This window comes from Sciurus carolinensis, chromosome 16 (assembly GCF_902686445.1).
Source record: "Sciurus carolinensis chromosome 16, mSciCar1.2, whole genome shotgun sequence".
Lineage (NCBI taxonomy): Eukaryota > Metazoa > Chordata > Mammalia > Rodentia > Sciuridae > Sciurus > Sciurus carolinensis.
In genome coordinates this window covers 1,454,918-1,580,393 of record NC_062228.1, presented here as the reverse complement: position 1 = coordinate 1,580,393, position 125,476 = coordinate 1,454,918, and the positions used below count along the sequence as shown (strand labels likewise).

The window sequence follows — 125,476 nt, the reverse complement described above, 5'->3', positions numbered from 1 at the left end:
ATGCACTACATGCCACCGAGCTTGTTGAGCTTCTGCCCTTTTTTCTTTCCTTTTGGTACCAGGGTTGAACCCAGGGGCACTTAAGCTCTGAGCCACCTCCCCAGTCCTTTCCATATTTTATTTAGAGACAGGATTTTGCCAATTTGCTTAGGACCTTGCTAATTTGCCCAAGTTGGCCTCAAACTTGCATCCTCCTGCCTTAGCCTCCTGAGTCACTGGGATTACATGGTGAGCACCACTGTGCCTAGTGAGTCCTACACTTTCAAATCATTAATTTTGTGGTATCTGAATTTTACCTCAAACAGGTAAGCATCCAGGCCAAGTCAGGGGCTCTGGGTTCAAATCCTGCCTCAACCATTGCTAGTTTCTGTGGCACCAGGTGTGGGGGTGTCCAAGCCTCAGCTTCCCCTTCTGAAGGGTGGGAAGCCTTGACACCCCCTGAGTGGCAGCACTGTGGTGGAGCCCACCAGGGAGCCGCTGCTGGCACTACTGTTGCATCAGGGTCACGTCTTCTAGGGGCTGCGTTGGCTGGCACGGCACCTGAGTGTCCCACCTGACTTTCTTCCTGGCCTGGGATGAGGCTGGGAAACTGAGCAGGGGAGGCGAGAGGGAAGAGTGACCCTGTGGCCAGTGCTTCGTGTGACTGTGCGGCCACGTGTAGCTGAGCTGTCTGTGGCGGGGAGTCCCTTGGTGGCCCTGGAAGCAAATGGTCTTGCCTGCTCCACGCCCCTCCCTCCCCTCACTCAACACTAGGCCTTTGCAGTGTCTGCCAGCACCCATGCCTGTGCCCTGCAGCCTGGGGTGTCCAAGGGACGCCTGTCCTCCTCCCACCTTGGCTAACCATCCGCAGATGTTGCTGCTCAAGCTAAGCTGGGCTCACCAGGTCCATCCCGCTGGGGGTCTGGTTGGGGGTGTGAGCTCTTGGGAGGTGGGCAGGTACCGCCAAGGCCAGGTGGACAAGCTGAGGACGGGTCTCTGAGTGCCCTCCTCACCGGGAAGCATGAGATCCGTGTCTTGGTTCTCACCCCCTTGGACAGCCTCATTTGGGAAGTGGCTCCTGCCCGCCCCCCACTGGTACAGACTCAATGACATGTCGAAGTCCTAACCTCCAGGGCCTCAGAATGTGGCCTCATGGAAAGAGGTCACTGCAGTAGTGGCTGGTGGAGACAAGGTCACCCATGACTCAGGTGTCCTCATAAGGACAGCCCTGTGAAGACAGAGGCACAGAGCAGTCCCTGTGGCCACGAAGGTGGAGGCTGCAGTACAGGGCTGCAAGCCGAGGACACCAAGCAGACCAGCGCCCGGAGCTGGCAGAGGCCAGGGCGGTGCTGCCCAGGGCCTTCGGAGGCTGGGGCAGACTTGTGGCTCTCAAAACTGGAAGCGACCGGAACGGAGTTACAGATGTGAAGAAAGGGAGCCCTGTGCCTGTAGCAGAAGTCTCCCTCCTCTGCCAGCTTCTCCAGCTCCACTTCCCCCGTGGAAGGGCAGCCGTGGGCCAAACGCCTGGCTTCTCCTCACCTTCTCTCCCAGCTGGTCAGGGAAAACAGGTCCAGCCCGCCTGCCACCACTGCGGTCTCGGTGGGCCGGCCCTCTTCTGCCCTCTTCTCCCTCAGGCAGGCGGGAGCGGTGCCGCCCCTGCTCCACGGCAGCCCGCGTCCTGCTAGAGTGGGCACCCAAGCCCCCAGACCTGTCCACTCTCACCTCCAGCCTCTGCCCTCGCTCACAGTGCCCGTCCTGGCTCAGGGGTCGGCCCCTCCCTCGGCCCTGCCTCTGTCCCTGCCGCAGCCTCCTCTCTCCATGTGCAGCCACCGGTGCTGTCCACATGTGCTTACCACACGGGGGTCTCAGGGCCACCCCTGGTGTACGGCTGCCCCCGGGCTGGGCCAGGGCCCCTGCTGTTGTTTTTGAGTGTGTCTCAATTGCCTGGTGCACTGACCGGCACATTCTGGGTGTGGAAGAGGAGCGGGTGTCTACCTGTGAAGCAACGACCTGAAAAGGAGGCGGGCCTTCCTCACAGGCCACACCACCTGCCCGGGATGCCTGTTGTCCAGCTCCCTGGCCTCTGGTCTGTGTCTGTGTGTTTGGGGGGCCCTCTCTGAGTTTCCAGAATCTAGTAAAAAGGATCAGTTGATTTCCTCTTGCTTGAAATCAACTGATTTCAATCCTCTTCCCAAGTTGAGAAACATTTAGTGCTGCTTGAAGAGTCTCCCAAGCTGGCACAGGAAATCCTGACGAAGGGTCAGTCTCCGCTCGGAAAAGATGCAGTCCTCGTCTTCGGTGGAGGCCAGCATGTGGACCATGGCAGAAGCAGAGCTTTCCTTCCTGAGCAGGTGCTTTGCCCCTTCCCACAGGCCTGGCGGCCCAGCCTGGCCACTGCTTGGCCTTGGCACAGGAAGCCAAACCCATGCTGCCAACGGTCTACTTGAGTGGAACCCATGCTGGACGTTCTTCCTTTCTGTCCTGGACTGTGAGAAGAAGCTCTGCTCATCACACATCTGGTGCCCAGGACCTAGGTTTGGCACACTTGGTTGGAAGTGGGTGATGAATTCTCTGCACCACTGCCTGGCTGTGCTGCCTGACCCCTTGGCCCTGGACATAGTGGCCAAGGGCAGATGCCTCACCACCAGAGTAGGGACGGAGCTCAGAACTGCAAAGGCAGAATTTGAAACTTACGTGTTTAACTCTTTACTTTGGAAAATATCCAGGCAAATATTGTTTGCCACCCTATAGGACCTTCCATCATATGGGCAAAGAAAGTCAGGCTGGGTGGTATGCACACAGCTCAGGGAGGGGAGCTGGGTGGTCCGAGGCTGAGGAGGTCAAGGGTGGGAAGTCAGACCCCCCAAATAGTGCCTGGGGTGAATGTGCAACTCCATGCAAGAGGGCAGCTGCCGGATCTCACAGGGTGAAACCTGTACTAAATCCCCGGCACAAGGACTTCTCTGTTGTAAACAGAGAAGAAAAACGGTCAAGGTCATGTTTGAAAAGAAAGAAATCCCTCCCTTGTTGAGAGATGAGGGGTTTGGTGGGGACAGGGGTGTGAGGACAGAGGCTGGAAGAGAAGTGGCTCAGCCAGAAGGTGAGGGGAGTTGGTCAGGCTGTAGCAGAGGAGGTGGGCAGGAGAGGGACCCAGGAGGTGCAGTGATTCCAGGGTCCCCACTGATGCCATGGGACGGGGAATAAGGGCTAAGGGAGGCTGCGGGTGTGGAGAGCAGGCTGCATCCACCCTTGGGTGCCTCCATGGTGCGCAGAACAGCAGCTCTCAGGCTGTGCCCCTGCTCTGCCTGCCCTGGGTGACTCCAGTGTTTTGCCCTAGGCTATTCCAGTTTGAGGTTGAGTGCTGAGGCATGTGACTGACTCTACACCTTGTTTGTACAAGTAAGCAACCACCATCTGCCTGGCACAGCCATAAGGCATAACTGAAAAATAAATTAATCACATTAATAAGAATGCCCACCCATGAACTTACCAAATTAATCAGAAGCACCTGGATGGGTGGGTGTATCCAACTCTTATGGGACTCATGAGCTTACAGGACACACCAGATCATGGAATGAAGCAGTCCCTTCCCTGGAGACCCATAAAAGGAGGGTGTAATGGTTAATTTGAATTCTCAACTTGATTGGATTAAGACATGCCAATGATAAAGAGGCTTCTGACTGTGTGCTTGAGGACGTGTCTCGGAATGCTTGGCATGCGGGAGAGAGAACTGAAGTCAGCCCCTCCCTAAACACAGGCAGCACCGCCCAACAGGATGGTGGCTTGGATGGAATGAAGTTGGAAGAACAGGAAGCAGGTGCAGACGCAGCTCGACTCTTCTTAAAGGGGTTCTTGATGGCTGCTACGATCTTCTGAGGATGTTGGACTCTTGCTTCTTCACTCTTCCAAAGCGGACTCTCCCAGTGATTCTCTAGGCAGTTTCCAGAAACCTTGGTCTCAGACTAGGGTAGCGCTGTCGATCCTTCTTTTTCTGGGGTTTCTGCTTCTTGGTCCGCACAGCTGCAGGTTCCTCCAACACACCAGCCTGCAGAAGCCATTGTGGACTACCCAGCTTCTGGTCGTGTAAGCCAATCTAATAAATCCCCCTTATATAATCATACTCCCTGTTGATTCTGTTCCTCTAGAGAACCCTGACTAGTACAGAGGGGCACCCTGAGACTGGACAGGGCAGCACCCTGACTCTGTCACCTGGTCACTCATCACAAGACTCCCCTCAGTGACAAGCCTCTGGATCTCTGTCTTTGGGCTTAACAGTTGGTGACAAACACAAAGTCCCACTGCAAACTGACACCTCAGCCTGCCTGCACGCTGATGCTGTGAACTGCCGTCTGTGCCGACCTGGGCCTAGACGGCTCCGTGCTCCGAACCCCGAGCCCTGAGCAAGCTCTTTGCTGGTCCTAGTCTTACCTGACCACCTGCGGTGAGTGCCTCTGAGACTCTGCATCCACATCTGATCTCTGCCTCTGCGCTCAGCTCAGCCTCCTAGGCCCAGTGGCTGCCTTCACCCTTCCTAGCCTTTCTGTAACAAAGTCTCGGTGAAGTGTGCTGTGTGACTTGAGTGTTTTGACACTAGAAATCAGTATCAGAATGAAGAACCTGTGATTGCCCAGCTTAGACCACCAGTGACCCACAAGCATGCAGAGCACTGCCACAGCTGAAAGTGCTGTCGCCGCCATTGCTGCTCAGTGGACTCTGATGCTGTGGAAAGACGTGGGCCCAAGTCAACGACACACCCGCAAGGCCGGAGGGGGACTCCCGAGTCTGGCTTTGGTGCTGGGTGGATGGAAGAGCCATTTCCCGAGTGGAGGCCCGTGGGTGCTGAGCTGGACCTGGAGGCAGGAGGGACGAGTCCGAGAGGGAAGTGCTGTCCTGCTAGCGTGGGCAGACCCATCCTCGGGCCTGGGAGCCTTCCTTGGGGAGACTCGGACAGGAAGAGGTGACGCCCAGGCCCCTAGGAATGTCCCGGGGCAAAGGAGAGGCCGGAGGTCCAGGATGGCACGGGGCTGGCAATGGGGAGAGGATGGAGCAGTGGGCAGGGGCCGCTGGTCAAACCTAGTGTGTGCTGTCCTGAGAGGGTGGCGTTGAGGGCACTAGCCAGGCGAGGCCGCTCCGTGGGGAGGGCGCCTTGAGCTGTGAAAGTCGGGCAGAAGTCCTGCAGGACGGTGGTGCCTGGCTCCTCAGAACCGCCCCTCCGGCCCCTCCGCGGCACAGTGCAGGGCGCCTCCCTCTGTTTGTTTTTGTGCTGTTGCTTTGAGGACTTCAATCCGTGTCTCTTCCTCCTGCGTTCCAGAGCGGTGTGTGCAGGCCCAGCTCTTAAAATAGCCCACAAGACTGCATTTTCAGGAGGCAAAGACTCCATGTGCTCAGGGGAAAGTCCCAGTCACACCTGAAACGAAGAAGGCAAACCGCCAGCCCCACTGGGTGCCCTCGCTGGGCCTCGCAGTGCTGTGCAGCCCGCCGAACCACACCCGGGCGCCGGCCTTCCTCCCTCTGGATGCTTGCCTTTCTGGCTCTGTCCCGGGTCCCCCTGCGAATGGATGGCTCATGGAGAGTGGACATGTGGCTCTTCTCTCCAAGCTCCACCCGAGACTGGCCTGCACACGGCCTGTCCCGCAGTGAGGACAGCAGGCGCCTCCTGGAGCGTGTGGTTGGCATGACTGCTCTTCTTTCCTCTGGGCTTTGAAGTTCAGGGATTTCTCTCTGCTTTACTCCACATTTTTCCTTCACAGTGAACTGCACCTGGCAGAGGGCAGCACAACATCTACCCAGCCCCATGCCCAGGGCCGACCCACAGGCTTCTCGGCCTCGCAAGTGAGCCTCGGTTTCCCCATTAGAAAGGGAAGGTTTACAGGGGACACGGGCAGAACTCGTCACAGCAATGAAACGGGCCGTTGTGGCTCTTGTCCCCGCTACGCCACCCAGTCACCTGGAGAGCTCCCTAACGGCAGCGCCACACATTGTGGGATGAGGGGCCCTCTGCATGTAACCCTGGCCTGCGGCGGATGAGGATTGCCGAGTGTCGGGGAAAGGTCGGCGTGGCGCAGGGGTGCGGCCTTCTGTGTGTGGCCACTGGTGCCCGCACAGCCTGCTGTCTGCAGACCCTCCTCACGGAAAGGTCCTGAGTGAGGGGAGGCGGGCTTGGGAGCGCCCGCACCAGACCTCTGCTTTCCCTCTTCTGTTTGGGCTCCCAGGCCAGCGTGACCTCTCGGCCTGCGTGACCGCAGACATGATCTTTTAAGAGCCGAACAGCTTTTCTTTAAATGTTGCCTTGGGATGGATCAACTCCTCAGCCTGTAAGAAGCAGGCCTCCCGATGATGCTGGTAGCCAAGTGCCCCAAACACGTGCCGCGTCCTGCCTGTCTCACTGGGTCACAGAGGCCCTGCAGCCCCATCCCAGGTGCCGGCGTCCCGGGGCTCAGTGACTGCAGGGCTGGGGCTTCCTGAAGCCCCCACTCTGCTCAGTGGAGGACTTTGGGCTCTGACCGCCAGGACCCTGGGGGTGTACCTGGGTCCGCGAGAGGCCACTGAGCTGGTGGTCCTTTACCACAGCAGCTGCACACTCGCATCCGTATGGACTGCAGTCCCGTCGCCAGAGGCTCAGGAACGGCTGCACTTTCCCAAATGGCAAGAAATAGTTGGGGGTCCAAAGCAAACCTAAGAATATCCCGACCTCTCCTGGAGACGCCTGTCTGCAGGGTCGGAGCCAGGGCCCTCCAGCGCTCTGCAGCCCCCCACAGCCCCAGGCCACCCAGGTGCCACCCAGCACCCAAGCGCCTGGGAAACAAGAAGAGTTCTGTGGCCTTCCTCGATGGACAGTCGAGCTTTGGTGCTGCTCCCGCCGGGCCACCATCGGGCCACCGTCACTCCATGGGCGAGCCTTATTCTTTCCAGGAAGAAACGTGCTCCAGGAAGCAGCTTGCTGCCTTCTGCTGAGCCCAGGCTGCCGGTGGCGGACCGCACAGGAAGGTCTGTGATGGGATCAAGGCCCGAGTCTCTGCCAAAGCAAGCCGCAGGTGCAGCGCAGCGCTTTGATTCTCGAGGCTATTTGTGGACCACAATGCCTGTTTACCCTTCACCTCCCGGGACACGGAGTTCATCGCGTGCCCTGGCGGACACGAGCATCTGCTTATTTTTCTGTGCTGTTTCCCATTGTTCATCCGACAGTAAGGTGAGGTTCAAAGGTAGCTCTGTTGGGTTGTTTGCAGAACCACATCTTCCCCAAAGCAAGAATTTTAATGCTATAAAATAAAAATATCACACTGATGGAGATTTTATCTAGCAAGTAGTCAGAAAAAAAATTCCTGACTATGAGGCAGCAGGGCAGCTGTTGGCCTAGGAATTGACCAGGTGGACCAGCAGGCAGGCTTGACCCAGAGCTCCAGCCGTGGCCCACCGGGTGCCACTGCTGTGTGTGCTGGGCTCATCCCCTCAGTGAAAAGAGCTGCCAGGAGCATCGAGGCTGCTCATGCAATAGACACCTACTGAGCACCCCTCAGTCATGTAATAGACGCCTACTGAGCGACCCTCACTCATATAATAGGCATCTACTGAGCGCCTGTCTCTCATGTAATAGATGCCTACTGAGCACCCGTCCCTTGCTGTGTGCCAGACCCTGTCCTTGATGGCCAAACTGTCCTTGCCCCTAGGAGCTTAGGTTCCAGGAGGCAGAACACATCTGGTGGCCATCATAGGAGAAAATGGTCAGCCGGGAGCACGACGGCAGGAGGCTGGGTGCTGGACATGGGGGCAGAGGACTCCAGGTGGAGGCCAGAGCAGCGGGCCCAGCCCCGTGGGGCAGGGCGGGGCAGGGTGAGGAGGCTGGGCGAGAGGAGGCATGGGAGGCGTTTGGCAGGGGAGTCATGGCAGGAGCCCCAAGGCACAAGAAGTGGGGCGGCCCGGTAACTGCAGGAAGCCGGCGTGGCTGCTGGCCCGCTGCGGCAGAATGACACCTGTGGAGTGCCCGGAGGCCAGGTCAGCCAGCCAGGCCTCTGCCTTCCCCCAGTGCAGAGGAGCTGAGCCACAGCCAGAGGTCAAGGAGATGCAGGGGGCGCATTCCAGCAAAGACCAGAGTGCCACTCCACCTGCCCCTGCCAGCCCCCACACCCCTCCTCAGTGTGGGTCTCACAGTTGGAGACTGTGGTCAGCGGAATAAGGGCCCCAAAATGTCCACGTCCCGATCGATCCTGGAACCTGTGGCTGGCTGTGCGACCTTGTGTGGCAAAAGGGACCCCACAGATGGAATCAAGTCAAGGATCTTGAGACAGGAGCTCGTCCTGGATGATCTGGTGGACCCGTGATCGCAAGGGTCCTTTAACCAGGGAGGCAGGAGGGTCAGCGGGAGGAGAGGGGTGGTGGAAGCAGAGGTCAGAGTGATGGAATCTGAAGGGGAAGAAGGTGCGTGGATGGCTGCCAAGCTGGAGAAGGCAAGGTGAGCGGTGCTCCCCGGAGTCTCTGGAGGGAGGTGGCCTGAGACACCCTGACCTCAGACCCTGGCCTCCTGAATGGAGCTCACCACCATTCTTAGGCCACCGAGTCCCTGCTGCTGTGTTACAGTGGCTGAGGACATGGGACCCCCAGGGACTTGGATCTGGGAGAAGGGTGTTAGTTCTAGTCTTGGTGTGGCCTGGGGACTCTGGGTGGCCTAGAGAGTGGATGACAGAGGACACCCCCACGCGGAGGGGACAAGTGCAGCTGAGAGAGGTGAATGGGCAGCCTCGGCCAGGTGGCTGCTGGCCTGCTGGGCCTGGGGCCACCTTCTACCTGCTGCCTCGGGTCCCAGCAGACACCGGCATCCAATCCCTGTCCGGAAGCACCCGTGGTGATTTCTTTCCCTTGCACATGGACGGGAGCCATGCTTTTTCTCTTTTAATTCGGGAGGTGCACATCATCAGAGGGGACCTGGGAAGCAGAGCCGGCCCCTTGCGGAGTCGGCACTACCTGTTAATGTGGACACGGTGGTTCTAAGACCTCACTCCCACTTCGGTGGCCTGGAAGGATGAGCGGACCCGCCGGTTCATCAGGGGCTGACATGGGCGATAGTTATCCACCATTGACTTCTCCTCTTCACCAAGCGGGGAGAACAGGAGCTTCCGGAAGGCCGAGAGCTGGAATAGAGAGCCACTGAGAGTCCTGGCGCAGGCACGGAGCAATCCTGCTCCTGGGGGTCCCTCACGCCTGGCACAGGCCCCTCCCACACTGGCCAGGGGTGGCCCTGTGCAGAGTATGCTGGAAGCGATGGCGGGTGCTCGCAAGGGAAGGTCTTAGAGGGCATTACGACTCCCACCTTGGTCTTTAGGGTCACTTGCTCCGGGGGAAACCAGCTGCCTTGTGAATACTCGGAAGCCCCATGGAGAGCCCACGAGGACGGGAACTGAGGCCCCACCCAACAGCTGGCACCCATGTGCCAGCACCTGGGCATGAGTCCTCCTACCCCGGCCAAGGTTTCAGGTAAGAGCAATTCCCACTGGCATCTGACTATGATTCTACAAGGGACTTTAAGCGAGGACCACCCAGCCCCTAGATCCACAGCAGCTTTGAGAGAAAATACATGACCTCTACTTTCTTACTCACTGATTTAAGTTGGGAGCTATTTGTTACACAGCAGCAGATAACTAGCACAGTCATCCCTCCACATCTGGGGCTTCTGCATCCTTGGATTCAACCAATGAAGAGGGAAAAACTATGCCCCCACAAAAACTTCTGTCTGTGCTGGACGTGGTCTGTCTGGTCATCCATCATCCCTGAACAACAGGACAGCCGTCTACACAGCATTTACATCACCTGGAGTATTAAAATAATCCAGGACTGGGGATGTAGCTCGTTAGCAGAGTGCCTGCCTTGCATGCGCAGGCCCTGGGTTCAATCTCCAGCACTACCACCAAAAAAAAAAAATCTAGACTCAGGGCATGTGGGGGGATGTGAGCGGGTTCTATGCAGACACTGAGTCACTGGGGCGTGGGGACTGTGAGGGTACAACTGTCTCCCCACTGGTGCCCCCAGCACCTCCGTGTCAGAGGGAGAGCTGTGCTCCTTCTCAGCCAACCTCCAGAGCGGGATTCCTCCAGTGCGGGACAGGGACGTCACACATGTCTCGAGGGTGGAGCCCTAGGGTGCTGCTGCACAGGAGGAGACTTGCCCACACAGACCTGGTCCCAGCCTGCTCACCTGGCTTGCAGACACCTCAATGGGCTGCTTCTGGATGACCCAGGTGACAGACTCAGCCAGGGGCGGGGTGGTGAGGGAGCCCGCGTAGGTCCAGTAATCCTGGCAGGCAGGCAGCAGACAGGAGGGGTCAAAGGGGCCCATGTCTGCCCTCATGTCCTGGGGGCGAGAAGCAGGGGCCATCAGTGCCAGCCCTAGAGCAGGAGGGAGGGCGGTGGCACCTCCCTGGGAGGAAGCGGGTTCCCCGACCAAGGCCATGGCTGCACAGCTGCCACTGTCTCACTGGGAAGCAGGGGCCAGAAAATGTGACCCTTCCACACAAAGCAGGTTCCCAGCCAGGCTCACTTTCCCTGGAAAGTCACTGTGCACCCGAGCGGGGAGTCTCACTGCTCGGTGTGTGGCCCGGAGTCGGTTCTCAGGGCACCCGCACGGTTCCCTCCGCAGCGTTGCCGGGGCGTCTCCAGGGCGTCTCCAGACGGTCTTGTCCTCCACACCCGACCCATCTCTCCACTGCACCCCCTCCCCAGCCCTGCCATTCGCTGCGTCCTTTCTGGCTGGCACTGACCACTCACGTACCTCGAGAGAGTGGAAGCCCATGCCCTGGTCTGCTGTTCTGGCCGATTCCCCTGAGCTAATGTCCGCGAGCCCTTCCCCGCTGAAGCGCAGACCCATTTTCCTGTGGCTGGCTCAACACCGCAGTGTGAGTAGCCCGCACTCTTGGTCTGTCCACCCGCAGTGGACCCCTCGCCAGGGTGATGCCAGCCTGCTTCCTGGCTCTGGGTCTGCCTTCGCCGGGAGTCCTAAGTGTGTGGAGTCATGGGCGTGTGGCCTCCTGTCCCTGCGTGTCCTCAGGGCTGGTCAGCGTGCGTGTGGGTGCTCCAGTCCTGTTCCACTGCAGACGATGCCCCCACAAGCCCAGGCCCGTTCTCCAGGCACCTGGCAGGATGTGCAGGGGGTGGCTACCTGTGAGAAGGCGCCCACTCCAGGGTCCTGCTGTCTTGGTCCACAAGCCATGAGTCCTACTTTCCTGGGGTGGGCACCCCACAGTGGGATCCAGGAAGCTTGTGGAAGTCCCCGTGATTCAGCAAGAGAGCATGAACTTGGGGAGAAAAGGAAAAACCCCGGGGCAAGGGTGGTGGCGGAGGGGGGGTGGGTAGGGCGCTGGACTTTCGTGTGGAGAGCCCAGGGGGCAGGAGGTGCAGGGGGTCGTGGGTAGGAGTCCCAGCTGCGGTCTGCTGTCTGCCTGTGAGCTGTCTCTGCCTCCTTGCTGTGTGCCCCAGGGCAAGTTCCTTGGCCTTACTGAGCTTTGACTTCCCAGCTCAGGTAAGGGTCAGGAACGTGGAACCACGGGACCAGCCCCACAGGGCTATTTGGGAAATTTAAAAGGATGATCTATGTAAAGTGCTGTCATTTCCCTCCCAGCAAAATCTGGAGGTGATGTCGCCCCTCTTGAACCCAGGCAGGTGCCTGTGGCTGGGTGGCGGGCAGGACATCACAGCAGTGGCACTGGGGGACTCTGGAAGCCAGGCCATGAGAGGGAGACCAAGTCCACCTGGCTCTTTCTGGAAGCCATGGCCTTGAGCCAGCACCATGCAGAAGTGGCTGCCCCAAGCTGGGCTGGGGAGGCCCTGAGGGGAGGGCAGGCGCAGGGAGGGTCGCCAGGGGCCCTGCTGGTGTCAGAGCTCCAGTGCCTGGGACCCCACCCCCAGTGGGGCTCAGGGCAGCCACCCTGGAGGAGCCGTGGTGACAAGTGGCTGGTCTCCCAAGCTGGGAACACCAGTGAGGAGCGGGCTGCTGCAGGCGGCCATCCTGGGGAGGGGCTTGCCGAGCAGCAGGGACCGGAGACCCTCGGCCCTGAGCCCGCTCCTACCACTGCCCGTCCAGTGAGGGCATCAGAGTGCTGGCCCCCCAGCGTTTCCACCTCACGGTTGTGGTCTTGGAGTTTCAAGGGCTCCTCAAGGGCACCTGCTCGCCCTAGCGAAGCCAGAGACTCGCACTCAGCGCCACCGCCGAGTAGCACTTCCCAGTGCCACACAGCAGGTGTGCATGCTGCAGGCCTGCTCTTCACGTGGTCACAGCATGCCTGGAGCCACTGACCTTCCCGAGATCCGGAACCCCAGGGGTGCCCCTGTTGTCATCTCCATCTCGCAGACGGGGACATCGAGGCTCTGAGAGGTTGAGTCACTTGCCCAAAGCCACACAGCTCAGAACTGGTGGATCAGGCCTTGGAACCGGGGCTCGGCCAGGGGCTCCCCTGTGCACTGTGCTGCGGTGGAAGTCCTAGGCTTGCAGACTGGCAACGCTGGGCCAGACAGCCTTCAGGGCCGGCCCAGGCCTGTGGAGCCCTCCAAGGCCACCTTTTACCTCCTAAAGCCCTCTCCTCTCTGGAGTCTAAGCCTTGTTCTCATGGGGGAGGCCGGCCCAGAGTCAGCATGGGAACCAGAACAGAGCACTTCCCCAACAGCCCCCAACCCCGGTCTCCCCGCGTCAGCCCAGGGAGAGGGGCTCTGCAGACTTCCAGGAAGGAAACAGACCCCTGAACAAACAGCACTGTGCAGCCAGCTCTTTTCCTTCCCACCAAGAGGTGGAGCCCGCCCTGCACGGGCGGGGGCTGGTCGGGAAACATCCGCGCCCCAGGTTTATTCTGGCGCGGGCCGGCACCTTGGCCTTGAGGCCCTCTGATGGGGTGCTCAGTGGGGGTGACGGGCCCCAGTCTGGGTGATGCTGGCTTGGAGGTCAGCATCGGGGGAGGAGGCGTGAGAGCGAGATGAAAGGCTCACGCTGGCAAGGAAGGGCCGGCCGCGGCTTTCATGTGCAGCACTCGCGCATTGTGGCCAGGTGGAAGTGCCCCGCCAGGCCGGACGGCCACCGTGGCTCCTTCCTCCTCGGGACTCTTTTGTTTGGTACTGAATAAATAAACCCGTTCTTTGGAATTTCCACCTCTCCATCCAAGTCCTTTCTGGGCTGATCGTGGAGGAAAGCAACATTGTTATCCTCGTCCTCTTTCTTGCCATGCCAGTGACCAAGGTGTGCGAGGGTCGCCTGTGGGGACATGCAGGGCAAGCTGGGGCCTGCCCTGGGCCTGGTGGCCCCTCCGCAGCTTCCCTGCCTTCTCGGGGCCCTGTGTTCTCCTGGACAGGGCGATCTGAGTCCAGTCCCTTCCAGAGCGTGCCGGGTGGACCACAGGTCAACGATCCTCTTCATCTTGGCAGGGAGGTTTCAATTTGCTTTAAAGGGACTTTAGGGCCAGTGGATGTCCTTTCCTTGGACAAAGCTGAAGATCTCTAAGAGCAAAGCTATTGAAAGAGGAATGATAACGCAGTTCCACGGGCGGGCAGCTGCGTCCGACTCTCAGAAGCTGCCTGATCCCGGGAAACCCCAACCGGCCAGCAGACGCGCTTTCTGAGGAGGAGCGGGGTCTGCACCACAGCAGGAACACCTCAGTCTGCGAGTCCCCGAGGGGAGGGGTGGCCTCCCAGAGCCAGGCAGGACCCACCGGGCGCCCCCCAGGCCCAGCACGGGCTGGCACCCCCCACCCTCCTCGCTGCCCCGTTGGCTGCACTCTCCCCGCCAGCAAGTGGCTCCTCTGAACAGCCTGCCCGTCCAGCTCACCTTGTGCTTTATTTTCGGCAAGATGTCCACCAGCCTCTGCAGGGCCTGGTGATGGGCCCCCACCTGCACAGCACAGACAGTCGCGAGCGTCGGAACACGCCTCCCTGTGAAGGGGCCGCGAGAGAGGGGCCGCCAGCCCTGCCTGGGGCCCTGCAGACAGCCCTGCGGGAGGCCCTTACCTTCAGAAAGACGCCCAGCACCGCCAAGCCCTTCTCTCCCAGCACAGCGTCCTTGTAACTTGGGTATTTCGCCGAGTTCCAGTGAACTAAGTGCAGCTGAAACAGCGGGCAGGGTGTGAGCCTGTCAGGACGCGGCTGGGAATGCTTGGCCTCGGTCTGACTGACCAGGGCCATTTCTGTCACTTTAACAAATCATGTTCAAATGCCTGGCATGCAGGAAGCCAGCCCCACGGGCACCCTGGGGCTCCCAGGTGCTTGACAAGGCCATAGGCACGGGAGGCCAGGGAGAGCTGCTATAACGAAGGTAGAACAGGGCCGTTCGTTCGGTCATTGGCTGCCTCTGCGTTCCCCTGTATGACCATCGCCAGGTCCAGCACAGGACCAAAGCGTAGTGTAAGTGTGCCCAAATGCTGCGCCTCCTCCTGACCCTGGAGGCCCACCCTGAACCTCACCTGTGTCTTTATTTAACACTCCTTCCGTTTCTGATGTAGGAAAATGGATCTGCGATGGTGGGCGTCTGCCTGACTCACACCAGAGTTGGCAGGGGACAAGGGTTTGCCCTGGGGCCCGGGGCGGGCTGGGAAAGGGCTCCGTCATGGTGAGTGGGAGGCAGGACTGGCATCCAGGGGCTGTGGCCTCCCCAGGAGGGGCCTGGCCTCTGTGCAGTTGGCCCTCCCACCCTGGGTTCTGCACTGAGGGCGTCAGCCCACTGCAGATTAAAGACCTTTGATCAAAAAGCTGCGTCTGTGCAGACAAGCAGCACTTTTGGTGTCATTACTCGCTAATCAATACACTATGGCACTATGAGGCGGCACTTGCGTTGTGCTAGGTCGCAGGTGACCTGGAGGTGGCCTAGAGCTCACAGGGGAGGGGCAGGCTCTGCGCACACCACCACCGAGTGCAGGACGGGCCTGAGCGTCTGCGGGTCCTGCTATCCAAGAGGGTGCTGGGGCCCGTGCCCGGCAGTGCTGAGGGGAGGGTGCTGGGGCCCGTGCCGGCAGTGCCGAGGGGCGACTGTTCTTGCTTCTGCTAAGCGCCTGGCTTGGAAGTGGCCTCAGCCGAGTATCCCAAGGACCGGCAAGCAGCCCCGGGCTCCTGGGTGCTGACGAGCCCTCTCTGCCAGCACTGGACTCTGCTGAGGGCACTGGGCCCATGTGCTCCTCGAGTACCTCACCTCAGCAGGTGCCAGCGTTCCTGGCCATGTGCCTCGGGATGGCAGGGTGTGGTCTAACCCTGCCCGCCTGTAGCTCCCCTGGGCTGGGGCACGAAGCCCTAGAAGTGGAGATGGTGGGGCCCATGGGCCCCAGCTGAGCCATCCCCCTTCATAGACCCCATCTTAGCAGCGAGGTTTGCCTTCCCCCCTGACCTCCACGCCTCAGAGGTGGCCAGCAGGGAGCAGGCTCGGCCTGACTCGGAGAGAGCTCTGGTGGGTGCCCCGCTCTCCCATTTGTTACCCTAAGGGCAAGTGGCAGACATGGGCCACTACGTGAAAGGAAGGTTGACGGGGGGAGGAGGAGCACAGCCCTGTGCGGCCCTGTGTGCGAGAGTACAGCTGGCAGCAGACAGAGCTCAGCACATAGGCCCTGGGGGCACTTTGGGGTGTGGTCGCTGGGAGTTCCCCCACCACAGGATGAACCAAACTGACCTGTCACTTGGGAGGCACAGGGATTCAGGGTTCAGTGGGGACAGGGGAGACAAGGTGGACTTGGCAGTGTGGTGCTCACAGGGTGGGAACGGCAGCCTCATGGATGCTGGTCCAGTCCTTTCTGTGTCTGTAAGTCACACCACTGACCACCCCACTGCGATGCATGGTCACAACTATTCAGACCCTCGGTCTCCTCTTCCCTGAGCATGCCTACAGCACCCTCCCCCTTGGACAAGGGTGTGATGAAGTGTGTATGGTGGTGCTAACTGTGCTACCCGGAGCACTGGAAGTCCTGAGTCCCAGGAAATGCCTCAGGCCTGGGCACCTGGGGTGCTGGCACCCTGCAGGAGAGCCTGGCACATGGAAAACACCAGAACCTGTGCTGCTTGGATGAAGACTACGAACCTCTGCCGGGTACGCGTGGCCGTCCACCGTGTGCTCTGAGCCCCGCTCGCTGGCTGCTCCCCAGTGGAAGTGGAACTGCCTCAGTCTGTGGTGGTTTTCCAAAGGGCCCCCGCTGATCCCTGCGAATGAGAGCAGCGGCTTGCTACTCCGTGTGCTCGTGGGGCTGGGGTGCCCGCGGCCCGCGGCACCGTCTGTGTTTTGTACAGTGTCACTCCGGATTTTGGTGCGTTGTTGGGACGACAAGCTGAGAGCAGGCTGCGTGAGAGGCAGGGTTTTGTCTGCTCTGTCACCTTGGCCTGTCACTCGCCAGCACAGTTCCACCTAGGTTCACAGAAAATGCCTGAATGCATGCAGGCACCACACGTGCCTGCAGGTGGGAGTAAGGGCCTCAGCCTCCTGCAGGGGACAAAGGCACACCGTCCCATAGGGTTTCTAGGATTTTCTGTAATTAAGAAGGAAGTTGAACTCCTATCACCAAGAGCAAGGCCTTTCAGTGAACACGTTCTGCCCCCCAATCCTGATCCCATAGAGCCCTGCTTAATCTAGGCCCACCACCAAACCAGGGCTCAGGAGCACTCCTTTCAAGTGACCTGATGCACCCGCCGTGGTCGCCATTCTGCACTGCCACGGTGCCAAGTGTGGCCTCCTCAAGACCTCAGCTGGCTTGACGCTCAGGCCCAGAACAGACCATGTGTCACTGGAGGACCTGGCTCCACACTGTGGGCTGGGACTGCCGTCCCCAGAGACAGGCTCCACCGTCCAGGCAGGGCTGGGGATCTGCACTTCAGCAGACTCCAGAGGGTGTGATGCATCAGTTGCTGCTGATGCAGCGACAGTCTGGTTTTCAGCGGGAGGGAGCGCCAGGTGCCCCGGGTGGCCACGTGCAGGTGCTCGCTGCAGACCTGAGCGTGGCACAGGCAGCCTTGTGGTGCCCGGCGCCACCTGCGCCTAGGCTGCTCCGCACAGCCGTCCCAGGGCCTCGCTGGTGCCGGCTCCGTGAGCGGCAAGGGCAGGAGAAAAGTCACCGGGGGAAGGATGCCACGGAGCATCCAATGCCCCGGGCTAGGGGCTTGTTCATTTGTCCCCATGAAAAGTACTCGCAGCAGAAGGCACTGAAGTGTGAGCCACGAGTGGCTGGCTGACGGCTGGGGCCAGAAGAGCCTGGGTCAGGTGCGCGTTGCCCCCTCTTCACCTGAGAGCCAGGCTGTTGGTCCAGAACATCGCAGCCCCCACTTTAATCCCGCGGCTGCACAACCAGCTCCCTCTTCAAAGTACACAGATGAATTACGTCAGAATTTTTAAAAAATGCACAGAAACATCCTTCCCCCAACACATAGGTAAGACCGTGTGAGTGCAGAGGCCCATCTGTTGGTGGCAGAGGCACGGTGCCCAGGAGGGGGCCATTCTAGGTGAGGCGGAGGTGGGGAGCAAGCCCTGCCAGCTGGGCTTCAGCCACGTGGCCCAGGGCTCTTACTGCAGGAGGGGCTTTGGCCGTGAAGGGAAATAAGTGAGGGCCCACTGGCCTTCACCGCTTCGCGTTCGGCTTGAACTCGTTGAAGATGCTGACGAGCAGCCCCAGGTGCACAGCGACAGCAGTGGGTTCCCCCTCCAGCCCGATGCCAGCCCAGTGTGTTTCCACTTGGTCCTTCAAAGTCAAAACCTGACCTAAGGGCGTCGGGGAGCCACAGGACGCAGCCTTTCTTGTGCCTACTGTCCTGGGTCCCTGCGGGAAGGGATGAGGGCGAGCTGGAGGGACCGCAGGACGGTCCCGGGTGACTGCACTGTCTCTGCGGTGGAAGTGCCCGGAAGGCAGGAATGGTGATGTTCCGCTGACACCCTGGACCAGCCGGACTGGACACTCTGGGGGATGAGTTGACAAGGCCGAGTCAGGGCCCGTTTCTGTTTCCGTCTCCCCCAGGTTCGCCACTCTTTCATCAGCACTTAGTTCAAGAAAGGGTCCTTGAAGGTGCCCGTGGATGCTTGCAGGTGTAGGAAGGAGTGGGAATGGTCAGTTCATTGATTTCTGTGTCCACTCGGTCACCCGGCAGCAGGTCTGTGTGTTGCAGTGGAACTTCTCCTTTCTTCTGGCAGCTTGGGAATGGTCTAGGCTTTCTAGGAAAATCCATAGAACGCTCAAAATACTTAAAGACCTGGATTGGCAAGTTGGCGTTGCCTCCGACTGCTGTGTAACCTTGGGCAGATAGCTTAGCCTCTCTGAGCTAGAGCATCTCCACCTCTAAAAGGAGGCCTCCTGGCAGGATAAACTGCGAAAATGTCACTTTGTAAGATGCTGTCAGATGATGGCGATGATGCTGGTGCTGATTCTACATCACAGATCCGAATTCAAGACTTCAGCTCCTTCACTGTTTTTAAAAAGGAGTTGCTAGCTGTTGCTCCTGATTCCCTCCAGCTCACACATGCTAGGATTCTGGGTAGGCACACAGCCGGTCTCCCAAAGGGATGACGTCCCCTGAAGAAGCATGGGCCCTGCACCAGCTGTATGCTGCTGTTCTTCCACCAGCAAGGGCCTCCCAGCAGTCATCACAGCCCTCCTTTCCTGGAGGGGACCGCTGTGTGCTCTGGCTCCGCCACGTACAGAGGCAGAGGACGGGCTTGGCTCTGCGGCCAGTTCTATCCCCAAGGGCCTGCACCCTGGGGCTAAGAGATCAAGGAGTTACCTCTAGACTGGCCAAGAAGCAAAGAGCAAAGACGGGAGCCCAGGGACAGGAAGGTGCAGGAGAGAGCTGAGCCCTGCTCTCCTCAGGCAGGCGAAGCCCTGCAGGTTGGGCTGGACCCTGGAAAGCTGGCCCTGGCCCCTGCGGCAGGACGCCATGGACCAGGGTCTGTGAGCACTCTTCCCCGACGTCAAGCTGCCCAGAATTCTTCACAGAAATGCCTCTCACCAGTAAAACGCACTGACCGTTTAGGTAAGAAAACATCAGTGGAGGTTTATCTTTGGGATCCCTGGCACCTGTCCATGGCAAGAGATGTTCCCGTTTAGCAGGGCCTGTTCTTCCTCAGGCTGGTGTCTGTGGACTTGCATGTAAGCCAGGGTCTTGACTGAAACAGTGGTCACCCTGGGCTGGGGACTCTGCAAGCTCACACACACACCAAAAAGCAAAATAAAACAACAACAACAAAAACCTGCTGTATATTTAAATACAAACACAGGCGCTAGCTCTGCTGGGAGGGAGCGGGAGAGGTCCGCTGCCTCCAGCAGAGACTCCCGCTAGGGAAAGGGACTGCAGGCTTCACGGGACTTGGGCCGTACTGGAGCGCCCCCTGGTGGCAAATAAGTGGAACCAGACCAGGAATCTGACTGGGCCGCTGGGAGCCTTGCAGAAGGAAGGGCTGACGCGGGAGCACAGCCCTCCACCTGAGAGGGCCAGAAGGAGCCTCTGCGGCTAAAATCGGGGAATGGTGACCAGGGAGGGTGATCGGACTGGATAGCTTGGGCACTTTCAAGTTGGAACAGAAGGTTCTCACTGTAACAATGTTTCCAAAATTAGAAATGATTGGCAAAGACAGCCGCAGGCCAAATGGCAAGTGTGTTTATTTAAAGACTGGAAGACCCTGTTTTGTGGCTTTCGGTAGCAGTGTGGTGGGGTGGTCAGGACTGGGTCTGCAGGCCACACCTGGCTCAGATGCAGAGCTGGCTTCTAAACTGTGATCCGGGGCCAGGAATTTCACCCCTCCCAGCCTTGGCTTCCCCCTCTGTAAAGCAGGGATGATCCTAGTTTCTCACTGGCCAGGTCTCCATGTCCTGGGTCCTGTGTGCCCTCCATGGCTCATGCGGTCCCTGTGGTGGAGAATGCTCAGCACATGCTGTGCGTGCTGCTCACGGGCAGGTATGGAACACCTCTCCCCAGGCACTGTGCAAAGACCTTTGTGTCACCAAGAGACTGCTCACAATGACCCACAGAGCAGCCTAACTGCAATAAGGAGACTGAGGGCCAGGGCAGTTGTCACCTGCCCAGGTCCCCAGTGACCCGAGCCGGCTCTGCCGGATCCTCCAGCTTTCAAAGCAGGGTTCAAGCCAAACGCCACGACTTTGCTTGCCAGTAAGTTAGAACCCACTGTAAGGCTACAGACGCAGATAAAATGATTTCTAACTGAATTTCCATAGTGCTGTTCGGTTTCAGGGAAGTGCCTTTAATTCAAAAAGAGGCAAGTCACGAGAAGGGCTCTAGCGTGCCAGCCTAGCCTCCACACCCGACTTCAGTGGGACTGTCCTTTGTGGCGCGGTGGCTGTCAGCCCAGAGCAGGTGCATCTGGTGTAACGGTGCGGAGGACACGCAGCTGGGCACCTGCAGCAGCGAGTACCCGACCCTCCCAACAACACTGCATGGCAGTCAGCCGGCTCCCTGCCGCCTCTGCTGCTGTAGCTGCCGCTGCTGACAGATACACGCCCGCCCGTGGTTCAGGGTCTACCAGAATACGCGGGCTTTGGGCGGGCGCCCCTGCCGTAAGGCTCAAAACTAGTATGAAAGAAAGTGGGTTGCTGTGCGCGCCTGTCATCCCAGCCACTGGAGAGACGGAGGCAGGAGTATCCCAAGTTCAAGGCCAGCTTCAGCAACTTAGCCAGACCCTGTCTCAAAATAAAAAGGGCCAGGGCTATGGCTCAGGGGTGAAGTGCCCTGGGTTCAATCCCTGGACCTGCTAAAAACAAAACAAGATGGAAGACTGCAAATTCCCACCTAATAGCATGCGGTGCCATCTGGGCTGATCCGGTGCTCCAGGCTGCCGAGCACAGGGCAAGGGACGACTGTGCCCTCTGTGCCCGGAAGGTCTTCGCAACCCTCCCAGGCCCAGCGGGGGCCAGCCTGTCGCCTGTGCTGGAGTGGACAAGGGCCCCACCAGAACTCCGAACAGGAGCTGCTGGGCCCCAGGAGTTGGCCTGAGGCCACGTGTCACCTGGTCTGAAAGCCAGGTGGACCGAGCCCAGCCCCTGGTGCCCCGCGGCGAGGTCTGCTCTGTCTTCCTGGGAACAAGGCAAAGGTCAAGCCGCAGGTGCTGCCTGGCCGGGGCCCTGCGTGAGTGAGAGCACAAGCGTGGCACTGCGTCATGACCACTGATATCACTGTCATCCCTGGGGTCACTGCCACTGTCACCAGGCAGACGTGCCATTGCCTGGAAGAGCCACCACCACCCCCAAGACGCTGACGGAGAAGCGCACCTTGGGAAATTGTCCATCGGAAGGCTCTGGCCGGCGTGGACGTGTAAAGAAGGACACCATTCACTCAGCGCCCAAGTTGCGCACATGCTCAGTGGTGGGGGGATGGGGAGAATGCCATTTGTTCCAGAGCCCGTGCTCTGCTGGGGACAGAGGAGGGAGTAACAGGAACACAGGTCAGGAGTGTTATGCCAGGCAAGGTGGGGCGCTGGCCAGGACCTAAACTGGCCAGGGCACAAGGACAGCCTCCTGTGGGGGTGAGGTCCCAGCTGAGCCCTGAGGAGAGTGTTAGGTGACGATGGAGACGGTGCCAGGAAGAGAGGACAACAGGTGGCAGGAGAGCAGGCCACACGGACAGATGGACATTCCATGTAGCTGGACAGAGAGTCTAGGCAAGGGAGCCACAGGACGTGGGCTGGGGGCCACAAGGAGCCTGCGGTGGCCAGGCAAGGGGCGCCTCAGGCGCTGGATGTTTCAGTCTTTACAAAATGGACATGGCATGTGTACAGGGTGCACCCAATGCCTGCCCTGGACCGTGGAGCCAGTCTCTGGGGACGGCAGCCCCAGCCCACAGTGTGGAGCCAGGTCCCCCAGGGACACGTGCTGCGTTCCGAGCCTGAGCGTCAAGCTAGCTGAGCTCTCCAGGAGGCCACTTTGGCACTGCGCCGTGGAGAATGGTGGCCGAGGCCTGCTGGCAGAGAGCAGTTGCCTCTCCAGTGAGTGTATCAGGTGACTTAAAAGGAGTGCTCAAGGTGCCAACTCCTGGTGGCTGACCAGAGGAAACCACTGCAGCGTGCACTTGGTCTTCCCACACGGTCAGTGTTGGCCGCAGCTGGTCAGCACCCAGCAAGGCTCCTCAAAGCTTGCCCGGGCCCATCTTACAGACTGAAATACCTACACACAGTGTGGGAGGCCTGACATCAGGGACGCTCTGGAAATGGGTGGGTCACTGTGCACCTGGTATACGGTGACTTATGCAAATGAGGCCTCAAAGTCCTGGGGACCTCCTTCTTCCTCAGCCATTCCTGCTGTCCTGGGGGAGTCCCCTTCCTCCACTCTTGGCCAGCTTGCTCCAGGGCTGGGTCATCCTCGGGATGGCCAGAGTCACTGTGATCTGCTCAACCCATGCGGTGACCCAGCTGGGCCTGGAGCTGTAGCCCAGGACTGTGGCTGACTGGCAGGGAGGGGTCTCTGCTACTTTGCTCTGTGGGAGGTTGAGCTGCAGCCACCATCAGGAAGGCCGTGGTTTAGCCGAGTCCACCAGGGAGAGCAGAGCCCAGAGAGGTTGTTGAGATTCTGGGCAGGTTGCTGCACACCCTGGACTCGGCCCAGACCTGGCCTTTTCTGGATCTGCGTCAACAAATCTCTCTCTTCTTTGCTTAAGCCAGTTTGAGGTGTGCATGTGCCTCTTGCCACTAGAAAGAAGCCATAATTAATATGGTGATGCAGAGCGAGGAGCCCAGAGGCTGCTGGGAGGAGAGGAAGGAGGGCACAGGGGCACATGGGTGGGGACCTCGGGCTCTGACTCAGGGGCCTGTGACTCTTCCCAGACCCACTCTCCATCGGTTCACCTGGGAAACCACCTTCTGACCCCCAGCGCTCCCACCAGGCAGCCTGGCTCTGGCCTCCGCCCAGCCGCAGAGGCCTGCAGACCTACTGTTCTCCTTGGCTCCTTTCCTCTTCCTCCTTCCCAGGAAGGAGCTGCTTCACCTGCATTGGGGCAGGTGAAGAGGACTCCCCTCCTCAAGGCAGCACCATCTCTCTGTCCCCGGAGCCCTTCCCTCTGTCCTCCTGGGTCTCCGGTTCCCTCCCGACACAGTGTCAGGAGGAAATACGCTGCTCTCATCCCCCTCCCTAAGCCTGTGACCCACTCACAGTGCAACAGAAGAGGAGAAAGCCCTCCAGCTCAGACAGACTCACCTGACTGCTCAGCAGCATCGTCGAACTCTACCTGGAAGAAGTAGCCAGTGTTCCAGATGCACCGGCAGGACGCCGGGTCGTAGGAGACCCTCAGTGGCTGCAGATGGGGGTCGTAGACACTGTCTCTCCTCTGGATGTTAATGGGAGACTGCCTGGTGCCACCTGACTTGGAGACCTGGCCTGTCCAGCAGGGATGCCCTAGGGACACAGGGAGAGAGACCCTGAGTGCGGTGCTGGATGGAGGAGATGGACACAGCACAGGACCCTGCTCAGGGGAAAACAGGCCCAGCAAGGAGCCCAGTGGTCTCCAGGCTGCGAGGTGCTAGCCCTGTGCACTGCCCAGGGCCCTTCACTCGTGCCCTCTGGACCATTCCTAGACTTGGAGCCTCCTTCCCACCCGGAGAGGCAACTCTGCCTACATACACTAGGAGGGTCTTGACCCTGTGTGCTCATTGTCCAGAGTGTGGCCACAGAGAGCCCGGCAGGCCACAGCGCTGTGGGCCCCTGTCCCGTGGGAAGGGTCACAGGATGCCCTCCTGCACCCCAGCCCTCGGAGGGGCCACAGGCAGCAGCAGGAAGGCTCAGTAGAGCGGGACCCTTGCGTCAGGTCTGCCTTCCAGCATCCTAAGCCTGATCTTAAAGTAAGATCTGTGAATCCAGAATATTTCAGAAAATGCAGAAAGGTTTGTAGGAGAAAAAGAAGCCGGCTGTGGCCGCTACAAGGGCCCAGGCTGCTTTCTGGGGAAATGTCCTCATAGAGAGGTTTGGGTTTGGTTGTTTTTTTAATGAACAAAATAAATGAGGATCCTATTCTGCATATTATTTGGTAAGCACATGGTCTTCAGTTCACACCAAGAGCTCGTTTCTTAGTGAAATAACATTGATGCAATTATTATTATTATTATTATTATTATTATTATTATTATTATTATTTGCAGTGCCGGGATGAATCCAGGGCCTCTTACTTGCTAGGCAAGTGCTAACTACTGAGTGACACCCCCAGTCCAAAGATTTCTTTTTAGTGGCGCACTTCCATTACACACTGCTTAGGGCCTCACTAAGTTGCTGAGGCTGTCCTCGAACTTATGATCCTCTTGCTTCAGCCTCCTGAGCCACTGGGATTACAGGCATTCACTGCCACACCTGGTTATGCCATAATTTTTAAAATGAATTCTTTAGTGATGATATTTAAAATTTCCCCAACTTGTTATAATTTTAAACAGCTGTAATGAAGTTTGTATTAGTTCTCTGTACACTCATCTGGGTTATTTTCTTTCTTATAAACTCCTAGTAACAGAGTTGTGGGTCAAAGGGCATCTTCTGCAAAACTCTAGAAAACAAAGAATCAAGAATTATAGCCCCATTGGGAACCTCTCTCCCAGCCTGAGAGTCTAATGGCTAACGTGTTTTGTTCTTTAACACGCTGACAAATTGTTTTTAGGAGGTGGTGCTTAACAAGTAAGCATCAGAGGTCAGTGGAGTGCATCCTACTTCTGGATTAAACACAAAGATGGTGGAATTACAGAGTGCTTGTTCTAAGACCGTCTCTGTTCTGCTTTACAGTGTTGACGTCCTTCCCGTGGGAACGATGGTGCTGGTGACGGCAGAGGTGGTCTGCTGCTTCACGTTCTGGTTCGCTTCCTGGTTCTCCTGCCCCAGCTGACGTGCATGGTAGCGTGGCTGTCCGTCTCTGCACGGGAACATGGGCAGGGTCTTTTGCTCCCTCCTACGCCCACTCTTACGTGGCCTCTGACAGGCGCGTGTGTCTGGCAAATGGCCCCTGGCGTGGTTGGCCGCCCTGCCCTTTACAGACCAGGACACGAACCCCACTGAGACCCGGCCTTCTCGCGTCTCCCGCATGGCCTCTGGCTGCCCTGGCTGTTGCCCTGCTCTTCTCAGCTGGTCCTGGAAGACACCCCTACCCTCTCCTCCAACCATTCCAAGGCCTGAAATTCCACCATTAGAATCGTGTGTCTGGTTTCCTGCTGAGGTGGCCACATTTCAAGGCAAGGTCTGTAAATGAGGAGGCGTGGGGAGCATGACCCTCACCTCGCGAGGAGCAGGCGGGCAAGGCGGGGATGGTGGGGGCACGGGGCGCACCTGATGGGCAGCGCTCTCAGCCTGGGCAGTGAGAGCCCTGGCCCAGACCTTTGGTTCTTTCAAAAGGAGATAAAAATACAGAATTCACGCGAAGCCTCCCATCGTTGAAGTGCCGTTTTAAATGCTTTGAACGCCATGCGAAGGCAGAGACGTTGTGGGCCCCAAAGCCCGCTCCACCTGCTCCCTGTTTCCCAGCCGCAGTCTCCTCGCGCCTGGGCGAGGATAACAGTGCATCATGGTGCACAAGGCAGCAGGCCTGCCAAGGTCAGCTGAGACATGGCACCTGGACGCACCGTGACGCTCCATGCGTGTAACAGGTGACAACGCACACTGGCCCCTGGCTCCTGCCTCACACCCAGCAAAGATGCTGCGGGCCACAGAGCAGTGGCCAAGGCTGCCCAGGGGAGTGGCCAGTCCTGGGGTTCAGAGACACACCCCCTGGGGCATCTCAAGTGGATGGCGAGCTTTGCAGCAGCCACGTGGGGCCCTGTCCGTGGTCTTCCTCCGGCTTCGACTTCGATTCAGAGCAACACCAGCAGACCTGGTCTTCCGTGGTCTCCAAAGAGCACCTCAGAGCAGCCCAAGTCCTGACCACACCCGATGAGGCAGGATTCAGTGCAGTCCACCCACAAGCCCCAGCTGCGTCCCATCCTCCTGGGTAGGCGGTGGGCATTTCAAACGCTGGGCAGGCCTTGGTCTAGACCAAGCTGGAAGACGCCAGACGTCAGAGGAGGCCCTCGGGCCGCTAGGAAGCCCAGTCTCCCTGATGTGGGAAGAGTGGATGTTGTCGGGTCTGTCTGCGGGGCTCCACCAACAAGGAGACGCCTGTGTTGGTCCCAGCGTCTGCAGCCACACGGACGGACGCCACCCCACGCCTGCAGGAGGCCCTGCCAGGAGGCCCCGCTGCCGGCACACCCCGTGGCCTCAAGCATCTACTCGGGCCTGTGTCTCCAGGGCCTCGGCTGCAGGCAGAGCAGCCTCAGGCTCATTGAAGCAGGCCTCAGACAGGACGTGGCAGAAACGCAACCTCCGTCATCTAGCACAGCTACACAAAGCCCCGCCTGCAGGGTGGGCACCGCCCCAGTCATAAGCCAAGGTCCCTGTCCCGGGGGCGTCCTATTCACATGACTGAAGGCCAGGAAGGGCCTCCTCAGACATCCTCCCTGTGCGGGTTGGACCCTGGTTCAGCACACTTCACTCCTGTCCCCTTGGTCTTCGCAGAAGTAGTGCTGGCCCACCCTGTTGCCCCTGGGCTTGCCAGCTGTGACCTGCTGTGACAAGAGATGTGAGCAGGCCTGACGTGAGCAGGGCCAAGGATGTTCGCAGGGTGAGACTTGCTGCTGAGCACCTGCCCCCGCCCAAGAAGACTGCCTCAGGTGGCCGCTGGCCAGGGCAGGAGCAGGGACATGTTGAGCACGCTGGACCCACAGGTGGGCACCCAGCCAGCCAGCAGGCCTGGTGAGCCAAGCCCCAGAGGGCCCACAGACATGGTGACAGACGCCTCCTCAGGCAGGCACGTCAGCAGGCATGTGCTGTAGCAAGGGGTGGGGCTGGACCACGGCCCTCCCGGGGATCGGACCCCAATCGGTCGCATCCGCCAATCACTGTGGTGCAGACGCTCCACCACAGCAGGTGTTAGGCTACCAGTACAGTGTCACTGACCACAGACAGGAGTGGCATGCATGTGTTCAGAGGTGGCCCCGCACGCACTGCCACACAAACCGACCCAACGCCATTTCTTGACATTCCGAGTTCTCTCGCCAGGCCAAACTACCAGTGGTTTTCCGTTAGTCGAGTCACAACCCCCGCGCCCCCGCCATGAAACGCTCCACGTGATACCAGTAAATAAAACATGGGCCGAGAGGACACCACCTTCTGCTCAGCAAGGGCCTCTGACAGCTGGGAGAGCAGGGCTTCTCCACGGCGGGTTCCGGGCCACAACACCACCGGTGGAGTCCACTGTCTCCAAGGCAGTGCACAGAGCCATGTGCGTGTGGAGTACAGAGGGCGGCAGCTGGAAGCCGGCCGCCAGGTCACCCTGCACTGGCCCAAGGACCCATGCTTGCCTTGCGCGGCCACAGCAGCAGCCGCCCTGCGGTGGGCACTCACTTGGCCACTCGCTGTCTTATGCCTTTCCAAGAAACGCCTCATTTCGTTCTTCCAACAATGCTGTGCGGTGAATACCGTTATTAACCACCTGGTACGGATGACGAGACTCAGGATCAGAGAGGTTAAGATACTTGTCCAGCGGCACAGAGCTACAAAGCGATAGGGCCAGCTTTCTGATCTAGGTGTTCTGGTGCTACTGAGGGCTGTGCTAAGAATAGACGAGCGGGCAGGTTTGAAGGAGTGTGCACTTCAGGCAAAAAGCAGGGTGCAGAGCAGTGGTTCAGGACAGGACTGTGTGGAAAGCCCGAGCAGCGCAGACACGCTTCATGTGCGAGGAGCAGCGTCCTGGGCGGGCCGGGCTGTGCATGGCAGTCACCTCTAGGATCAGCACTGGCGCCCCAGGGGAGACCCCCTTTCTCTCCTTCCCTCTGGGATAGGCCCCGCTGGTGCTGCTGCTCTGGCCACCCCCGTCCGTGTTGCTGAAGGGACAGGGATTGGGGATGGAGAGTGGACGGGGTAATGCGGCTTCTGCTCCAGAGTCTTCTGAGTGGGGTGCAAACATGGCCTGGCGGTGTTTGCTCTTCCTCTCCAGGCTGACTCCTGGAAGACCCTTCAGCCTCCACTCTCTGAGCCTCAGAGCAGCCCCTGACTACAGTCCTCTTGAAGCTGGACCAGGAACACCCAGGGATGGCGTCCCTCAAGCCACATGCCCCCACCACAGGCCCGAGCTGCTCCCAGCTGGACCAGCCAGAGCCAAGGGCTCCTGTGGTTCTAGCTGGGGTTCAACATCAGGCAGGTGACTCCCCAGGACAGGCCTGTGTCCACCCAGAGTCTGGTGCGTGCCCGGCTTTCCACGCGCCTGCTGTGTGGGCGCTGAGACGGAGGCTCAGGGAAGCTGGGCGGCTCCCCTCCCAGCGTCGCTGCTGCGGCTCCAGCCGTCTGCCCGCCCAGCCTCTGCTTGCAGGAGCACAGCAAGTAGGTGCCATGGACGCAGGCCCTCTGTGTACAGAGGGGCCTGTCCAAGGTCAAGAACACTGTTGACCCTCTTGCTCCCAGCGAGGCACCCTCCTGACAACCCAGGAAGCGGAGGGTGATGACCTCCTCAGGGCCGCCGAGCACAGCCTCAGTCCAGGCTGGCCCGCCTGGGACGCACCCATTCTGGAAACTCCCTGGAACCCTCCAGACGGCTGAGGCACCGGGGGATTTGCAGGCTACTCACCAGCCTTGCTCTGACTTCCCTGAGTGCAGGGACGCTGGGGCACCACTGTGCTGGCCTGGCTGCCTGGCCTTGGAGAGCTCCCCACGTCTGCTTGACCAAGAAGGGCACAGCTGAGGGCTTGCAGGGGTCCCTACCCAGCACTGTGACCCTGAGCATCCCCAGCCTGTCCCCCAAGGAGGGTGGTTCCCCGTGGGAACTTGTTTCGGTCAGGACGGTGGTGAGTGGGGTATACTCTCCTCTTTGAGGAGTTCATCCAAACCCCTGAGATGGGTGGTTAAATTTCAATCTGTGCCCGTCCTAGCTTGTTGGATGGCGTGTGGCTTGGCTCTGAGTGGTTGCATGGGGACAAGTGGCCTTCGCTGGGGACATGCTGCTCAGGTCACTGTGCTTTGGTCTGGTAAATAGCTTGGTGAGTCCAACAGGGAGTTAGAAACTTGGTAGGGAGCTGCTGTGAGCACAGGGGAGGACCTGAGAGCAGGGGCCAGGGCAAAGTCCCTGCTCCCTACAGTGTTGACCTGGTTTGGAGCCAGGGACACTCAGCAGCAGGCACAGGGCTCCGTGGTGTTTGTGAGCCTGGACGGTAGGGGCAAAGGCACAGGAGGGGGCCAGCTGCAGGACCCTGGGGATGCAGCAGCTGAGAGGTGGCCCACCTGCCCCGGGCTGCTCTTTCTACTAAATAGACACAATTGGACGCCAACTCATCCCCCAAGTAAGATGTCGCAGGTGGTGCCTATTGTCTCAGCACACACACCTGCAGTGCCGCCCGCAGGACACAAGGGTCTGCATCTGGATGGCAGGTTATGTGGTCGCCTGGCCGCATGGCCCGTGATGTCTGCTGACGCCAGGCCACAAGAGGACCACCTGGGCGTGCAGCTCTGGCTCCCTCGCAGCCTCGCCTGTGGATGGAGCCCACAGCACAGAGCAGCGGACGCTATTATCACTGCTTTTGGTGTAAGTGAGGCCGGGGTTTCTCACTCACTGCAGACCCCGCAACCCTCGAGCAGCACACCTCCAGAGTGAGCCGGGAAGGGCCAGCCGCCATGGGACAGCGGCTGCCACGCAGCTGAGCCCGCTCTGGGCTGCCCGTACTCTCCTTCCACAGGGTCCTTTCCCAGCGCTTCACTCACTCACTACCGCCAGCTCCGGGGTCCTGGTCTGCGAGGCCCCTGCACTGTTGCGGGGACGCCCTCAGCACGTCCTTCTGGGACTGCACGCGAAGTGCCGGGTCTGGCCCAGCTGGGCCCAGCGAGCAGCAGGCCTCTCCACTGCGTCTGGCCGCCAGCTGCCCTCTGTGGACTGTCCCTGGCCATGCCACCATCTCCAGGCTCCCTCTTTGAGGTCAGCTGCACCCATGGTCTCCTTGTGGGTCTGAGTCCTTCTCCCTGCCCCTGGGACCTTCCTGCAGGTCTCTCCTTTGCTTAGAAAATATCCCCAGTCATTTTTTCTATCCCCTCCTTGCTGGTGCCTTAGACACCACCTCAGGTGCTATGGCAGGGCTGACCGAAATGCTGTCCTGGAAAATGACAAACAGCACACACGAGACACCAGACACATATGGAGCAGCGGAAGAGGACAGCCACGTCCACCTTCCCCAGGGGGGACTGCTGTGAGCGACTGCACAGCACAGCCCTCCTTTTTTATATGGGTGGATCTATACCCATACCCACTTAATGATTTATCCTAGTAATCTTCACATCAGTGCATAGTTCTTTAAAAATGACAGAACACTCCACTGAAAGATATACTGAAATCTATTCCATGACTGGCTGTATAGATGGAAATATTACTTTGTTTTGGTCTTATACACACCACGATCCTGAACGTCTTCGAATGAAATTCCTACTGTGACCCTATGGGACACAGACAGACGTGCTTCAACGTGCCCAGTTGTTTTCCCACTCCCTTTGTATTTTCAGTCAAAAGCTTTCATGTTTACCCAACCCCACACCTTTAACTTCCCGTTTCTACCTTGCACACAAAGCACCATTCAATGGGCTTCACAGGTCTGTAATTTTCTGCTAGAGTTGAAAATTCTCAGAGTTGGAATGGTTAATTTTATGCGTCAACGTGACTGAGTCATAGCGCTCAGATAGTTGACTGAATACCATTCTGGATGTTTCTGTGAAGGTGTTCTCTTTGTAGTGCAATTACCATTTAAATCTAGGTGGATTTCAATACAGCAACTTACCCTCCATTATATGGATGGGTCTCATCCAATCAGTTGAAGGCCTGAATAGAAAGAGGACTGAGTGCCTGGACAAGAAGGACTGGTGTCAGCTGACTGCCTTGGATGCGAACCCCTGCCTGCCTGCCCTCCCTGTCAAACTTGGGCTTGTTGAGCCTCCACAACTGTCAGATCCACACACACACACACACACACACACACACACACACACAGAGTTCTGCAGAACTTGACCCTGCAGGGCTCAATGGACACTAACGGGCATTTGGTGATTGAGACGGTGAGGGTACAGAGTCGTTCCTTTCTGCTGGTGTGAAGCATTCTTCATCATCAACACCAAGGGCTTAACTCAGAGCTTCTCAAGGTCTGCGTTTTCTGAAGTGGAGCTTGTGGACCCAGACAATGCTCCAAGTGCAGGAAGGAAAAACCGAGTTTCTACTTTAATTGTCTCTCTCATCTTTTCAAATGTTCTGTTTCCCAAGTGTTTCACAGAGGACAGAGCACAGCGCTGCCTCACACCTCATTCGTGGGAGGGCCTGTCTATCAGCCCTCCTTTACTGGATGCACAGGATGGAGGGCCTCCTATGGAAGCAACTGGCTGGTCACAGAAGCTGGGAGCCCACCCTTCTATGGCAGCCCTAAATTTCTCTGCACCCCTCTTGTCAATGAGGGGTTTATTCTTTTCTTTCTTTCTTTCTTTCTTTCTTTTTTTTGGTACTGGGGATTGAACCTAGGGGAACTTAACCACTGACCCACATTCCCAGTCGCTTTTATTTTTTATTTTGAGACAGGGTCTAAGTTACTTAAAGCCTCACTAAGTTGCTGAGGTTGGCTTTGAACTTGCCATCCTCCTGCCTCAGCTTCCTGAGCCGCTGGGATTATAGGTGTGCACTACCATACCTGGAGATTGTTTATTTTTATGTGACAGAAATGGAAATCCATTCCTGTATGCAACTGAATGCTCCCCACAAGACCTGACCATCCCAAAGGGCAAATGCAGTTACATTCTAGTTGAAAAAACAAACAGCAAAGACCTGCACTGGATAAAAACTTTGGAAACACATGGACATTTCTTGGTGGGTTTGTCCAGTCATTTCTTCTTCTCCACTGGATTTCTTTTTTCTTTTTTCTTTTTTTTGTGGTGCTGGGGATTTGAACCCAGGGCCTTGGGCTTGCAAGGCGAGCTCTCTACTGACTGAGCTATATCCCCAGCTCCACTGGATTTCTGTGTGACATGACTTCTGGTGTACACCTTTGTTGTTTTTGCAGATCATACACCTGTTCCCTCTACCGGTCATGCCCAAGGGATGCTCTGTAGTGGCAATGCTGAAGGACGTAGAGCCCAGCAGTCCTGTTGTGATGCTTGCCACCTGCCTGGCTGGGGCGCTGGCTCCACTGCAGCCTGTCCCTCGTGCAAAGGGTGGCAGTGACGTGGAAACCAGGCAGCAGCCACCCAGGGTGAAGTGTTTCCCGCACTGCTCTAAGCACTAAGCCTCTCCTTCTGGAAGGTGTGTCAACAGCTATTGGGAGGAAAGGACCACTGAGGGGACATGAGCACTCAGGCACAAGCTGGACAAAGGCCACTGAGGCCTGCTGACACCCATCCCTGTCCTCTGAGCTTCCCCACCCACCTGGATCAGGGTTGGGCTGACAGCATTTGCGGACAAATTTCATGCTCAGTCAATCAGGACAGCATTGCCAGGTGACTTGAGCAATGGGGATTTTACTGAAATTAAGGGGAAAGAGACATTCTTTCTCCAAGGAAATTTATTAAGGTAGCAAAGTGTGTGTGTCATTGCTGGGAACCCTTCTCAAGACTGCCCAGCAATGGAAAAACCCCAAGCTCAGAGATGGGAGGGTTGGGGAGAGCAAGACTGAGATGCCTTTATCCATACCTATCTCCCTCACCTGGTGTCGGGGTTTGGGTGACCCTCCAGGACGTCAACACCAGCAACTTCAGGGTGAAGCTGTGGGCAGGGTTGTAGATGCCTTCCAGGGAGCCCAGGGAGCCTGATGCGTAGTCCTGGCTGAGAGCCACTGATACAGTCGAAGACAGGATAAGTGACCAGGAAGCCAGCATTTGTTTACCCAGAACAATGAAGTGTCATTTTAGAAAGAGAAGGTAATCAGACGGTTCACACCATGTAGGTAATTCCAGATTTAGGCAAAGGCTCAGCCCTGGGACCTGGGGAGCAATCAACAGTGGTAACTGCTAACACTTCCTTAGCAGGACTGTTATTATTAGTCTTTCTCATGGACACAAATTTTTACAAAAACACATGGTGTGTGTGTGTGTGTGTGTGAATGTGCTCTGTGCCTTATTCTGCAGTCAGCACCTGCCCCGACACCCTGAGGGTGAAAGGGGCTCCAGGTGAGGAATGACTGAGATGGTGGCTCTGGCATGCCCACACAGTCCAGGGGCCTGGGGTCAGCAGGCCAGTCCAGCAGGCTGCAGGCCCAGGAGGTGGATACCAGAAGGAAGCTGTATAAGGCAGAGCTAAATGATGGACTATGGCGAGGAACTGGGCCGGGTGGGGCTGCAAGCCGGCCAAGGGTGTCTGAGCCCCGCTTCTGCTGAGCTAGTCCAACTTTTATTCAAAATGGGTGCCAAACAACATAGGATTCTGAGTTTACCAGATTCCAAACCTTGCTTTTTCCCTCCCAGCACGAGACTGCTGAGCAATTTCTCTCATCTCTTTGGCCTTCCTCCTGGCCTCTGAAGAGGACAGGTCTCCTTTAAACACCACTGTTCAGCACCCATGATATCTTCCTTGGAAGGTCTTTAAGGTGCTTTTGCTGTGAAGTACCCAGGACCAGCCTGTGTCTGGGCCCCAGTGTTGTTCCTGGACCTTAACCTGAACGGTGGCCAAGGCTGGTTGGCCTCAGTGTTCTTCTGGGAGGCCCTTAGTTCGGTCAGTGGGGAGGTCACTGGACCCCAGCATTATTCCAGGGCGCCCCTAACTTGGATTGTCCAAGGGCCTGGGGGCTATTCTGGGCAGGAGGCTTAACCCTGGTGGCTGGGTCGGGCCCTGCGCCGCACTATCTGCAGGCGGGCAGAGCACCTGCTTTCCGGGTGAGAGGCCGAGAGGCGCTCCGAGGCCAGCTCGCAGGCCTGGATCCTCGCTCGTCGCACCACGCCGGGCGGGGACACTAGGGGAGGAAGGGCGCAACCCCAACACGCGCACATTTGGGTCACTGCGGGTTTGCATCCCACCACGCACTAGCCCAACACACAGAATGTCCGAACCCAGGCAGTAGCAGGCAGATACCCGGGCTCACGCGCAGCCAAGCGCGAGTGACTACAAATCCCAGCAGCCCATGGTGCGGGCGCGGGACGCGGCGGCCAGACTCCGGGGGGACTACAAGTCCCGGCATGCACGACGCGGACGCGAGGACTACAAGTCCCCTAATGCTTCGCGCTGCCAGCGCACGGCATCCCGGGTTGTGTAGTCGTCCGGGGAGCCAAAGCCTATTCACTTGGTCCTAGAGAGGACGCACATTCCTCATACTGTCTGCTGAAGCGATTTAGCCCGCGCTGGTAGGCAGCGCGGACGTAGGACGGGGAAGTGGCGCTCGGGGGACCCAACCTCGGAGCACTAGAGGGACACGTGCGCATGCCCACCAAGAACCTTCCAGCGCCAGCGCGCGCGGGTGCCAGCGCAGGCCCCGCCCCCGCGGCCCTGGCCCCGCCCCCGCTCCCAGGGAGGCTGCGCGAGGGTGGGGCGCGGGCCGCGGGGAGGTGCTCGCGACGCCTGCGCAGAGCGGCGGCTTCTCTCGCGAGGACGGACGCCATTATCGCATCTCCCCGACAAACACCACGAGAATTCCGCAGCCCACACGGTAATTGCAGCTCCCGCAGCCGGTCGCGTCTCCACTCCCCCTTCCCGCGGGGCGAGAGCGAGAGCGAGATCTCCGTCCGCCCCCGCCCCGCCCCGCCGCACCAACGGCCGCCAACGGCCGCTCGCCGCTGGCCGGGGCCGGGCGGGGGCCGGGCGGTGTCGCCGCCGCGCCCGGCAGCGGGGCGCCGAGCTCGCGGGCCCGCGTCCGCCGCGGTCGAGTTCGCGCGCCCCCGCCGCCCGCGGGCCGCGCCCCGGCGCCCGGCCGCCCGCCCAGCGCTGGGGCCCGGCCGCGCGGCCCGAGGCCTCGCGTGGGGCCGCCGCGCTTCCGGTGCGGCCGGCTGGGCGCCGGGCGTGCGCGGAGGGGTGGCTGGGCGCTCCCGCACTCGCGCCGCCGCCCGGCGCCTGCTCAGGCCCGCTCGCAGGCATTGTTCCTGCAGCCCGGGCTCCTGCTGTCCGCAGGGCCTTCTTTTTTCTTTGCATTTTCCGCCCCCGCGGACTCCTTCCGCAGTGACTCCTCCAGGGTGGTGTCCAGGTCTGCGGCCTCCCCGAGCCCGCTGTCCTGTCTAATCCGGGTCAGTTACTCTTCAGGCCAGCACAGGGCCCGTCCCGGTGGTGTTCCTTGTGCACCTGGCTTGCTTTAACCCTGCCTGTCTGCATCACTTCAGCGAGATCCTCTGCCAGGAATTCTTCCTCCCTTTGGAGAGCGAGCCTCTTCCCTCCCGGGGCCTCCTCAGGATCTTCTCGTAGGCTTTCTGACATTTTATAGTGCGCCCAAGTATGTGGAGTCCCACGCCAGTGCTCTTTGACCCTGCGGCCTGTCCTTCGGTTCTGGGCACTTCTCTGGAGTCCCTGGAGAGCTTTTCCCCTTCCATTTTGCTCTTCCTTCTTTGAGGAAGACAACATTGTATTCACTCCTTCAACCTTGTCTTTACCTTTCATGTGCCATTTTAATTCTCATTTCCAGGAGAGGACTTCGATTTGTTTTATAATTCTGTTTTAACCTCCCCCCCCCCACACTATTGGGGTTGAACCCGGGGACGCCTTACCAGTGAGCTACATTCCCAGCCCTTTTAGTTTTTTTTTTTTTTTAAGTTTTTTTTTTTTAATTTGTTTTAATTCGTTATTCATGACAGTAGACTGCATTTCGACACATTGTACAAAATGGAACATAACTTTTCATTCCTCTGCCAGGCCTTTTAGTTTTTTTGTCTTGAGACGGGGTCTTAAATTGCTTAGAGCCCTGCAAAGTTGCCCAGGCTGGCCTTGCATTTGTGATTCTTCTGCCTCATCTTCCCAAGTCACTAGGATTACAGGGGTGTCATATGGTGCCTAGTTTTGTTTTAAATTTTTATTTCTATAAACAGTTTCTGAGAGTGTATGTGCCCTGCCCTTATAGTAGTATGCTGTTTTATGTATTATTTCCTTGACTTTGAGGAAACTGTATTCAGATCTCTTGTGTTTGGATTTCTTGTTTAATGGCACTTTTTTTTTGTGTGTGGGGTAAATGCTTCTTGCCTTGCATGGCAGGTTCTCGTCCATTATTTGTATTATTATTGTCTAAGGCAAAAGGAAGCTGGCACAGAACCCTTGGTCTATGTGGGGCTGGTTTTGAAAATGAGTGGGTTTTCCCTGGGAGCTTGTTACAATGGGATGTCAGATCACACATTTTCCTCTGGTTTGTGCATCTTTTCTCTAGAAACCCTCTTTACCTGGAGTCTGCTCCACTTTCTTCGTGGGGGCCTTAGGAAAGGCTGATGTTAGAAGGCAGGCCCAGCCCCCTCTGCCGAGACCTTCAACCTGCCTGTGGGCTTCTGTGGGGTCTAGAGCCCCACTCCCTGTGTTGCCTGGATTGGATCCTCTGTCTGTTGCAAATTAGTGAAGCCTCTTGCTTGCATTCTTTTTTGTGGGTTTATTATGTCTATTAAAAATCTTTTTAATGGAACAATTGGCCAGTCATCTTGAGCAGGAATTCAAAACCTGTTCTCTTCATGCCACTCTCTTGCCTCCTTGAGGTCTTGGGAGAGGACTGGTGTCAGGTCCATAGTCCCTATGGTCGTCTCAAGTTGAGAGAATGGTCCTGGCTTAGCTGGGGAAGGCCAGTCAGACATGAGTGGCAAACCCCACGATTTTAGACCTCATTTGGCTTCTCTCAGGACCAGGTGCACTGAACTACGCTGGGCTAGTGGCTCAGTTTGAGGAAGTTCTGCAGTCAGTGGTGGCTACACTTGGAGTGTAGCCCGATGCAGTGAGTCTCACGCTTGCAGGTTGTGCGGGACATCAGCTCTGCCTGCCAGTCTTGCTAGCTGAGTGGTTCATGGCGTTACCACAGCATTGATCAGCTTCATGTTGTTTGAGTTTGAGATACGCAGACTTTCAGGTTCACCAGACTTAAATGGAATTAGAATCTACAACTTGGTAAAATTTTAATTTTCAAGTAATTTTTACTCATTACAGAAAAGTTACAATACTTTGGTCCATTTCTCCACTCCCTTCCCTTGCCTCCCCTAATGTTGACATCTTACTTAATGAAATAGCCATATAGAAACCAGAAACAGAATCAGCACAGGGCTGTTAACTAAGTTACAGACGTTCTTCAATTCAGTTTTCCACTAATGTCTTTTTTTTAAGTTTTGGTACTGGGGATTGAACCCAGAGGTGCTTAATCATCGAATCACATCCCCAGTCTGTCTATATATATATATTTAGAGGTAGGGTCTTGGAGAGTTTGGTGAGTTGCTTAGGGCCTTGCTAAGTTGCTGAGGCTGGCTTTGAACTTGTGGTCCTCGTGCCTCAGCCTCCGGAGCTTCTGGGATAACAAACGAGCGCCCCCGCCCCTGGCACTAATGTCCTTTTTTGTTTCCGTATCTAGTGCAGGACTACTGCATTTAATTGTCATGCCTCCTCCAAGCTGTGGTATTACCTAATCCCAAAGTATCTCCACCATGATATTTATAAATCACGATGGGAAAAATAAAATAGTAACTACACAGTGGTACTGCCTGAAGCACACGACCAACATCAGTGTCACTGGTAGTGAGACACCGATGTCAGCCCTCCATGAGACAGCCCAAGGAGACATCACTCTGGTGGCGGTGCCAGAAGTGCAGTCCTGTCCCAAGGAAATGCTGGGCTCAAGTTGAGGGAGGTTCACGGACTCCTGACCAGGGTTCCTCACAAGTGGCCAGGTGCTGAAAGTCAGAGAAACTCAGAATTTATGGCAACAAGAGGACCAGGTGATGTGTATGCACATTAACGCTGAAGAAAGACCTCCGGGCCAGGAAATAAAGGACCAAAACCTTGTTTTATGAGTTGGTGAATAGGTGCTTAGAGACATTATAGAAGAATTTGCAATAATTGTTTTATTGATAGCACTTGATATGACTTGTCTTTTTTTCCTTATAATTGTCATCTATACTCTGTAAATCTCCAAAACTTTAGTTGCATAAGTAAATAAATGATGATGGAAGTCTTTGACCTTTAAACATTTATGTAACTTGAAATACCCCTTCAGACCCTGAAAGCCTGAAAAACATTTTCTCTGGAAGAAAATATTCTGGGGAGAATATATACTAGGGTTCCAACAAGAATGTCCAGATAAAAGCTTTAAAAGGTCCTCATGTGTGGTAAATAAAGGTCTGTATTGTTTTACTTTGCATGTATGATGGTCATGAAAAAACAACTATTCAGTAGAAGTGCTCCAAACCATTCCAAAATGTCCCTTTTGGCAACGTGGGGAGGAGTTTTAGGGAATTCAAGAAACAAATACTGAGGAATCACATGGTTGCAATTCTGCTCTTAAGAAGCCACCCTTGCTTTGTCAACAGTACCTGGAGCTCATTTTGCCCTGGCAGAAACATACCGGGAGTAGGCTGTATGCTCCTCCCAGCCTGCAGGGCAGCTGCTGCAAAGTGAAGTCATCCTTTCCTCTTTATCCCGCCGGGCCTGCTTTTGACTCCACAGGTCTATTGCGCAAGACTGCTCTGCCCACCCCTCTGCCCTTAGTTCTCAGGGGCAGCTACACAAACATATCCCTTCACTTGAATCCCCGGTGTAGACTGAAGTGCTATCTTGTGTGGATGGAATAAGTCAGTGGTGCTTGGAACTGGCCCTGGATCCCAGTGGAGGAGCCAGTGTCTCTGCAGCATGGAGCCTGGAAATACTCTTGAAATAAAACATAATGGGAACGTTGATATACACGAGCAGGTTGTATGCTTGAAATGCTGTAAGGTCATACGACACTGCTGCCTGGTTTGAATTCTGTGCATCTTTCATGTGTACGCAATGGAGCTGCCTGACTTGATTACATGTGCTGGAACATTGTTTCCCATGGTGGAGTCCACAGTGAGATTCGCTTTCCTGTAAGGAGCTTTGTATTTGGGAAGGGGAAGGCAGAAAAGGCCAAGGAAGGTGAAAAGATGGGGGCCGGTGTTAAATCACTGAATTGTAGGTGGAATGGAGTGCATATGACCTTGGGCCACCATTGCCTTTCCTCAGGTGGTCTGTTAACATTTTAAAGTTGTTGAGAAGTAGTGAGTGGGTGGGTGGGAAACTTTTTTCTGGTGGGGGCTTCTGCTGCCTCTTTGCAGGGCCCTGTACTGCCAGACCTTTTAGTAGTAAAGATCTCTGCCACCAAGATTGCAGCTGTGTCCTCCATTGATTTTTCCTTTTTTTCTCAAGATGGAGAGTGATCAAATGAAGCAAAGTTTAACAGGAAATGGGTTTGGATAAAATGAACTTTGCGCTGTTGGCATTTCCTTGTTGATATGAACTACATTTCCTTTGAAGGAGGCAGAAGGCTGAGTCATTTAACTAATCTAAAGACCCAGGGGAGGCATTAGGCCATGGTCTCTGCTGCTGTCGTGAAGTGCGGCTCTGCAGTTTGGGCAGTAGGTGGCTGGGTAAGGACAGCCTTGGTTGTCCACACAGTCCATCTTCTTGAGCCTGGCTCACTGGTGGGAGCCTGGGATGGGCCTGGGGAAGCCCACTGCCGTCAAGAAGATCTCAAGTGGTTCACACCCTACGTGGTCTTAGACCGAACCTGACTAGGCTAAGTGTTGCTGCTGTCAGTGGGCACAAGCAGCTTGCACATCGTGGTCACACTGCAGAAAGGTGACAGTGTGGGACTGCATATAGGACCATGGTTCCGAAAGGTGGTGCTACCTTGGACCTTTGGTCATCTGAGCACACCTGGGAGGTCCAATCGAGAGTGGAATTGCCGAAGAAGAAGATTTCAGGGTGCATCCCTGTCATTAAGCAATAGCTAAACTGTAATTGGCCTTTCAGTTTTGAAACTAAATATCTTATGGATTTTAAATATTTGTAGGACTCAAATAATTTCATGTTGTTTTGCAGAGGGTTTAATTTTTATGTTTTATAGTATTTAAAAGTTCCACAATTCAGATCCGTTCAAAGTGTATCCATGCAAGGGAGACAAGCTGAAGGGGTGAAGCAAGATGAAAGCAAACGTGTGCTCTTGGGCTCCCGTGCCAGCACAGCACTTGACAGCAAGTTCAGTTTGAGATGTTCAGGAGCAGTTGGCCTGCTTCTTTGCCTCACTGGGGCCTCTGTCCATCCTCTCTGCTTCTGAATCAGGAATTCCCTGCAGCTCACAGGAAGTGAAGGAGGAGCTGGCCTAGCCCTGCAGGAAGCAACCCCATTGGTCTTCCAATAATAGACCTCTCTCAGGAGGTCAGTGTGACTGTACTTCAGTGTTGTACCCAATTTATTTGTTCTTCAGTCTCCAGGCAGTTTCAAGACTGGGAAGATGTCATCGGTGTCATTAAATGCTTGGGAACTCTAGAGCCAAAGTTGAGAAACTGCAGAGGACCAGATAAGAAGATGTATTTGGCTTTGTGGTCTCTGTCATGACTCTGAACTCTTCCTTGGAAAGCAGAAATCAGAATGGACATGACTGTACTCCAATAAAACACATCTACAAAAGCAGACAGCTGGCTGGGCCAGGGACTGTAGTTTGTGGACCCGGTGCTTTCTACGAAAGCCAGTGGGAGTTGAACAAAAGTCAAGGGTGGGAGTGGACTCACATTGAGGCTGAGAGGAGTATCTTGGTGCAGGTGCTCTGCACAGCCCGTTCAGCACTGCATCCCCAGGACCTCTGCTGTCCCTTGTTACAGATGGCTCTGCCAGTGCGGCCAGCACCTGGACTCTTCACTTGCTGCCTTGAGTGGTGGGGCAGATCTGGGGGAAGCCACTGAAATACCAGATTTCTCTGGTGAAGGTGCTTGGAGTATAGATCTCAAACAGTTACTAAGGGAACATCTGATCAAACATGTTGGTGGCAGTCCTTCTCCAGTATGATTAGCACTAATTAAACCATCTTTCTTTGGAAACCCCCCCCCCCAAGATCTTTTAATAGGTATAGTGCTTATTTGTTTTAAGCTTAGAAGTTGCAGGAAAATGCAGACTGTGGCATAGTCTTCTCCCATATTCCGAGACCTTAATGTTTTATATTCATCTGCTTGACAGCTCTCCCTCTCTGCATATATATTCCCATGTTTTTATTCTTGATTCTTGAATGCTTAAATGTCTGTTAACTAAAAACAAGGACATTCTCTTATACAAATTATAGTTATCAAAATCAGGAATTTTATTTTTGTGTCTGTTATTTTAGGAGATCCTATTTAAATTTTACTAGCAATCCCAGTGATGCCCTTTATTGCAAAAGAAAAAGGCTCTTTTGTGAACTTTGGATGTGTTTTTCCCCTGAACCCTTGCTGCATCCCACATAATCAGAAATTAGGCACCCCACTCTTTACAAAATAAGAGTTTGGTAAAATCAAAATCCTGTAGGTTTATTTTTTGACAAAAAGCACTTTGAATGGCCATTTCTGTCTGCCACTATCTTGGGAGAAGGATGGGAAACTCTGAGCCAGTTAGGTTGAGAGGCAGAGGCTGCAGGGTTTTGAAGTCAGCCCAGCCACGTGTGAGAGGTGGGTGCCCATAACTGACAGGAGCCAGTGGGTCAGATGGGCGAATACATTCCCGTTGGGCTGGGTAAAGATGATTTTCCAGGGAGTACCTGTACAGTGAAGGACATTTATTTATCTTTTTTTTTTTTTTGCTCTGAAGGTCATGTTTTTTAGGTGGAAAAAAGCATCCCTGAAAGGCAGGTAAACTAACATGAATTATAGCTCTTTAATAAAAAGTAACTTTTTTCAATGCAACATATAGTTTTCCTTTACATTTAAGAAGTTTAGTAATTGGTAGTCATCTTAAAGTGTCACATTAGTTTGTTGCCCCTCCACTGCTGTCCCAGCCCAGTTGCTCCATGAGAATTCTGTTTTCTTGATACCTTGTCTTCTCCTGCTTTGGCTTGATTAGAGCATCACACTCCTGACAGCCTGTAGCCCTTAGGACAGCCTTGTGGTTGAAGGAGCACAGTGGGAGCTGAGTCTCTGTGTGGGGTTTGAGGAGCATCCTGACTGAGAGATTCACTGTTGACTGTGAATAGGTCCTTTCAGAGGCGGGAGGGTAGTCCTGGGGTTGGTGGGTTGCATCTGCACGTGTGGGAAGCACTGAGGATATCCGTCCTGCGTCAGCTTCTGTGGCTGCTGCTGTCCTGTGGAAACAGCATGGGGTTTGGAGGTCTGTCCCATTGCACATAGGTCGTCTTGAGTTCTTAAACGTCTGTAAGAAGTATTCTGGTTTCATTAAGACACTTTACTATTAATGCTGTTTTTTGGGTACCAGTGATTAAACCCAGGGTACTCAATCACTGAGCCACACCCCCAGCCTTTTTAATTTTTTTATTTTGAAACAGGGTCTTGCTGAGTTGCTGAGGCTGGCATTGAACTTGGAATCCTCCTGCCTCAGCCTCCTGAGCTGCTGGGTTACAGGCGTGCACCATCGTGCCTGGCTAGCATAGTTTTTAAAAAGTTAGAATATCTTTGATACATAAGTATGTTCTCTGTGGGTGTTGTGACAACTTGAGCTTTTCATTGGAGCAGATCAGTCAGTCTTAGGCTCCTCAGGCAGTTCTGGGCTTCTGAGCATCTTTTGTGGCAAAGAGTTTGAAAGAGAGTTTGATCACTGTGAAGATCTTGAGGAAGGCTGCCTAGACCCATCAGTACCGAGGCCTTGCTCCACTCATTGACTCAGGAGGCAGTAGCCTGAGGGGTGGCGCTTGTCCTGGGAGGCCTGGGCTGCCTGCCTCATGACCTTCAGGACCTGCTTAGGCTCCTGCCTTCCATGCTGCATCTCCCTTGTCAGCTGCTTGTCTGAGGCATCACACTGGGATAGGTCAGAGACTGGGTTGGTGTGAAGTGAATGGCCAGCTCCCAGCGGTGGCCTGGTGGCCCTGCCTCCTTTTGTGCCCATCCTTGTCACAGTCCTTTGTGACTGTTGGAGGTGGAATTAACTCTTCTGTTTTTGTGTTGTCTGGTTGGGTTTGCAAGTCCCCCACCTCCAGGGGCTCCTGGGGCCTCAGGCTCACAGGGCCTGCTGGCCTCAGGGAAGTGGCCCGATTGCATGTTTGTGGTGAATTGTCCTTGGCTCTGTTCCCATACAGTCTTGCAGTTTTAGTGCATTATTTGTTATTCAGTGACACTGTTGAGAATTATAAATTATTTTTAAATGAGGTTAGTCAAGTATGAACTTTTATAATCTTAGGGTTGGTATTTCTTATAAGAGTATGTCAATGCATAAATGACTTTAAAATTAAAAACATTTTTTTCCTCTCATCTCAGTCCAAATGAGGTGTGATTGGACTTCGCTGTATCATCCAGATCAACCTCATGTCAGCTTTCTTGGGTACTGGTGGGCTGTGGCCATGTGCACACCTGGAGTGAGGAGCAGCTGCTGACAGCTGTGGTCTCCAGCACAGTGCTCTTCCCACTCTCCCTGTGATAGGCTGGGCCCCAGGTGGCTGCTGGCTGGCAGCTGAAGACTCAGAAGCTGTGTGAAGTGGCACAAGAAGCAGCTCACCTGTGCCCAGTGCTCCTTCATGTGACTCAGGACCAGCAGGCTGCTTGCTGGGATGCACCAGGCTGCCATGTAGAGCCGCTGGGTGCTCCTTAATGGGACTGAGCTGGAGATGCTTTTCAACTCTGGCAGCTTTGGTCACCCTCTTGGCGCTGGCTGTGGGCGTCCGTCAGCACTCCTCGGCACTGACACCGTGTGCTCCAGTGCTCTTGAACTCTGAGTCTGTAGGAGTGGCACTGGCCTTATTCAGGTACATTAGCTTTCAAACTTTGGGTCTAAACCCAAATCAGTTTATGAGCCCATAGCCAGCATTCCTCAACAACCGAGATGGGTGTACACGTGGTTCTGCAATGCAGGTTAGCCTGGTTATTTCTCATTGCTGATTCCAGTTGAAGTGTGGTACCACTCACCAGCTGCAGGTAGTTGCAGGTGGCATTTGAGCTTGGGTACCTTTTTGGATGTCATATGTAAAGTTGTGGAAAGAATCCCTTTAGGCCAGTGGGACAGACTCTAGGGTATGGTATAGCTGTGCTTCAGCATTTAGTCTCTCATACGGTGGTCTGTGATGACTGCGGAGGTCCGCTAGTACCCTTGCAACGGGTAGCCCACCCGTGAAACTGGGCATCGACACCTCACGCACTGCTGTTTGCTGAAGGGCAGGGCTGGACCAGAGTGGTTGAGGGCTCTGGGATCTAGCGCTGTGGATGGGGAGGATTCTCCAAGGAGCAGGAGGACATGGCAGCTGGGACTGAGGGGTGAGGCTCCAAAGAGGTCTTCAGCATGACTTCAGCATGTGATAGAGGACTGGGAAGTGGTTCAGTGCACACCACGAGGGTGAAGGTCCTTATTGAGGTCACTGCTATGCCCCAAATGCCTGTCACAGCGTTTGGCACACTTTTCTGCTGAGGTCCAGAGGCTAGGTGTTTTTCCTGGTTGGGGCGTAGGTTGTCTGCTCCTTGGTCTGCTGTTGTGTTGTGAGGGCAGCCAAAGACTGTGCACATAGCCGACCATGGCTGTGTTCCAGTGAGACCTTACTTGTGGACATTGGACTTCGAGTTTCATGTAATTTTCATATCATGAAATATTGTTCTTCTTTTGCCCCCTCCCCTCCACCCCCAACTGTTTTTTCCAATACTGGGGATTGAACCTAGGGGGCACTGAGCTATATCCCCAGCCCTTTTTATTGTATTTTAAGATAGGGGCTCCTTAAATTGCCCAGGCAGACCTTGAACTTGCGGTCTTCCTGCCCTGGCCTCTTGAGTAGCTGGGTTTGCAGGTGTGTGCCGCCATACCCAGCCCCCAACTATTTAAAAATGTAGAGCCCACTCTTGGCTCTTGGGCTGCACAGAAATAGGTGGGGAATGGATTTGACTTGTGGGCCCCAACTTCCCACCCATGGCCTCGGTTGCCTCTGTTCAGTCCAGAAATGGAGCAAGGTCACATGCAGGCAGGTGGTGGAGCTGACTGGTAAGGGCTTGAATCCCACAGGGGAACGTGCTGAACTGGGCTGCACAGGGAGGAGCTTGTTGAAGAGTACAATCTGGAAGGTACTGAAGACTGGACTGGAGGGCTTGGTTCCTGCTCAGCCATTTGTGGTGTGGGAGGGACACTTGGAACATGCCGTAAGTGTGGTGTGTCATGGAGAGGTGGCATTTACACCATAGAGCCATGCAGCCAGGGACCTGGGCCAGAGTGTTCATGGATGACAGGTATGAGCAGAGAAGGGGACATCAGGGGAATTGGCAGCAGGGGGATCCCCAGTACCTGGCTGTGGTCACTATTGAAGGCTAGCAGATCAGGAGAGGAGGAACAGGGCCTGCGGGCTTCCTTCCTGAGGAACTGGGAGACTGGTGGCATCCCCTTGAGCAGTCCTCAGGGGAAAAGAAGCCAGTAGTCAGGTGAGGAGAGCCCCGCTCTGGGGAGCCGACGTGGACGGTCCGAGTGCCTGTAGCCAGGAGTGGTCGTCTTTGTGCTGCCATTTGCACTGATGTGGGGAATTGGTGGTGGATTGGTGCTGTTGCCTGAGCAGGAATCCAGGTTGTGGCCCCAGTTCTGTTCTTGTCATCCTTGTCATCCACTGCCTTGTAAAACCACTTAAAAACGGGTGCTGTTTAGAATGTCCTCGATGAAGCAGTGAAGTCATTTTCTTAAGTAAATCTCTCCCAAACCACACACGGCTGAGCAGAAACCCAAGTCCCTCCAGTCCAGCCTGTTGGTAACTTCCGGGTCGTGCTCTTGCAACGAGCTCCTCCCCACAGAGTCCAGTGCCACCTCCTTCAGTGGCCATGCTGTCCTCAGACCTTAGTGCAGAGCAGGCCGCCTCCATGCTCTGTTGAGGTGAAGTGTGCAGAGGCACATCTGCACTCCCAGTGGCCAAGTTTCTAGGATGAGCCTCTGCAGTTAGGTTGCTAGCTCAACTAGCTGCAGTTTCATGGACCATGTGAAAGAAAAAGTAACAAAATGCACAAAAACCTGTCATTTCAGAGAAAAGCACTAGTGGGATTTGTTGTCAGTGACATCACTTAAGCTGTGAAGTGTGTATCTTGTTGGAAAGCTTACCTCTGCCACTGTGAGCCTGGCAGTGCCCTCAAGGAAGATGTCAGTGCCAGTGTTAATGATCAAGATGCTTTTTGGCATGTTCAGTGCCCAGTTGCACCAGGGCAGTGAGACAAGTTGCTGAAATACCCAAGAAAATACCTGGAGACAGCGTATGAGGCCAAGGCTGTTGGGAAACGCTTGCAGGGAAGGTCCAGGGTGCCAGGCTGATAGCACCTGTGCCCCTCATTGCTTTGCCAAGCAGGGCTTCTCCATCGGTGACTTGTCCAGTGGTGGCCACCTGGATGAGTGACATGTGTCCTTTTCACAGTGCCCTCAGTTCAGCCCCATCCCCACCCAGGGTTTTTATGTCAGGAGCAGGGACACAGTCAGGGTCAGGTCCCTTAGTTTGCTTGTCTGCGCAGTTTCTCAAGGAGCGACTGTCCTGGTGCGTGTGAAGGAAAGTGGCTTCTACAGGTAACGCTGACTTGCCCTTCTTCTCCCAGCGCACACAAGAAAGCCAGTGTCCTCTGAGATTATGTGAGTCTGCACTTGCCAGCCCAGGCTGCTCTCATTGTTCCTGTTGTTCTCTTTCTTGGCGAGGCTTTTGGGAAGAGAAAGAGGGCATCCAGGGACATGTTGTTTCACTGTTTCTTTAAGGATGATACACTTGTGATATCATATAACCACAACATTGGGAAGACTTGCACAGCTCAGCCCGCAGAGTCTTGTCGGTGATGGACACAGACCACACTTGGGCCAAAGCTCTACTTACCATGTGAGGCAAGTGGGTGGGTTCTAGAGTGGTCGTTGTGGAAGCCCACCACTGTGGTTTCAGGGATCATACTGCAACTAACCTTCAAGGGAGAATCAAAGACTTGGGTTTTGGCATCTCGTTGTGAGGCTGGGCTTTCGTCACAGGATCAGCCAAAGCCACCCATCTCAACAGACTAAAAACGGATGCATTTTCTTGCTATTGAACGTGGCATTAAAGAGATTTGTAAAAGTACAAAGCAGTGTCCCTTGCTAAAACTTTGTTTATTTTGGAAAATGTAGTTATTTTTCATAAAAAATGCTTTGTATGTTCATATGTAATATGTTGATTTTTGTAATTTTAAAATAAATAATAAATATTAAGTAACGATACCTAATAAGTCTAACATTTTGTGTTGTGATTTCAAATATGGAATATTGGAACTGCAGCTCAGTGGTAGAGTGCTTGCCTAGCATGTGTGAGTCATTGGGTTCGATCCTTAGCACCACATGAAAATAAATAAAAGCATGTGGTTAAAACACAACTACAAATTTTTTTTTTTTAAATATGGAATATTGCCAGTGATAAGTATGTGGGCACAGCTTTTTGGAGGCCTCAGTAATTTAAAATGGTGAAGGGGGTCCTGAGACTGAGGTCAGAGGATGACTGCCTTAAAGTGTGAATGAAATCTTTTCAGTCCCACCACTAGATTCTGCATGCTGATGTGCTCAGGGTTATCTTTTGGCCATACACTTAAAAATTCAACCCCTGTCCCAGCATTGGGAGTTGTTATGACCTTTGAACTCACTCATTGAATGCTTAGGAACCGAAGCTGTGTTTCTGTCCCAGAAAGCTGCAGGGAGGCGGCGGGTACCTGTCGCAGAGCCTGCCCTGCCACCCTCTGCTTGGCTGGACACCTTGAAGGCTGAAGCCAGCTGCGACTCAGGGCTGCAGCGGGTCCGTCCTCTCCTGCCCCTATGGTGCGTGTTGAGAATGTGTACTGTGTGGGAGAGCCTGAATAAAAATGGACGTTTAATCAAATGTTAGGAACATGAGGTTGGAGGGGACCTCACCTGGGGCCAGTTTGCCTCCTTTCCTGATTTTAAATTTAAACCAAGTGTTGCCTGAAGTTTCCCAAGAATATGTGGGAACCCAGGAAAAAGGAATTCTGGCCTCCTCCTGATTTCCTGAACAACTACTTAAGTTTTTTTTTTTTTTAATTTTTAAATTTTTCTTAGTTGTAGATGGACATATACTTTTATTTATTTTATGTGGTGCTGAGGCTCGAGCTCCGTGCCTCACATGTGCTAGGTGAGCGCTCTACCACTGAACCACAATCCCAGCCCCCACTTACAGTCTTATTTTTGATTTTCCCTCCATTTCATTTCTTGCGTATTCCAACTCAGACTCAGATTTTTGCGGGGGGGCGGTAAGCTGTTTTCTACATATCTCCATTTAATAAAAATTGATTTGCTGACTTCATACAGGCTATTTGTTACTGCTCTTATATCCCCAAAGCGTTTGGCTAACAGGGTGATCTTCCAACTCCCAGCGTTGCTTTGTTTCTGGAGACTTAGCTTCCTAACTGGGTGCTGAGTGATTTCTCCAAATGAAAATGAAAATTGCTGTCCTTAATTTTTCTGGCATGTGGACTTAGGCATTCCAAGTCAGATGGGCCACGAAGTCTTAAGAGGGATATAGCATAGGATGGAGAGTGGGGGCATTGTGTAGCTGTGCTGGGTTCCTTACCACACTGTCGTGATTCCAGGGTCTTTTCTGTGCTGTTGCACACACTGGGTGCCTTGGGTTTAGGTTTGCCTCTCTCCTGTGCTGGGGGCCTTTCCTGACTGACTCTAAGGCTTCTTGTCAGCAGGGGGTTGTATTTTGTCATCATCTACTGCTGGGGCTGAACCAGGAGTAGATGTGCAAGGAGCCAGGTGTTTTACGGAGGGCATGGGATGTGTCTGTAGACAGATTGTTCCTTCCATCCCCAGCCCGGGAGGCTGTGTGTGTGGACTGTAGTGTCTTCTTCCTGTGGACATGGCCTCATCCAGATCATATGCAGCATGATGCTGTCATCAAGCGTTAACGTAAGAAATGGTTTCCTGAGGAATGCCTGTGCTTAAAAGCTTAGCTTCCCAGTGACCATGGGATGCCACTCAATAGTGACCCAGGACACCCCAGTGAAGGGCCTCCCAGCATGGAGCATAGGGGCTTCATGTAGTTATTTTTTCTTGCTTTTTCTTTTCATGTAAGGGGAGCTGATCATCTGTAGTGTTTTCTTTTTAACCTTTACTGCTAAAGCTGTTTTAAGGTCAGTTGAAGTCACTTTTCTTTTCCTGTTTTAATGCCTTCATGGTTTTATTTTATGGGTTCCCCAAATACTTGAGTAATAGCAAAATTAAAAACATATTTGTAGTTACCTATTTTAGCTGATGAATGACTATTATCTGTTATTGACACATATAGCAGCTTGTTACATTGTCACTGTTAACAATGGGTCATTTACATTTTTAAAGTAAGCAGTTAGATTTATGTAGGTGATTATACTGCAGCTCTTATTGAAATGAGAATATAGACACAAAGACTTTGAAGACCTTAGTTCATGGTTTTTATTAATTTTTAATTTAATATTCTTGATTAATATAATGAATGCACATATTAATGGGTACAGTGTGGTAATTCTGCACATGTGTACAGCATGCACTGATCAAGTCAGGGTAATTAGGATTCCCCTCACCTGTGATTTTCCATGGGAATGCTGACCTCACACCTGTGTGGTATGTGACTTGAGCAGAATGTTCTTCTGGTTCATTGTGGGCATTGTAACCGAGTGCCAGTGCCTGCACACTGTGCTAGCCACCAGCTCCTGCCCCTGGGCTGCCTTCCAGTGGGGCTCCCTTCTAGGGTGACAGATGCTAAGATACATGGCAGGCTAGATGGACTGTGCTGGGCAGTGAAGGGGAAAGGGCTGAGGAGTGGGTGCTGGTGGGGCTCAGTTGGGTGTGGTCAGAGGGCCACTGAGGAGGTGGTGTGGGAGCCGAGGTTGGGGTAAGGGGCAGGCAGAATTCTGGCTGAGGGCCTGTGCTGGGTCCTGCCTGAAGAACTTGGGGGCTGCTAGGATGGAATGAACAGGGAATGGCATCCTGGAGGGGACTTAGAAGTGTCGTGTTACCCACAGCCACTTCAGAGGGCCCAGGAGTGTCCCAAAGTCTTTGGAGCTAGAACCGAACTGACTGTGCTGAACGTGACCCTGAGCTGTGTTGGAAGCTATCACTGGGCAGGCAGCAGCAGACCAGGAGGGAGCTGTGTGTAAGTCTAGATGAGCCACCACAGACCTGGGTCTGGCAGGCAGTGAACTGGTGAGAGGAGGCCAGAGTCTGGGAGAGGGCAAAGCAAGGAACCTGTCAGTACAGGAGCTTTTGACCTGAGTAGCGGGGAAGTGGATGTCATCAGCTGAAGTGGGAAGAGCGCCCTGGAGTGACCGTCTGAGACAGCAGCAGCTGGAGCTGGAGTTGGGTCTGGGAGTTTGCAGGACAGCTGCTCCATGCTTCAGAGCCATCAGGCCAAACTGCCAGGTGCCACTGCCACTGAGCAGAGGGCCCAGCATGGAGCCCGGGGTGCCCCAGCAGGGGGGTGATTCAGGATTAGCAGAGACAGGCGGTGATGGCCTGGGGGACAGTGTAGGCCAGCAGAGCAGAGTCCCACAGGAGCACCAGGGAGGATGGCACGTGGGACCTCTGAGGGAAGGGAGCTTCTGGAGCAGACAACTATGGTGCATAGACTGTCATGTGACATCTGGTGGCGTGCTGTGGGGGACTGTGAAGAGAGGAGAAACTGGACTGGACACAGAGGTGGCTTTGAAGATGATGGTAGGACCTTCTGGGAGATGTGAAGGGCCAGCCATGCTGGATGGGGCAGAAGAGGGGGGCGCTGTGATGGGGTCATCAGTAGAACTCAAGGGAGGAAGGGGTGGAGGTCGGAAGAGAGTGGAGAAAGTGTACCTGGGGTCCAGGAGCCCCGAGGTGCCCATGGTGTGTGAGGATGGCTGGGCTTGAAGTGGCTCTTCTCTGGCCCTGTGTGACTGGGTCCTCCCCATGCCTGTTCACTGAGGGGGACTTAGCAGGTTACGAAGGCGCTCTTGGGTTTATTACGACTTGACACGGTTAGCCTCATCTACATACTTACCACTGTTTTGCTTTAGGAAAAGAGTTTCACTGGTAACAAGTAAATCAATAATAGTTGCTTATGGAAGCTGAGCAGGTCAGAAGGGTAGAGGGAGGAAGCCCCTGCTGGCCGTGCCTCTTCCCTGGCGGAGGTCTGGAACCATGGTGCCCTGCATGCAGTTACCAGGGAAGGGATTGGTATCATGTCACACGTGCTGCTCTGGAACTTGGTTCATGCAATCAAGTCATTCTCATTCGTGTTAATGACTGGGATGTTTGGCTGTACAGCTGTGCCACCCTTGATTTTACTGTTCCCCTGCTGTTGAGCATTCAGGTTATTGCTTGAAGTTGGTGGGTGCTCTTTTTTCCATGTGCACCCTGGGAGATGGATGATTCTAAGGAAAAACTGCTTAAGTCTTTATTGAACACTGATTCACCCAGCTGTTTTATTATATTGACTGGACTATCTCCAGGACTTCTGAGAAATGGCAAATTTAATTTGCCAAAATGGCAACCACAGGCATTGCTCTGGTCCAGTTTTTTTGGGCTTGTTGCCTTGGTTTTTCTTTTGAAATCTTCACTGTTAGCAGAATTTTAAATGACTCTTTATCCTGGCAACAGAATCATTTTGAGTAAACAGCTTGGATAACAGTGGTGTCCTCATTTGGAGGAGGTTAGGATTCAGGGTTTTATGGTGAGTTCACAGTATTTTCTTAAGCCACTTGCAGAGCTTTTAGAAACTAGGGTGATGCTTGCATTGGTCATTTAAAAACTTTCCACTGGCCTCTTAGAGAAACAGGTATTTAACATGGAATCTGTGGACCCAGGCCCATCAGTGAATGTGCTTCCAGTACTAAAATTGTTTAAGTAGGTTTTTTCTTTTGTTGTTCTTTTTTTTTTTTCCCCCTTTTTTCTTTGCTCATGCTAGGCAAGTGCTCCATCACTGAGATATATCCCCAGCCTTTTTTTTCCCCCATATTTGAGATTTTATTGGCTATACTGAGAATCAGTACACAGACATTTCACTTTGTACACAATTCTTAACACATGTACCGGAAATCTAAAAAGCCTTATACTGTGATTCTTTTTCAGTTATTCCAGTGACTTTCCAGCTTTGAATTTGGAGGCAAATTTTTCTTAATAGAGTATCAAGTACCAGTATCTTTGAATGCTGCTGTTATTTAGGTCCCACTAATTCAAAACTTTGTCACACACACTACATACTCAAACTTTCAATCTTTCACAGCACATTAAAAATATTAGGAAAACTAAGACTTCCACGACCAAAAATGTTACAGAGTACACACGATTCTGATGGCAATGATTCAGGAGTGGTCTTCTTCAGGAAACAATTCTTCCTCTTGGGCATCCTGGCGGGGCGCATGCAGGCACTGCGGGCCGCGGCGCGCGGGAGCCTTCCGAAGCTGCGCTGCCTGGCCACCGCCGCTGCTCCCCCCGCACAGGCTGCTACGACCCCTCCCCAGCCCCTTAAAAAAAAAAAGTCTTTATTTTGAGACAGGGTCTGGCTAAGTTGCCTAGAATGACCTTGAATTTACAATCCTCTTGCCTCAGCCTCCAGAATAACTGGGATTACAGGTGTATACTACCATGCCTCGTTTAAAATAGGTTGTTTAAAACCAGGTGGTTGGTTATTGTCCTTTCTTTCGAGGATGTCTGGGGTAGGGAGCCTAGGACAGTGGGCAGTCCCGTGGATGCAAGGGCCTGAGCTCCTCCTTGCAGCTCCTCTGTCCATCCTCATCCCAGGCCTAGGACCCAGCTGGAGCAGCATGGAGAAGGGCCAGGCCACATGCCAGTCCTCTTTTGAGGAGGTTTCCAGAGGTTTCTGTCTCTGTGTCCTGTGACCACAACTTGCTGTAGGGGAGGCTAGAGGTGCATCTGTCTGGTGGCCTTCTGCCCTGCTTAGGGGTCTTCACTGAGGAGCAAGGGGTAGGGGGACTGGGATGGGCACCCTGCATTTGTGGTATTTGTGTAGCTTATAGAACTTGCTAAAACTTAGCCTGTCTGTGCTTTTTCTCAGAAAAGAGTTTATATTGTTTTTTAAAACTTTTAAAAAAATATTTTGAAAGCAGTCTGTAACCCTAAAATGTTTTAAATCCACCAATGCAGAATTTGGTGGGGTGGTATTACCTGATTGAGGACTACTGCCTTCATTAAGAAGTGGAGTTTATCCCTTAACTAGTCTTGGCTTTGCTTCCTGGGTTGTAAGAGAAGACAGGATTTATGATATGTGTCGTATGGATCTTAAGCCTGACTGCCAGACAACCTTTCCTGAAGTTCCTCCTCAGAGGACACGGGTTAACATGATCACACGCTAGGCTGGAGACTCTCCTGTTTCAAGTAGGGTGGCTGCTGTCTGACCCCAGTGCCTGGGGCCAGTTCCTGGGTAGATGGCTGAATTGCTGGCCCGGGCACTGCAGCTGGGGACTACCGTGGTGTCTCCTGGGTGGCCTTTGCTGCACTGGTGGAGAGAAATGGTGTTGTGTTCATGTGTGCGTTGCCGGGCACACAGGAGGCTGAGGACGGCTGCTCAATGATGTCCTGCGAATTCACTCTCAGTCCCACGCTCACTCTGAGTAGGCTTGTGACCTTTTTTCTGTTGCTATGAAGGAAGGAAATTAGCTCTTTGGCCTGTGTGCAGCGAGTATTTTTTCCTAGTGTCTTTGAATTTTCCCTTTAAAAATGTCTTTTTTATTGAATATGATGCAATCATAGGAATTGGGAGAGGTAAGGTGGACTAGGACACCCCCTAGGCAGTGTACACCCCATCACTGTCCGGGCCAGGAGTGAGCGGCCAGCACCCTTGCTCTCGGCGACCCTCACTGCTGTGGGACAGCATCTGTCTTCAGCTCTCCTACCCAGGTTTCTGCTCTTCAGTCCTGTAGTTTTGTCTGGTGTAGGCCTTTCGTTGACGTTTGAAGTCTCCTTTAATTTCTGTACACCTCTTGTTGTGGTTGGGATCTAGAATGTCCCCCAGAGGCTCTTGTGTAGAAGGCTTGGTCCTCAGTTGAAATGTTCAGTTTGGGCTCTTGGAAAGTGATTGGATCTCGAGGGCCCTTATCTCCTCAATGGATGCATCCTTTGATGGGTTAATAATTGATGGTGGTGTTGGAGGTGGTGGGGACTCTGGGGGCTCGGGACCTTGTTGGAGGAAGTAGGTCACTGAGGTTGTCCTGGTCACCGTGAGCAGGGCAGCCTTCCTCCACCACCCCTTCCACCACCATGTTTTGCCTCCCTTCAGGCCCAAAGCAGAGGAGCCGTCCTGTCATGGCTGAGACCTCCGGAACCAGGAGCCAGAATAAACCTTTCCTCCCCTAAGTTGATTTTCTCAGGTGTTTGTTGCAGCAGTGAAAAACTGACCAATACGTTCCTGTACTCCCCACCCCCAATACAGTTCAGCTGTAGTTAAGTGGGGTCATTTGTAGCATGCCCCTAGTCGGGGTTCGCTTTGCTGACTGAATCTCTGGGGTGTAGTGGGTTCTCCTGACCTCTCCGTTTTCTGGGAGGGGTAGCAGGGATACTCCCCCACTCACCATGGGATCCCTGCAAGTACGCAGACCCTAGGTTTAAAGTTCTTTGTTGAAAATGCATCCAGTGCTCTAGCCTGCAGAGCGCCCTGGCTGAACAGCATAGCACACCAAGAGCTTTGGTTGAGTGTTCCCTCAGGTTTTGCGTTTTGGCTGCCCAGCATCAGCAGAGCATCAGGGAAGACCACTGTTCAAGTGTGGTTCCTACTGAATACGTGTTAGAACCATTAGAAAATTTAAAAACCGTAAGTGAAACCGCTGTAACTTGGAGCGCTCTCTTTAGAACTGCAGGTGGGTAGTGAGAGTCAGTGTTCTGTATGGCAAGCTTCCACCTGGGTGGCAGTGTATTCTTCACTAATGAGGCACATAATGTTGGTTTTATTTTTTTGATGTTAACAGCCATTCTTTTCCAGGGTCCAGATTTCTAAATGACTAGAAATTGCAAAATTATGACCATTTCTTCACTGTGATACTTCTATTCAGAGGAACTATCACTTGCTGTTAGGATTTTTAGTGGCACAAATTGTGTAGGAAGACAGGATAAATGCTTTATATTATTACTACTGTTTGTTAAAAATTAGACTTAGTTCCATTGCACCCTCCAAACTCATGACTTTAAAAATATTTCTCTTTAACCCCATTTCACCTGTCATCCTTGTTGGTGGTCAGTTCTTTCCCCCTTTGACCAGGACTAGCTTCTTCTAGTTGGCTCCTGAGTATTTCTGACGCAGCCCTGTGTTCTTTCCTTACATCTGACATGACAGGATGTTCTAGGCTCAGCTTGTGTATTTCTTGCCTCATATTTGGAATCAGACACGGCTCTAAGAAACCATGGTCTCCTTAGGTGAGGTGGTTTTCATCAATGTGACCTGGGCTCCCAGGTGAACATGGTCACCGTGTTGACTGCTGTTTCTGTACTTCTGTAGTAGACAGGCGGAGTGTACATAAACACATACAGGCGTTTCCTTGACTCTGATCGCTATACCTACTTCTCCATGCTCTCAGGGACATTAGGAGTGATAGATAGTATTTATTTGTACACAGAACATTCCCAGAAGGGATTTCAAACACTATTGCTCAATATGATTGCTGAAAATTGTCACACTTTATGTGTGGGCTTCCCATTTTTGTTCCATTTTGAGTGTTATGTTCTGCTGTGTTGTCAGCATGTGCGTGGTGTGTTGTGCCATCTCTCCTTTGTGGGATTGCTTTGGGCCAGTCCCGCATGTGGATAGAGAGCTCACCACTGACCACCGTGTCTCCTCCAGGGGTTTTGTGTCGGAAGTTGTTTTTCTAGCATGATCTTCAGGAAGTGCTTATGGTTGGCTAGTTACTGAGAACAGCTTGCTCCTTCTATGCTCGAGTGATTTTGTCCGGATATAGGATTCTTAGCTGATTTCCTTTCCTTGAGTATTGTAAATATGTTAATTCATTTCCTTCTGATTTAAGCATCTATTTTTCTTTGCATTATTAAGTCATGTGGTCTTTTGCCTGGGTGTATAAAGGAATTTTTGAATAGTATTTTTATTACAATGTGTCTCCCACTTTAGTGGTTTAAAACTCCCATCCCTGTGGGCTTTTGGGAGAGTTTTCTTTTTTTCTGCTGCTTCTCCTGGGAGTTGAAATGGGGCCTTTTTGAGACCACTGAGCTGCCCCTGGGCCAGGGGAATTCTCTAGAATCATAGTTTTAGTATTCCATTTGATCACTTTGGTTTTCATCTTTAGAGTCTCCTCTTACATGTGTGTTGGATCTTCGCCTGTTTTGTGTGCTACTTTTTCTTGAAATATTTACATCTACTTTTATTCTTTATATTCATAAACTTTATTCATTTCTCTCATTTTTGTATTTGTTTTTCTTCTGTTTATTTGCTCTGGGTTCCTTCTAATCTAGTCTTTTCTGAAATTACTTATTTAGATCTCTGTTGATAGACTATACTTGGGACAACGTGGCCTCACTTCTGTTTTGGAAAATAAGTTCTCTTGAGGCCTAATCCCAGTGTCATGTGGTCTGGGAGCAGGCATGGAGGGTCTGCTTGGGAGACATTCTGGACATAGGACCAGAGGTCACATTGGAGGCCAGTGGTACCGTGCAGCTGGGACACCAGCTTTCTAGAGTGTGGCAGTCAGAGTAGTTCTGAGGCCTGTGGGGAGCAGGTAAGGACAGGGCATTGCAGGAGGTGTGTGGGGTAAGGTTCCCAAGCCCATCTAGAAAGGTGGAATGGAGTGGGGAAGGGAGGCTGTGCAGTGGGCTGGGCCTGCCCCGTGAGAAGAGGACCCTGGTGGCATTGTGGAGCTGGGTCAGCATTCTCCAGGAGTGGGCCCTGTGGTGGCCTGGGCGGGAGGCATCCTATAGTGCAGACCCACTGCACAGAGGGCCTCAGCACACATGGTGGGAGTTTGTCTGCTCACGCCTCACACTCCTTAATATTCCTCTCTGCTTTCTTGCCTTTTGTTTTGTAGGTGACAGACACCCAGCGCCCTGTGAGCTGGACCCCTGCTTGTGGGCCAGCCCCTCTCCACTCCTTCTGGATGATGTCAGAACAGGACCTAGCGGATGTGGTTCAGATTGCAGTGGAAGACCTGAGTCCTGACCACCCAGGTACAGAGCTGTGGGACAGTAGGTGAAATATTATTCTCTTTATTCCAGTAGTTTTCTTTCTTTTACATTAAGCAGAGGCAATAGTGACACACGCTGCGTATGAGAATTCAAGTCATGGAGGCTGAACAGTCAGCCCTCCTTGCCTCACTGGCCCGTCCTGGTCCCTAAGTCCCCTCCCAGATGTGCAGCTGCCCAGCACCTGCCCTCTCTGCACACGCTGCCACCTTCATGTGCTCTCTGACACGAACAGGCTCATGTGCCCACCCAGCAAGCCTTTGGCTCCCTGTGGCTGACCCTTTCTGTTTGTCACTTGCCCTGCGTGGAGGTTAGTAAGTCAGTGGACCATGGAAGGTGATTGTTGGTAAGGGTAAGTCTGGCTCGTTTTTTTATCAGCCGCTTGGCGTTCTGTGTGTAGACACACCTCGCTATGCTGCGCTCTTCCCTCTGGATGGCTATTCCCTTGCTTCATGTTGTTTTTCTTTTTTGTATAGCCATGTGGGGAAGGTCCTTGCACATATGTCTTGGCAGATGTTTTTGTTGGGTAAGTTGCGGAAGTAGAATCCCTGTATATCTTTGACTTTTTTCTTTTGGTACTGGTATTGAACCCAGGGACTCTATACCGCCAGTTCTTTTTATTTTTCATTTTGATTGGGGGCCTTTCTAAGTCTCCCAGGCTGGCTTGGAACCTATGATCCTCCTGCCTTAGCCTCCCAAGTCATTGGGATCACAGAGTGTGCCACTGTGCTGGCTTGTATATGGTGGATATTTTTGTAACACACTGACAGATTTTCCAGAGCAGTTTCACTGATGGATTCTTTCTGACTGTGCTTGAGCACGACCTTCCCTCCTCTTCTGCTAAACTGGTGCTTCCCTTAGGATATTAAAAGCACTCTACTTTGAGGCCTCGACTGGGCCTTTTAGAGGTGATTCTGGGCATTGAAGGAGCCTCCTCTGAAGAAACTTGACCTACACTTAACTCATGCTGCCAGAGTTCTTAGTAGGCTTCCTTTTTGTCCGTTCATTGGTATGCTTGCAGTTGATTGTGCTTGAAAGGACAAGGACCATCAGGGATATTTTGGCTGCCTGGCCTTTCTTCAGGAATGTTAGAACTGAGAGCAGTTTTTGGAGTCTTGTGAGAAAGTGTGGTGTCTTACTTGGTGGTGTTGGTGTTAGCTGGAGAAGCTCTGTTTGGAAATCATTGTGTGGCAGAGCACAGCACCAGTGCTAGGAGCTGGAGAAGCAGGGCCCGAGGGTGCCAGAGTGCTGGGGTGCTGCTCCCAGTCTTCTGCACCTTGTTACAAGATGTGCTGTCCTTACACATACCAGTTTTAGAAGCGCCCTTTCATATTTGGCCAGTGAATGACTGTCTCTTTAGGGAACACGTGCTGCAGTGCTGTAAGAGAAAAAGGTTCCTGGCATGTATTTTCTGCAGCTTTAGAACATTAAAGTTCTGACAGCTTCAGGAATCCTTTTCATCCGGTTGTGCCCCATCTTTGTTCCTTAAGTGATGGGAGGTGTAGTTCCTAACCTGTTTATGATGCTCCTTCTGTGTGCAGAGCCCCTGCGGTCTCTCTGGACTGGAGCTTGCTGCCTCTAATCCAGGAGCATGTGCACACACCCTGCAAATGCCCTGCAGCCCACGTGTACATCCAGAGTAGGTTCACGGTTAAGACTCCCCTCATCTATAAATTGTGAACCTTGTAGAGCTTAAGATATAGGCAGTCCAGTATGAGTCCAGTTGGCAGATGGGGTGGGGGTAGGGCTGTGGCCTGCTCTGCATGGTCGCTCTGGGTGTGGCCAGTGGAGATGTTGTGGGTGTCAGAATCAGCTGTTGGAAGGGGAGGAGCATGGATGAGTTCATGTGGGAACCGAGGGCTAGCCTGGAAGTGCTTGCATTTATTTAATTCACATGCCTTGGCCATGGGTGCACCACTCACTTCCTTCAGATTAGGAAATGCAGCCTAGAATGTTCCAAGGAGTGAGAAGCAACAGTAGTACTGTATTACCTTCCGTGGCGCTTTAAGTCGTTTCTGGTTTGTATTTTGTCTTTCCAAATAGGTTGCAAATGATTCTGGGCAGATCTTACTACTTTTGAATGCCCCACAGTATATTCTGTATATACATTGGATTAATTCAGGTTCTGACATGTGTATTAGTTTCTTGTTGCTGTGTAACAGGACCAAAAATTGTGAAAAGATACATAGTCAAGAAAGAAGTAGGATCTCTTATAATCCTAGCAGCCTAGCTGCTTTCAGTTGCTATGTTATGTCCTTCCAGTTTTTTTTCTTTTCTTTTTTGGTTCCATTCAAGACAAAGATTTTTAGGTTCCTCTGATTTTGCATGTACCTACTGCATGTTGTATTTTACCTTTCTGAAAGAATGTAAGGTTGTTGATTTCATCAGGCTTGTTCCACTGATCATGATGGCTTTAAAATGGAAAAGGAGTTATTTTGTTTGATTCTGAAAGTAATGCCTGCATCATTGTAAAGAGCAGCATGCGCACAGAAAGTGAAGTCCAGTCACTTGCAGTCCCGCTCCTGGTAGGAAGCCTCTGTGGAACATTGGCGTGTGTACCTCTGTCTTCTCCAGCTGCAGCCTGCCAGGGACATGCTGGCTTTGCTGCCTTTACAGCTGTGAGCTACTCCAGTTACCAAGGGGCATGCATTCATTCTTGATTTCTTTAGTTACAAAGAAACTAACTGTGTTACCTCAGACAAGTCTCTGGAACTCTCTGGACTTGCTTTCTGCATATGGCAGTGTGTTGAGGCTGAACCGGTTTTGATCTCCCACCTGGGCAGATAGGATATGCAGAGAGTGATTTTGGTATGGAATTATAGTCATCTGACAGAACTTTATTTTAAGGTTGGAAGGAAATATAACTGAATGGTGTCCGCATGCCAGCATTCACGTGGGCTCTCAGGAGAGCTCTGACTGGGAGGCCTGCAGTAGGATGCAAGGGTCGCCGCACATGGAGAACATAACTGCCCAGGTGTCTCAGTTTTCCTTGAGCTTAAGGAGGGCTCCTGGTTTTTGCCTGAGAATTTTACATCATAATGGTAAAATATGAAATAGGTTGTGCCACTTCTCATCTGACCGTAAGGCATCAGTGCTGTGTACTATCTTCATGTTAAAACAGTTCTTGAAAACTTTTCCTGTTAAGGTTTTTGTGTCCCATCATTGATTTTTCAGTTGTCTTGGAGAATCATGTAGTGACAGATGAAGATGAACCTGCTTTGAAACGCCAGCGACTAGAAATCAATTGCCAGGATCCCTCTATAAAGGTAAAAATACGAATATTTTTAAGTATACTGTGGCTGATTTTTTGTGCCACAAGTGGGGTGGCTTAAAACAACAGAAGTTTATTCTCTCACAGTTCAGGAGGCTAGAAGTCCAAGATCAAGGTTGTGGACAGGGCCATGCCCCTTTTCCCAGCTCCTAGAGGCTCCATTCTTTTTGGTAAACAAATGGGATACATGTTGTTTCTCTGTACACGGAGTAAAGGCATACCATTTGTGTAATCATAAATTTACATAGGGTAATGTTGTTTGATTCATTCTGTTATTTTTTGCCCTTCCCCCCACCCCTCTTTTCCCTCTATATAGTCCTTCCTTCCTCCATTCTTGCCACCCTCCCTAACCCTAAACCTAACCCTAACCCTAACCCTAACACTAACCCCTCCCATCCCCCATTATGTGTCATTATCCGCTTATCAGTGAGATCATTCTTCCTTTGGTTTTTTGAGATTGGCTTATCTCAGTTAGCATGATATTCTCACATCACTGCAGCCTCTGTGTAGGACCCACCCTGATCTAGGCCAGGATGGTTTCATTGACTTCATTACTTCTGCCAAGACCCTTTTCCCAATTAGGTCCACATTCATGTGTTCTGGGAATAGGGACATGGAAATACCGTTTCTGGAAGTCTTTATTCAGCCCACTGTGGAAGGGCATAAGGCCATTTCTCAGCTGAAAGTGAGAGGAATAACCAGTGTTAAACTGAGACATCTTCCCATGGACCCACAGGCCTGCCTTAGATAGGGGAAGATGAGCCAGCGCTGTGGCTGTATTGCCCATTGGTGACAGATTGCTTCTGTCTGTCATTTAAGCCCCCAGGTCCTGAAGTAGGAATCCACTCGGCACATTGTTTTTGGATCTTGAATTTGCTCGGTTGGTTCCAGTGTCTGCAGGGTAGAGGCTGTGTGAGAAGCGCTGAGAGCAGTGGAGACAGAACGCAGTCCTGTTCCCAGCTGCCTCTGCTCGTGCAGCGCATCTGTGCAGAGTGCTCTGGTCATCCTGTTGTCAAGGAGTGTAGGCTTACACGGGTGGTTTAGACATATATGCACGGTGAGATTTGTACTTCAGACTGATGAATAGAGAACGTGGTTATGTTAGTAACACTATATTATTTAAAAATAAAGGGCCTGGATTATGAATGCATTTCATTTTCTATCAAAAGACACATTCATTGTCAATAATGTGGAAATGTATAAAGTAAAAAAGCAAAATAGGCCGCCTCAGTTCTGGTGTACTGTGGAAAGGCCTCAGACAGTCAGGAGGCCGGCTGGGCCTCTGGTATTGCTGCACATGCCTAGGCTGCCATGCTCTGGGAAGACTGGAGCTTGCCCAGCCTGGCCCTGGACTCCTTAATGGATAGTTTGGAGCCGTTTATGGCCACTATCACTTCCGTATGAGAGACGTATTTAAAAATACTCTTCCTTACTCTTTCTTTGTTCTTTGGTAAGTAGTATTATTTGTAGGAGTGGTTTTCACCAAAATCCCAGGCAGAATTATTTTAGAATTAAAATAATGAGGCTTTACTATGTTGAAAGAATGTGGGAGGCAGATGTTTTATGTCTTCAAATTACAAGAAGAATGGGGTTGCTTTTATCTCAAAGATTCAGCCTTGGTTGGTGCCCATGCTGATGCCCATCTGCCCTCACACTGACATTGCTTCTGCATTGGTGACAGCTGGTTGGGGATGGGCCTGATGCCTGTTGCTTGTTTCCCCTGGACACTGCTTCAGCGCCTGCTCCAGTGCAGAACAGCTGGCAACAGGTGGATTTCAGCAGTTTCTTTCTAGGCCTTTCTGTTGCAGAGTGCACTTTTCTTTTGGTGGTGCTGTGGGTTGTGCCCAGGGCCTCTTCCTTGCTAGGCGAGAGCTGTACTGCAGCCACAACCTAGCTCCTGCAGGGCGCACTCTAGCGTGGGGTCTCAGGGAGCGTGGGCTGAGTGGCAGTGAGGTGTGTGGGAGCGGGGGCTCCTCACTGCCCGCACACTGGGAGTGAGGCAGGGGCCCTCGGGCTCTCCAGAGCAGCCTGGCCTGGCGAAGGTGCTCTCACAGGTGCGTCCGTTCTCTCCACCCAGGCTTGATGCCAGGAGTGGGACATGACCTTTGCTGCTGCTGTGCTTTCGATATCCTGCGATTGCCTCCAGCACAGGTGACCTTCTACCCACCTGCACTGAGGGCCACAGTCAGCCCAAACAGCTCCACTGCTTCTTCTTCCTGGCCCGCTCCTCCTTTCCCATGTGACTTTGGGCGCTTCATGCCTTCAGTCACAGCAGACTAGGAGAAGGAAGAGATGAGACCATGTTCTTCACATTCTTTGCTATTTTCAGTGCTGACTTAGTACTGCTACTGGGGCCTTGCCACCTACAGCACCTGAGCTCCAGTTTGGGGCTCTCTGTTGCTGGTGGCTCCTGGCAGGATGGCAGGTGGGGAGTGGGGTCCTCCTGCCCGTCTGTGTCCATCCTTCTGGGTGTGGAGCCATGCAAGGTACCATGGAGTTGGCCTCAGACGTGCGGTGCGTCTTGTGCTGGCCACCAGGTGGCAGGCTTGCCATTCCAAAATTCCGTAGGAAGGTTGTGAGTGGATTCGCATCAGGGCAGCTGGCATGATGTGGGCACACGAGGCTTGTGGTTGTAAGGCCTGTTGGATGTTAGGTGCGATCTGTTTTCATTGTTAGAAGGATTTACTAGCTTTGTTTATGAACTTATTGATTAATGCAGTGGTACATTAAGGACCCTATAAGTCGTTTATTGTATGGGTTTACTCAAAACTGAGAATTGTGACTGCACATGGAAGTAAAACCATGAGAAAGGAGTCACATTTCTGGTACAGAAGACTGAACTTGTAACTCACATGCTTCTGGAGGATGACTGAGAAGCTAGTCCCAGTGTAGGAGAGGTCTACTGAGACGCTGGTGTTCTGGAATAGCTGTTTGGGGGGGTCTTAAAACTGTGTTCTTATAGTTCAGGATATCCTTCCTGAAGTTTCTCTTTTTCACTTCCAGTCTTTCCTGTACTCCATAAACCAGACGATATGCTTACGGTTGGATAGCATTGAGGCCAAGCTGCAAGCTCTGGAAGCTACTTGCAAATCGTTGGAGGAGAAGCTGGACCTGGTCACCAACAAACAGCATAGCCCTATCCAGGTCCCAATGGTGGCAGGCTCTCCGCTTGGCGCCACCCAGACCTGCAACAAAGTGCGATGGTAAGGACAGAGGGGCTTCAGGCCACTGTGGGGAAGTGCTCAGTCCTTGCCCAGGCTCCCACTGCTCCTTCATGTGGCATAGCCACTGGGTGTCTGACTGGTTCCTGGCCACTGATTTCACATAGGCCAAAACCAAATAGTCTCCCCGCTGGAACTTTCCTTTTTGACATGAAGCTGATGCATCTTTTCTGTGCATCTAACCACCAAATCTTTGCAGATACACATTTGCTTTTTTCTATTTCTATCTGACAGGTCTTTTAGATATTTTTTCTTCAGAGTTTGTGTTTATAAATTTTACTTGGGGTATATCAAACTCTTCATTCAAGTCTGTAGCTTTTGTTGTGCCTGTTAGAAGATGTTTAGAGCCTCATCTTAGAGACCTGTGAAGCAGTTTGTGCATTGTTTGAGGTGAAGCTTTGTGGGTAACTTGGTTGGATTAGAAAGATGCTTGGGTTCTTCAGGCCCAGGTGGTGTGCCAGGAGGTGAGCCAAGACTCGGGCTCCGGGCACCAGTGACCACGAGTCCTGTCAGCATTGCTGCCCTTTCTCTCGGCTGGCTAAGAAGAAGTTGTGTCTGTGGCAGTGACAAGCCGTGTCTTTGGACTTGGAGAGGGCTTGAAATCTTCCTACTGAGGGCTGTTCTCTTGAGTCCCTGGAGGGGCAGCAGCCCCGCCCTTGCTGATGGGTGGCAGTGGGAGCCAAACAGGCCTGAAGGGGCTGTAGAGGCCTTGCTGACATTATGTCCAGTGCTGCTGCATCACCCTGCCCGTGTGTGCTGGTGGCCAGAGCAAACCAGGTGCTCTGTGGACTTTAGGGGGAGTATAGGAAGGAAGAGGAGGGGTCTAGGGTTGCTCAGGAAGGTCAGGACTTCGCCTGTCTTGGTTTGTTTGAGGAAGCTCCAAGGAGCCTGCACATTCCTGTGCCTCCCTGGTGTGTTTGCTGTATGACTTAGTGGCCCTGATCTGCAGCTGGCAGTGGAGGGATCTGGGTGCCGCGGTTCCCAGCTGTGAAGTGAGCATCTTTGCTGGAGTTACTCTGAGCTGGGCGTCGTCGAGCTCGCCTGCATTTTCTCCTCACAGACGCTGCTGGCACGTGCTGTCTGTGCAAATTCTCTTTCAGACTCGCAAACCTGATGATCCAGTACCTTTCTTAAGTACAATTATTGGAACACCCCCTTACTCTAATGTGTAATGTGTGGGAAGTAGGATTTATAATTAAATTAATAGACTGTCCTAAATGTAATGTGAAGGAGAAATAAAAGGACAGTAGTGTATCATAAAGTAACATTTCAGTGTCCAGATGGTCAGCTGTGACTAAACCCCATGTGCTGCTTTGTGTGTTCACTTGGTGCAGACTGGCCCAGTGGCTGTGCTGGCAGTGTGGACACCAGCTGGTAGGGAATATTGGAGAATGGTGAACATGAAGTTTCAAATAAAGCAAAGTATGATTTTTTTTCGAGACTTATCTAACAGTTGAGTTCCTGGAAGGTTCAAGTTATATTAAAACCTTGTAAAATGTTTTGTGTTGAATAGACCAAGACCCTGGGTTCAGAGAGTCAGAAGTAGGCGCTTTGCTCATGTGAGGCTTGGGAAGGCTTTCTCTGGGGCCACGCTGCCCCTGTGGTGGAGTGTGTTTCAGCCTCCTCTGCTCTTGCCCAGGAAGTCCTGGTGGTATCTCTCCCCGTGGCTGCCACGGCTGCCTGCGTTTTGTCACCTCCATTGAACATCGTTGCTCTAGGGTAAAACAGAAGGGGACAGCAGCCCTGCTGCCCTGAGAGCCTCGTGCGTTCTGAGGATGGCTGCCCCAGGCTTCTGTTGCTTCTGTTCTTAGTTCGGAGTAGGTTGTCCTCATGAGCTGGGGAGAGTGGTGTCAGAGATCTTTCACTTGCATCCCACGGTCAGCGCATGGTAGTGGTCTGGTCAGAGCCAGGGAGGGAGTCAGCCATGTGCAAGGAGGAGCTCAGAGACGGAGGAGCGCCAACTGTGTTGCAGCCTCGAGCACCTTGTTTTGGAACTGCATCTTATAGGGCAAGGCGTACAGGCCCCTGGATGTTCCTGTCACTTGTGCTGATGCTCAACCAAGCCATGCAGTTGCTTCCTGATCTGAAAACAAAGATGAGAAGTGACAGCAGGGTCCTGCAGTGTGGTGGTGACCAGGCCTGTGCTTGCTGAGACTTTAGGAGAGGTGGGAACTCCACCCCGGGACATAGTGAAAATCACTCACGTGCAGCCATGTCAGTGAGTGGGAATTATGTCCAAGACGTGGGCAGCAGTATGTGGAAAAGTCTCCCCAAACAGCTAAAAGTTGGTTGGCCTCTGAGTAATAAGATACTTCTATGAGTTGGTTATTTTTGGGCCTCAGATATTTAAAGTGAAAGAAGTATATAAATCAACTTGTCTTGTATCTAAGTCAAATCCTTTTAAAAATATTGAAGATTCCTTGGGCCCACCCCTTGTTTGTGGTGAATGACTTGCTGAGCACTGGGAGTGTAATCCCACGGGTCAAGGGAGGTGCTGTGGTGGGGGTCTTTGAGGTGTAAGGAGACCTCTGGAGCTGCTTGAGCAGCTGTCCCTGGGCCACTCACCGTCCATCTGCAGAGGCTTTACGTGGCCAGATCTTGTAGCAGGACCACGCACCACGGAGCCGTCTGCACACACAGGTCCACTCTGCCTGTTGATAACTTCTAGTTAAAACTGGCCTGGACCAGTCTGCTGTCAACAGAGTTGTTTACTTATTCTTTCCCTTCTTGGAATGCAGAGGTGGTGGAGTACTGCCAGCCTTGGCTGGCATTTCAGATTCAGATTTTCAGATTCTACACCTGGATGGAATTCTTCAAATAATTTCAAGAAAAAAAAAAAGGCCAGTTTTCTTTGAAGCTAGAGCTTAATCATTGTAATACACTTGTTTGCGAGGTTGGTCGGAATTTAATCCAGCAGCGGTGCTGTACTTGAGGATAAGGAAAATGGTCTTGAAGTCTCTTAAGTGGGTGTTTGTTTTCCTTGTCTGTTTACTTCTGTGAATGCATAGATTTTATGTCAGGTGTGCCATAAATTCAGACTTTGTGTGATTGCCATCTACAGGCAGTGACTTGAAGTCGTAATGCTGAAGCTGCTTGGAGGAGGGTGGCAGAGGTGGAGAGTGGTGGATGCGGAGGTGCGGTGTTGGAAGCACAGCTTGGCAGGCCCAGCCGTCAGCGCGGGCTTGCAAGTGTCTTAGCGAGGCCTGGCGTTGTGTTACTGGCTTGAAGGCTTCACGTGCACAGACTGGCACTTTCATACAGATGTCAAAATCATTTGCCTGCACTCTGTAAAGCTAGACACGGGTGTTTGAAGAAAGCCCATTGAGGAGGTCGCAGCTGAGCATGGGTGTTGGAGGGAGTCGGGGTGCAGGCCAGGGCTGGACAGCGGCGCACAGCTGGGGTGAGAGGGCACACTTGGCCAGTGGCATCTCCTGGAGCTGGGTGGCTTGCACTGCAGATGCCAGCTCAGGCCCAGGTGTTCCCTCCCTCCCGTCTGTCTGTCTTGCTGTGTCCCCAGCTGATCCCGACCCAGTGCTCCTCCTGCCTCAGCCCTCCAAGTGCTGTCGCTGTGGACACTGCCGGGTCGTCCCACTCAACCCAGGTGTTTCTGCTGGGTGTGTTTTATTAACTGAGCATAATGACTAAAAAAAGTTTGCGTTCCTTATTTTTAAAAATCAAAAAATTTTGTATTTCTACAAGGTAAAAACATTTGTAATAAGAGATTTCTGTACAGTATTAGTTCTCAGAGTTTAAATAAAAGTGATTTAAAGTTTTTCTTTCGGAGAGACTTGTCACATGAAATTTATGGAAGGGGAATTGTTTTCTTTCTTCTCCTCAAAACTGACCATTGACCCAGAGAGACCTGAAGTATGTGATCAGGAATGATTTAAGCTCCCTCCGACGTGCTGGTTGTGGGTTCTGTTTTATTTCCAGAGGATCTTCTGTTTTACATGTTGATGGGTGCTGGTGGAAAGCCTTTCTGTTTTTTTTTTTTTTTTTTTAAATAGCCCTGTCGGCTTCTTGGTAGAGCTCAGCTCATGCTGAGGCGTCTGTTATGGCTGTTGAGCATTTGAGGGTCTTGCTCATGGAAACTGTGTGTTCCCGTGGAGGGGTCATCAACATTCTTGGTCCACAGTCTAGCATTTCATAGTCTAGCTTTAGAATGTGGCAAACTCAAGGCAGGGCTGTGCAAAATGTGGAGAAATGTTTGATCTTGGCCATGACAGATTGGTTTAAATCTTATCTAATTTTGAGTTTTGAAGGTTTCCATTTGGTTTTGTGATTCCTCTTCCTGAACTGCACTGCCTTGAACAGCTGCACACATTTAGTGACCCGATTGTCATATCCTATGCATGTTAGAGCTGAGTGCTAACCAGAGGATGCACGAGATTCACACACATGCACCTAGCGGATCACTGACGTGGTCAGGTGGCAGAGACAGTCTGGCAGCCGAAGCTGGTAGTACACACGTGGGTAGACATTTTGACAGAGTGTGTGCATTCCCATAATTTGGAGCACTTGGCTAGTGTCAGCATCTCGCAAGACTCATCAATTGGGATTGGGTTGACTCTTGATCGCTTCAGGAAAAAGCACCATCCTGAGAGTTGGGACTTCTGACTCATGAATATGGCATATCTCTCCATTTATGCAGCCATTGATTTCTTTCAGCATTGTTTTACGATTTTCAGAATGTAGCCAGCACACGTCGTCAAATTTGTCTCTAGATACTTCGTACATGTAGGTTCGATGTTTTAGATTTCAATCTCTAGTTGTTCATAAATTCATATATATGTATATTTTTAGCTTTTGCCGGGGTGCCTCATGTGTGCTGGGCAGGTGCTCTACCACTGAGCCACACTCTAGCTCCTAAGTTCACTTACTCTAGTGGCTTTTCTGTAGAATTTTTAAAAATGTGCATTGCTGTTGTATTATTCTTCCTCTCAGATTTCTGGGCCTTTTCTTTATTGCTTAGACTGGTCTTCACGTCCGTGTTCTCTGTCTCCTCGGTCCCGATTCTTGAGTAAAAGCCTCCAGCCTTCCGCATCCTGCATTACATTAGATGCACGTTTTCCCAGCGCTCTTTCTCAGGATGAGAATTTCCCTCCTTCTCCTAGTTTTGTGAAGCTCTTGTGTGAGCAGGCCTTGGGTTTCCCCATGCCAAGTGTTTCTACCTGAGTGAGCTGGCCAGGGTGGACTCGCGTGCTGGTTCACAGACGAGGCCAGCCTTGCACATCCCAGGTGAACCTGACCTGAGCACAGTGCCTTGCCCCTTTTGTGTACTATGAGTTCCACTTGCTCATTTTTAGTGGGGGCTTTTTTCACCCATGTTCTTGGGCACATTAGTCTGTGATTGTCTCTTTGATGTTATGTTACTATATGTCGTTAGGATAATGCTGATCTCAAAGGTGAGATGGGAAGTTGCCCCTCATTGTGCTTCTGTAGGATCAACTTTGTTTCTTTCTTAAAAAATTGATAGAATTTGTCAGTGAAGCCTTCTGGGCCCTCAGCTTTAAATCATGAATTCAGTTACTTTTATAAATATAGGACTTTAAAAATATGGAACTTCCTAAGTTAGTGTTGTATGATTTTCATTTTCATCTAAATGCTAGAATTAATTAGCTTACCCTTTGTCAGGTGTTTCCACGGTGTCTGAAACGTGTGTAGGGCCACCCAGCCTTTAGATACTTGTCTCTGTAGGCTCTTCTGGGCTGTGGCCGCTTCTCAGGCTGCCCTTGGTTTTGCCCTTGGTTTTTGAGAAATACTGATTAGGTGCTTTGCAGATGTCCGTCCTCATGATTTGGTGGGGAATGTGGGTGTTGGGAGGACCACTCCAGAGGTGAAGCGCCCTTCCCACATCCCGTCAAGGTCCACACCGTCAGCAGGACACGTCCTGGTGAAGGGCGCTTGCCAGACTCTCCTGTGGAGTGCAGTGCCTCTCTCCTGCCTGCCCTGCTCTCTGGAGGAGGCTGCTGTGCCAGCCTCCACTTCAGGAGTGGGCACTCTTCTCATGCCCAGGGCGGGGCCTGTCTTCACGCATGGGTCATTGTTCTCTGTGAGGCATTCGTCTCGTCTTGCCCTTTTATTTATCTAGTTGCTTATTTACATCAGCAGAGACTCATGGGTATTTAAAGTGGTAGAATCCAGTATGACTTCGTGTCTTCACTGTTGTCCAGCTCTGGCCATTGGGCTCGCTTGGTTGGCTCTGGTGCCCCGTGGCCTGTCCCCACCATGGTGGACTTCTTGGTTTTGAGCACTTCCTTCCTTTCAAGGTGCTTCTAGGTGCTTCCCAGGCTCATCTTGTGCATTTCCCACCCTGGGTGAGAATTGGGCATTTTCCATAACCTTATAGTGGAAAATGGTCATAGAGACCCAGCTCTTGGATAAGGTGTCTGGAGAGTCAGAGGGTCCTGGTGCAGGTCCGTTTCCCATGGTGTTACAGCCAAATCTTCTCTTATATGCGGTCGGAGTGCTGGCATCCACCTGAGAGTCAGTTTCCTGCTTTTGTTTGCTTTCTTAGTTGTTCCTTCAGTCTGTCACCCACCTACCTGCTGTCCTGACTTGGGACTCTTGGTTTGGGATTCAGAGTTCTGTATGTGCAGTTTGGCTTCTGAGGGGCCAGATCTCGAGTCTTCCATAGCTGCCTGGCTCCAGAAGTGCCTTTCCTCCTGCAGCTAGTTTTTGAGGTTGGTTGCATCTGGCTCTTCCCATTTTTGTGGAGCAGTTGGCTATTGGTTGGTTTTATGCAGTGCTTTGCTTATCTCCTTGTGTATTGGAAATTAATTTTTAATGCTGACTTATCCCTGAGTATTTATTTAATTTTGGATCCTGGCTTTTATGAATTTTTAATCTTTAACTAGTGAACAATAGCAATAAACTTTTTAGAACAAGTTTTTGCCCCAACTTGGTTAATTGGATGCTTTTTGTGTTGACTGGTGGCAGGAGCTGATAGGCTGTGGGCTGGCACGGGGCTGTGCCTCTGGCTGTGCCCTTATAGGCTGGGTGGATGTGGCCTTCGAGGCATAGCTGCCCATGGAGTCTCCATGCCTGGGACCTTTCTGGAGCTGGTGTGCCTCTCTGTTTACAGTCCAGTGTGAGTGCTGCCTTTGCAGGTAAGGGGCCAGGAAATGTAGTCTGCCCACACACTCTGGACAGTGCTGCCTGTGGAAGGGCAAGCAGGGACTTGTGGTGGCCCCACCCTGCCTGCCACACGGGGCTGGAGGATTTTGGGGTGTCTCATTTCATTGTTTTTCTACAGTCCCTCCATTTCCCCTCCTCTTGTTGAAACTAAGACTGGCAAATAATTCCTGTTTTGCAAGCACTCACAGAGCATGATCTTATTTACTGTGACCCAGTTCCATTTCTGGTACTGGGGATTGAACCCAGGGGTGCTCTATCACTAAGCTACATTCCCAGCGCTTTCAATTTTGAGACAGTTGCAGAGGCTGGCCTTGAACTTAGGATCCCCCTGCATCAGCCTCCTGAGTAGTTGGGATGAGGTGTGTGCATGCTGGTCCCAGGTTCTTGTACATTGTGCAGGAATATAAACCGAAAAGGCATAGGAGAATATGTACTGTCTGGAGTTTTAAAAGAAACTGTCAACTTGTCTTATAAGTAGAAAGCTGAAAAACCATTTGAATTCTTGAGTGTTAGCTTGCTTTTGAGATTATTTCCTTTGAGAAAATTCACAAAACATAGAAAATTAATATAATAAAGAATTTCCAAACTTAACTTGATGTGTGGTTAACATGAGTTGCAAAAGGGCTGCTGACCAGCAGCAGCACTGTGTGACTAGTGAGGACTGGAGACGGCGTGCCTCTCTGTTTGTAGCCCAGCAGTGAGTGCTGGTCGCAGAGCTGCCTTTGCAGGTAAGGGGGCCAGGAAGTGTAGTCTGGCCTTCACATGTTTGCTCAGTATTCAGATTACCTCCCACAGAAGACAGTGGGCCACTATGTGGACAGAGTGCCAGATGGCTTGGCTCCTGCAGGTGGGACAGGACAGTGTTGCTCTGTGGCTGTGCAACTTTCAGTCTAAGGGAAGCCCTAAGCGAGGGCATACGTGATTGGGTTTGTGTGGACCTCCTGGAGTGGAGCCCCCGTGTCCTTGTCTGCATGGGACCATGGCATGTATAGTTTTCCAAGCTTTCCAGTTCAAAACAACTGATTTTTAGTTGCCTTTTGTACTAAAATGTGGCAAACACAAATTTGTGAAAAGTAGTTTAAGTCCTACATTTTTCAAGGAGAGGGCATTTTTGTGGCTTTTTTTTGCATGTGCTGAACAAAGCCTGCCAGTATACATTCAGATGGTGTTTTATTTTCTGTGTGGATGATGAGTGGAGGGAGAGAGGTGTTGATTTTCCACAATAGCAGACCTGGGCCTGCTCTGACTGGTCGCACCGTCCTGTGCTTTGGGCTCGTGGACCGGCTGTACGAGGAGTGGACCCAGAGGAGCTCACCTCTAGCACCTGCGCCTGGAATTTGTGGAGTGAGCATGCTTCCACTGTGCCCCGGTGTTCCCAAGGCCTTGGACTGCCTTTGAACAAAGCAGATGTAGGCCCCCTGCACAGGGGAGGCCCACAGCAGACCCACGCCTTGTAATAGACCAGCCGCTCAGTTAGAGGAGAAGCTGCAGGCCCAGAGGGAGCCCGGCCTCATGTGCATGTGCATAGTGTCGCTGTTTAAAAAAAGCAGCCTGTAAAAATAAAAATAAAATAAAAGGAAGTTAATACTAAAAGAAAATAAGTGATAAGAAGTCTAGCACCTGAAAAAAATTTTGTTTTAATTAATTAATAATTAATATAGCAGTATTAGGGGTGCTCTACCACTGAGCTATACCCCAGCACTTTTTATTTTTATTTTTGTGGTAGTGCCTTACTAAGTTGCTGAGGCTGGCCTTGAACTTGCAATCCTCCTGCCTTAGCCTCCGGAGTCACTGGGATCACAGGTGTGCACCATTGTGTATGGCATTTTAAAACAGCGGTCCCTCAGAATTACCTGGGGGAATTGTAAGAGTGAGAAAAGGTCCCAGTCTCTCTTTGGGGGATTCTGGCTTCCCTAGAAAGTTCTGATGTGTAGGAAGTAGTGCTCGTATGCTTGGCTCTGTGGAATTTGTTTCAGGAAGTCAACTCTGTGTCTCACAGGAGCCCTTGGGCTCTGTCTAACCTTGCTGTGCTGCTGTGTGGTCACACAGACCTGTGCCTGGGATGGAACTGCCCAGAGCCACAGGCACATACAGACATGCACAGGTGCAGAAAATGCTGAAGCCCAAGCAAGGACCCTGGGCTCATCCCAGTGTTGTTTTCTGCTGTTGTTACAGTGGCACAGGTGACACAGGGTGTCACCACTGGGGGATGCTGGGGAATTGTTCATAGGAGTCAATGTGCTGTTCTTCTACAGCTTTCTGTGAATCTGTGATTATTTCAAAATGTGTCAGGGCTCAACCAGAGAAGCAGAACCAGTTGGATGGATGCAGGCATGAATACATGAGAGAGAGAGAGAGAGAGAAAGAACGAGAACTCTACAACGGATTTATTTCAAGGAACTGGCTCACACAGTGTGGGCTGCTGAGCAGGTGTGGAGTCTGTGGATGGGGCCAGGGAGGCACAGCAGGTCGGAGCTGTTGGGAGGCGCAGACTGGGGAGCACAGGCCCTCTGTCTGAAGGGCCCACCCAGGATAATCCATCTCCCCTTTGATGAACTTAGGTGGACCAATGAGAATTTTAATCCTGCAAATCCCTTTCTAGCCCAGGCATCCCAGAAAGTAGTGAGTGAAAACGAGGAAACACAGCTTGTCACCAGTCTGTGACTTGGGGAGAAAGCGTGAGCAAGTTCAGAAAGTTAGACCCTGAGGAAAGTTCATTTCCACCTCAGTTCTGGGAAGGGCTTCCAGTGGTGTCTGCCTGCACGAACGTGCACATCTACGTTTATTTGTGCATTTTTGCCACTTGATATTGTTGTGGTACTTTTTCCATATCATCCCTTAGATAACTACTTCTCCTGTGTATGTGGTGCTAGGGATGCAACTGAGCCTCGGGTGTACCAGGCAAGTGCTCTGCCAGAGCTGCACCCCAGCCCACCCACTTCATTCTGTTTTAATTTTTTTTATGTTGATAGACCTTTATTTTATTGATTTATTTATATATGGTGCTGAGAGTCAAACCTAGTGCATCACACATGCTAGGCAAGCGCTCCACCCTGAGCCCCAGTCCCACCACCTACTTCATTCTTGGTTCGATATGGATGTTTCATAGCTTGGCTTTTGAAAAACTAAATATTCTTTGGTACTATTCAGTGTTAAATATCAAACCATAGGAGTCATTTTAGTTCCTTGATTGGTACATATGAGATTGTTGCAGCCTGTACCTGACTGCAGTGATCAAGTCAGTCACCTGGAGGGTGGGGGCAGCTCAGTGGCAGAGCCCTTGCCTAGCATGCACCTGGCCCTGAGTTCCATCCCCACCACTGCAAAAACAGAAGAAAAAATTACTTGGTTCCTTTTGATACCTGACCTGTGGATAATTCATCATGGTTTGGTGGGTTACTTTAGGTGTCACCAGAGGACAAGTAGAATGATTTAAAGATAATAACACCTTTTAATGATGTGCAGTTAATTGCACTTCCATCTTGGAAAACCAGCTGTGGTCCTGCAACGGACTTGGGGCCTGCTGAGGTGATATTCTTGTACCCGACGGCATGCGGTCCAGTCATACGGCTGTGACGCCAGGCTGATTTCATGTGTGCCAATCACGGATGAGCAGTCCTTTCCCCAGGAAAGGAAATCTTATTCTCTGGTAGTATGACTTTGTATTTCAAGTGCTAGTTGTTTTTGCTTCCCAATTGCTCACAGCAAGGCATACTTCAAAAAATTTCCTGTGACCATAAAGTGCTAAGGGTTGAAAAATTAATGATTGAAAATGCGAAGGAGCTTGTGCCTCGGGAGTCAGCTGCATGCCCTGCAGGTCTGCAAACGCTAGTGCTTCTGCCAGGGTGTTGCCGCTCGGTTATGGCCACTGTTCTTTCCTAGAATCTTCTTTCTTCAGAGCACTGTGGCCTGTGCACTCTCCAGGAGAGTCCGCAGGTGGTGTGCGCTGTGTGTCTGTTGACCATCAGATGCAGCGGCTGCCCCTGCCCCCACCTCGTGCTGATATGTGCAGCGACACTGGTGCACGGGCAGCGGTGAGCTCTGTGCAGTGCCATCAGCTGGAATGGGTCGGAGGGCAGCTGTTTTTCATATACCGTGCGACACCTGTGCACAAGAAGCCTCCGCCTTTGTGCACAGACTGTTTCAGTATCCGCTGCTCAGCTGGCCCACAGCGTGCACCTGTGAGTGAGGGAGGTAAACTCCATCAAGAAGCCTGTCTCCAGTTTATTCTTACTGGTGCAAATTAAGTGACGCCTGCCTGGGGCCAGCTCCTTCCCTCCCTCCTTCCCTCCTGCAGGCGCTGGGAGCTGACTGTATTGAATGACTCTGATTGCTGACATTGAATGTTGTTGTTTTAAGGTCTTCTTTTTCTTGTGATTCTTTTGTTCCGTAGCGTCGTCCCCCAGACTACAGTAATACTCAACAATGATCGGCAGAACGCCATTGTAGCCAAGATGGAAGACCCCTTGAGCAACAGGGCACCGGATTCCCTGGAAAATATCATTAGCAAGTCAGTAGCCACGCACCACCCCACCTTTCCCTGCTTCTGTGATGAGAATAAGTCAATGTTCCCAGCCAGGGCACAGTTGAACTTTGTGGTCCCTCTCTGGTCATGGGTGATCCTGGCAGGCACCACCTTGGTTCCGTGAAGTTGGGAGGGCCAGTGCAGTGCTCAGCGTGGGTGGGGGGGGCAGGCCAAGAGACCACACCCTGATTCACAACCACACATGGGGTGAGCGGCCAGGGGACGTCTGTGCTGGAGCTGATGTGTGATGGAGGGAGATGGCAGTGTGTTTTCACAGTGGTCAGTTGGTCATTCTGTCTGTCCCTACAGTAGCATGTCAGGCAACCAGACATCTCTTCTGAGTTTGCTGAATGAGATGGGCATGTTGAGTTTCTGGCTTTTTCTTGCACCCTTTTCTTTTGAGACACGTTGAGTGGAAGCATGGTGGAGTGGGAGTGGACAGAGGGCACTGGTGCCCATCTGGGTGTGGCTGGAGCCACCGCAGGTGCCCTCTGCCCAGCGCTCTGAATGCACATCCCCGCTCTGAATGCACATCCCCGTGAGGATCATTGTTACTTTTTGTTTCCATCTGTGTCTTCACAATGTTCTGTTTTGCTTTTTCTTAGTCTCTTCTGCAGATTGTTACTCCTCCAGCTTTGTCCTGGTTCCTTATTGTCTTAGTCCAGTCCTGTAGGAAGCAGCTGCAGTCTCAGGCCTGATGTGTGGGGCAGCGGGTGGGGGTGTGGGTGCCCTGAGGCCAGCCAGCCTGCTGGGCTGAGGTCAGCAGGGTTCATCTGAGTGTGGAGGAGCCAGTTCAGCTTCAAGTCCAAGAAGCATGGAGGGTAGTTCCCTCCTCTGGGGATAGCCAGGATCTTAAACACCTTTTGACTTTGCTAACAGGGAACTAGCGCTTCCTTTCCCTCTCTGGTGCTGAGCAGGCCACCATCAGGTGTGTTGGCAAGGCCATTTAGAAGGCAAGCCATCAGTTGTCCTTTTGAGTGCTCTCTGCAGTTGGCCGTGTGGCCCTGCTCTGTTGGCAGGTCTTCATGGGTGCATGCTACGGGCCCTCGTGATGAGAGTAGCTCTCAGGGGATTCCTGGATCTGGAACTGGCCTTAGAAGCTCACACCATGGTTTGTCCGTGGTAATAACTGGGAATGTGATTGCAGTTTTGGAGGCTGCGTCACCTCCCAGAGGTCTGACAGGAGGGATGGGCTGATCTGAAGCTCTGGGCTCCCTTCCTCTTCATTTTGTCTTTCCTTCGACACAGCCCTAAAAATGACTCTTACCCAAGTCAACCTTTCATAGCATAACCTCTGAAATAAGAAAGCAGCGTTCCAGGCCCGAGTCACAGTGAGTCATGATTCCACCTCTCTTGTGATGTAAATATTTTCTTTAAACCTTCATTTTATTTTGTACCATTTCTTTCAGCCCCAGACTATTTCTGCATTAAATTGCTATTAGTCTTCGTAGAAAAGCTGTGTGGGGAGACATTGGTCCATTGGTCCATGCTCAGTCAGACGCTGTGGTCACCGGGAAGAGGACTGTCCAGTGAGGCAGGGCTGACCTCAGCGTGCTGCTCGAGTCTCTCACAACGCTGCTGTGCTTGCTTCCCGCCAGCGCTGTTCCTGGGCGGCGGCAGAACACCATCGTGGTGAAGGTGCCGGGGCAGGACGACAGCCACAACGAGGACGGGGAGAGCGGGTCGGAGGCCAGCGACTCTGTGTCCAACTGCGGCCAGCCCGGCAGTCAGAGCGTCGGGAGCAACGTCACCCTCATCACCCTGAACTCAGAAGGTGTGTCCCCAGGGCTGCTTTTCTGCTTGGCCAGCGCGGTGATAATGGCAGCCTTGTTTTTACTTTTTAGGAAAGTAATGTACATTTATTGTTTTTAAGAAAAGTGAAATAGTGTAGAAATGAAGAAGTTGAAGTAGCTGGAAGCTGGACATGGTGGTGCTTGCCTGTCGTCCAGCCACTGGGATAATACAGGTGTCACTTCCAGTGTCACATGTTTAACCACTCCCTGGTGCTTCCTGGTGGTGGCAGGCATGTGCTGTCCTTGTTCACTGGCAGCCAGCTGGCTCACTTTCTCTGCACCTTTCTGGTCAGCATCTAGACGCGGATGCCACAGGGGTGCTGGGTTTAGAGGATGCTGTTTGTTCTAGTCGTGGCACAAGCTGCCTCTCCCAGCTGCCATTTGCTGGGATGACGGAGGAGCTGGTAGCTGGGTCTGTCCATCTTCCCTGAACCCCTGCTGTGGATTTCTGGAAGCCCCAAGGTGGGGAAGGCCTTTCTCTTCTGAGGTGTCTGAGATGCCCTCTTGCCTGTCCGGTGGCCTGTGGTGACAGGCCTGTGTGCCTTTGAGAGGCTTTGCACCACCTGGAGCCCTTCTGTGCTCTTGGTGACTGACTTCACAGCCACGTGACATTGTACAGCAGCCTGGACAGCACGCACAAGGCCCTGGATTTGGTCCCCAGCACTGCAGCAGAACAACGCAGAGCAGCAACATGGAGAAGAAGGGAAGAACCAGGCAGACTCAGCCTGTATTTCATTTACTAGGGAGAATCTGTGAGGTCTTCCTGCTTCCTCATCTCAGGTTTTGGTTTTTCCTATAAACAGGATGTAGGTTTGTCCATACTTAACAAAAATTTTCCTGTTAGAGAAACTTGTTATCGTATCTGAAACGTCAGAATAAACGTTTTTCAGAAACTGCTTTTACCTTTAATAATTACTAGGAGTGAGATGGCAGAATAGTGGGGGAAAAAAGGTAACCTTAAAAACAAACAAAACGAAGAAAAAAACCTTATACCACAAAGTTGACTGTGTGGAAGCATCCATTTCAGTGGTGTGATGGTTTGATCTGGAGTGGCCCCCAAGGGCATCGTTGAAGTCTGGGTCCTGGCTTGCAGCACTGTTGGGAGGTGTGGAGCCTTTAAGAGGCGGGGCCTAGTGGGAGGGAGTTAGCCATGGGGTGTACCCCTGAAAGGGTACTGGATCTGTCTTTGCTTCCCGCCAGCCCTGAGGAAGCAGGCCTCTTCGGCCTCATGCTCCCGTTCCACCTCAGGCCCAAAGCCACAGGGCCAAGTGACCATGTACTGAAACCTTTGAAACCCTGAGTTTTAGCTCAGGTGCTTGCAGAGAGGTGACTGACTTTATGGTGGCTAGTGTATTCATGACGTTGTGCAGCCATCACCTTCGTCTGTTCTAGAATGGTGGTGTTTTTGTTTTTGTTTTGTGCCAGGGATTGAACTCAGGGCACTGGACCATTGAGCCCCATCTCCAGCCCCTTTTTGTATTTTACTAGAGACAGGGTCTCACTGAGTTGCTTGGTGTCTTGCTTTTGCTGAGGCTGGCTTTGAACTCACGATCCTCCTGCCTCAGCCTCTAGAGCCGCTGGGATGACAGGCGTGCGCCATCATGCCCGGCTAGAATGTTGTTATCTCTCTGAAAGAAACCCCTCCCCTGGAGCATCACTTCCCCTTCCACCCTCACCCTTCTAGTGCCCCTTCTGTCCCAGGGGGCCTGCCTGCTGTGTGCGTTCCGTGTAAATGGACTCCCTGTCCAGGTGTTGGCATGTGGCAGCGCTCTGTTCCTTTTCATAACTGAGTAGCATTGTCTGTCATCAGTTGATGGACATTTGAGTTACTTCCACTTTGTGGCTGTTGTAAATTATGCTTCTGTGAATGCTTGTTGGATTTACGTTATGCATGAATTGCAAGGTTAGGGCCATTGGTTCTTTGACACCAGGTTTCAGGAGAAGAGGGTGCTACTGATTCCCTCCTCATGGAACTAGGCAGGTGTACTGCAGGACTGCAGGAATACTGTTGCTCTCTTCCTCCACGTGGGTTCTGCACAGTTGGTTTGGTTAGCCACATAGGCCTGGTGTTCATTTGGTATAAACCAGGCCAGCCAATGAGCAAAACATTCCTAGGAGTCTGGAAAACAAAAACTTCCCCTTCCAAATTTTTTGTGAGTGTGGTATGGTCAGCATGATAGGTTTCTGCTGGGGAAGCCACTGCCTGTTGCAAAATGAAGGAAGGGAAGACTGATGTGTGGACTTGGTATTGTTCACCTCACAAGGAGAAGTCCAGGTTTTCTTTAAAGTCAAGATGCCACACCATGTAAGACATGTGCTTTTTATTTTTATTGTTTTGGTACTGGGGATTGAACTCGGGGACTCTAGACTGCTGAGCCACATCCCCAACCCTATTTCGTATTTCTTATAGAGACAGGATCTCACTGAATTGCTCAGTGCCTTGCTGTTGCTGAGTCTGGCTCTGAACTCCCAATCTTCCTGTCTCAGGTTCCGGAGCCACTGGGGTTACAGGTGTTTGCCACTGTGCCCAGCTATGTGTTAGGATTGGGGGAGACTGGAGTCATTTTTCCAACTTAAGATTTTACTTCATTTTGAAGACGAGGTCAGAGTTGAGAACAATTCCACTTGCTCAGGTATTACAAGAGGACACTGATGGGTCTGCTTGCCGTTTTCCTGGGGAATGGCCACGCTCTCAGCATTGTCATGTTGGGAACATGTCTTGCCAAGCTGCTGTGTTTGGTACGGTGCTTTGGAGATGGAAGGGTTCTCTTTAAGTGGTTGCTGTGTCTGTAAAGCCTGGAAGAGCAGTCAGCCCTGCAGGTCTCTTTCATCAGCTCACTGTTGAGGGCAGTGGCATCCCTGACCTTGGGTGGGATTTGTGCATGCTGGGACACAGATTAGCTGTCCTGCACGGGTGTTATCCCAGCCAGAGCAGCTGCTGGTTGGGAGCGTCAGGGCGGCGGGTTCATGCTAGACAAGCATTACGCATGTGGGGTGCTCGTGGGTGGTAGGCTTGTCTTTGCAGTTTGTTTCTGTAGTCTCTGATAAGAGCCAAAGCTCCAAATGTACAGATTGTTCTTGTCTTCCTGAAGTCTACAGAATCCTGGAATTCAAAGCAGTTGTTACTTAAGAATCACAAATGCCATTTCACATCAGATTCGGAGTCAGTTTATTACACTGCAAGGATGACATCTCCTTTTACCCTGCCTTTTTACTTGGGTAATGCCGTTTGTTGATGGTGTAAACTCCATTTGAATGAGAAAGAAGATAACTACTAATTGTTCAGAGTACTGACCAGTAGACTCAGTTCTTGAGTTTGTCCTCCATTGGTGGTTTGGGTCCTGGTGTGCTCCTGTCACTGAGCACTGGCACTGTGGACATATGGAGTTAGAGAAGCAAATTAGCTAAAATGCACAAAGAACGGGATCTGTTAATTAAGGAAGTTAGATTTCTAAAAAAGTGTTTTAATTCCTGTGGTGGAGGCATTTAATAATTCCTGCAAAACTCGACCCTTCCTGTGTATCAAAGTTGGATGCTGACTGTAAGAAGGACTGTCTATACTTCCTTTGTGACTTCTTATCTCGGTGGGGCCCTGAGTGCCCTGGAGCCAGCGTGGCGGCCTCTGTGGCATTGTGATGTTCTGAGCAAGGGCGACCTGGCAGAGGCTGGGGAGTCTTCCTTCTTGTAGGCCATCAGTCAGGAGAGCTGGCAGGCATGTTCTGCAGGACGTTTTTGGCACTGCACACTGCCAAGTCAGATTAATAACAATTTTCTGTGTTCACAAAATGTCAGCCATACATATGCAAAGGAGAAAATTTTGCCAGAAACATTCCTTGAACATTTATCTTACATATTTTTTAGCATAGACTGTTACACATGAACACATTTTTATGGGATCATGAATTGGCCGCTGAGAAGAGTGAGACCACCGTCAGTCTGGTGACCTAAGGGAACCGAGGTACTCCAGACAAACTGGCGTGAGACGTGCGTGGTCTCAAGCCCAGCATGTTGCCTGTGTTCCTGCTGTGCCAGAGGCAGCAGGACAGGGAGCCTGGACATTCGTTCTGGTCATGGGCCGGTGATGTGTTCTGCTTTAGTAGGTGGGAGCTCGCCAGTGACCTCCAAGGAATGGTAGAATTTCCATTTCTAAATTGAAATCTGTAATTTGTACTTTGTGGAGTGTCAGTGGAATGGATTTCTGAAATTCTCAAATTCTAAGTCATGTAATCATCAAGTTCCAATAGGATGACTCTTGCGGTGTCCTTCAGGCCTGGGATCTTCGTTCAGTTCAGGATCCTTCCCTCCAGTCTTTCTGGCCCTTGTTCCCATCCCAAATACTCCTTCAGGACATTGGTTCATGCTTGCAGGAAGGTCCTTTGGAAGCATCTGTGTGGCAAAGTAGGGCTCTCGCTGCAGGTGTCCAACATGGATGTGCTGGAGGTTGCCCAGGCCAGCCTAGAGGAGCTGTCCTGGCTGAGGCTGTTGTTCGGTGGAGTGACCCCAGTCCAAGTCTTTGAGCAGCCCTGAGGCCCTCAGAGGGCAGTGCCCTCTGTTTGTTCACTGTTCTTTGCAGGAGACTGTGGTGTGTCACTAGTGACCTCCAGAACAGCACAGTCCTGACCATGGGGAGCCTCACGAGTAGCACAGGAAAACCACAGTCAATGGCTGAGGGGTGGAGGGGTGTTGGGGAGGCAGGGCCTCTTGACAGCCACCAGTGTGTTTGGAAAGTGGGAACCTGCCTCCTTGCTCTTGGCTCACTGAGCTTTGGATGGAGGGATGGGGGACCCTCATCTTGGAGGTGGTCAACACAGCTGGCGGTGCTGAGGCAGGATGGGTGGGAGCCATGTTGTCTTTGGAAGGACTGAGCTGGCAGCTGGCCTGGTTGGGGCCAGGTGGTGTTTGCTGTGTCTGGTGACTTTCTGGACTGTCCACCCTGGGTCTGGCTGTTGTTTGGAGAGTGTCCATGCATTTGCCTAGTTGTCTTCTTCCCATACTTTATCTTGAGAGCTCCTGAGCAGCAGTGGTGCAGAGAAACTCACCGAGAGGATTGGACAACAAAGTCCCCACGTCTGAGCTGTGCTCAATCTGCTGGGGAAGTCAGCCTCAGTGGAAAGCAGGAGTCCAAGTAAGGGGCTCGTGTAAAAGCCAATATAAATTGGTGGCTGTTCTCTGAAATCAGGCCAGGATTCTTAATCTTCTCTACTTTTCCTTTTGTTTATTTCCCCAATAGGAATTTGGAACATATAGAAAGTTGGATAATCCAACAGATTTCATCAGGAAGCCTATATGAAAGAATACCTTTGATTTTAGTACAGAGAAGTTGTCACTTAAATTCTTGAAGTTTTGAGGGCCAGCATCTTCTCAGAAGGACGCTGAAAGTGCTTTGCTTTGACTGAGTGACTATGGTGGGAGCCCCCATGCTTAGCCTTCGCCCCCACAGAGCTCAGTGTGCCTTGGTGAGCTCCTGGCTCTTGAGAAGCACTGGGTTTGCACGGGGTGTGGCCCTCCCAGCACAGGATGGCCAGCACCAAGCTCCCTGCTGAGCAGGGCCCACCTTGCAGCCTCTGGATTGTGGGATGCCACCACCCACGAATGAGCATGTCTAGAAAATCTCCCTTAGCTGCTGCTGCTGCTGCTGCTGCTGCTGTGTTGAGACCCACAGCCCAGGATAGTCCCTCGATTACTGGTTGATCACCTCCATCAGATGGAGTGCCTGGAACCTGCTACTTGATGCTGGCCATGAATCGGAATCACTTAGGGCTTCTACCTGAATTTCTTTTCTTCTGTTGACCACATTGGTATCTCTGGGCCTGGGACTGGGCTATGGTCTTTTTAAAAAATTTTAAATTTTTTTGTAGTTGTAAATGGACAGCATGCCTTTATTTTATTTGCTTATTTTTATGTGCAGTGCTAAAATTCGAACCCAGTGCCTCACATGGGCTAGGCAAGTGCTCTGCCACTGAGTCCCAGCCCCAGCCCCAGCCCCTGCACTATGGTATTTTTTAAGGACAGTTTCCAGAAGCCTGGATCCAGAACTACCTGCTGTGCCAGACCCCTTGGCCTTGAGCATGTGAGGATACTTAAGATGTAGCCAGCCTCACTGTGCCCCCAGGGGAGTAAGCTGGGGATGGGAACCTGCAGGCCTGGTGAAGCTGCACTAACTGGGTCGTGCTGGGGCTGGAAGCAGAGTGGGGAGCTGTGCAGGGCAAGCCTGGAGGGGCTGGCACCATCCGAGTCTCTCTGGGAGCTCCGAGGTATGTGGTGGGCAGGAGCAGAGAGGGAGGCCAGGGAGGACTGTGCAGTGAAGGCAGGGTTCAGGGTGGCCCTGAGTTCAGCCTGGACAGCGTCATTACGGGCCACAGCACAGGAAGCAGCTGACTCCGGAGTCTTCCGCCCATAGGATCCCGGAGGCTTTTGCAGGCCCTCTGGTGTGCTTCCTCCAGGCCTGCTGGCCCCACCCCACCTGACTCCTCTGGGCTGGCATGCTGGGAGACTGGCGCATCTTACGCATCCTCACATACTAAGGCCAAGCCGAGGGTCTGGCTCAGTCAAAGCAATATGTCCACAGGGTTAAGGGAAACGGGTGACAGGCCACCACCACCCTGGCGAGTGGGCCTTCTGCACTGCAGGAGCCACGGGGCCACACCACCTCCACGGCACTCCACTCAGCTGCAGCTGGCCACTCCTCCCTTCCTGTGAGCCTCCTCCTTGGACTGCCTGGCAGCGAGTGAGGAGTTTGGGATGACTGCGATGACCTCCAGGGAGTACTGTTGCCTTTGGTGCTGCCTCATAGGTGGATTGCAGGGAGGAAGGTAGTGTGGACTGTGGTCCTGTGGGAGCTAACACTCGCCCTGAGCAAGACAGGGAGGTTCTTAATGGTAACTGGGAGTTCTCAGTGATGCTTGGATGGGATGTTGTCCTCCGTTTGGAAACAGTGCTGAGCTCTCTGGTCCAGTATTTACTTTAGAATCACTGAAACAGGTGGAGGTTGGCCAGGCAAGATTCGGCCTTCCTGTCACTTCTGGGGAAGGCCACAGTGATCTTTGGCAGTTTCAGAGATGAAGCTAAAACCTCTGCCCACTGTTCCTTGTGCTCTCCCTTGTCCCTGTGTGACTGGCAGGCAGGGTAGGCAGGTGTAGCCAGTGCCCCCACCTCTGATAGCACAGAGTACTGCTGCCCCTCGAAGCATGTTCACTGTTCGTCTCTGTACCCCCGATATTGAAATACTAAGTCCAGAGATTCTTGGTGTCAGCGATACCACCTTCTGTTTGACTGAAGTTTAGTTAAATCCCAGGACTCTGTCCTGCTCCATCCTTGGGGCAGCCACCCCCAACTCCATGGCTCCTCTGGCTTCACAATTGAACTTGGTGCCTTAGAATTAAGACCTGCAGCTGAGCCAGGCCTTAGACGGTGAGCGTTAGACCTGGTGGCAGGCACAAGGTTGTCCAAGACATAGTTGCAGATCAGTTAGTAAGTATCCTGGAGATTGGAGTCTTTTCACCATTCCCTCATGTCCCTAGACAGCCCCTGCTGGGTTCCCCTCCTACCTCTTGAGTCATGTGTCCACTTGACTCTATCCACTGGCTGAATGTAATAGTGACTGGCTGGTTTTTGCAAAAAGCGCCTGTATCTGAGCTGGTACCCATAGCACTACCTTTCCACTTCCTCATGTCTTACTTTGAGTTCTGAAAATCAGAGCTGTTTTCCATCCTCAGCTACAGCCAGGAGCCCAGCCGTAGTGCCTTGAGCAGTGCTTCCAGCCCTCACCTCACCCCCACCCCAGGGACGTGTGTTTGCGTGGACAGGGCTCCCTGCCCAACCCTGATGTTCTGTGGCAGTCCTTGTGTTCAGGGAACTGGGTGAGACTGGAGCTGTGGTCAGGGGCAGGCCTGGGCTCTGGGTGGTGTTGTAGGCCCTGCTGCTGCTGCTGCATACCTGCCCGGATCATGGCATAAAGCTGTCGTTCTGTACTCCTGACCTTTGAGATCACAAGTTAAAGCACTCTGGTCCACATGATTGAGGAAAATGCGTGTGGTGGGGAAGGAGCTTTGACCTGGAGAAGAGGAAAGGGATCCTGGTGCTCTGAGCAGGACCAGCGAAGGTGCTTCCCACAGATGGACTCCACACTCACTGCCAAGCCGTCCACAGAGGGCAGCCACAGAGGGGTGGGGGGCTGTCTGGATTGCTGGAGCAGAACTCAGGGGTGCTGTGGAGGCGGTGCATCCCCGCGGGCTAATACAGTGCAGAAGACAATGGTGTGCTCTCTGAGAGGCAGCTCAGAGCGGAGATGGGTGCACTGAGTTCTCATTTGGGACAAGCGCGCTCAGTGTGGCCATCACACCCGTGGTGGAGAGGATGCACAGGGAAAGTGGGTGCCCCTGCCCATTCTTGCTTGTGGGGGGCAGTGCTTAAAGCAGAGGGAAGACGTGAGGCTTGTTTTCTAGAGCTCATTGCACTGCCAGGGTGTAAAGAAAACCTGGTGTTTGAGCCCAGAGCTTGTTTATACCCTCCCTTCCCAACACAGGATGGCTTGGGCCTGGGTGAATTCTGGACTGCTCCCAAGGGCACTGCAGCAGTGGTACCACACCCCACGAGCTTAGGGCAAGACCCCTCCGGGTAGCTTCCCAACGTGTGGACAGCGCTCAGTACCCTGTCTTCTCTGTTGTCAGGGAGGTAACGAGGTGGTCTGGCTCCTATGGAAGCCTGGAGTGCAGCACAGAATGTCCACATGATGTGGTCTCCCTCATTTGACTTTCTGAAGTGAAGTAAGAAATCCAGGTCGCCTTTTTGGGCGAGGTATGGCTGCTGCTGTCAGACTCGAACCCTCCCTCCTGCAGCCACAGGGAGGTTGGGGGACAGCCGTGGGTCCACGTCCTGAGCCTGTTGGAGCAGGCGCTCAGGCCACCTGGAATGGGAGCGCTCCTTTGGAGCGTGCCCTGCAGCCGTCTCACCCAGGACCCGTCTCTTTCAGAGGACTACCCCAACGGCACCTGGCTGGGCGACGAGAACAACCCTGAGATGAGGGTGCGCTGCGCCATCATCCCCTCCGACATGCTGCACATCAGCACCAACTGCCGAACGGCCGAGAAGATGGCGCTCACGCTGCTGGACTACCTCTTCCACCGTGAGGTGCAGGCGGTGTCCAACCTCTCCGGCCAGGGCAAGCACGGGAAGAAGCAGCTGGACCCGCTCACCATCTACGGGATCCGGTGTAAGTGGGCCTCTCCCACTTCCTGTGGCTGGGGGTGGAGAGGACTGTGGAGGCTTTTGGTGAACCAGATTGGGGCCCACGTGTCCAGTGCTGGAGAGGGTGCTGGTCTTTGTGGTCACAGAGCTTGGAGGTTCAGAGACAAGAGTCCTCTAGGAAGGCATTGACTGATATCCCACAGTGAGAAGGACATCAGGGGGTGTGTTGCTCCAGGGACTTTGAAATTGTGGCCTTGTTTGTCCTTGGGCCCCTCTTGAGGAAGAGGGTGGGAGAGCTGGGCCTCCCCTGCCTCCTGTTGACCACGACTCTCCTGAGCAGCTGCTGGCAAGAGTGGAGTGCCTTCTGTCTCTGTCCTCCTGGTGCCTTGGCCTTGGTCTACAACACATGTTCCTATGTTGGCCTGGCCATGCTGGAAGCCAGGACAGTGCCTAGGATCAACCTTAGTTTTCAGTGTGGCCCGAGCTGCTCTCTCTGAAGAACGGCTCTTGCTCAAGGCTGTCATTCTACTGATGAGACTTACAAGAGGGGCACAGAAGGGCCAGATCCTTTTCACCAGTGCCCACTGGCCTGTTGCTTGCTCCCTAGGCCCTTTATTCAGAGTCCACCTGCTTTGGGAGCCAGCCAGCATGACTTCTGATGAGGCCCAGCAGGAAGCCAGTCAGCATGCAGCTCTGTCAGAGAGCCCAGGTCTGGAGCATGCTTCTGTGGCTTGAATCTGTGTCCAGCACACAGTATTCCGGTGCCCACGATGGAGGAGGCACGTGCTGCAGCCCTGTCCTCAGATGTAGCCCTCCACGTTGCACATGACCCTTTCTGTTAGGAAAGGTCTGCAACCTGGAGCTGATGTTTTTATTAGCTCTCACCAGGAACAGCTCCCAGAGTCTGCGCAGGCTGGTGGAAGGTACTGTCCCCACAACCAAGGGGCAGGCCTGGGCTCTCTGGCCAGGAGTCAGCCTGCCTGCTGTGCTTCTCCGTATTCAGGCAGCTGCCACACACAGGGGTCAGAGGTGTGGGACACGTGCAGAGCCTGTGTTGTCGCCCTCTCGGGTTCTGTAGGCTCCACTCATGGGCTGCTGGCACCCACGTCCAGCAACCCCTGGGCCTGTCCCTGGTGGCTTCTGGGCAGTGCTGGACAGTGAAGGCTGGTGCAGTGGCTTTGCTGGGGCTTTCCTGGAGGCGGGGGGGTGCTCCTGGAGAATGGCACAAACCCTTGTCTACACTCGCAGCCCAGGTGCTGTGCAGGTGCCTTCAGGGCTATAGTCACAGCCCAGCACTGGACAGCCTGGACTTGATGGAATCGAGGTGCTCCTGACTCAGTGCACATCTGCTGTTGGTGTCACAATAATCTATACGCAATGGAGAAGGAGTTTACAGATGTTCCTCCTCAGTGTGCCAGGGAGTGTGGTGTGCCCCTCTTGTGCCATCTGCATGGCTCCCTGTTAGCACCTGGGACACCACCATCAAGAGCAGGCTGGGGGCTGTTAGAGGAGGAAGGGGCAGGTCTGGTCTGTCATAGCCAGTTCACTGGAGCTGCACTGTGGCTCAGAGCTTGTGTCCTACACACTAATTTCTAGGCTGTGACCCTGTGTGTGCCATTTCACCAGGAGGAACAGGGAGCCGGTGTTGGACCAGGGTACTGTGCACTTGGGAGCCTCACCTCTGGGTAACTCTAGTTGTCCATTGCTGCAGGGGGCAGCTTTAGAGTGAGTGTGGCGGCTGTGGTCCTTGCTTAGTAGATAGCCATGTGACCAAGTCCAGGGCCCGGGGGGAGGCCTTGGACAGGGGATTCCAAAGAACCACATCTGTGTTTCAAATGTTCACAGTGGGGGCGTGTTCCGTGTCTTCCTTCCCTTGGGGCTTCAGAGTGCCCTGCCCGTGTGTCCTGAAATTAGACACAGGGCAAAGCTCCAGAGGTTGTGGAGGACAGGGAAACAAGGAGCCGCAAGGCCACGGGGTGTGTGCAAGGTTCTGCCCTGCCATTGTCAGACTGGTGCTCATAGTGCTTCCGTTCACTTGGCAGCTCCTGCTGGAGTCGGTTCTTGGGGGAAAGGGGCACAGGCTGTTGATTAGGACCTACCCATGACTGCTGGCCCCTTGCTGGCCTCTGAGCCTCTGCTTCCTCAGGGGATGGGGAGAAACCTGGCAGAACTGCTATCGGGCTCTGCCAGTGGATGTGGCCCTCTACGCCTGTGGAGCCCCTGGCAAGGGGTGGTGTGTGTGCACAGATCCACTCCGCTGGGTGCAGCCCTCAGGCTGAGTGGGAGCCCACCTGGTGCACCTGTGTGTGTCAGTGAGGCCTCTGCAGTCAGGTGCCGCTGGGTGTTCAGATGACCCTGAAACGCTCCAGCTGCTGGCCTGCCTTTTCTCGCTTTCCTGCTTTACTGCTTACTGCTGGTTACTCCTCCGAACACAGCACAAAACGCACACAGACTGAGGCCTCAGCTCAGCTCGTGATGGGAGCAGACTGGTATTGTCACCTGCCTCCTCCTGCTGCCCCTTCCAGAGTCTGCAGTGACACCCAGGGCTTGAGGCTCCAGCCTGCAGCCATCATCGTTGGGCCCGGGCTGCCCATTATGGAGAAGACTGGCCTACATTTCTTCTTCCTGTTTGTTGACAGAAATATTTTCTCCTTTTTTTCCCCCCTGGAGACAGAAATCTGTATTTTGAAACACATAGTAGGTCACATCTCTAAATACCATTTTTGTGAAATGAGGGAACATTTTTATTGAAGGGGGGATTTGCTTTCTTGGGTACTGACTTTTCGAGGACTCCCAAGAATCAATGGGCCTCCCAGAATGTAGGGCAGCTAATGAAATAGTTTGTGTCCCACCAGAAGTTGTGCATTCTTGTAACTTTGGGAACTGTGGAACCTTCTTTTAAGGAGTGTGTTCTTGTTACTTGAATTGAGAGTGCAGGCATGTTTCTTACAGCTTTTCCTATTGATCATATGAACCTTGACTTTTAAACTCCTCAGAAGAGCTAGTCCTAACCCGTAAGGTGCCAGAAGTGAAGTGAAAACACAATCAACACCCCCCGCCACGGCCTTTGGGGGCATCTGTGAAGAAGGCTGGTGTGGATGGGAGACCGCTGGGCCTCTTGGGTGCTTGGTGGGAGTTTGCTTGATTTGCACAAAGTCCCACACTCCCAGGTGACCCGCAGAGGGCTACAGTCCCCCTTTTTTAGCAGACAGTCTTCTGCTAGAAGTCACAGGACACAGGTGTGAGGTGCACATTTACCTCTGGGAGCCCCGGTCTGTCTTCTCCACCTGCTGTGTCCTGCAGGGTGTGCTGAGTTCCTGGGACGTCTGTGGAAAGTCCTGGGGGCTGGGGGCTGGGAACCCAGAGGTGGCTCTCTGATGGCTCTGAGGCCATGTGGCCAAGTTGCAGTTCTTGGCAGGGCTGTACCTCCTCTGAAGGGGCTGTCCCTCTCCCAGCTTGTGTTTGGTGGTGGCACTTCTTGGTACTCCCTACCTCCTGGCAACCTGGCTCCAGCCCCTGCCACATTGCCACAGGGCCCTCTTTTCCAGTGTGTGCATCTGTCCTTTTCTCCTCTCCATATAAGGACACCAGTCACACTGGGGCAGGAGCCACTGGTATGACCTCATTTTCACTTAATGAATCACATCTGCACAGACCCTGGTTCCCAGTGAGGTCATACTCTGAGGTCCTGGGAAGGATGTGAAATTGAGGGGGTGCTGCTCAACCCACTGCAGAGGAGTGGGTTCCTCTGAACTTGCTGGTTGGGTACTGTCCCTTCCCCAGCACTGCAGGGTAACAGGTGAGGCTTCTGCACGTGTGCCAGGGACACAGGCTGTGCACAGGCACTCAGCATGGCAGGGGACACTGAGTGCACCAGTTTGACCGAGAGCTGGGCTGGGGTCAGGTCAGTTGAGGCTGGTGGCTGGCTGAGAAGAAGCCTGTGAGAGATGGAGACCAGCGGAAGGCCCCTCATCAGCAGGGACCTGGACGCTGTGCCTTGAGGCCGCGGAGAGCAGCACAGGGGCTCAGCGAGCTGAGGATCCATGTCTTTTTCATCACAGTGCATGCAGTGGTGGTGGTGGGACACTGGCTGGATGTGTACAGGTCTGTAGTGTCACCACGAGGACACTCGCTCAACTGCCCATTCAGAGCAGTGTGGACTCCTGTTGCTCTTCTGGGCCAGCTGCTATCAAGTGAGGTCTGTGATTTCAAGGAATAGATTGCTGATGCTTGTGTCCTGCTTTGCTTTCTCCTTGAACTTGAGAGCGTGCTAACAGGGAACGTGTCTGATGAGCCCAGCGTGCCACCCACCGAGGCGGGACTGCAAGCCCTGCCCTCGAGTGCCACCTGCCCTGTCCCACAGCGCCTCCCAGGTGCACCGCCAGCCAGACTTGCTGGGGAAAGCCGGGAATCTGCTTTTGTGATTTGAACCCACATCAGAGTGGCAGTTCTGCAGGGTGGGGAGGCAGTTACTTGTTGGGGAGTTGCTTTCTGTCCCAGGTGGGCTGCCCGGCAGCTAGCCAGGGCAGGGCAAGAGCTGGCTGGGGCCTCCCCTGAGCCTGGTGGACAGGCATGGCTCCTCCCAGACCCGGCCAGTGGCAAGGACTCACCCCTGTGCTTTCCAGTAAGCTGAGCGTGGCTCCATGGGCAGCAGGCAGCTCGAGGGCCAGTGCTGGCAGCTTCTGTTTTTGTGCGCTCTCTGCCTTCTGCCTCCCAACTCCCCAGCGCACTGACACAGGGGAGGCAGCCTGAGCACAGAGCAGCAGCAGGACGGGTGTGCTTTTTGCCTGGCCTCCCCGAGTGTCTTGCTGGGCTGTGCCGAGGGCCTCAGTGGAACCACATCTCCTCTGCGCTGGCACTGGAAGGTGGGATTGTATGCGCTGCTCACTGCCACCTGGCCTTTGACTTCATAAACAATTCTTCTGACTTTTGCCTCAAAACTGACTTGAAGGTGAATGACATTCTTTTTCCTCAGGGCTGTTAAATGTGAAGCAAATTAAGGTAGTTGGCTAGTTGCGGGTTCTGCAGTGACCATGTCAGCAGTGGGTCCTGTCACTGTGGTGGTCACTATCCTGGGACTTGGCGAGGCTTTGCCCTGCAGGTAAAGCCACACGTAGCATATCGTGATCACTCAGTAGATATTTATTGAGTGACGATTCTGTGATTTCTTCAGAGGTGACCTGAAAGTCATAGTCCAGAAATTTGCTGTCTGATTTATAGATGACCTTTTTTGTTGGAGGCTGAGCATGCTGTTCCCATTCTGTTGGCTGCGCTTTCTGATCCTGTGAGTTCTGCACTGTCTTCATCCACTCTTTTTTAATCTAAATCACAGGATTTCGTTGCCATTGCATTTCTGCCCTAAACACATGCTCATTTAGAAAGTCAAGAACTGTCTTCAGAACAATGACAGCAACAAACCCGCTGATGCGTAATATAGTACTTAAAAAACAAGCACTTCCTTTGTTTTGATCAGTTCTGGTATTTTGCTCTCAACAGGAGCAGGTGTTCGGGGACAGGGCCATAGTTTAGCTCTCAGTGGATGGTCCAGACTCAGGGCGATTCATTCTCAAAACAGGAAGTATTTCAGTGTGAGCTTCTGACCACTGCAGTTCTGTTTCATCTGTTTGCCTGCAGCGTGTGGCTGGCAGAGAGGTCACTGCTGGAGTGGGAGAGGGCCTCATGAGTCCCATGTCCCGCTGGGTACGAGGAGGGCCTCCTAGATCCTCGGTCTCCTCATTGTTGCCTGGGAGCTCCTCTGACGCTGATCAGTGCTGCTTTGAGAGCTGTCTGTTGAAGGGCGACTGGACAAGTAGGTCCCGTGGGTGCTCCGCTCTGCCAAGTTGCACTTCAGGAAGGTGTGCACCCATGTGCACCATCCCTGCCCAGGGATGGCGTGTAGGTAGTGCCCTTTCCAGGTGTGTGGAGGGTGCCCAGGCAGAAGCACTGCACAGCACACAGTCCTGCACTGGAGCTGCTGTGTTCAAGGAGAAATGTGGAAAGGCAGGGGCGTCCACAAGCGAGCGTCAGACCTGGGGTGCTGGAGCGTGTCTCCAGACGGCCTGTGGTCACCTCATATCCATGGAAGAGCTAAGCATCTGCCGTGTGCCAGAAAAGGCTGGCTTCCTGGCGCGCACAGGTAGATAAATCCAAGCTCCAGAGTTTGTGAGAGACTTCAGGAGCAAGCACCACACCTGTGTGCATTTCGTGCCATGGGAATGTGGGGCGGGTGGCGCAGCAGGAGGCTGAGGGCAGGTGGGGCTGTTGAGGCCCAGGCTAGGGTGGCTGAGCAGACAGGTGCAGACAGAGGGGTAACCGCTGCAGTTTTGGAAAACCAGATCTGACCACATTGTTGGGATCCTGATTTGATTCTCCTGGCATTTGGGACATGAGAAACTGTCCATGAGTTTGGGATGGCAGAGGGGGGACTGGACTGCAGCGAGCCTGACATTTCTGCATTTCTGTCCCCCAGCGTGTGGTTGCGTCAGGTCCTTTACAAGTGAAGTGAATTGAAAGGAGGTGTAACTGTGTCTGAATGCGTCTGGGGTCTGATCTGGGAAGGCCTCGTTCCCTGGCTGTCTTCTCTGGTGAAATGTGCCAAGAATTGGGTCAGCCTTTGGTAGCTGGGCTATGGCAGCTGGCCCCTTCAGTGTTCAGGTTACTCGCAGGCAGCAGGGCCCTGGAGGATGGCTGTACCTCACTGCTCTCCTTTGGGATGTGTTCTTTCAGGTCACCTTTTCTATAAGTTTGGAATCACGGAGTCTGACTGGTATCGAATCAAACAGAGCATTGACTCCAAATGCCGGACAGCGTGGCGGCGAAAACAGCGAGGCCAGAGTCTGGCGGTCAAGAGCTTCTCGCGGAGGACACCGTCCTCATCCTCGTACAGTGCCTCAGGTAGGCCCTGTGGCAGGTGGTGTGAGTGAAGCCTCGGGGCTCAGTGCAGGGGGAGGCTTCCCACCTGGCTGAGTCTGCAGCGGCCACTAGGGACCCTTCTCTCTGGGTCCACAGGAGGGTGGCGAGGCTGTTCAGAGGGTCCAGCAGCCCTGTCCCATTCATCTCACCAGTGGAATGCCTTGACCACGGGCAGGAAGACTGGGGCCTTTGGGCTCTGAGTTCCTGTGGACTCCAGAGCAGAGGGGGGTTTGCCCAGACCCTCCTGCTGCTGCTGCTATGGAGCCCCTGTGCCTCTGACTGACTTAACCACAGTAGCAACAGTATCGTCGGTGTGGCAGGGTGACTGCAGATGAGGGGTTGGGGGAGTACCCAACCCCTCTTTTCTCTCTTCTCTAATTGTGAGCTTACGGACTCAGACTTCTCCAGATAGTAGAGGCAGGGTCAGCCTCCCTCAGGTGTGTTGGAGGGGCTGCCTTCCCTGGGAACATGCTCATCCGCCATGCTGGTACGACTCTGGCTTTCTACTGCTTTTCGCCTGAGACAACATTTATCAAGTATTTGAATTAAATGATCTTTCTAGACTCCCCACAGCAGCTCCCGTGGCAGGGCTCTGGGAACCCCAACCCTAACAGGGCCGTTCCAAGAGCGGCCATGGTGGAGACACTCTTCTGAGCGCCGCAGCGCAGATGGCCCGAGCTCTTCTTGCACACCCTGGGGAGCGACTTCCTCCTGGCTGTCTCAGTGGTTATCAGACCTCAGCTCTGGCTGTTGCTGAGGTCCTTGAGATGGAGCTGGGAGCTGGGTGGGCCATACAAGGCGTACCCTGGGCAGTGCTCTCGTGAGTGGCTGCAGGGAAGAAGCCGTGAGCAAGGACTCCAGGCCTTGGGCCACGCCTAGCAGGCCATGGAGGAGAACTGCACTGTGCTGTCTCGCACGGTGCAGCCACTGTGACCGTTGTGTGGACACAGCAGCAGGAGTCAGGACTCCTGTCGCCTGGGCAGGAGGCAGCAGTCAGGCTCCATTCCCACTTCATCAAAGTGTGGAGCTGCGAGGAGCGGCGGCTGGAAGTGTGCGCATGCATACCTCCGCGGTGGCTCTCTAGGCAGTGGGACGACAGATTTATTTCATTTATGTCTTTGTGTTTAACTATGACTTCCACATTATTTCCAGTGAACACTGCATTAATGTTATAGCTTTTAAAATGCTGTTTAATGCAAGGAGAGGATAGTTTTGCTTTTAGGGACCATGCAGTAGCAGGGCCAGAGTGAAGTCTTCTGTAGACACCTGGACACAATCTAAGAAGCTGCTGTGCAGAAGCTGGGCAACAGGCTGCCAGGCCTGTGATCCCTGAGAGAAGGAAGCGGGACCTGCCCCCACTCTGGACCCCTCTGGAGTGGGAGGCATCAAGGCTTTCCAGCGAAGCACTCGGCTGGGTCGTGGGCTGTGAGGGGCTGAGGCAGTGAGAGCGGTGGAGGGGAGAGGCAGGCTCCCTGTTGAATGTGTAATGCCTAAGAGGCACATGCCTAGAGGGACATTCCTAAGCTCACCCTGGGCCGAGGGGTGTCCAGTTTCCACCAGGCAGCATGCAGAACCCTCTGTGACAAGCCCAGCTTTCAGCTGGGCACCAGAAGGCCTTGCCTGTTCAGGCTAAACTATCCCCAGAGAAAAATCGCCATGCTCTTGACAGGAAGACAGCACAGTCTAGACTCCTGACGTGATAAGATTTACAAGACCCACTATCCAATCAAAAAAACCAGGTGCACACCTGTAATCCCAGCGGCTCTGGAGGCTGAGGCAGGAGGATCACAAGTTCAAAGCCAGCCTCAGCAACAGCGAGGTGCTGAGTAACTCGGTGAGACCCTGTCACTAAATGAAATAAAAAGGGCTGGAGATGTGGCTCAGTGGTCAAGCACCCCTGAGTTCAACCCCTGATACCAAAAAAAAAAAAAAAGTAGCAGAGGGCAGGAGAGTGTGACCAGAAAACCAGTGTATAGGAAGAGCAGTCTGCAATGAGCCAACCAAGGCACTAGCATGTCTGCTACAAGCATCTTAAGGGGGAAAAGGAATGTAGTGGAAGTAGAGAAGTAGAAGATACATAGAGAGCCACGTGAACTTCTGGATGTGGACCCCAAGGGCAGGGGTTGCCAGGGCACGGTGCCATTCTTGATATTAGACACGTCCCGTGGTTTCTTTCATCAAATGGGAAATCTGAACCCAAGTTAAGTTCCTGGCCAGAGTCAGTCTCTTCACAAATCTGGAAACTACTAGATGTGGTATCCTGCATTACTGGGATACTGCAAGATCTCAGGGGCGTATTCAAGGCCACCCTGGGCGCAGCTCTGTCTACGCAGGTGCAGGTGCAGACGCAGAGCCTCGTGCGAGACAGGCTCTTTGTTGGTGTGCTCAGGTGCTGCAGCTCCCCGGAGCCCGGATGTTGCGGGGCACTGTGCACAGTAAGGTCCTGCTGCATTCGGGCGGCCTGACCTGTGATCACAGAATGTTTTGGAGCCTTTGAAAGGACTGTTCAGAGACAGGCTTTGTGGTGGTGCCGGGATGTTAGGCTGTTGTCATTGGAGGCTAAAGGGTTTGGACTTCAGACCTCAGGATGCGATTGGTCCTTTGGTGCCTGGAGAAGTGGCTCCTTGGCATGGGACTGCCTAGAGGAGGCGCAGCACCAGCAGGTGTGGGAGGCGGGCTGTGGCCCAGCCAGTGTTTTTCACTCATCCTGGGGTCACAGGGCCAGCACTGCATACCTGTTCTTCACTGATGTTCTCCATGCGTGTCCTGCCGTGGCTGGTAGCTTTGGGACTTGGTGCTCAGGTGGACTTGGCATGGAGCTGGCCTTCTCCACACTCTACTTGCAGGTGGACCACTTAGCACTCACCTTGCGTTCAGATTCTGATGGAGATGTCAGGGCAGTGGCCTGAAAGTGTTTCTAACCAGCTCCCAAGTGACACTCACACTGCCTGCCTCGCCCATCCTTGAGCCAGGCTGTCAAGTGCATGGAACATGTAGGTCATGGGCAGGTTGACCTTCTGGTCTGCTGCTGACTTTGCGGGTGGAAATTGAAATGCCTTTCTCTCCAACTCGGGTGAGCTGTGGTTTTCTTGTTTAATTTTACATTTTTTTTACTTACTAGTGTTTCTCTTCCAATCATCAATGTTTCATTCAACTGGATGACTGTAACTCAGTTTAATGATAGTTGTTCATTAGATTGTCAAGTGTTTCTCTAAGATGCTGTGAATGTGTTCACTCGTGAATGTTGTTGGTCTCTGTGGGTCACAGCTAGCCGTCGTGAGACATGTCTTCTGTGCCTGAGTGCTGGGCAGGTCCCAGAAGTGCCATGTCCAGGAGACCCTGGCAGCTGACTGCTCTGGGTTGGCTTTTGAAGTCGGTGTCTGGTGTGCCTCTCCTGAGAGGCGGGCCACACCTGTGCCAGGGCAGGGCCTTCCTTGCTCTTCTCTTTGGTCCGCTGTCTCCAGTTTCCATTCCCACTGAGAGCAGCGCTGCCCCCTCTGCCTTCTATGCCCCAGTGTTTGGAGGAGGAGTGACCAATGAAGGGCAGAGGGCAGGGTGAGTCCTCCAGACCCTCAGTGAGGGTGATCAGCACAGGTGTACCCTGTGGCTTGAAGTGCTCCCTGTCCAGGGGAGCATGGAGAGTGGCTTCTGAGTGTTGGCCCACGCTCTCCCAACAGGGCATGGTGGCCATCTTCCTCACCAGGGTTGCAGTCAAATGAGTTGAGGATGGGGAAGACCTTTTTTTAAAAGCACTCTGCTTTGTAAACTTCCGTTGATTTAATTGTTATCTATTTGAATATGCTAAATTCTTGGGCAAAATTAGATAAAATAAAGTAGATGGTCAGGTTAAGGGACTTCTAGAATCTGCTATCGTTCTTTAGGTGTCTAATCTTGGCCTAACAAAGCTATTCTGGTATTTAAGTCTATTTTGGCGACAAATAACCCAATACAATGTAATTAAGCCAGAGTTCTGTTAATATGGAATTGGTAGTCATTCAGTGGGGTTGTCTTGTTCACCTCTGAATTCTCATTAGACAGAAAAGGAACTTCCAAACAAATACTCTAGGTGAGATCCTGTGCCAAGGATAATCTATTTAAAGATGACTGTAAATGCCAGTTTGAATACAAATCATGAAAATACTAGTTTCAAGAGAGTTTCTAAAAATTGAATGGTTAAGCACTGTACCATGCTGTATGGCAGCACGGCGTAGGTGTTTACCTGTGCTTGAGTTTAAGATGGCTTAATTTTACTGTTTAAAACATTCTGAGCGTTGTTTTCCTTGAGTCTCATTGGTGAGTTGGAAACCCTGGGTGGGCATCTGTGCTGTGACCAGTATTTAGAGTTGAAGAGGACCAGCTCTTGAAATCCATTGCCTGCACATCTGGGTGTAGCTGTCTTCACTTCGGGCCAGGGTAGGTGGGGAGGCCCTGGGCTGGGCCCCGCCTTGGACGGCCTGTCTCACTGATGGCAATCTGCTGCCTCCTCTGTATGCCTGTGACCTGCATTAGTGTGTGTTCACCTCTGGTCACAGAAAAGTTGCCAGTGCGGATATTTGTTTTAGACTTTAAGATTACTCTGACTTTAAACTATGGGTTTAAATAAGTCTTCATATTGCACAGTTGTGGTGAGCTCCTGAAAGAATGGTAATTTCGATGATTTGAATCTTAGATTTGGAAATCATTTGTATCATACTAACAAATCCTATCTTCTGGGGTTTTTTTTGAACTCTATACGTAAGTGGAACCATTCTTCTTGGGTATATTTTTGAACCATTGGAGACTGTCAATCTCCACTGATTTTTTTTTTTTTTTTAAGTTAACATTGGAGCAGAAATTCTTTGGGAATCTGTTCAGTTATATAGCTCTTACTAGCTAGTATAGTGTCCTCTAAATATTTTGCTCTTACACCCTCGTAATGAAGTTTGAAAATGTTTTTCCTTGCTTTTTGCTTTTGTAGTGGGGATTGAACCCAAAATGCTTTAATACTGAGCCACATCTCCAGCCCTTTTTATTTTAAATTTTGAGAGTATCTCACCAAGTTGCTGAGGCTGGTCTGGAACTTGTGATCCTCCTCAGCCTTATGAGTCTCTAGGATTATGGGAGTGTGCCACCATGCCTGTCTCCTTGCATATTTTCAACTTGACTTGTTAAAAATTTGCCATTTAAATTTTTTCAGTATTGTTTGAAGTAATTAAAAATGTAATTTTTACCACTTTGTAAATGTTAACATTTTATTACTGTTACTTTACTTTAAGAAATGTATTCAGGGGTTGGGGTTGTGACTCAGTGGTAGAGCGCTTGCCTAGCATGCATGAGGCACTGGGTTCAATTCTCAGCACCACATATAAACTAAAAAGTCCAACAACTTAAAAAAAAAAGAAAAAGAAAAAGAAATGTATTCAGTAGAGTCTACCTGCCTTGACGTCTGATGCTTACTGGGAGCTGTTTCAGAGTGCCTGGAAAGCCTTTCCTTAATAATGAGACACTTGGGCTGAGACGTGGGTCAGTGCAGAGCAGAGCGCATGCCCAGCTGGTACCAGGCCCCAGCTCCCGCCCAGCAGTGTGCCTGCCCATGCACACCCCCCACACAGTTGTTACTGGTTTTCAGTTTTCTTCCATTCATATTAACATTTTACTTTTTTTCACAAAATTTCCTCCTGTGGTAATATATTTTTATGTTTAAATTTTTTTTTTTTACTGATTGATCATAATTCTCTGCAAGAACAATATATGTGCATTAAAAATTTCTTAGGCCCTTAATGTTTTAAATGTTTAGGAAAATTTGGATTGAGACACCATTACAATTAAAATGAGCATACATCAAAGCAAATATATCTTATTTTGGCTAAACATAGAAAGTAAAATACTATTTTTGAAATGTGTCTGGATGGGGCTTTTCCCTGTTTATTTTATTATTTTTAAAAAATTAAATTAGTTTAGCTGATAAAAACGTAAGGTGGTAGGGGTACCAAGTCATGCCTGATGTGTGTGTGAGTTGTGTGCCCTTTGCAGAGCGTGGCACACTGTTGCCCTGGTGGCCACTGTGCAGCGATGCCCCTTCCCTAGTTACCTTTACACTCCATGGACAGACACAGTGGACTGAAGGCCAGAAGCAGGGCTTAACACCAGTTAGTCCTGGTTCTCATTTCTGCAGTCACATCCTGGTGCTCCTTGTTCATGGAGCCAGGTTGATGCGAATAGAAGGGGTTTACTATGACAGTGACCCTGGTTCTGCACACTCTCTGGTCTTTATGTCAGAAATTTTAGTTACCCCAAACTTACTCTTAGTGACCCTGAAGAACACTGGGACCTGCTGATCCACATCAAGGGGTGAGATGTCTTGTGCGAATTGAGGGACAAGAAGGACCTGTGACGAGGCTGTCTGTGTGACACCCCTCCTGTGCTCCCGCAGAGACCATGCTGGGTACCCCACCACCTGCCAGTGAGCTCCAGCAGCCGCAGCCGCAGGCCCTGCACTACGCCTTGGCCAACGCGCAGCAGGTGCAGATCCACCAGATTGGAGAGGACGGACAGGTGCAAGTAGTATGTATCTCCTTGCCCGCGTGTCTGGGGAGACTGGGGAGGTGTGGCACGTCGGGGACACTTGGACAGCATGGGATGAGGTGGAGGCACCTCACTTGAAGGAGCAGTGATTGTGGTATGAGCTCTTGGAGTTCATGGGTGAGGGCAGTTACTGAATGGCCTTGTCACGGAAAAGCATGTCACAGGATGACTGGTGGTCCCTTGTGGCTCCTCTGTCCTGTAAGAGTGTTGATGTCACCTACCTGTGTACAACTTGCTGGAGTTCTGACTGCCTGGGGGCCCCTGCTTCTGTCTGACCTCCTGGGAGGCATCATGAGCATTTCTCAGTTCAGAGACTCAGGCACCCTTCTACTGAGGGAAGAAAAGGTTCTTCCTTCAGAGAGCAGCCTTAGTTCCTGCATAGCATGTCCCTTGGGATTGTGTAACTCATTGTGTCCCAGGTTTCCAATGCTGCGAGCAGGAATTTCAGCATTACTCTAAGTAGCACATAAGTGGCTCAGTTTAACCTTTCATGGGTGATCCACACCTGGGGCAGTGGGACAGAATGGGCTCAACGTGCAGTGGGCTGCGGTGATCACAGCTCAGTATGAGACCTGCCTCAGCAGCTTGGAATCCTTTACCCTGGGGCTGCTGGGGTCCAGCCTGTGGTCAGCCCAAAGGGCTGGGGTGAGGCCCCCACCCCCACACTCATGGGCTCCTGTGGCAGACATTAGGAGTGGCAGGAAGGGACAGGAGACTTCCAGAGGCTTGGCAGGAACGGTGAGAGTGGGGGTGCACACCTGTGACCCCAGCGACTCACGAGGCTGAGGCAGGAGGATGGCAAGTTCCAGGTCAGCCTGGGCAACTTAATGAGGCCTGTGTCAAAAAATAAAAGGTGCTGGGGATGCGACTCCATGGTGGAGGTCCCAGAGTTCAGTCCCCAGTACTGCAAGGAAAGGGAAGCCAGCCCTGACTTTATGTTGCGCCGTGGGTCCACCCTGCACCCTGCCTGCGCTGCCCTGTCCCTTCCTGCGGAGAGCCAGCACCCTCCTGGCATGTCACCCAGGTGGAAACCGTTGTAAAGGAAGTGTTGCTCTAAGCTTGCCTCCCATGTCACCCAGATGGAAACCATTGTAAAGGAAGCCGTTGCTCTAAGCTTGCCTCCTTCATGTCACTCCCATTCTCTTCCCTTAGCGCTCTTTCCCGTAGTGTCTCGTGGATGGACGCGAGGGTGAGATGCACTGTGCCATACTTTGCCCGTCTAGAATCGTTCCGTGGTTCTTCCCTCATTCCCTCCCCTCAGTCCCCTTGCTTTACTCCACTGAACTTTTTTTCTATTTTGATGGAATTCCCCTTTTCTTTTATTTCCCCCCTTGTTTTGTACTAACTTCCACATATCAGAGAATACAATCAATCTTTGCCTTTCTAGGGCTGGCTTATTCCACTTAGCATGAGTCTGTAGTTCCATCCATTTTCTGGCAAATGCCAACATTTTAGTCTTTATGGCTGAATGATACTCCACTGGTACCTACACCACATTTTCTTTATCCATTCATCTGTTGAAGGACAACTAGATTAGTTACATAGTTTGGCTCTTGTAAATCTTGTTACTATGAATGTTGATGAGCTGCATCCCTGTAGTGTGCTGATTTGGAATCTTTGGGATGCACTGAGGGTCACTCCCATTCTTAGATCTGCTTGCTCAGTGGCAGTAAGAGACTCAGCACACGTCTCCCGGGGTGCTTCACTCCTCCTGGAGTGACTGGTGTCTGTGGCACTGTTGTACTGGAGGCGGGTTTCAGGAGTGTTCTGTGAGCTGAGCTGTGTGCACACTGCATGGCATGGCCAGCAGCTGGCCTCTCTTGAGTCAAGGTCAGACTTGGCGGAATGTGCTTCTCGTTTTCTTTGGTGTGTTTTTCTTCTGATGCTTCTTGGTGTCTTTTCTTCGCGGATCCCACAGGGCCACCTCCACATTGCCCAGGTGCCTCAAGGGGAGCAGGTGCAGATCACGCAGGACAGCGAGGTGAGTTGGGTGGCCACCTGCTACGCTTGCTTCCAGGCCTTGAGACAGCATGGCTGGTGTTCACTGACCCTGTGCTGAAGGAGCAGACATAGGACCAGCAGGGCTGGGAGGCTGTGGGCAGCACAGAGCCTCTGGGGGCCTCGAAGGGGAAGGTCCACTGGCTCAGAGGTGCTGATGACTCCTCAGCTGTTCGGCTGTTACAGGACATTTCCCTCCTGCCTTACAGTAGCCTCGCTGCGCTCATGGAGTGGGTGTGGTTTTCACAAGTTCAGCCTGAGCCAGGAGCTGGTGTGAGGGCACCCATGGGCTGGCCTGGGACCGGGAGCACATGAGTGGCTCGCTGAGCGCCTGCTGCGCACAGGCTGCTGTGGGGATGCAGGTCTGCCTCCCAGAACAGGCAGGCCCCACACAGTTGTGCCCTTCACCATGAGGAGGGCCGAGGGCGCCCCACTTGTGGGACAGTAGCAGGAGACTCCAGGAGAGGGACTCGGGGGTAGCATCTGGTGCAGCACCTTGGCTGGACATCTGGAAGCTGTCAGTGGGCACATTGGGAGGGAAGCATGCTCAAGGGGGGAGCGAGAGGGAGTAGGACACAGGAGAATTCTCAGAGAGGGGCAGGTGCAGGGGAGAAGCTGGTGTGCCCCTCACGTGGAGGGATGGGGGCAGCGTTGGGACGGTGGTCCAGGTAAGTGCTGTGCTGCACTTGGGGGAACGGCGTTGTCATTAAAGGCACAAGGCGGAAGGGTGGACCGGCAGCCTGCGCATGTCAGTCCTGACTCCCCAGTGTCCTAGAAGGCCCTGGCATTCGGTCGGAATTTTTATACTTTGCTTATAGACACTTGAAGGAGGGAAAATAGATACTGTAGTAAAAGAAAAAAATGAACATGTTTGTTTTTTATTGTTTATGCTAAAACAGCCTGTGTGCTCCTTCTCGAATTTCAGTTTCACTCTCAATTTTGATCCTTTCTTCAGGTTTTAGATCTCAAACCCTGAATTATTTTTGTTTCCATTAAGAACAAATACAATGATCCAAAATAAAAATAAAGTATATCTAAAAAAAAAAAAAGAACAAATACAATAAATTAGAAGTTTGCTTATAGTATTAATGGTAACTTTATGATAAGTTATGATATGGTGTCAGTCTTCTTATCAGAAGAAACCCTCATCTTCATGCTGCTTGTTTAACGTGAAGTAATTACTTTGTGTGGAGACATGTGGCAGAGTCTGCCAGACCTGACCCAGCTCATTTCGCAAGATGTGGAAGTATGACTGAGCGAGGTGGGGGGCCCTGGCCCGGCCAAGCTGAGGCTGCAGCTTGGCACCATCTGCCTTTCTTGTGTATCAAATAAAGTGTTTCAAATAAAGGTTCTCATTTGGGGTCAGGGTAGAGGAATGGATGCAATGTTTTGTTTTACCAGAAAATAAAAAGTACCTAGAGACTAAGTTTAAAATATTTAGTTTTGATTTTCTCTGGTACGAGGGGTTGGGCCTTTGTAGAGTTAGTGAGACCTGGGTGTTTCTGCATGGCATGGGAGGTTGTACCTCTGTCTGCATGTGTTGTGGGGTCATTTTTTTGTTCCTGAGTGTCTCCTTTTACTTTCACTTTGCAGGGCAATCTACAGATCCACCACGTTGGCCAGGACGGGCAGGTAGGTTCTCCCCTGTCCTCACTTGACACCTGCTCACTGTCCCCTGGCTGGGGCTCACCTGACCTTTTCTCCAGCTTTGCCAAGGTGGTGATGGTGCCTGGCAGTAGGAGCTGGGGATGGGAAAGACTGGCTTCCCTCATGGTGGCCACCCAGGTGTCTGGAGGATGGGCAGGGCAGGGCGCTGGGTCTACATTTCTGCTTTGTGGGATTGTGCAGTAGCTTTTGCTACGGAATTTGTAGCAAAAATCTTTCTAGCTGCATATGAGCTGCTGTTGGTGCCCATGCAGGCAGCTGTGGGCCATGACAAGGTGGGTGTGTTCCTCTTCATTGCCTCACGTTCTAGCCACTTACCTTTCTTCTAACTGGAGAGCAGCCCTCCAGCGGACACCCCGACAGGAATTCTGCAGCTGGTGTAGAGCCTCTGATGTGGCCCCCAGGAGGCCTTTGCTGGCCAGGAGTGGGTGAGGCTGCGGGCAGAGGGCTGTTTTCATGGCCCTTTGAAGACGGCTCCTAGGAGAGAGGATCTGGATGGTCCTTCTGTTGTGAGGCACCCGAGCTGGGCAAGGGTGGAGAGGCTGCGCACAGCTCACTCCCTGTCCCAGAGGCAGGGTTCTCTCCTGCAAAAGGTCTGTGCATGGTGCTGGGCTCTGCAGGGTGCAGAACTGGACAGAAGGGCAGACAGAAGGGCCTGCTTGCCCCGAATAGTCTGTTTCAGTCGAGGTTCAGTCAGGAGTGCTACCATGGTTGTGGTGTATGAATCTAAATTTGCTGCCTGGGTAAGAACCAGAGCCCAAGAAACAAAACCAGGAGAGCCCAGTTCCGCCAAGCTGTCGTCTGGTGACAGGGCCACGCCGGCCTAGTGAGAGCCGGCTCCCATTTCCTTTGCCTGTTTCTCATGGTCAGGGTGGGAGAGGCCTGGCCTCTTGCTCGTGGTGTTTCTCCTAGTTTTTGGTGACTGAGTGGCTCGTGTATACACCAGTGGCATTGTCCCTGGTTGACCTGTGCCTGGACTTCAGTGCATACGAGTAAGATTCCCGACCTGACCTTTGGTGTTCCCTTTCTTTCCATCTCCAAGTCTGCTTGGAATTTTTGAGATACAGTCAAGTTTTTATATTATACTAGTGTAATGACTCTCATGGTTGTGGACAGAGCCACCCTGGTCTTGCCTGAGCATGGACTCCAGAGTCTGCCTGCAGGCACAGCAGGTCCAGGAGCAGAGGGCAGGCTCAGAGTCTGTTCAGAGTCTGCTGCTGTTCTGAAGTCTCTAAGCTGTGGAGATCAGTGACAGAGGATGGGAGAGCAGTGACTGAGATTGGGGTCTCTGATGACCTCATGGCTGTGGCATGCCTGGTGCCTGGGAATGCTTAGCTGCTGTGTCAATGCCCTGCATGAGGAGGCTCTGTGCACGAGTCCTATCAGTTCTGACCTTGATCTCAGGCACACAGCTCCTGGGAATAGAGGAACTCTTATGCTAGACAGCTAGTTTTACTAGCTCCACTTCTGAGCCTGCCCACTTTATAATAATTTTTAACAGCGGACTTTCTTGAGAGCTACGCCAAGCTCCTAACGTTGTACTTTGCAACTGTGGATTGCAACTGCGAAAGAACTACGTAGATGTCCTAGCTTCTATAACTTTCCTGACTACAAAGAATAATGCCTGAATAGTCTTCAACCTGATGAGACAAATAACAAGTACTGGCGTAACTTTTTAGATCTGCATCTATGTCAAGAGCAGAGCTCCACCTGATCCCAGCTTTATCTTCAAAATCTGTGTTTGTGAGTCTTTATTTTTCTAATCCCCCATTTCCCCTCACCGGAACCTGCAAGTTTGGCTGCACTAGATGCGGCACTAAGCCAACTTATTTTCTGGTATTTCTGTCTCTTCCCACTCACTCCTGCTTAGAAGCCCACTCCACTGCTGGCGGCCATGGTGTGCCACTCATTTTTGACTCTCTTCTTGATAAAGCAGTCTCAGCACAAAGTAAACAAAACTACCACACTGGTCACTTTTTATATTAAACAATAACTTACAACTCATTTGATTCTTTCTCCCGTTGAGTCTCATACTTTCTTCCTACCACCTGATGCCCATTATCGAGGACATCAGTCCAAGATGGCCTGAGTGAAGGCCAGGGCCAACTCTGTGAGCACGGGTGCACTTTGCCTCCCTGGCACTCCTGGAACCTTCTCTCTCTCTCTCTCTGTCTCTCTTTTATTTATTTTTATTGTAAACAAATGGGATACATGTTGTTTCTGTTTGTACATGGAGTAACGGCATATCATTTGTGTAATCATACATTTATATAGGGTAATGGTGTTTGAATCATTCTGTTATTTTTTCCTTCCCTCCACCCCTCCCACCCCTCTTTTCCCTCTATACAGTCCCTCCTTCCTCCATTCTTGCCCTCCTCCCACCCTCCATTATATGTCATCATCTGCTTATCGGTGAGATCATCCGTCTTTTGGATTTTTGAGATTGGCTTATCTCACTTAGCATGATATTCTCCAATTTCATCCATTTGCCTGCAAATGCCTTAATTTTATTATTCTTTATGGCTGAGTAATATTCCATTGTGTACATATATATATACCACAGTTTCTTTAGCCATTCATCAATTGAAGGACATCTAGGTTGGTTCCATAATCTGGCTATTGTGAATTGAGCAGCTATGAACATTGATGTGGCTGCATCTCTGTAGTGTGCTGATTTTAAGTCCTTTGGGTATAGACCAAGGAGTGGGACAGCTGGGTCAAATGGTGGGTCCATTCCAAGCTTTCTGAGGAGTCTCCATACTGCTTTCCGGAGTAATTTGCAGCCCTACCAGCAATGTATGAGTGTACCTCTTTCCTCATATCCTCTCCAACACCTATTGTTGCTTCTATTCTTGATAATCACCATTCTAATTGGGATGAGATGGAATCTTAGGGTAGTTTTGATATGCATTTCTGTTATTACTAGAGATGTTGAACATTTTTTCATATATCTGTTGATTGCTTGTAGATCTTCTGTGAAGTGTCTGTTCATTTCCTTAGCCTATTTGTTGATTGGGTTATTTGTATTCTTGGTGTAGAGTTTTTTGAGTTCTTTATATATTCTGGAAATTAGTGCTTTATCTGAAGTATGAGTGGCAAAGATTTTCTCCCACTCTGTAGGCTCTCTCTTCACATTGCTGATAGTTTCCTTTGCTGAGAGAAAGCTTTTTAGTTTGAATCTATCCCAGTTATTGATTCTTGCTTTTATTTCTTGTGCTATGGGAGTCCTGTTAAGGAAGTCTGATCCTAAGCCAACAAGTTGAAGATTTGGACCTACTTTTTCTTCTATAAGATGAAGGGTCTCTGAACCTTCTTCTTTTAAAGGAGCTCTGCTTCTCATCTGGACAAGCAGTGTGTGTTCCAGGGTGCTGCCTTTCTCCGCTGAATCTGTTCAGCTCAGCCTTTCTTGTTTTCCATTTGTGGAAATTCTGTTATTTTATCATTTGGCCAGTTTTCATGCCTATTAAGTTACCCTGCTCAGAACAGTTTTGTTTTCCAGACTAACCAGATAATTGTGAAAGAGTGTTGTTTCAGAGGCACACAACACTCCGCTCAACTTGGTGTGGATCTGCAGGAGATTCTGAAAAATAAAACCAAGGGTTCTCAGACACTGAGCGCCAGAGGGGCCGACCTTTGCAGTGAGGTGGCTGACGGTGTTCTGTGAGGCTGAGGCAGGAGCCAGGTGCCTGTAAAGGGTGGGCAATGACCCCCTGCCCTTGCCCCGCCACACAGCGCTCGGCTCCCCCTGCATGCCAGCTGCTCCAGGGGTCCCCTCTGCTCTCTGTCCTGCTTTTCTGCTGTCTTTCAAGGACGTCTTACAACATACTGCACTGAATTTGCAACCCATGGTTACATAGATGACTGTGTATCTTTCTCAAGAGCTCGTAGATTTAAGCTGCTATAATTAAGTAGTTTTTAAAAGATTTTCAACTATGTGGAGTTTACACTGTACATTTTAATGTAATTCCCAGAAAGTCCTAGAAGCCTTTAGAGTCACAGTGGTGTGAATTGTGGTCCAGGAACAGCAGCCAAGGCGAGGAAAAGTGGGACAAAGGCAGTAAAGGAGCAAATCCAGGGGTTGAGGGATGTCGCACCAGCAGCCAACAGTAACTGCTGGGCGGCTTGGCCTCCGGTCATCTGTGTGGACCCCAGGCAGTGAACGAAAGGAGGTTTGGCTCCTTAAAAATTGGTCATAATAGGAAAAGAAAGAATGAAGAAAGGGTCTTAATGACGCCACCTACTGGTGAGTCCTTTTCTGAATGTCTCCTTTTGGGGTGCTGCGGGCACAATGTGGGGATGTGGTTAGTGCTCTGCCGAGACAGGTGAGCTACGCAGAAGCTGAGCCTCGTCAGGAAGCTGGTTCCCCTTGGAACAGAAGCTGGTGTGGAAGGATTCGGTGTGAACGGTGTTCTTGTGCTTGAAGGGAAGTCATTCCCGAAGTCAGGCGGGGCTTCCAGGCCTCTCGGTGCCGCTTGGGGGGCAGTGCTTGTCCATGTTTCCTGACAGGTCTGTCACAGGTGAGGATGGCTTGGAGGAGGGCATCAAGGCCTTCTCTGTTTTTGCCTGTTTTTACGGGCCCTGTGATCTTAGGCAAATAAACCTTTGAGGTGCCGTCTCCTCAGTGGCAAATGGCAGCTAATAATGAAGGAGACAATGCCCGCCCGTGCCAGGCACCAGCACCGGGGCTGCATCAGCTGCATGCCTTTCTTGGTGCTGTTGCTCTGTGACCTGGAGGTCCCGGCTGGCCCTCCCATCCTGGGTTTCCTGCACTGTCCAGCGCATCGGGTCCTTTTGGAAGGTTTAGGCTGAAGGATGGGGTCATGGGGTCTCTTCTGACAATTGGGATACTGTATTCCCACCCAGCCGTTGAGGTTTGATGGATGTGGCCCTTGGCCAGGGTGTGCCCCAGCAGGGTCTCCTCTGTGGTGTGCCGGTGCAGCTCCTGCTCCCCCTCATCCACGGGTCGCAGCTGTGGGGAGGAGCTTTCCCAGCTCCTTGTGTGCCCTAAGGCCCAGGCTTCGCTCTGTGGGGACCACACCTTCCCAAGCAGTCCTGTGTCTGCTGTCTCCAGGTTGTCCTGGGTGATTGTCCTGGGCATTTCTACTGGGACCCGTGTGCTCCATTTTCTAGCACACGAGGTGCCCAGTGTCCCATTTGGTGGAGGATGCTGAGTGCTGAGTCCTCTGCAGGCACCACAGGGGTGGTCCATAGCAGAGGTGAGAGCTCCTGACCCTGGTCTACCCGACACTGGAGTCCTCCTCAGGGCCTCAGTGCCATGTGGCCTCCGCTGAGCCCCAGGGCCCTGCTGCTGGGGCAGAGGGCACCCTACTGTGGGAGGTGTGGTCTCTGCCTCCCCTCCTGTTGAGGACTGGGGAGTGGGGGCCGGTGGGTTTGTGGGATACACAGTAAGACAGTGTGAGTCTGGTTTTGGAGGCTGAGTCTCCTGCCTGCAAAGGTGGGCAATGACCCAGCCCAGGGTGGCTGTGGGCTCAGAGTAGCATCTGCAGGGCCTGTGAGGACAGTGCCTGGGCTGCCGGTGGTGCAGGGATCCATCCTACAGTGCTGTGGGTGCCAGAAAGCCCGCGCCTCACCTTGTTATGAGCAATTGCAGCATTTGATAAGTATGAATGTGTCACTGATGGAGTTTGAGCTGGACATCCTTCTCTGGAGCAGCGAGGACTGAGGGGTCACTGTGACAGACCCCAGCCACTTCTTCCTCCCGTGGAGCCACCCATGTGGCCTGGAATGTGGGAGCAGGTGGGCCTGGGCTTCCCGCCCTGCAGCCACACTCCCCAGGCCTCCTGGAGCACAGTGTTGATTCTTGGGTGTTGTGTCACTTGGAGAAAGACTCCCTTAAAGAATTGTCCACACCTGACCCTAACCATCTGCAGGCAACTTTAACTCTTGGCCTTGGTTGACTGGAAATAGCCTCTTCCTGCTCTCAGAAGGACTTGCCAAGAGCCAGCTAGCTATGAAGGCCAGCTGTCCTCACGCTCGAAGGAAGCCCATGTTGGAGGACTGCTGTGGTGCTCAGCCGTGCCATGGCCAGCATTCCCCACTGCAGGGCCTGGGCCTCTGAGGCCTGGTCCACGTGGGAGCCTGGCGGTGCCACCTGGGTTCTGTGACATCCTTTAAGTCTGCCTGTCCCCTGGTGCCTAGGCATGTTAGAAGTGCACTGTCTTCTCTTGCCTTTCTTTTCCTCTTTCTGAACCCTGGAGACTAGAGGTGTGGCCTCTTAACCTCCAGGGACTGTGGCCAGTGCTGTGCTCCAAGGAATGCTGGCAACTGCAAAGGCCCAGGGATGCCATGGGCCCTCTGTCATTCGAACTCGAAGTTCAAGGAAACAGCCTGAGGAGCCTCAAAGGGGCAGGGTCTTGTCTACCACATCTTCCTGATGCGCAACCCGTCTGAGTGCGTGTGACAGCAGCAGACGGTCACTAGGCCTCTCCTTCCCACTTGGGGTCATCTTTACCATCCACGTGTCTTCCCTAGGCCTCTGCCTGTGTGACCTGGTGGTGCAGCAGAGGGGAGCAGTCAGTCCTGCACACATGGGGGGTGCCAGCCTTTTCTGTAGCACTTACCAAAACCCAACAGTGGAGGTGCTGAAAGGTGTGACTTCTGCAATAGATTCCTGTTGAGAACATTTCCCTCTCTTCATTTGCCAGTCATTCTGGTCATGGTTTGCCTTTGTTATAACCTGCACATTGAGCATCTGAGTTTTCAGACATTCCGTCTCTTCAGCTTTAGCTGGCCGCATGGACCATGCGAAGGTCACTTCTTGACATGCTCATGGGGTCGTGTGGGATGCCCTGGGTGCCCTCTGAGCGACTGTTAGCCAGGACCAAAGGCAAGCTGCTTTATTCTTCCCACTCATTCAGAGTAGTTACAATTTGATCTTAAACACACTTACTGAAGAATATTTTAAAATGCGAAATAATTGCAAAATCATAATTAGGCTCTTATACCTAATATTTTATCTTGGGATGTTAACTTGCTTGAGCTTTTCTACATTTATGCAGACATACGCAAGTCAGGCTGAGTGGAGCTGGCCACGAGGGGCTGGTCCCTTTCTTCTGCCTCCTCCACCCACCCAGAGACTCCATCTGTGGTTCTGAGGAGTTGCCACCCAGTCCTTAGCCTCTGCCCTTCCCCATTCAGATCTTTTCTAGTTGAGAGTCGTGAGCTTCGCTGGCACAAGCTCTGACCAGAACCCCATGCCTCCATTCCCCATGACTCAGTGGCCGAGGTTAATCTTTCCCAGCCTTGGCCACTGGGGATAGGCCACACTTGATGTTGCCATTAGAAACAAGGTGACCCAGGTTTGCAAGTCTTAATTATCTGGGCAGCGTCTTCCAGGAACTTGCCCTTTGCCCTGTGTGAAGAAGTGCCGGGTCAGAGGGACAGCGGGCTGGGCCTGCTTATCACAGGGTCCTGGCCCCCAGGAGCTTAGACAAGGTAAACAACAACCCACTCTGCAGAGGCAGCTACCACTGTGCACACCGGGGGAGTTACCAGAGAAGCCTGGGGGCTGAGCGGGGGCTTGGGGCCACAGGTGCTGGAGGCAGGGTGTGGAAGTGTGGCCGAGCCGCGCGGTGGGAGGGTCTGCGTGAGCAGGTGTGCAGAAGCATGTCTGATGGCATATTTGATGAATTTGGTGTATTTGGGTCACAGGGAATCTCAGTAGTATAAAGGCTTTATTAAGTGCATCCTGTGGGAGCCACGGAGGGTTCGGGCCTTTCTGGGCCTGGCCCCCTCCTTTCCTCAGCCTGAGAGTGTGAGTGTGTCCACGTGGGTCACAGGCGGCTCTCCTGTAGTGCCTTTCTTCTTCCCCAGTCCCAGGTTTCTTTGAAGATGCTCCCTTTGCATTTCCTAAGTGTTTCCTCAGGGCTGCTGGCTCAGGTAGCACTGGCCCTCCCTGTGGACAGGGCCCAGGAAAGGCGATGGGCGTGGCCCTTGCCTGCCTTCTTTGCATGTCACCCACTTGGTAGCCGCTGCTCTTCGCTCTTAGCCTCCTCTCGTCATTCGGTGGGTCCCCTTCTCCACATTGTGTGCGTCTCCGAGTGTGACCAGCTGTTCTGCTGGCGTCTGTCTGGGGGTCGGGGAGGGTCCAGCAGCCATAGCCTGGCTGCCTGCCATGGGCTTTGACCCTGTCTCCCATCCAAGGGCCACTCCACCCTGGCCCTGGGTGCTGTTAGACTTGGTGCCCTTGAACCTTGTTAGATGTTGGGATTTGCAAAGTAGTCCTCATTCTGGAGCAGATGTCTCATTTCAGTATACTCGAGTTTTAGGGAACTTACATGTTATTTTGAGTGTGGTGTTTTTGTTTTTGTTTTTTCTCTTCATGCCAAAATTAAAAAGCAAAAAAAAAAAAAAAAAAAAAAAAATCCGGCTACGCTAGCCCCACCGATGGATGAATGCTCCTGCCATGTGGAGAGGATTGCGCCCAGCTGCCTTGTACATATTAGAGCCAGGACCAGGATCCACGTCCCCATCACGCTGGGCACCTGCCGAGCCAGAGGCTGTGCTGGGCGAGACCCTGTGCCCTCTTCTGACACTTTTTGAGCACGTCTCAGGCAGCCAGACTGAGACCTGGAGGCCGGATGGCTGGCACTTGTGTGCAGGCTGCCCCACAGCACCCCTGCTGCCCCACAGTTGCCTCTGAGGCTGGGATGGCCAACTGTCCTCTGCTCTCAGAAGCTGCAGCCTCGAGGAAGGTTGTCATTTCCTTGGTGGTTGGGACCAAGCCTGCAAGTACTGTACGGGATGGCACCTTATGCTGAACTGCCAGGGAGCACGTGCTGGGGAAGCGGAGATGGAACAGGATGAGCAGTCAGGCAGGGCTGAAGCCGTCAGTCATGGGCAGCACAGGGTCACTGTCACCTCAGGGTCTCATCTGTCACTGCCTTGCCCAGGCCCGATGGCTTCTCCACTGCCAGCTCTGGACTCCACAGCCCAGATCCTCTGACCTCTCCTGCCTTTCCTGGATGGGCTGTGCCCCCTGGTGGCTCCTCGTGCTCTCTGCCAGGCCCTTGAGACTCACTTTCCCTCCCTATAGTGTCGCCCCACCTTGCCCCACATGCTGCTCTTGTCACAGAGCTCCCCATGCAGGTCCATATGCCCCAACAGTGAAGGACTCCAAACAGCAGTGTCAATATGGAGCCCCTGGCCCTGCCTCTGTGGTGCACCCCTCCACCAGCCTCCCTTGGGCAGGGCCTGTGCATCTGCCTCCCTGATGGGCTTGGGCCCACCGCTCAGCATGGAGCACACCAGGTGGGAGGGGAGGCCCCACTGCTGAAGAGGGTGCAGTGTGAGCTGGGACTGGTGGATGAGGTCAGGGGTGGGTGCAGGACTTCCCCAGCAGCATTGCCGGGCAGGGAGTGGGGCAGGGGCGGAGCTGGGACCTTCCCGAGAACTGGAAGACATCCAAGAAGAGAACCTTAGGAAGCCCTCCTTGGGTACGGAGCTTAAAAACTCAGATGAACTCGACTCATAGAGCTGCCTGGTGCATTCATTAATGGGAAGTGCATGTGTAGGGACGGTCCTGACTCTGAGGTCGCTGCTGTGGCGGGCAGCTGTTCAGGTGCTGCCTTGTCCCTGCTCCTCAGCCTGTGTCCAGCTGGGGTGGCCTCCAGGACCCCAGGGGATGAGGGCAGTTCAGTCAGCTCAGCAGAAGGAAAGTCCCAGCAACCAGGTCTCCAGCCCACCTGACACCAAAGCCCATGCTCCCAAAACAAGAGCCCTGTCTACGTTTTCCTGAAATTCTCAGTTTTATTTTAAACGGAGCTGCTTGGTTAAAGCAGAACCACATTGCCTAGAAAAGCATAGTTCTGAGGCAGAAATAATAAAACTCCACCTGGTGAGTCAAAACAGAAGAAGGGACCTACATGTTTTTGTTGATGGATTCTTGAGAAACAGCTAAAACCCTGGATCATTGTGTTTTGCTCTATCTAACGTGCTTGACTGTTACCAGCGCAGTATGTGCAGCCAGGCCTTGCCCGGCTCTGCCTGGTGCTCCTTGCGGGGCAGGCAGTGTCGGGGTGCTGTTGGGTGCACTGTGGCAGCAGGTCCGTTTTGGATGGAGGTACCAGGCAGGCTCGTGTTTTTGTTGGGTTTTGAACTTGCTTGGAAACCAGTGGTGTAGACACGTACTTTTTTGGTTTCCTTTGTTCTTTGTAATTAATGCTGGACACATCACAGCTTATGGAGAAGGTCAGAGGCTGAGTGTTGCCAACCTGTCCCTCCTGCATTCAACCCTGTGCCACTTGTCACCAAGCCTGTGCTTTTCAGTAGTGGCTGTGGCCAGTGGAATGGCCAGCGGAATGTGAGGCTGAGTAGAAGCCCTGGGAGAGCAGCAAGGAGCTGGTTCAGAGAGGTGGCCCTGAGGGCTGGGCATGAGGTGTCACTGTTGGTTTATTGCTCCCTTCCCAGCGGGGGGGTGTCACCCCAGATGTCTTGTTCTGAGCAGAGTCTACTGGGCCTCCCTCAGCAAACAGTATGGAACTGGAAGCAGGACTGTGCCCAGCACTCCTGCACACCCTGAGCAGGACAGTGGGCAACTTCCTGAAGGGGCTGCCAGGTGTCAGCCTGTAGGGTGTCCCCTCACCAGCGCCACAGTGGCAGCAGTTGCAGGGCGTTTGGAGGAGACGTTGCACCAAGCCATGGCAGTCTTGTCACAGGGCATTCTTCTGATTCTTTCCCACCACTCCATTTAAAAAGGCTCTTTCCTTGTTCAGAACCATGGGAAACCAGACCCCTGGTGCAAAATCAGGCAGTGGCCTGGTCTGAGGCCCTGCTTTGCCACCCCTGGCCTGGACTGTGGAGCGAGCATGTACTGGTGTGGTGTGTGCTGCTTTAAAGAGTGCGTCCTCCAACAGCATGGTTCAGAAGCACAGTAGGGTACATCACAAGGTGCAGCTGCTCTTAGGTTCTTGGGCTGTGTCAGCCTGCTGCCTCCTGGGGACAGGTGCATAAGCCACAGTTGTGTGTGAGCTCAGGGTGGATCTCTGGCCCTCTTGGGGAGGCACCTAGGTCTGAGTAAAAACTCCACGGCTCCTGGCAGCTTGGGCTCGTGAGCATCCAGCGCCCTTGGAGACAGAGGCCCCATCCTGTCTGCTCTGGGCTGTCCTGACTAGGGCTGCCAGGGCCCCAGCTCAGGGTGGTGATGGGTTGGGGTTCACCCTGATCTCATCCAAGGACCCTGCTGTTGCCTCCTGGACACATTCCAGGCATGCTTTTGGGTTATGCAGGGTCAGGAGGGCAGAGCGAAGCAACCAACTGGACAGAGGACTGTGTGGTTGCAAGCTGCCCTGGGTGTCTGGTCCACCAGTCTCCCCAGAGGTGCCTCTGTGCTTGGCCCTTCGCAGCCAGAACTCTTGCTGGCATCTACTCTGCTGCACGTTATCTCGAGGGTCTGGGTGCTAAGCTTACACTTCTGTTCCTGCTGTGTTTCCTGCCCTTGCCTGGAAGACATGGGCTCCTGATTCTGTGCCAACATTTCCAGGAGCACCCTCAGCAGGTCCCTTGGGCTGACTCTCTGGAAGCCTTAGCTTGCTTTTTACTTAAGGCTTTAAAATCCTGCCTAGTGTGCCGTCTGCGGTGAGCATGGGCAGAGCAGGCAGACTTGGCCACATCTGGGCCCATTCAGCAGTGTTGGTGCTCACAGAGGCAGATGCTGCTCTGACATGGGCCATGAGCCAGCGTGGGACCCCATGTGGGCCTGGAGCTGCCCTGGTACTGGTCTGGAAGAGGGTGGTCCCTGCAACTCTGATGGCCATGCTGTACTAACGAGCCTGGCTCTGTCCAATGTTGTCCCTCCAGGTGCTTCAGGGTGCTCAGCTGATTGCCGTGGCCTCCTCCGACCCTGCCGCAACTGGAGTGGATGGGTCGCCTCTCCAGGGTAGTGATATCCAGGTGCAGTACGTTCAGTTGGCACCTGTAAGCGACCACACAGCCACAGCACAGGTGAGTCCAGTAAAGGATGCCCTCCTGTGGGTGGGCCTGGCTTGCACAGTGCTCACACAGCTTCGAGGCTTCCTGTCTGACTTTCTCCTGGGGGAAGGTAGTTGACTATTGAAAAGCTCACAGTTCAGAGGAAGACACTTTTGGGTGATCTGTTTTTATAAGTGTCTGGAAACATGGAGGTGAGAGGTTGGATCCTGGCCCAGTTCCAGATTTCAAGTGATACTTGACATGAGGAAAGGCTTATTTGAATTCAGAAGCAAGAATGAAGTTCTGCCCTATTTTCCTCTCCTCAGAGTTCACTCCTGGCCCAGGTCCCCATTTCCCTGAGAGCTCATTGCCCCTCCTGTCAAGCATCACATCTCTGTGGGGCAGGCTGCAGGTCAGCCCTCCTATGGTCCATGAGCTGTGAGTATGCTTGACTCCAGCCAGTCCCAGCAGATGGACAGAGAGCTTGCCTCTGGCTGGAGAGGGAACACAGAAGACCCGAGGTGGCCCTGGTCTGCACCTTTCCTGCCTTAGTGCACCTCCATCCGGGGTCTGTGGTCCTCTGCAGAGCTCTGTGGGCTTGGCCTTCCCCTTGCCGGGGACCTGCTCAGCCCCGCCTCTGGTCATCTGCTGTGTAGGATTGGGTCCTGCCCTAGACTGGCTGTGCTCAGGCTTCTCGTAGAAGCTAGAAACTGCAGTGCTCAACCCAGCGTAGGCACCTTTGGGAATGCTTGTGAGGGCTCACTGCTGTGGACATTGGAGGGGCCACAGAGCTGCCCAGGCAGGTGTCTGGGAAGAGGGCCTGTGGCCTCTCCTGGGCTGCCCCCCGTCTCAGGGACCAGTGTGGACTGACACTGGGAAGCCTGATGACTTGAGCTCCTAGTGGCACCGTCAGTTTCTGTGACTGGCGGGTGTGTTTGCAACTAGTTCTGAAGTTAGGGTATATTCCTGCTCTTATACTGGTCCTGAGAGGGCCAGGAGTCCACTGGGAGGAGACAGGCTACTGTGCCATTGCCTGCACCTGAAACCACACAGGAGCCCAGATGGTGAGGCTGGAGCTCAGGCCCCTGGCCTTGCTGAGGCTGAAGTCAGAGGTGTTCTGATTCGAGGGGCTTTATTTGATCTGACCACAGGCAGGACAACCTCTTACCCCTCACTTTGGGAACATGCCAGCCTGGGCCTGTGTCCAGCTTCTGCCTCCAACTTGCCCAGCCCTTCTGGCAAATTCTGGCCGTGGGTGGTGGGTCTGTTCCTCTCCTGTGATCTGCTTGTGTCTCGCTGTGATCAGTCCTGGGTGTGTGGAGTGGCAGCCCCAGACTTCTGAGAGTCTGTGCTGGGTGTTTGCTCCCGAGCCCTTGGGAAAGCAGACTCTCTTCTGAGGCAGGTGCTGAAGAAGTGGGCTCAGCAGACCAAGCAGGTTGCCCAAGGGCAGCTTGGTGACCAGCTGTTGGCCTGAGGGTCTTGGCAGTGCCCTGGTGACCTCAGAACCCTGTCTCACGAGCCTCCCAATCCCAGCCAGGCTGCAGTGAAGTGGCTCATGGGGGTCACTCCTGTGTGGGGAGCACGTGGGCCAGGCCCCAGGCTTTGTGGCTGCTTTCCACTAGGCCTCGTAGCCGTGCCGGAGGAGCAGGGCCAGACGCCAGGCAGGGTGGTCAGCGTTCACTCTGGCTGACCCCCTGGAGATGACTGAGAGGAATGTGAGGTGTGACAGTCCCACCAGGAGGCAGTGGTGGGAGGAGAGCCCAGCCGCTGCTCCGTGGCCTGCTTGGCAGGTTCTCTTGACCTCCATGGCTGCTGCGGTCCCTCCACATTCTGTCAGTGCTTCCTTGGGTAGCTCGACTGCTCTGCCCATGATGGCCCTGCCTGTGGGCTTTGGGCAGGTGGCTTTCCCAGGGAAAGACTTTCAGCCCCAGGCCAGGGCCTATCCCTGTGCCTTACCATCAGCACCCTCAGACTCACCCGCTTCTGCAGGAACTCGGGGGCCACACCCTGCGATGGTGTGGCCTGGCCTCTCACACTGGCTCATTCCTTTTTGTGATTCCTGCCCAGCCACACGGGGCTTCTGCTGACAGTGTGGGTGAGTGCTGTTCTGGGTCCTTCCTCCTAAAGTGTAAGCCCCTCCCTCTTAGGGAAGCAGCATGTCGAGTGTCATCAGTTCTTGGAAAGTGCAGCCCTAGATTACGGTCTGAGTTGTCAAGTGCCAGCTTCCCTGGGCACCTCAGCCTTTGGGCAGTTCTTTGGTCTGTCCTGTCTCTTCCCACGTGGCCACTGTGCACCTCTGGATGCACATAGAAATCTGGATGGTTTACTCCACTCCGTGTGCTCTGGGCGCTGATAGGGAAGGAGGTGACGTACTCCAGGATGGTGTATCTTCCTCAGGACGAAGCTGTGACTTGCACATAGGTCCATGATGTATGTTGCTGCTTAGAACCTGTCTTTGTTTTTTGGAATGTTGGAGAGTAATGTGCTACCTGAGGTTCTAGGTAGATGTGTCCACTAAGGACATACACTAACTAATCCTGTTTACTCCCCCAGTACACCCAGGCCAGGGCATGGGGAGTTGGCTGTGTCCCGAGGGCGCGTGCAGGAGAGGTGGGCTGGGCTGGGTCTGTCAGTGTCGCTGCCAGTGCTGAGGTGTCCTGCGTACGGCACTGAAGTCAGGGTGATGGTGATCCTGGAGCTCTGTGGAGCCCTGCCTGTGTGTTGTCTACTCTGCATGAAGGTCCTTGGCTGCTTCATGACAAAGGAGTGACTGGGACCTGTGCTGGCACGTGTGTTTTCAGGAAAGCCCTCCTTTGTTCCTCTTGCAGGCGGCCGAGACCCTGCAGCCCACCCTGCAGCCTGAAATGCAGCTGGAACATGGAGCAATCCAGATACAGTGAGGCAGGAGGGACCATTGCACCAGTACTGCGCTGTGCCTGGCTCAGCCAGCAGCAGCCTTTGTCTCCTGCGCGCCTGTTCTCATTCGGGCCTGGAAGCGACTGTGCAGATTCTCTGCAGCACACCCGGAGGCCGCCTCCTGCTTGGGGTGTGCTGGCTGTCCCTGCCGGAAGGGCCCTGGTTTGAGTCCCGCTGCTGGGTTGGGCAGGGGAGCACGGGGCCGAGCGCTCTGAGCACACTTGGAAAGTCAAGAATGACGATGTTTTGTTTAAACAGCTTTTTTTAATTTGCTATGGTGTTTATAACAAAAAAGAAAATTGGAAAAAAAAAAGAAAAACAGTGGCATAGCTGCGGGCTTCTGCCGTGTGCTCTTTTCAGCATCATGGGGACGCGTTTGCAAGAGACGGCAGCGGTTTTGATGGGAAGATTGCTTACCTACTTTTCTAGGGAGGTGCCCTCCCACACACTGTAATTATGCATTTTTAATGAAATAAACTGTATTTATGACCAAGGCCGCTTCAGTGCTCTCTCACCTGGAGAGGTGCTGCCCAGGGTGGGGCCTGACACCAGCCCGGTTGTTTCCGGGCCCCCACTGCTCTGGGAGCCACTCGTGCCCAGGCTTCCGCATAGTGGCAGGTGTTTGGGAGCATCCCTGGAGACAGCCAGGAGTCCCACCCAGTGTTGAGGAAGACTCAGAAGCACATCCCCGGCTCTCGGTGTCTTGTCCCATCACAGATACACCAGCCTTGGGAAGGCACGCCCGGGGTCTTATCCAGAGGGGTTTGCCTCAACATCTGCCATTTTTTGAAAAGCAGAAGTAGCTCCAAATGGACGTGCAAGGGGTGATTTGAATTACAGGTGACCAGCAGTGCCTGGCCTGCTTCCTCCCACACTGTTTGGCAGCCACATTAGTAGGGTTTATGAAATTCCAGTAAAACTGTACTTGCTGACTCAGAATATGGTGCCTAGTACTTTTTCTGGAAAGAGTTCAAAGTTGCCTTCTAAAACTGTCACAGCTGTGCTCACTCCACCCTCTCAGGGCTCCTGGGCAGGGTCATGTCCACCAGGGCAGGCTGAGGGACACAAGGGCAACTTACTTCAGGCCATGTCCACCTGTAGGAGTCTGGTCATTTCTGTAGCTGGGCCTGTGAGGAGAGAAATCAAGGCTCCCAGCACTAACCTCAGATAGGCCATGCTCCAGGATCTGGGATGGAGAAGGACCCAAGGCACAGAATTCTTCAGGGAGAGAATCCCCGCAGCATGTCTAGGTGAACAAGAAAGAGGATATTGAAATCCAGAAGATACACCAGCTGGTGTGAACCAGAATATACCCTTGCCGAGAGGACGTGAAAGACCAAGAGCGAGCAGACCTCCTGTGGTGGGTAGAGGGCAGCAGACTGCATTCCATGAAGCCAGGGTCTGAGAGAACAGCTCTCAGCACAGAGCTGGCTCTTTAGGAAACTTGTTCAGAAATGCTGGCGACTAGTTCATGTGACCCAGCAGTTCCTTCCAGATGACCACCTGAGGTCTTATGGTTTGGATGTGTAGTGTCCTCCAGACGCTCATGTGTGAGATAATGCAAGACTGCTCACAGGTGGAATGATCAGATTGTGAGAGCTGTGACCTCATCACAGGGTGGTAACTGCAGGCACGTAGGGTGTGGCTGGAGGAAGGTGGTCATGAGGCGTGTCTTTGGGGTTTTTATCTTTGGTCCCTGGTGAGTGTAGCGTGCCCACTTGCGCCCCCGCTTCCTGGCTGTCTCTGCCATGCTCTTCCACCTAGATGTTCTGTCTCACCTCTGACCCAGAGCAGTGGAGCCAGCCAGTCATGGACTGGACCTCTAAAACCATGAACCAAAAGAAACATTTCCTCTTCTAAGTCGTTCTTGTCATATCTTTTGGTCACAGCAGTGGAAACCTGACCTGAACAGAAATGGGTAGCCAAGAAGTGGGTTTGTTGCAGTGACTGACCTGACAGTTTGAACTGGTTTGTTGAAGGAACTTGGAAAAGTTCAGAGGTGCAGGCTGGAGGGGCCTTAGAGCTCAATGGGTGATACTGGAGGGAGCTCAGAAGACCAGAATGCTCGTACAACTGTGGGCAGTGCAGACAACTCGTGATGTCTCAGAGAAGGAGGACTCTCCTGGGCTGGAGGCCATTTGTGTTACCTTCTGCCAAAAAGTTGTCTACATTTTGCTTATGTCCTGAGACTTTATGTGAGACTGAATTCAAAAGTTGTAGACTATTGAATCTGGTTAGAGAAATTTCAAGGCAGCACAGCATTCAGAGGGTGGCATGGGTATTGCTGGTGGCTTTTAGCAACCATACTGTGATAATTGGGAACAGAAAGCAGAGTGCAAAGAGTTGGAAAACTTGCAGTTTGGCCATAAATGTGTGTAAAACTGGGCCCAAGAAGATGTAGTTGTGAAAGAGATTACGACACTAAGGAAATGCTAAGTGCCTTATAGACGTGAGAGGAGAGACAACTTGAGGCATCTCACAAATTGGCAAGACCACACTCATCTCAGGCTTAAGGGTATAAAAGTAGAAATTCTTTTGAGAAGAGACCGGTGGGGCACCCTGCTTGCCAGGGGGCCTAGGAAGTTGTCTCACCATGCTCAGCCGCCCAGGCACTCAGGTGCTGCTGCAGCCAGGGTCCCGGGAGGCTTGGCTGCTGCTCGAGATGGTGGCAGCCTTGGGGGCAGCCACGACGTTCTGGGTCTGCAGGATTGCAGGATGCTGGAGTTGGGGGTATGGAGGCTTCCACCGATATCGCAAAAGCGAGGCCAGGGGAAGTGTAGTGGGTTGGAGTCCCTGCAGGCGGCCACTGAGAGGGCGACGCCTGGAGACATGAGAGGGAAGGTGAAGCTGTTGTGGAGACCCTGAGGCTGAGAGACGCCAGTAATGTGAGGCACCTGCTGTGCAAAGCTGCAGGAAAGGCCACGGGGCTGCAACCCGCAGGGCCACAGGCAGAGCTGCGCAGCCCTGTGAAGAGAGCGTCACCTGCCCCGGGCCAGATTTGTTTGCCGGCTGACTTTCGGTTGCTGTGGTCCTGCCCCCTCTCTCTGCCCTGTTCCTCCCTCGTGAAGTGACCATGTTCACTCTGTGCCACTGTGAGGATACATGTGACTTGTTTTGACTTTCACAGAGGAGAATATCCTTGCATGTGCCTCGTGTCTCACAAGACTTTGGACTTAGACTTTCGGCAGTGCTGGAACTGTAGAACCGAGGGGTCTTGGAAATGGAGCAGTCATGTTTGGCATTGTGAGGTGGGTGTGAGCTCTTGGGGGCCAGGGGTGAAATGTTGTGGTTTGTATATGAGGTGTCCCCAAATGCTCGTCTGTAAGACAGTAAGAACATTCAGAGGTGAAAGGATCGGGTTATGAGCTGTGCCCTCATCGGTGAGTCACACCACCTGCATGGGTTACGGGTGGTGACTAGGCAGGCCGGGGGTGCCTCTGGGGTCTATCTTTTGTCCCTGGCCAGGGAGCGCTCTGCCTCCTGGCCGTTGTGAGCCACACTCTTGGCTGTGGGGTTGAGCCTTGCCTCAGGCCCTGAGCAGCGGGGTGCACCTCTGAAACCGTGAGCCCAAATAGACTTCCTCTGCGTGGTTCTTATGGGGTCTTCTGGTCATAGCAGAGAAAAGCTGACCAGAACACGAGGGACCTGAAAACCCTGTCCCCACACAGCCCGCACAGCAGCATTGTGCACGACAGCCAGGAAGTGGGAAGAGCCCAGCATCCAGCAGACGCTGGAGAAACAAGGTGGAGTATTGTGCCACCAATAAAGGAAGGGACGCTGACCTGCACCAGAGCCGGGGCGAAGCTAGAGACGCATGGCATGCTGGAGGGGGGAGCAGGCCACTTCTGTGGGACTCCACTTGCATGAAGTACCAGACAGCAGACGGCTGCTGGGGCCCGGGTGGGTGTCAGCTCTCGCTCTCTGGGTGGTGAAAATGTCCTGAAGTAGATAGTGGCGATGTTCACACGATCTGCACGTAACGCTGTTCGCTTTTAAAGGGTCACTTTTTTTGGTTTATGAACTATATCTTAAAGTTACTCTAAATGAAGTGAATGATTTTTTTTTTAGTTAAAAATTGAGCCAGATGTGGTGGCCGACACCTGCAGTCCCAGTGACTCGGAGGCTGAGGCAGAAGGGTCACAAGTTGAAGGCTAGCCTCAGCGACTTAGCGAGGCCCTAAACAACTTATGAGGCTGTGTCCCAAAATAAAGTAACGATATGTGACCCAGTGGTTACATGCCCAGGTTCTTTAAAAAAAAAAAAGACATTGAGGTATCACTTGCTAAAGATACTGCCTATAAAGGACCTTCTAGGGGACTCTCTTTGAAAGTAGGAATATGAGCCCAGAAAGGTTCTTGGAACAAGGTTCTTGGCTGGATGAATAGAATAGAGTGTGGGTAAATCCAAGTGGTCTTTATAAAATCGACTCACACTGAAATTTAAAGGAACAGTGGAAAACATGTAGAATGGGCAAGAAGAGAGATGAATCGCCTCAAAAACTTCCGTTGTCCTGGAGAGAAGGACATTAGGACTTCAGGTCCAGCACCCAACAAAGATTCAGAAACAGTGTGAGAAAATTCATGAAGGTGTCAAATGCGAGAGCAGGTAATGCAGGTGCGTGCTCAGCGTGTGCCAGGGCCTCCAGCTACCCTGCCACCTTCCTCTCCAGGGGCCATACTGAAGTCGGCTCTCACCAAGTCCTGAAGCAAGACTGCAGGTGTTGAGGGCGGAATCCTTTAGGGCACGTTCCCTGACCAGGTGGAACGAAGGTGAAAGTTGGGGAGGAAAAAGGTGCATGGAAAATCAGTGCATGTTTGGAAACTAACTTAAGTAACCTGAAGGTCAAATGGGTAAAAATGGCTCAGTGTGGAGCGGTTCCTCTGCTCCACCACAAAGGGAGACATGGACACGCGAAGGCATCTTTAATTGAATGACAAATGCACATCAGCTCGGATGCTGGAAAGCCATCTTAGAGAAAGACTTCAAGGCAAGCAGAACTGAATGAAGAGCAAAATATCAAGTGCAGTCGCAGAGCTGGAGTTAGCCCTGAGTCGGGGACGGGAAAGCAGGCAGGCTACTCACATCACCATGCAGCCTCCCAACAACAAGGCCCAGTCTGTTCTGAAAGGTCACGTCTGCCAGTCTATGCCACATGCTGCTGGGAGAACACCCTTTGCAAACCGGCTGTAGGGAGAAGGAGCCCATCCCAGTTGTCGGTCTGGGAAATCTCACCAGAGCCTCAGGTCTTGGCTGTGAAAGGAAAGTCCTGGCTCCAAGACTGCCAGTATGGAACCTGCAGAAGCAGCTGCAGTCTCGGGCTTCCCTTGTTGCCCCAGGAGGCAGCGCCTGGTCAGGATGACTCAAAAGAGGAAGAACGATGATCACAGCCTCTCCTAAATGTCCGAAGCCCTTGGAACCAAAGGCAAAGCTGTGGGACTCCGTGGTGCTGGCCATGGCAGGTATAACCAGGTGGGACCAGGCCCAGGGCTGCAGCAAGGCTGTGTGATCTTGGAGATCAGTTTGTGCAATTCACTGTATTTACACCTCCACATGTCATCTTAGTAGACAGAAAAATAATGTGTAAAGTCTAAAACCCCTTCCCGAATAAGAGAAGCTTGAGCAGACTTAGAAAGGCGCTTCCTTGGGCTGATCAAAGGTGATCTTAAGGCCCCTTGGACAGACACCCCCTTGGCTGCAGGTGGGGAGGCCAGAGGTGGACAGCCAGGGTGCCAGAGCCATGGTGTTCCACATGGACAGCAGAAGTGCAACTGAGGCAAGACAAGGGTTGGGAAGCCGGAAAGGAAGCTGCCAACATCGGAGGAGGACGTGGGTATATGAAGAGGAACCCCAGCCTGCCATGGCATAGCTGCTGGCCATAGGCCACCACCAGCATTGTCACCTCTCCACGTGCCAGAAACAAACGTCCCCAACACAGACACTTTCGTTATAGACTCCGAGAAATGCCGGCTGTGTAGAAGTGGGTCTAACAGAAGATGTCAGACGAATATTGAACGAAGTGAAGAAAATCTGAGAAAAGGGGGCTGTGGTCAGTTTGGGAATCAGAAGCTGGGGCACTGCAGAGGCCTGTCTTTCCTGAGTGATGTGCTCAGTGTGACTTCCATCAGAACTGACAGAGGGCTCTGTGGCAATGGACACACTCGTTCCAGAATGTACTCAAGCTTGTGAAGGGCCAAGAACGTAGAGACTCTGTGCCACCAGACTGCAGGCGGCGTGGGGTGCGGAGAAGGACATGCAGAGCCGAGTGAAGAGGTCAGCACAGGCGCCAAGGCCAGTCCGTGCTGGAAGTTGACTGTGGAGACAGATGTGCTTGGAACACAAGGAAATGTGCTGGAGGCACAGAGGCCTCTCTGGCCTCGGGAGAGCACAGGTCTCTGGACTGGACACAGCAGTGTTCACCCTAAAGGAAAAGATTGGCAGGCTGGGGTGGACTGTGGATTCCACTTGCTCTAGAGTGGGGCTGGAGGGAGCCATCCCGTAAGCCAGCACAGGACTCGCAGCCCGAATCTACTGAGAACCCCCTTGAGAAGGACTATGCATTCAAAGTGGACCAGGCACAGGAAGCAGCAGAGGGAACGGGGTGGAGGCCCAGGCATTCAAGATCTTAGCGACGACTTCCCAATCGTTTTGAGAAGTGAGGGTTACACCACCACTAATTCATTACTACTGGAATTTTGTCCCCAAAACGGCAAAGGACAGACACTTACTATAAGGTCACCCCCCCTTAGGTGCCAACATGGCGCTGACCGAGCTTCTCTTCCTGATTTTACTCCTCATAACTTCTTCCCGCTGGCGCGAACTTGCACCCAATCGGCGCTCAACACCCTACCCAGACCCCTAGCAACAAGGCTCTCCCAATCAACCATCGCCCCACCCCCCAGCACCCATGTGTGTGCCACCTTCTCTGTTCCTCCCACACCTCCCACCTGGGTCCCTTCCTCCTGCCCAGCAGCCTTGTGGATGCTGGGACAGCTCCCACCACCCAGCAGTTTTAAAACCCAGCATCCAGCAGTCAGAAGTGGTCCAGGAAAGGAGGACACACTGGAATAGACACCCACCGGCAGCAGGTGCAGACTGGGCAGCCAGCGTGGCCCTCCGTGCAGCTCTGTGCGGCTTGAGCAGCTCTGCTGCACGTGCATTGGGTTGAGGCCAGGCTGACTCGGCTGGAGCCGGGCTTCTGGAAAGCAGCACATGGGGACGGAGAATGGCAGACACAGGGCTCAGCTGTAACTGTGAGAGCTGCCGGG

At 52.8% G+C, this 125,476-nt stretch overlaps 1 protein-coding gene across 7 annotated transcripts; it reads left to right on the top strand.

Annotated features, from left to right (window-relative positions):
- The first annotated feature begins 34,424 nt into the window (after positions 1-34,424).
- Positions 34,425-118,704, top strand: Banp (BTG3 associated nuclear protein). Of its 7 annotated transcripts, none has more exons than XM_047528264.1 (13): positions 34,425-34,545; positions 56,942-57,080; positions 60,270-60,361; positions 63,370-63,569; positions 75,118-75,234; positions 76,848-77,023; positions 86,014-86,253; positions 92,955-93,122; positions 99,553-99,683; positions 101,623-101,685; positions 103,296-103,334; positions 115,185-115,328; positions 118,124-118,704. In XM_047528264.1, the coding sequence occupies exons 2-13, from the start codon at positions 57,011-57,013 to the stop codon at positions 118,193-118,195; spliced, it is 1,512 nt and encodes a 503-aa protein (XP_047384220.1). In that variant the 5' UTR covers positions 34,425-34,545; positions 56,942-57,010; the 3' UTR covers positions 118,196-118,704. The 7 variants fall into 7 exon arrangements, with proteins under 7 accessions (XP_047384220.1, XP_047384218.1, XP_047384223.1 ...); XM_047528262.1 differs by having other exon boundaries at positions 101,614-101,685; XM_047528263.1 differs by lacking the exon at positions 34,425-34,545 and adding an exon at positions 34,903-35,116 and having other exon boundaries at positions 101,614-101,685.
- The last annotated feature ends 6,772 nt before the right edge of the window (positions 118,705-125,476 follow it).

Bases quoted from the DNA above. Each gene is read 5' to 3' on its own strand.
- Banp (XM_047528262.1), top strand. From the start codon at position 57,011: ATGATGTCAGAACAGGACCTAGCGGATGTGGTTCAGATTGCAGTGGAA. The intron at 57,081-60,269 runs GTACAGAGCTGT...TTGATTTTTCAG, and splicing joins CCTGAGTCCTGACCACCCAG to TTGTCTTGGAGAATCATGTA. The intron at 77,024-86,013 runs GTGTGTCCCCAG...CGTCTCTTTCAG, and splicing joins CATCACCCTGAACTCAGAAG to AGGACTACCCCAACGGCACC.